A 144,179-nucleotide genomic window follows, 5' to 3' on the forward strand; every position below is an offset into this window, starting at 1 on the left:
CTGCATTATATTATTACTTTACTGAAGCTGTAATTTCAGTGAGAAGTACATTAAATAACCTCAAACAATATATTTCATTATGCTGAATTAGCTTCTTTTCTACCTATTTTGACTTTTTCAGCTTGACCTTAAACTACAGAGAGTAACTACAAATTTAAGAACATAAATAGAATACTACAATGATAACAATTATCAGGTCTATTAAGGAGAATTATAATAAACAACAAGCATATTTTGTGTTATTTATATGCGTCAATGAGTCAGATAAAATACCCTCAAAAAACCTGTCAGCTATTATTCTTATCAATTTATAGATCAGATGCCATAGTTGGATGACGGATAAGCGATCTGTTGACCTTCTCAGGGCTGGACAACGAGCTGGAAGTTGAATGCACTTCGGTCAAATTCCAGACCCAAGTTCTTTGCAGCATGCTGTTCTCTTAATAATGCAATCTTTTAGTTCTCAATCATTTGTTTCATGTTTCTGTATAAACAATGTATGATAAAATTAATCACTCTTTCGGAGAAATGAGGGCTGGTGGAGAATAAAACATTTAATACACCTTAGAACGAAAGTTCTTTATTCACGTCTTCTCTTCTTATCCTTCCTAAGAATTATAAATGTTGAAATGAATATTTATTAGTGTAAATTATTTGTGAGAATTTTTGAGAATGTGTTTTAAACTTGCTTTTTCGTCTAAAACCAAAGACAAAAATACATTGCTACCTTCTATAACCTGTCAGCAACTCGAAGTTTATTATCATTTATAACTGAGTATTTAATGTTACATGCATTGTAGAGCTTAGGTAGAAATCTATGTTTTAACACAAATTTGAAAATGTAACTCTAAAAGTCAAATCCTGGTTCAATTAAATAATTTAAAATATTAATTTGGGATATACTATATAGATCTGTGTTTTAGGTATAAATCAGGAGTAACAACAATGATTAAATATGAAAGCATACTAATTTCTGAAATTACGCATAGGCAATAAATAGTGCAATAAAATATTTAAATATCTAAAAATGAGAAAATTTAAGGTAGAATCCGTATCTCTAGAATCAGTATCTTGAACTCCCTAATCTCATCATATTTTGTTTCTCCACTGAGCAGCATGACCCTCATGGCCTGATTAGGGTTGCAGGCATTTACGTTTGATACACTAGAGGGCGGGGATTCTGTTTTGTTTATATTTCCTTGGGCATCACTCCAGCAGGAGTCTTGCTCAAAATTGCTACCAAGCAAGAATCTGACATGTGGAATATCAGTCTCATTCCAGCTTTGAGAGTGAACATTCAAGGAGGTTTCTTATACGCCTTTGTATTCGGTAGCCAACTGTTCTTGGGTTCTGGTGTGGAGTCAAATATTCTTAGATTCTAATGTTTAAATGATACCAAGAGTTTTCTTCTCAATCTGAGAAACCAAGAAACTGTGGCCTTCCAATGTCAAAGTGTTTTGCTGGGTCAAATACCTTAAAATCTGTACAAACCAGTTAATTGAGCACAGCTCAAGAATACTTATGATTTTCTATCTACAGAGGCATTGCTACTTTGATATATGTTCTCAAATAAAAATGCCTCATGTGGCAGCTCAGTGTGTTATTTTTATACTTGTGTTTCTAATGTTTTGAATTTTTTAAATGTCTCTATGTGTGGTGTCTAAAATAAAACTTTACTTGAATTGCTGTGTAAAAATCTAGATCGCACTTGTCAAAATGGTCAAGAAGTGTGTTCCTCGATTTAAAAAAAGCTTATACATTATATTTATTTTTCAAGAACATTTCAAATCTCCACTTGATCATGCCTTATATGGACTTATGTTTTCTCCTCACTATTTTTCTTAAATTTTTGTACATTTGATTTATGTGGTTTTAAGATAATTTACTTTGAATTTTAATTTTTACTCAAATTCTAGAATATGGGTACCATAGGATCTCATATTTGTAAATCCAAGCAAACACCATGTGTCAAGATATCCTAATTTGAACAGAACACTTTGTTTTTAATTGTACAAGTTGTTTTTCTTAAGTAATGAATAGAGAAAACTTGACGTGGCAGATGGTGGGTGGGTGGACCCCCTGTAGGCACAAACTATCCTGGAAAACTAGAAGCCCTGGAGAAGGATTCTGGATAAATTGGCAATTGAGAGGATGATCTGTCGACAAAGAGGTTGGTGTGAAATCAGGAATTTGAATCCAATCTTGATGGAACTCAAATACTGTTTCTTAGAATTGGGTTACTGTTTTAAGCATGATGATTGAACACTTACTTTGTTATATGCTGTGTTTTCATGATTAATAGCTTTGGAGATAGTTATCCATCATCCATACTTCTTGCATTCACTTGTTAACTAGAGAAGCTTTGCAAAAGACAGTGCTTGTAAATATATTTATTTGGTGTAAAGAAGTGTTTTCAGTGTTTTATATGTTTAAATATGTTAGGGAAATGGAGAGTTGCTAAAGTACATACAGACAGAAGAAATATGAATACATAGACACATACATATATATGTATATGCAAAAGTTTAAGGTAAAATAATCCAGATATGACAGTAAAATTTTGGTCTTAATAAGATTAATCAGGTGTCATATTTTTAATCTTGATACTTTCTCAGTATTTTACAATATAGGAAGAAACAGTGTTACCTATATCATATATGGCATGTATGTATATTAAATGAGACAATGTATGTAAAGGTCTTCAGTCAGTGGCTTTCATATTATACATACTCAGCAAGTGGTGCTCATCATTATTAATAAGAAGACTGAAAGGCTAAAATAAATGTTTTAATTAGTTTTATCTGGCTACACAGCTGAATATGAATTTAAAATATTTTAATGTTCACTCTGAACATTTATATTTATATTGTGTTACCATAACACAAAATAACTCAGCAAATTTTAAAATATTAAAACTTCTTCACCCTTACTAGGAACAAAAATGTCTGATGATTTAGACTATTGGCTCTGGAAACATGATCTTGGATCAGATTCCTGATTTGTCACCTAAGAAACTCATCATATTGAACATATTATTTAATCTTTTCAGGTCTCAGATTCTTCATCTGTAAAATTAAGATGACACCAGTGACTACATTATAGAGTTGTTATGAGGATTATACGTATAAATATACATAAACCATAGTCTGAAAAAGATTCATCATGCAATAAATGTTAGTTACAATTTTAATTAATGTTATGTTTTAACACTTTACTAAGAGATAAATGAAATTTTCTTAGTCATTTTCCGTATTATATAAGATGATCTGAATATTCAACATTTGGAGGGCATGTTTACACATGAATTCACTGAAAATTTGATTATTTGGCATTTAGAAAACTTGCCCTGAGAGATTTTGGACATCAATTTAACGAGAGTAATTAAAACCAACAGAAATAAGGGGCCAGTGCAGTGTCGTGCTGGTTGAGTTCACATGCTCCACTTCCGCAGCCTGGTGTTTGCAGGTTTGGATCCTGGGTGGGAACCTACGCACTGCTCCTCAAGCCATGCTGTGATGGCATCCCACATACAAAATAGAAGAAGATTGGCATAGACGTTAGCTCAGGACCAGGCTTTCTCACTAAAAAAAGAAAACCAAAATAACACCAACAGAAATAAAAAACTGAAATTCACCAAAAGTTCTTTTATAAGAGTGTTTGAGTAGAAGAAGTCCATAGTTGCTAAGTCATTTTGTAAAAAGAAAAGAATAAAGAAAACAATGATTTCAAATATGAGCTATAAAGCAAATGCCATAAAGTGTAAAGATATTCATTGAGAGTATGATCTAAGTGCTTCTAATATAGGAACACAAGAGACCGCATTCCTGGAAAAACCAGAAGAGATGCATTTATCGAAAAGTGTTTAATATTTCTTCAAGAGAATGCAAGGAAGCCAGTAATTCTAAGACAATAAAACAACCATGTGTAGTAATCTGTTGAATATCTATTAGTTATGTCCAATTTCTGTATCCTGATAATGTAGACATAATCTCAGCTGTGGTTTTTAAAAGTAAGATAGATCAAGTGGCATCATATATCAAGACTTCAAATGAGAAAAAAAAAATCACAAAGAATAGAATTACTGAGGGAGGGATGTAGCTAATTGAAGATGATTGCTTCAAAATGAAAAAGAAGTAAACAAACAAAATTAAACTACTTTATTTTTGGGAAATGGGCCCAATGCATTGCCTCTTTAAATTCTTACAGCAATTCTTAAGATAGGTAGTACAATTCTCATTCATGTGTGATAAGACTTGACATATAAAAAGTTCAAATAATTCATCAAAGGTCACACAAAAAATCACTGTCAAGACACAATTGCTACCAAACTCTGTGTGTTTGCTGTTACCCACATAAGCAGAAACTGCTACTACTAGGGGAAATATTTGGATATGATGGCACAGCCCAAGGAAAGACCCGATGAGTTCCCTTAGTATCTGTCAGTAATCCTCCACTAGTCACTGCAATAGTACATCTTAAAAGCCAACAGCATATTTATTCCTATTTTACATTAATTATTTTCTTCCTCACTACTAAAAGAACATATTTCCTTATTATTTGGAACATAACGGAAAAGAGTTTTTGATGTTTAAGTAAAAGTATTATTGGAGAAAGAAAATAAAAGATACATATCCAATGATTTACACCACTTATTGAATTCCTAGCATGTGTCTGGCAACTTAGATACATGAACCAGAAGCTACAACCACCTGATCAGACCAGTGTCTATTTTATAGACTAGTAAATGGAAGTTTAGTAAATCTAGATATTCCCTGAAAACATGCAAAATGAAGGAGGCAGATTTAAGTGTCAAACACAGATGTTTGATTTTATAGTCTGTGAACTTTTAAATGAATCTTACCCATGATAAATTTAGTTTCTCCAAAGTAGCACATTATAATAAAGTATTTCTCTCTGAAGAAGAATCATACCAGTACAATCCCTGTACTTTCAATCTCAAGTAGTGGTTAATGTGGTTAGAAGAAGAAATTACCATAGTACATGTCATTGTATCAAAAGTGGAAATAGTTCCATAGGATTAGTTTAGCATGAATAACCCAACAAAAATGATTGTGTGAGTGAGAGAGGAGGTAAGGAAAGAAGAATGACTATGAGGGTAATGAAAACAAATTTCATATATTCACTGCATTTGAATTAGAGAATCTGGGACATAGGAGAAGTCGAATATGAATTTGTAGTCAATGTAAAATTGCTACTTACCTGAAGCATGAAACTTCATCACCCTCATCTTAGCTCCTAGAAATCCAGAGTTATTAATGATTAGGAAATTATCTTTCCCTGAATTTCAGCCAAAACATTTAACTCAATAACCCACAACGTTGGTTAAGTGCCGTGTAAAGAAATGTTTCCCTTTACGGGAACCATCAAAGTGAAGGAATGGTCCTTTACTTTGCTTTATTGCCCACAGTGGTTGCCAATTAATTTTATTATAACACTCATAAGTTTTAGCGCTTTCCTATAAGATCCTCTTCAGATTTTACCCTCTTGGTTTTGCGCTTTTCACTGTACTTAAATTTAATTTCCCTATTTGTATGAATACTTCAATTTCCTCCCCCCTCCTTTTTTTTTTGAGGAAGACTGGCCCTGAGCTAACCTCTGTGTCCATCTTCCTCTACTTTATACGTGGGATGCCTGCTACAGCATGGCTTGATAAGCAGGGTGTAGGTCGACACCAGGGATCTGAACCAGTGAACCTGGGGCCGCCAAAGCAACGCACAGGAACTTAACCACTACACCAGTGGGCTGAGCCCTCAATTTTCTTTTAATAAAATATATACTTGGTTTTAAAACAACATTGTTGATTTATTTTTCCATCAACCAAAGTTAAAGATAGCATTTTGCATTTAAAATTTATTTTAATTTTGAATTCTTTTAAATATATAGTACAGTACGGAATTTGATAGAAATTAATATAACATGACCCAATGAACCCTAAGTTAAATTAAAAATATTGAAATATTATATATATTTTAGATATGAGGAAATTTACAGTTATATCTAAAGCCACATGAAATTTATTATTTTTCAAGTCCCAGATCCAAGATGATAAATGACAAGGCTAGATCATGTCAGACCTTGCAAACAGTTTAAAAAATACTTAGTTTTAAATGAAAATTTGATGCTAAATCATTAGACAGTTTTGTGCAGAGCAGTAGTATGACCTGACACATTTCAGTGGAACCAATCTACTATTATATTTAGAAAAGACAAAGGTGAGGAAGAAGATTGACCAAATAGGGGGCTATTGTAATTATTTTAGGGAGAAATAATGGGATTGAAACAGAATGGTAATTGTGGAAGTGAGTAATCAAAGTAATTGAGGAGTAATCAAACTGAATATGGAAATTGTCTTATTGATTTATCTGATTGATGGATTCTGTGACGTTGCAGTAAGAGGGTAAGGAGACAAGGCAAGCATAGTTCTGCTTTCCTGTTTTGTTTTGTTTTGTCTACTTTGGTCCTCTGAATCTGGAAGGGTGGTGTTAGGTGTTACCATGAACTGTGACAGGGAAAATTATGATTAGATCAGCTTATGAAGAAAGGCTTAAGAAAGCATTAAGGTGTTTTAGGATATTTTTCTTTGTCTTTTGGGGTCTTCAATTTACATAAAACATTTCTACGTAAGGATTTGTTCTTATTTCCTGTCCTAGTCTATGTGTTAAGCGAAATCTGTAGGGGAGGGCAAATGTGAAAATGCATCACAGATGTGAATGAAAATGAAGGGTATTGAACCCTGTAGCATTCATTGTTAGAATGCATATGTTACAAATATGCAAATCGTATATGTATTAAACTCTTTCTATTTTTCCTACTAGATTTCTTTAAGAAAGAATATCAAATTGGTGAGGTCCCTAAAGCATTTTTCAAACATGTCTTATATTCAGATTATTTTGTGATTATTTGGTTCCGAAGAACTAAAACTCATTCAGAAATAATGCCTCAAGAAGGAAAGTATAAGTGCTATTCCAAAAATGTGTCTGCAGAAAACTTTACCGCTAGATGAGTGCAGCTGATGTTTCCTCCATTTCTCTCCTCTGGGTCTTCCTACACACTGTTTTACTTACCACCCCAAGCAACTGAATTCCAGGCATCTTCCCCTATGTGGAAATACCTGTTATGACAGCCCAATATAGGATGTTAGGCTGTGAGTGTGCATCAACTTTTGAGCTTGGATCTTTGCAGACAAAATTCACATTTGGGAAGTGAAAGCTAATTAGTTCAGAGTGGCCGAGTTAGCACTCTACAGTGGTGAAGGCGATAGTGTGATGGAGTACTTCAGGAAGGCAGTGTTTTTGCTAAGAAGGAACTGTAAGTGAGGAGCAAGTTATTACTATCTCTAGTGTAAAATATAAGCAATATAACTTTACCATAAAAAATAAGCAGAAAAATAATGTATTGATTATCATAAAAATATCCTGTTTTTAATGCAACTTTCAGAGGTAGTATTGGTTATTAATTGTCATTGTTTACCCTTTTGCTTTATTTCTTAATAAATTCCCAGAGACGTAACTCAGGTTAGTTCTTAACAATGACGTAAAAAATACCGTTCTGGAGACATGAATATTAGAATTGGTGCCACAAAAAGGTTCATTTTTCAGTTTGCTGAGAAATGGGAGCTGAATTTCTTCAACTGTTTTTAAGTTACATCAACTGTGAAATAATTATGTTTCTCCAGCTCCTATAGGAGTTTTTGCTGTGCAATAATTTGAAGTGCAGAAGGTCTAAAATTGCAGATATCTCATGCACTTATTCCTCTCTAAGCTGCTGTGCAAATTTAGAGCAAAAAGCTATAGTGATGTTTTCAAACACTGATTTTCACACATATATTCATAACCAAATCCAGTCTATAAGCAGTACATGAGTACTCACAAAATGCTAACACGAAAATTTATGAGAATGGCTAACAATCTCCTTCCTATCTTAGTGTAACAAATATTCAATTAAAGTTATTATTCTTTAAATATTAATACTACAAAAATTATGATAAAATTTGAATATATAACAATATTAGCTTTCATTACTATTTCTTGGAATTCCATTAGGCAATTAATAGCAAATTGTTAATATATCATGCCTTTAATTTTCCCAGAATCATAAACTGAATTTTGCTTTGAAAAGGCACAATGTTGATATATAGCTTAGTATTTACGTTAATATCTTTCTTATCACAATTTTCCATTTATTTAAATTGTATTTGCATAAAATATATCACATTAATTAATGTGACCTTTATAATCATAGATATTACCCAGAGAACATTCCTTCTCACACTTACCCTCTTCTGGCATCTTCAGAGTCTCTTTCGTTATTGGATCTTTCTGCATTCCATTGTTTGCTGTTCTCAACTATAATACAACCAAGTAAAAATGTAAAATTATTTAATCTAGCTGACAATTCTATATCTCAAACATTCCTATTCTTTAGTTAACAAATCTCTTGAATCTGGTTTCCTTAACTTCTGATAATCTGAGTTCAGTACCCTTCTAGATACATATTACCTCATTCAGATTCAGGTTTAATTCCTGATTCAGCTTCAAGAAACATTTATTAAGCACTTACATTAAGCTTTAAAGTATATAATATTATCTTTAATTCTTATATGAGGGTTTATTATTCATGTACCTATTAAACAGGAGAGTAAGTATCTTCAGAAATTTGAAAGCATTTGGCCTAAGCAGAGCTATATATTTGATTTAGGTTTTGCTGTGTATTAGTCAGAGTCTAATCATGACAGAGAGTCACACAAAATTTGAGAAGGGAAAGTTTAATACAAAGAATGATTCTCCACAAGAACAGATTAAAGTGGTAGGGAATTGGCTGGTAAGATGTAAAGAGAACTGTAAAGTTACAGAAAGAGCAGGTATAAGAAGCAATCACTACACCTACAGCCAAGATCGAGCACCCAGGGAAGAGACGCCCTGGACTGAATCAGACCTCGTTGGAGAATTCTATTTTTCACACTGGCTACCACGCTTTCCTTACTTAGATATTTCCGATAAGATTTGTAGTTTTCTTTGTGGCCACCTTTTCTTCTCCATACTTATTGCCAAAACTTTTGTGTAGTTTTGATCATTTTAAAGCCCTACTATTTCTGCGGACTCCAAATAGTTATTTATTACCCACTGGATTCAATTGAAATTATTGTGTGTTTTTTGTAGTGGAAAGAATATGGACAACTAAAGATAAGGAGATCCCTTTTATGAGTCTTAGTACTGTCACTTGCATATCACGTTACTCTAAATAAATAATTTTCCCTTCCAGATTTTAGTTTCTTCCTCTCAAATTGAGTGAGGAAGATTCAGAATGTATGGCACTTCTAATTTCTACGTAGAAAGGTAAAGAATCAGTAGATAAAGATAAAGATATTGTTACTGCTCTTCAATATTTCTAATTCTCTTTCCCACCTGGGCACGTCAGAGGACTGAAGCTTCTAGTCACCTTGACGTGTGACATAGCCAGATGACTTCATTGACTAATGAACTGTGATCTGAAGTATGAATGCCATTTCTAGATGAAAGCAGTTAAGATATCTTGCCATGCCACTGTGATCTTATGAGTTCATTACATGGATTCATACAGTGGTGCCCCAGATCAAAGCAACCTAAAATAATATGCCCACATAGGGGATAGCATCTATGGCGGGTTGCCCTAACCACAGTGGACATTTTGTAAATGAGAAATGAGTGGATATTATGTATTTTAAGCAACTAGCTTGTTTGATATCACAGCATAACTTATAAAAGATTTTACAAAATCAATGTAGCTAGACAAGAACCCAGAAGGATAGTTATATAGGCAGATAGAACAATAGAAGGTAACACTTATTCAGCACATGATTATGCCTGGTACCACTCTAAGAGTTGTACCTAAATTGTCTATTTACCCCATCCATTTAAAAAGGTAAATTTATGATTCCTGTCTTATGCTGCTGATAACAAGAAGGTTTAAGTAATTTCCCCAAGTTCACAGATTACAAAATGAATTGACAGGACCCATATTCTGAAAACACAGTTCTTGCTCTTAGCCACTGATGAGTAGATAGCTAAATAGAACATTTCAAATAACATATTTGAGTGGTACCGAAAAGGAATTTCTGTTTAAGAGGAAAGTTTCTCACTTGTAACATGGCTTGGGTTTGGCCAAAAGTAAATCATCAATATATCGTATTTTTCAATTCCAAGTAACTCGTCTATTACATGTTAAAACCACTATGTGAGAAGATATAATAATTTCTTGAAAGTTAAGTAATAACTTAGTAAAATAAATACAAATTGAATAATGTTCTTGATTGATTGAATGATGTTTCAATCTGTCTTCCAACAATTGTCTCTTAACACTCATTAAAACACTTGCAGCTGACAAAGCCTTAGGGAATTTAGCCAAATCTACTAACCTGAAATAACAATCCAAGAACACTTCAAGTGAAAGTCAAATCTGGGTGAAAAATATGATATTTATTATTGACTACTTTGCAAATTAACAATTATTTTAAAATTAAAACAAAATTTGGTTTTGGCCTAGAAAATGTAAATCTTTTTAAGCATTTACAGTGAAGTACAATATACTGTCACCTTAACAGAAATTGTGCTACTTGAATTCAGTGGTAACATTATATCAGAACTCATAGTGGAATAATCTTCTACTAAAGTAAATAGAAAAACAAGAAACAATGCTTTCAGACAAGTTATCTTCTTATGTTTCAACATAAGGGGATAAGAAGCCCAATGAAAAGATTGAAAAAAGAAAAGAGAAGAGAAGAAAGATAACTTTGGTAAATTTCACTGCAGGTACTAAAGCTATTTTGAAATATTGTGCATAAGTCATGTAAAGGAAATTTGGCAATGTATCGATGTTTGTCATCTCCATGAAATCAAATGCAGAAATTAAAGTTTATTCTAGGGCATCAAAATGACGGCAATGACAGATGCAATAGAATGATAAAGATGTAACCAATAATTAATGAAGACACTGTTAACAGTGTAAAGAAGGCATATGATGACATAGTCTTTGTTGTAAGTTCTAACTTATAATCAGTTGTATTGTCTACAGGAATCACATACAAAGCTGGGAGTGCTCAGAAGTCCCAGTCTTTTGAAGAGTTGATAGCTTAGATAAGTTATACTCTGGATTAGATTTGGTCCGATGCAAAGGGATGTCTCATCACTGAATCCACTTCTGCAGCCTTTGCTTCCCTGATTAGCAGAACAGCTGTTTTCACGCGCACAGGCAGACACACACATGTACACACACACACACAAAGATAGGCTTCTGAAATGACTTGATAGAAAACCTAGAAATCTTTCAAATAATCTAAATATACACAAGTAGTCATCATGAGAAACACTTTATTGGCTTCTAAATTTACTTCCTTATATTAATGTGAAGCAGATTAGCGTAAGAATTTAATCAAGTGGAAATCTACCTCATAAAGCATAATCTGTAAACAGGAATATTGATTAAGAAAAGGTTATCTTATTTCTAGATAGAATCAAATTAAAAGTACAGAGGGACCAAAGTCAATTGAAAATTTTCATGTTTTCCAGTGGAATACCTTTGAATATTTGGGAATCGTGAAGATGTTTTTATCAGGGAAAATTACAAACATGAGTATTTGAGATTTCTCATCACCGTCTTATGTAAAAACTATGGAGCAAACATGAAGACAAAGTAGAACAGAAGATAAATGAAAATACAGACAGGCAAAGGGACTTCATGGGTAAATTCAATTATCTTTGTTAAAAATAGACTATTTAGCACGTATGTTTTCTTCCTCTTCTCAAAAAGGTACTTGGAAATAATTTTTAAAAAATTTGAGCATCCCTGGGACATAAGAGAGGTTGTCTCAATACAGCGGAATTTTGAGGAATTTCTGGGAGATATGAAGCAGATGGGAACAGAAGGAGGGCAAAGCTGATCAGTGCAGAATAGCCTTTGATTCAAAGCAGGCAAAAGGGGGAAACCTGGAGGAATAAGTGAGCAGATTTTCTAAACTGAGCCCTGAAAACAATCAAAGCTCAGAACAGAAGGGACTGGAAACAAGGCAAGCTGGGTAATAAGGTAGAAAGTGAAGGGATTCAGATTCTGAGCTAGTCATTCCCACACAAGTTGACTTGTACAATCCGAGTTGCCAGGGACTATTAAAAATGAACTGAGGGATATGGCACTGAAATCTGTCAATGTTGGCAACAGAGACAAAGAGAAGAAGGGATTTACCACAGCAAGCATTTGGGTGCCATTAATAAAACTTGGAAGACAAAAATGATTTAACATATTTGGAAAACATCCTGAATGATGTGGTATTTCCTTTCTTATTGAATCTCAAGAACTACGACTCTAAGTGGACTCAAACAACCCTAACACCTCAGAGTTTGGAAGATTGCGCTGCCTGGGGAATAGACGAGGAGATGAAGTACAGGACTTTTAAGGTTTCCTCCAGGGACCAACACACTGAATAGTTAACCACAGGCTATGCACTCAGGCTTCATTTGGTGTGAAAAGCAACTTAAAAGGGATCATGCCATTTAAGGGAATTCGTAGGCAATCTCCTGATTGAAGAAGTTTACCATCTATTGGAAGACTTCTAAACAGACCCAAACTCTCATGTCAAACACCTCACTCAACCAACACGCACATAAAACTTCCACTAGACAAAGCCCCTGACAATTCATTAATGTGGGATTGGATTACCAGGAGGGATGTGGAAGTGATCTTTGTCACAAATTTGTGCTTGGGTGGATGATGAAGTAGGAAGAACATCTATTTATTCATTTTAGTTTTTTGAAAAGTTAATGAGCTTTTAAAAAGGACATGTAAAAGCTTTACACATCGTATAACCCCAGTAATATTTATTAACTTCTTTTTCACTAAGTCATAGAAGGCAGCCTGATAATAATTTAGGCCTGCATAACTGAAAGACATAGCGTGGCTTAGTCATTCTAGATAGAATCAAATTAAAAGTACAGAGGGACCAAAGTCAATTGAAAATTTTCATGTTTTCCAGTGGAATACCTTTGAATATTTGGGAATCGTGAAGATGTTTTTATCAGGGAAAATTACAAACATGAGTATTTGAGATTTCTCATCACCGTCTTATGTAAAAACTATGGAGCAAACATGAAGACAAAGTAGAACAGAAGATAAATGAAAATACAGACAGGCAAAGGGACTTCATGGGTAAATTCAATTATCTTTGTTAAAAATAGACTATTTAGCACGTATGTTTTCTTCCTCTTCTCAAAAAGGTACTTGGAAATAATTTTTAAAAAATTTGAGCATCCCTGGGACATAAGAGAGGTTGTCTCAATACAGCGGAATTTTGAGGAATTTCTGGGAGATATGAAGCAGATGGGAACAGAAGGAGGGCAAAGCTGATCAGTGCAGAATAGCCTTTGATTCAAAGCAGGCACTAAGACGCTAAGGTTGATCAGTCATATGAGAAGAAAGCACTTGCTTTGGAAGATAAGTATTGGGACACAGACCAATAGGGGTGGGATTGCCTTATTGAACATTCTGTTCATTTTGATGATATCCTTTAGAATTAGTGTGCCATTTTTGTTCTCTTGGAGCAAACACATTTGACAGAAACACAAAATAATGTCAGAATGTATGGTCCAGGATGTGGAATTAACCTTCTAACTGATAACCTTCTAATTGATAGCTCCAATTGTCCCAGAGAAAAATGCCAAGAAAATGAGAGGATCCTGCCTTAGGGACAAGAGGGTGACATCAGCACACTAGATGTTTACTGCAACAGATTTGCTCACTTTGTCACCAGTAATTAATGGGTCTAGTAATAGTTATTCATTGCCTTATATTAAGCATGTTCTATTTATTTTCCTGTGAAAGGATTTAGGGAGATAGAAATAAGATTTCTTCTCGATTTTTTTTCAGCGTACACAGGGACCAACTGAAATAGAAAATGTATTCCTCAGAATACTGAGCAATGAGATGATTCATGAAGGATGCTGAACAATCCATCATTCTATGTCAATCTAGACATTCTTTTCCTAAAAATGACAGATTTGAAAAAATAATAATCAGACATACGAGGAGAAACAGAAAATTTTCAAAATAGATGTAAAATGAGTGGATTCATTAGGACAACCAGCTATTGATAAAAAAGCTGAATGCAGAAAACAGATAGGACTTTGCAATAAAAACAACTTTAAGCACTTTTTTCAGGAAGGAATCAATAAATAAGCTTGGCAAGAAAGAGTATTTTGGGAAACAAAAGGTATGGTGGTAAAAATAATGGGGAAAAAGTCAACAGAGAAACTGAGTGGATAATATGGAATACTGTCTGTGATTTGGAAGATAAATATTAGATATTCCACTGGAATGCAGAACAAACACACAAAGAAGAGATTAAAATACTGAGGGCTAAGACATGACACACGGGATCTAGAACATCCAAATCCGTAGAATAATACTTCCAGGAGCACAAAATTGGGTGGATAGGGAGGTATAAAAAAATCAAACTAATGGCGAAAACTGAAATAAAGAAATGGTTAATCGTTAATACCAAAAAGGCCACTGAATAATGGACAGTATTGAAAAGAAAACAAAACAAAATATTACTCAGTGAAAGTCACATATTCTAAGGATAAATAGGAAGCCTGTGAGTTACCTAATTCAGGGAGATGGTTACAGAGGAAAGAGAATCAGGTTAGTGTTAGAAAGCTCCTCCAGAACATTGAGCTCTAGAAGACCATGGGAAAAAAATCACAAGGTCTTTAATGGAAAAGTATTGTGACATTTAGATTCCACATTGGAGCAAATGGGGCAGAGTGTAGAAGAGATCTTTTCAGATAGGCAAAGATCAAAATATATATGATCTATAATTACAGTTTTGTCTTTGTTTTGCGTTGTAACTGTTATTCTGGTAGAACTTTGGAATGATGCTCAAATCCCATTTGGCTTTTGTTAGTAGGCCTCCTAAGCAGGGGATGACAAAGCTCTTTTCAAGCAACTTTGTGTATTTTTCTCCATCACCAGTGGCCTCACCTTCTGTGTGACCCTTCCTTTACAGTCTGATCCCTGCCCACTCTGGAATTTGGTATCCAGAACTACGCCCAGGGGCTGAGCAGCTTTCTCAGCCCGCTTTGTGCATGTTGATGTGTGCAGGCACTAGAGTCTTTTATTGTCATTTAGTACAGGCCAGTGATGCTTATGACAGTACAAACAACCTTAACTCAATTAGCTTCTTATCTGTTTGAATTCAGTGAACTCCATGTGCTACATAGCTGTGAGTATAAGACCGTAATACACAGTTCATTTCCTGCATAATGTCTCGTATCTGCTTTATTACTATTAATTATTATTATTATTATTTTGCTTTCTGACCCCAGACCCCGCCCCCTCTCTTTCTCCCTCTTCATCTCATGTGGTTAATGTGAGTTTATTAGGCTTTGGTAGGAGAGTTGTACCTTTGGCCTCTTTTCCATGAGCTATTTTTGTCTAATTGATGCGATTTAATATTACCACTTTAATTCGTTCATACAATTTAGTAAGGAATTCTTTGATTTGATCATTCACACAATTCTAAATTTTCATTGGCCTCTGTAGGTCTCCTTAGTTTGTTTTTGCTTCTTCGAGAGTTGAGAACAATTTGTGTTTTCCAACCCTGCAAGTCTCTGCATTTCTAGCCTCTCTCTGTTCTTTTTCCATTCTTCTTCAAATTTGCTATATATTTTATCTTGGTGGCATCGCTTTTTTTAAAATAGTACTTACTCTGTTGAAACCATTGGTCACTCATCTATCCATACTGAGAATATGTTTCCTAACATCTTCTATAAATAAAAGTTCAGTAGAACATTAGCACATTCCACCTGATCACAAGGACAGTTGTACCGACTGTTCTGTCGCTGTATAATGTTTATCATTCTCCTTCTAGACTTCAGTACTAATTTCATCCAACCCTTTAAATCAACGGACTCTTTAACCATTGCTGTGTTTCTGTGTTTTGCTTTTGTCACAGTAGCACCTACTTCAAGCATCATTTTTACAAATCAGTCTGCTGCAGTAACAAATAAACCTAAACCTTCATGACATCATATAGCCAATATTGTATTCTTAGTCATACTTCCTGTCATGCAGGCTCTGCTCATCTTAGATAACTAGGTAGCAGCAGAGTTTCCACTTTGACACATGCACCCGTATTCTCCAAGGAAGGAAAAGGGAATTTGGTGAGACATATGCTGGCCCTCAAAACTTCTGAGAGAGAAATATCGCTTATGCTCTCTTTTCATTGATCTGGTGAAGTCTCATGATCTGACCGACACTGTTGAAAGGTAATAGAGAAGTACGATTCTAGTACATGGTAGGCACTATGCTAGCATTTGGGTCTAAGGGAGCAAATCAAACAGAAAAAGTTCTTATTTTTTGCAGGGACAATCAATCTTCCTCATTGTTTTCCCTCCCCAAAGTCTCCCAGTTCATGGTGTACATCCTCGTTGTAAGTTCTTCTATTTCTTCAATGTGTGCTGCCACCACAGCATGACAACTGACAGGCGGGTGGTGTGGCTCCACGACCCAGAAATGAACCCGGGTGGCCAAAGTGCTGAGAGCGCCAAACTTTATCCATTAGGCCCTCAAGGCTGCCCCAGAAAAAATTCTTAACATATTTGAAATTTTATCTTTCCTTTAAATGAAGTAAATTGGGTTTGCTTTTGATTCTTAATGGGATAATTTTAGAAATTTTTAAGAAAATTTCTGCTTTGCTTCCTTTATTTAAAACTTTTATCTTTTAAAAAAATTTCTCCTAGGTTTAATATGTCATAGAGAATTCAGTTGCTCATTTGCCTAATTTTTAAAAGTGTATTATCTAACAAGTTATCACAATTTTAACAGCGAAAAACAGCAAACATTTATTATCTCACATTTATTAGCTCAAACTTTCTGGGGATCAGGAGTCTGGGGTCCTCAGTCAGAGTCTTAAAAGGCTGGAATCAGGTGCAGGTTGAGCTGTGGTATCATCAGAGGCTTGAAAGGGAAAAAAAATCTGCTTCCAAGCTCCCTCAAGCTGTCGGTGGAATTGATCTCCTTGCTACCATGGAACTGAGGGGTCTGTTTTTTGCTAGCTTTCACTGGCCGCTGCTGTCAGCTCCTAGAGGCCACCAGCAGTTCCACGTCTCATGGCCCTTTCTGCAGGCCCTCTCAGAACATGGTGGTGGAATTCTTTAGAGCCAACAAGGGAGACTCTCTTCTCAGAGGGTCCAGTTCCTCTTCTAACGTTTTTCGATTAAGTCAGACTCAACTAGAATATTTTGATTAACATAAAATCAATTCATTTGGGATCTTAATTACATCTTCTAAGCAATGTCATCTTTCCCATATTCTGTTGACCAGAAGAAAGTCACAGATCCTGTCCACTCTCAAGGGGAGGGGATTATTCAGATGGTGAATACCAGGAAGTGAGGGTCATGGGTAGTCAAGGTAGAGTGTGTTCACTACAGGAAGATTGCTGTTGTATTCCTCATGTCCAACTATATAATCTAATTTGGTCACATTCGTGAAATAATGTTATCTATCAAGTAGCCCTTATGTTTTCCGAATCATTTCTTATTGTCCTTTTTTAAACTGTTAAAAGTTTCCCAATAAATGTATCTTTTAATTTCTTCTATTATTTCTAAGCATTTATCTTTTATATACCACTTATTGTTTTGTGTAATAGAATTGCTTAATTTTATTATAATTCTCAATTAATGAGTTGTAATTTTGTATCAGGCGCTCTGTTAAGCACTTAAATATGTTATCTTATTAATTAATTATAATACATCCAATTTAGATATAACGGTAAACGTTTCCTACAGACACCTAGTGTGTAAGTGATAAATTACAGGGGCCAGTTTACGTCTATCTATTTAACAAGGCAATTCTTTCATGTGCTATATATTTGATCCCTTAAGTTAACAATAGCTTCAATGTCAATTAAAAGATATTTATAAAAAGTGACCTTCATTTAGTCACATAAACTAATGGTTTATTAGGATGGTTGTGTTTTGATACCTATCTTCTCTTTTGCATTCCCTATAGTAGCTTTATAAATTAATTTTCCTTTAAATTTTCTGTGCTATTTTGAAAAATTCCGTATAAATTTATTTTGTGACCTAACTCAATCTGAATGCCTTTTTATTTCTAAAAGCAAGGTTAGATTATTTAAATTATTATTACTTCTCTTTGGTATGGTTTATGTGCCGAAATAGTTTTTATTTGTTTCAACGCTACCACTCTGTTTCCTTGACATACTTAATTTTACTATGAGAATTGTGTTTTCCCTGTTTATTTTAACCTGGATTTGAAAATTTATGTAACATTTCCAGTATTGCTACTGGTTCTGCTTATGTCACATTTATTTGGGCATATGTTTTTTAATTATAGAAGACAAAAGTTAAAGTGCATTTTTCCATAATCTATTTTATATGAATTTTAAAATCTTATGCTCTCGTGTGATCCCCTCCTTTTGTGTGTTGGCTCAGTCTAATGATTTACTTCTAACAAGAAGAATAAGACAAAAAGTAACGGGATAAGGCTGGATTACAAAAGATTGTGATTTCCATCTTGATGATGCCATTTCTGGTTCCTACTTGTTCATTCTGATGAAGCCAGCAGCCATGTGGTGAGCTGCCCCATGGAGAGGCACAGGTGGCAGGTAAATGAAGGCAGCTTCAGGCCAACAGCCGTGAGGAACTGAGAGTCTCTGTTCCAGAGCTCCTCCAGCCGGCTGAGCGGCTATGGTGCTGCTCCACTTCAGAGGCCCAGGGTTCCGCTGGTTGGGATCCTGGGCCTGGACCTACTCACTGCTCATCAAGCCATGCTATGGCGACATCCCACATCGAAGAACTGGAAGAACTTACAGCTGTGATGTACAACTATGTACTGGGGCTTTGGGGAGAGAAAAAAAAGAGGATGATTGGCAATAGGTGATAGCTCAGGGCCAGTCTTCCTCACCAAAAAAAGCATCCTTAAAAAAAATAATAAACACAGCTCCTCAGTGCAAGAGCCCATGAAGAACTGAGTCCTTCCAACAACCACAGGAGTGAACTTGGAAGTGAATGGTCCCCAGGTGAAACCCAGCAGACACTGCAGCCTTGTGAGAGACCTTGAGATGAAGAAATCAGTTTAGTCATCCTGAAATTTCCGAGTCATAGAAACAGAATAAAATAAAGGTATGTTGTCCTAACCCGTTAAATTTGGGGAAAATTTGTTAAACAGTGATAGATAAGCAATACAATTTTTTACATGATTGTTTTCCTCCAAGTATGTCAAAAATATATTATCTTGTATTAGTTGTTTCCAACAGTACGTTTCTCTCAGTCTGTCTATGGAACAATCTTCAAACTGAGGTAGTTGAATAAAAAAACTAATACCGTAAACGCTTCATTGAACAAGCCTCATCTTTTTCCAAAGAAAAGGCATGTAAATAAATTCATTAAATTTAAATAATTATACATGGATTGGGGAATATTTTATTTTAATATTTTAATAAAAATTTTACATATATTCCACCTATGAAATACTTTCTAGTTTTGAGTTAAATGATAAATAAAATAACAAAAATTGATTCAGAAGCATGAAATGCTTAAAATACAAAAACAAAATTAATTTGAATTACATAATTAAATTTGATTTATTGCAAATATATGAAGAATATTTAAAAATAACACATTATTTTAGTAAGTCAAGTAGACACATATCTGCTTTGAGATCCAAGGAGTACTCAATAAATAATAACAAGGAAGTATTCTTTAATCTGATGTTATTAAGCCCAATGTTTTCTTATAGAATAGAAGTGTGCATTTAAATTTTACCCTGGATTCACTCATTGACACTGGATTACTATATCAAGAATTCCCTGAGCCCTGCTTAGGTTTATTTCATGCTATAAAACACTTGGGCTGATTTCGTTTGACATTTAATTCTGTGCAAGCTCTAACAGCTCAGTAACTCACATGAAAAGGGCAATTGCAAACATCCAGGGAGTGGAATTCGCTGCGATTCATACGAACAAATATTGTATGCCACTAACAATGTGGGAACATTGCCAAAACAATACAGCTGATGAATGCTTTTATTTTCTGTCTCCTATAAACTGCCTCCTAGAAGGATTACTGGCAACACTCACATTTTTACACTCTTGGTGCATATTGTTTTGTACCCTTCAAGAACTAGTAACAGCAGAGGAGTAAGAAAGATACAACTTGGCATGAATATTACAAAGCACTGCTTGTGAAATTTTAGCGAAGACTTTATACGTGATCAGATTCAGAAGTAAAAACGATGGGAAACTATTTTTTACTTAATATAAATCCATGTAGAAAATACTATTTGACACATTTATATAAATATTTCACATATTTATTTGTCAATACATGAAATAAATACTACGTATAATATGAACACATATTTATACTTTTTGAGGTTTTCTTAAACTTAGCAATATGTATGGAGAATGTTGAATAATATATTTATTTAACGTAATCATATTCAATTACTTGATATAGAAAATTTTGCATAAATGCATACATTATGCATGTATCCATGTGTTACTTTTTAAAATCATACAGTAATACTCATGAGTTCCTTCATTTTGAATATATTATTTTTGCTTCAGAGGAGGATTTTAGAACATAACATAGAAATAAATTCTACTATCCTTTCTTCCAAAATGTTCAATATAATTAAAGTTTTAAAAAACGTCTTTCTGACAAAATATGGCTTTGGTAAATCCCCATGAGAAAATATACAATGCTCCATTTTCATATTACACCATAGCAGTGTATTGTAAATATATCTAGATTAGCCATGAATATGGATCCTTTATTTTAAGATGATGCCGTATATATTATTACACAGGATGAGTTGCAGGATGATTGGAAATGAGGGCAAAAAGATATAATCACATAATGGTTAAAAACTGAAAATCTAATAGAGAAGCACGTCATGTTCATAAAATATAACATACATCAAATTTTATATTATAAATTGAAATATGTATATCATTACATTTCTTCTTTTTCTGTGATTTCTTCTCATGAGTTGAATGTTCAGAAAAACATTTTCACCTCAGAGTGCTCACAGTAATTTTTATTCTTCCCCCACACCTAATACATGGCTAAAATTAGACATTGAGCAGTTTTTGAGGGTCAATGTAGATCTGGGATTCTTTCTACAGAAGGAAAATATTGTTAAAATGGATCAAACTTACTGAACATTAAAATCATAGGATTTTTTTAAAGTTTCCTCAATAAATCTCAGCCCTCCAGAGCTTTCGTATTTAACCCTAATATCCTTTCAATCAAATTATCTATTAAGATAGTATCTTTTATAGTTAGATTTTATGCATTGTCTTAAATTAATTTGCGAATTCCAGACTACATTGTAGAGATGCCAGCCATTATTTTGGGGGAATGGCAAGGTATATATAATTCCCAATAGGTTTTAGCCCCCATAGTTTTGTCATTTTTTTAAGCACTTGCTCAGTTCTTGGGAATTGGCACAATTGTTGAAAGGAACAGGAAATAGCCAGGGTTTTGACTTTTACTACTACAATATAAAGTTGGGGGACTCCCCCACGAGGTAGTGGTAAAGTTCAGAGTGCTCTGATTTGGCTGCCCAGGTTCCCAGGTTCGATTCCTGCACATGGACACACACCACTCATCAGCAGTCATGCCGTGGCGGCGACCCACGTTCAAAACAGAGGACGATTGGCACAGATGTTAGGTCAGAATGAATCTTCCTCAACAACAACAAAAAAGGCGGCATTATCACTCTCTTCTTGAAAATCATGCCAGAGCAATGAGAGTGGGAAACATAAACACAGATCTGTTTTAGCAAAACTAAGACACTGAATTTTCAAACTTCAACCCCAAGTGAAAAGACTCTAGAGGTGTAGAGAGTGAGCCAGCCATAGTATACATAAAAAGGGGCAAAGAAAGCAGCACTGAGCAGCCAAGTAAAGGTCTGGAGGTCTGCATGGAGAAGAGTGTTGTTCCCGCAGCAAAAACATTAAGTGCAGCCTAAAGAGTCATTTTTCTTGTGTGGCTGGGCTAAAAGAAATTTGGAGCAATTACAGGTGGCCAAAAATTAATGTAAATTTGTAAAACAAACATTAGTGGTGATCCACACTAAGTGCTCAGTGAGGACTGAGCTCTCCTGGGAGCAGGTACAAATATCTGCACTGTGGTTAAAGGCTGGGCCTGGAGTCAGTCGCACAGGTGTGTGTAAGGTGTGTCTTCTAGCCCATAGAACAAAACTTTATTTATTTATTTTTTAATTTTAATTTTGAGGAAGATTAGCCCTGCGCTAACACCTGCCACAAATCCTTCTCTTTTCACAGAGGAGGACTGGCCCTGAACTAACATCCATGCCCATCTTCCTCTACTTCATGTGGGATGCCTGCAACAGCATGGCTCGACAAGCAGTATATAGGTCCACACCCAGGATTCAAACCAAGGAACCCCGGGCTGCTGAAGTGGAATGTGGGAACTTAACCACTGTGCCCCAGGACAAAACATGTTGATGGCACAACACAAGCATTCTGATATGGGTGGCTATATCAGCATCCCACAAAATAAATTCTAAGAAAAAAATAAAACTATCATTAAATGATACACTACATCATGAATATAATTGACTATAAATTACTATGTACCTAACATGTGAAGTAACTACAGAGTTGAAAAAACAAAAGAGTGGTTGACATTTACACACCGCAGATTGCAAATACCACCACAGTTTATTGATAGGTCAGTCAAGCCTGAATAAATACTTTACACATAAATAGAGATCATTTAAACAACAAATGGAACAAGCTTGAATATTTTAGACATGCATAAAATACTGAATGAAACAAATACAGTATAAGGAGTATTAATCCCAAAAAATGGAAAATTTTAAGCAAAGTTGGTCATACGTAGCTAGCAAAAAATTTCTCAAATGTTTCAAGAATCTATATGTTTACAAAGCAATTGAAAAGTAAATAACAGAGAGGCAAATAAAGAATTATCATCCATAAATTATAAGTAACTTCTGTAAACTAATAAAAACAAATCAGTCTGATAGGAAATGCATAGAAAATATTTTAAAATCTTGAAAATAACGTTTTATCAAAGATAAGCCTAAAAGATAATTCTTACCCACTGCTGGGGAGGTGGAATTTAACTTCAAGAAAATAGTCTGGCACTATTTTTTACAGCTAAACATTTGCCTATTCTTCAACACAATAATTCTGTGTTATGGAATTACTTAAGAGATCTTTTGTACATAGGTACCAAGAGACTTTTATAAGAATATTCATAACACCATTGTGAGGAATAGAGACAACACCACTGATTTCTATTAAAAAAAAGAATGGATATGAAAATCTTGGTTTATGCCTATATATATATATAATACTGAACAACTCTAGAAACAAAATTTTTACATGTGGCTATCCAGTTTTCCCAACTTCATTTATTGAAGAGACTGTCTTTGCCCCATCGTGTGTTCTTGGCACCCATGTCAAAGATTAGCTAACCTCATATCCATGGGTTTATTACTAGGCTCTCTATTCTGTTCATGAGTCTATAACGTCTGTCTTTATGCAAGTACCGTACGGTTTTAATTACTTAGTTTTGCAATATATTTTCAAATCAGGAATTGTGATGCCTCCAGCTTTGTTCTTTTTTCTCAAGATTGCTTTGACTGTTCTGGGTCTTTTGTAGGTCTGCCAAGATTTTAGAATTGCCTTTTCTATTTCTGTAAAGAATGCCACTGGGATTTTGATGGTGATAGCACTGAATGTGTAGATTGCTTTGGCTACTATAGACATTTTGACAATATTAAGTCTTTGAATTCATTAACATGAGATACCTTTCCATGTATTTGTGGCTTCTTAAATTTCTTTCATCATTAACTTATCATTTTCAGTGTACATATTTTTCACCCCCTTGGTTAAATTTATTCCTCAGTATTTTATTATTTTTGATGCTATTGTAAATTGGATTTTTAAAAGCATCTTTTTCAGATGGCTCATTGTTCGTGTATATAAAAGCAACTGGCGTTCGTATGTTGATTTTGTGCCCTGCAACTTTACTGAGCGCACTTATTCTAATAATGTTTTTGTATTAATTTTGTATAGTCCTCAGGGCTTTCTACATATAAGATCACGTCATCTTCAAACAAATAATTTTACTTCTTCCTTTCCAATTTGGATTCTCTTTATTTCTTTTTCTTGCCTACTTGCGCTGGCTAGGCCTTCCCTACTGTACGTCATACACAAACATCAACTCAACATGAATTAAAGCTTTAAACATAAACCATGAAACTGTTCAACTAGGAGAAGCAGGGTAAATCTTCTTGACATAAGTCTTGGCAAAGATTATTTGGATATAACACAAAAAGCCCAGAAAACAAAAGCAAAAATAGACAAATGGGACTATATCAAACTGAAAAGCTTCTTCAGGGCAAAGGAAACAATCAACAGAATGAAAGAGCAACCTACAAAACAGAAAAAAAAATTTGCAAATCATGTATTTTCCAAAATATACAAGGAAATCCTACAACTCAATAGCAAAAACAAAAAATGTTCAATTAAGAAATAGGCAAAAAACTTGAATAGATATTTCTGCAAAGAAGACAAATGAACAGGTATATGAAAAGATGCTTAATGTGACTCATTACCAGGAAAGGGCAAATCAGGACTAAAATGAGATATCACCTCACACCTGTTAGAATGTTTTCTATAAAAAAAAAAAACAAAGGATAATGGGTTGGCAAGGTTGTGGAGAAATTATAATCCCCATATACTGTTGGTATGAATGTAACATGGTGCAACTGCTATGGAAAGCAGCACCGAGATTACTCAGAAGATTCAAAATAGAATACCGTATGATCTATAAATCTCATCTCTGGTATATGTACCAGGGAAATGAAACTAGTATCTCGAAGAGATATCTGCATTCTCGTGTTCATTGCAGCGCTATACACAATAGCCAAGATATAAAAATAACTCATCATCCTATGAAGAGATAAAGAAAATGTTATGTATACGTACAACAGCATCTTATTCAGTCTTGAAAAAGAATAAAATCTTGAAATTTGTGACAATATGGATGACCCTGGAGCCAGTCAGAGAAGGACAGACATTACATGAATCTACTTAAGTGAAATGTCTAAAATACTTAAACTCATAGAAATAGAAAATACAATAGAGGTTGCCAGAGGCTTTGGGGGGAAACGGGGAGTTATTATTCAGTGAATACAAAGTTTCAGTTGTACTAGATGAATGGATTCTAGAGATATGCCCAACACAGGGTCTATAGTTAACAATATGGTATGGCAGCACAGAACACTGCAACATTTGTTAAGAGGGTAGATCTCATGGTAAGTGTTCTTACCACCAAGAAAATAAATGTCACACACGAAACAAAACAAAAAGCCCACAAAGGGACAGAGGGAAGCTCTGGAAGTTGTTGGATATGGCTATTACATTGATTGGGCTATTCTCATACATCTAAATTAAACAAATTGTACACATTAAATATGTGCCGTTCTTTCTATATCAGTTATACCTCAACAAAGCTGTTAAATCTAGAAACAATATTCAATGAAAACACAGATCAAAACAGAAAATGTACAGTTTTATACTTTTGATAATGTTCTAAAATAATATTAAAAATATAGTGTTAAGAAAATCTACCTGTGGGATTTTAGCAACAAAGAGGTATCAAAAAAAACCAAACAAAAAAACCCAGGGGAATCGGAATAGTGTTTCCCTCTAGAAGGCAGACAGCGGAATAGGATGGGCGTCTTTTGCATGGGTTCTTGGATGAACATTTCGTGCTGGATTCTGTATAATATATAGAACATAGCCCTAGTTCCAGAGGCTTCTGTAGATGCAAAGCACTTCCCAGCCACAGGGGCTGCCATTTACACAGTCTGCAGCCTGAGTGGGGGCCCCGTGGCTGAGCGGCGCGGCGGGCTGCCACTTTTACTTTACTCACTTGCGCCATCGGCCGCCCGAGTGGGGGCCCCCCCAGGGCTGAGCGGGGCGGCAGACTGCCACTTTGACCCACTCTGGTGGGCGGCCGCCTGAGTGGGCGTGGGTCCTCCAGGGCAGAGCAGCGCGGCGGGCTGCCAGTTTTTCCCACTCTGACCTTCGGCCGCCTGAGTGGGGGAGGGGCCCCCAGTGCTGAGCAGCGCGGCGGGCTGCCACTTTGACCCACTCTGGCGGTCGGCCACCTGAGTTGGCGGGGGCCACCAGGGGTGAGCAGCACGGTGGGCTGCCACTTTGACCCACTCTGGTGGTCGGCAGCCTGAGTGGGTGTGGGCGGGCCGCCAGGGCTGAGCAGCGAGGCGGGCTGCCACTTTGACCCACTCTGGCTGACGACCGCCTGAGTGGGAGTGCGGTCCCCAGGGCTGAGCAGCGCAGCGGGCTGCCACTTTGACCAACACTGGCGGTCGGCCGCCTGAGTGGGGAGACGGACCCCAGGGCTGAGCAGCGCAGCGGGCTGCCACTTTGACTAACTCTTGCGGTCGGCCTCCGGAGTCGGGGTGGGGCCGCCAGGGCTGAGAAGCTCGGCGGGCTTCCACTTTGACCAACTCTGGCGGTCGGCCGCCTGAGTGGGCGTGGGTCCCCCAGGGATGAGCAGCACGGCGGGCTGCCACTTTGACCCAGTCTGGCTGTCGGCCGCCTGAGTAGAGGGGGGCCCGCCCGGACTGAGCTGCGCGTCGAGCTGCCACTTTGACCCAGTCTGGCGGTCGGCCGCCTGAGTGTGGAGAGGTCCCCCAGGGCTGAGCAGCGCGGCAGGCTGCCACTTTGACCCACTCTGGCGGTCGGCCGCCTGAGTGGGTCAGGAGGGCAACAGGGCTGAGCAGCGCGGCGGGCTGCCACTTTGACCCACTCTGGCTGACGGCCGTCTGAGTGGGGAGAGGGACCCCAGGGCTGAGCAGCGCGGCGGGCTGCCACTATGACCCACTTTGGCGGTCGGCCGCCTGAGTGGAGGGGGAGGGCCGCCAGGGCTAAGCAGCGCGGTGGGCTGCCGCTTTGACCCACTCTGCTGGTTGGGCACCCGAGTGTGGGGGAGGGCCCCAGGGGCAGAGCAGCAATGCTTGCTGCCACTTTGACCCACTCTGGCGGTGGGCCTCCTGTGTGGGGTTGGGGACGCCAGGGCTGAGCAGCGCGGCGGGCTGTCACTTTGACCCACTCTGGCGGTCTGCAACCTGAGTCAGGTTGTGTCCCCCAGGGCTGAGCAGCGCAGCGGGCTGCCACTTTGACCCACTCTGGCTGTCGGCCGCCTGAGTGGGGTGAGGGACCCCAGGGCTGAGCAGCGCGGCGGGCTGCCACTTTGACCCACGCTGGCGGTCTGCCCCCTGAGTGGGTGGGGAGAGGCCCGAGGGCTGAGCAGCGCGGCAGGCTGCCACTTTGGTCCACTCTGGCCGTCCATCGCCTGAGTGGGTGTGGAGGCCCCCCAGGGCTGAGCAGCGCGGCGGGCTGCCACTTTGACACAGCCTGGTGATCGGCCGCCTTAGTGCGGTGCGGCGGCCAGGGCTGAGCAGCGCGACAGGCTGCCACTTTTTCCCACTCTATCGGTCGGCCGCCTGAGTGGGTTGGAAGGGCCCCCAGGGCTGAGCAGCACGGCAGGCTGCCAGTTTTTCACACTCTGACCGTCTGCCGCCTGATAGGGGTTGGGGCCCCCAGGGCTGAGCAGCGCGGCGGGCTGCCACTTTGACCAACACTGGCGGTCGGCCGCCTGAGTGGGGAGAGGGACCCCAGGGCTGAGCAACGCCGCGGGCTGTCACTTTGACCAACCCTGTCGGTCGTCCGCCTGAGTGGGGGAGGGGCCCCCAGGGCTGAGCAGCGCGGCGGGCTGTGGCTTTTTCCCACACTGGCGGTGGGCCGCCTGAATTGCGGTGGGGCCCCGAGGGCTGAGCAGCGGGCACGCTGCCACTTTGACCCAATCTGTCAGTAGGCCGCCTGAGTGGGTGATGAGGGCCCCAGGGCTGAGCAGCGCGGGGGGCAGCCACTTTGACCCACTATGGCGGTCGGCCGCCTGAGTGTGGAGAGGTCCCCCAGGGCTGAGCAGCGCGGCAGGCTGCCACTTTGACCCACTCTGGCGGTCGGCCGCCTGAGTGGGCGTGGGACCCCCAGGGCTGAGCAGCGCCGTGGGCTGCCACTTTGACCCACTCTGGCGGTCGGCCGCCTTAGTGGGGGGCGGGGACCCTAGGGCTGAGCAGCGCGGTGGGCTGCCACTATGAGCCACTGTGGCCATCGGCCGCCAGACTACGTGTGGCGCCCCCAGGGCTGAGCAGCGCTGCGGGCTGCGACTTTGACCCACTCGGGCGGTCGGCCGCCTGAGTGGGAGTGGGGCCCCCAGTGCTGAGCAGCGCGGCAGGCTGCCAGTTTGACCCACTCTGGTGGTCGGCCACCTGAGTTGGCGGTGGCCGCCAGGGGTGAGCAGCATGGCGGGCTGCCACTTTGACCCAGTCTGGCTGTCGGCCGCCTGAGTAGAGGGGGGCCCGCCCGGGCTGGGCAGAGCAGCGGGCTGCCACTTTCACCATTCTGGTGGTCTGCCGCCTGAGTCAGGGTTGGACCCCCAGGGCTGAGCTGCGCGGCGGGTTGCCACTTTGACCCACTCTGGCTGTCGTCTGCCTGAGTGGGGTGAGGGACCCCAGGGCTGAGCAGCGCGGCGGGCTGCCACTTTTTCCCACTCTGTCTATGGGCCGCTTGAGTGGGGGTCGGGCCCGCCAATGCTCAGCACCTCGGAGGGCTGCCACTTTGACCCACTCTGGCGGTTTGCCGCCTGAGTGGGCGTGGGGCCCCCAGGGCTGAGCAGCACGGCGGGCTGCCTTTTTGACCCACTGTGGTGGTCGGCCTCCTGAGTGGGTGGGGAGGGCCCCCAAGGCTGAGCAGCGCGACGGCGTCCCACTTTGACCCACTCTGGCCGTCGCCCGCCTGAGTGGTGGGGGGGCTGAGCAGCGCGGCGGGCTCCCACTTTGACCCTCTCTGCCGGTCGGCCGCCTGAGCAGGGGTGGGGCTGCCAGGGCTGAGTAGGTCGGCGGGCTGCCACTTTGACCCACTCTGGCGGTCAGACTCCTGAGTGGGGGTCCGGCCCGCAGGGCTGTGCAGCGCGGCGAGCTGCCACTTTCACCCACTCTGGCGGTCGGCCTCCTGTGTGGGGTTGGGGCCGCCAGGGCTGAGCAGCGTGGCGGGCTGCCACTTTGACCCACTCTGGCGCGCGGCCAACTGAGTGGGGTGAGGGACCCCAGGGATGAGCAGCCCAGCGGGCTGCCACTTTGACCCACTCTGGCGGTCGGTCGCCTGAGTGGGGGTCCGGCCCGCAGGGCTGTGCAGCGCGGCGAGCTGCCACTTTCACCCACTCTGGCGGTCGGCCTCCTGTGTGGGGTTGGGGCCGCCAGGGCTGAGCAGCGTGGCGGGCTGCCACTTTGACCCACACTGGCGGTCGTCTGGCTGAGTGGGGTGAGGGACCCCAGGGCTGAGCAGCGCGGCGGGCTGCCACTTTGACCCACACTGGCGGTCGGCCGTCTGAGTGGGGGGTGGCCGCCAGGGCTGAGCAGCGCGGCGGGCTGCCACTTTTTCCCACTCTAGCTATGGGCCGCTTGAGTGGGGGTCGGGCCCGCCAATGCTTGGAGGGCTGCCACTTTGACCCACTCTGGCGGTCGGCCGCATGGGTGGGGAAAGGTCCCCCAGGGATGAGCAGCGTGGCGGGCTGCCACTTTGACCCACTCTGCTGGTTGGGCACCTGAGTGTGGGGGAGGGCCCCAGGGGCTGAGCAGCAATGCGTGCTGACACTTTGACCCACTCTGGCGGTGGGCCGCCTGAGTGGGTTGAGGGATCCCAGGGCTGAGCAGCACGGTGGGCTGACACTTTGACCTACTCTGGCGGTCGCCCGCCTGAGTGGGGTGTGTCCACCAGGGCTGAGCAGCGCGGCGGGCTGCCACTTTGACCCACTCTGGCGGTCTGCAACCTGAGTCAGGTTGTGTCCCCCAGGGCTGAGCTGCGCGGCGGGTTGCCACTTTGACCCACTCTGGCTGTCGGCCGCCTGAGTGGGGTGAGGGACCCCAGGGCTGAGCAGCGCGGCGGGCTGCCACTTTGACCCACGCTGGCGGTCGGCCGCATGAGTGGGAGGAGGGCCCCCAGGGCTGTGCAGCGCTGCGGGCTGCCAATTTGGGCCACTCTGGCGGTCGGACACCAGAGTGTGTGGGGCGCCCCCAGGGCTGAGCAGCGCATCGGGCTGCCCCTTTGACCCACTATGGCGGTCTGCCGCCTGAGTCAAGGTGGGGCCCCCAGGGCTGAGCTGCGCGGCGGGTTGCCAAATTGACCCACTCTGGCGGTCGGCCGCCTGAGTGGGTGGCGGGGCCCCAGGGCTGAGCAGCGCGGCAGGCTACCACTTTGACCCAGTCTGGCGGTAGTCCGACTGAGTGGGTGGTGGCCGCCAGGGCTGAGCAGCGCGGCGGGCTGCCACTTTTTCCCACTCTAGCTATGGGCCGCTTGAGTGGGGGTCGGGCCCGCCAATGCTCAGCACCTCGGAGGGCTGCCACTTTGACCCACTCTGGCGGTCGGCCGCATGGGTGGGGAAAGGTCTCCCAGGGCCGAGCAGCGCGGCGGGCTGCCACTTTGACCCACTCTTTTGGTCGGCCGCCTGAGTGGCGTGAGGGACCCCAGGGCTGAGCAGCGCGGCGGGCTGCCACTTTTACCCAATTTTCAGATTTCAGCTAGTGTTCACATCGTGATTTCCTCTTCCACTAATACAGTTTATTTCAGTGAATTCACCTTAGTGAGTTGCTTCAATTCTCCAAGACTGATATATTTCAAAACCAGTATGCCTCATCCTAATGCATTACGTTCCCCCCAAATAAGAGATCCTACTCTTGATATTTTTTTTTGGTTTAATTTATGACAATCTTAAATAAATTCTAGTGAAGTAGCCGATATTATAGCCAAACCACTCTAATATCTTAAAACGGTATTTATGAAAATGCGCATTTTGTGGCATCAGTTTAAAGAGTGGAGATGGTGTGTGTGTGTATGTGTGTATATGTAAATTCATATATACTGTATGCATGCATATATGTATATATGTACGCACATTAAATACTATTTACTATTTTACAGTTTACACTGTTTAAATATATAGATGCACATATTGCCTCTATTGCTTTCTTCTTTCTACTATCTTCCAAAATCCAAACCCTTCTTTCTTCAGGGTTCAAGAAATCAAGACGTCGTTTAGAAAAAGAAAATAAGGCTGATTTTTATTGAACATATATGGTGTGCCAAGTTGATTAACCGTTGGTAAACATTAGGATCACTGGATCGATTTTAGCTTTTCAGTTTCTCTTTTGAACAACTCTGTTTTCAAGGGTCCATATTTCATGACTTTTATTCTTTGAGTCCTTCCAAAGAACAAAAATAGCCTTTACCTTTTTTCGTAGAATATAATTCATACTCCCTTGCGATTATCATTTTGGTCCATTGGATTCTGTAAAGAATCTAAAATGAATTATGAGATCATGATTTTATTTTCTCTGTATTTGAAACATTTTTCTAATTCATCATCTTAAGAATTCTTCCATCATTACTCATGATTACTCATCAGTTATCCCAACTAAGCTGAAAAAAGATAAGTAATAAGAAAACAAAAGAATGGTGAGATCACTTAGGAGGAGGACACAAGAGTGGAATAAATTGTTATTTTTCTGTGTTTTTATTGTGTTATCCAACTATTGCATCATCTTTTAAGAAAGTGTTAGAAAATACTAGGGGCAGCATCTCTGTAGTTTGCTTTCAGATCCACTCAATATGAGAATTAGAAGTTTTTATTTTCCAACCATGATGACAAAGAGAAGAAATTTCACATTCCATAGCCATAAGGTGAATACGATCAGAAGAATGAATGAATGTAAAGGAAAAGATTGCAGCACTTAGGCTCTAACTGTACGATGAAATTTTCATATTAATGAAATCAGACTATGTGTCTTCAGATGACGATATTTTAAATAAATTTTCTCAAACTTAAGAATTGATCCCTAAACAATGTATTTCCAAGAAAAAAAAAATGGAAATACAGTATTCTCCTCCAGTTAGTCCTTCAAAGGAAAGTACTTCACGCAACAGTTTGAAATAAAAATCTGGACAGTCCCACATTGTTAAAAGATGAAAGTATTCTTTCATCTCCAGTGATGTCTATGGACAAAAATTTACTGATTAAAATAGTTTTACTATATTTAAAATGTATTAATATTTAATAAAGTTGATTTCAGTAAGTCTTTATGATATTTGTAAATTCCTTGTAAAATGACATAAAATTATATGAAGTTAAAATGTGCCCAGAGGGTAAACAGCAATAACTATTTGCCCTGTAATCTGAGGGTTAGATATCCCATCTCAATTCATTTTCACAAAAATTCTCAAGGAATCATTATCCTTTCACCTCCACTTTGAGTTAACTCGTCTAAGACTACAGCATAAGACAACATTAAAGGCAAAATTTAAGCGCAAATTTCCTAATCTTGAATTACACATAGCTTCACTTATGCCGTGGTACCTCGCTTCAAAGGAGAAAAAACACTTACCTATGTCCTCTGATAACTCTGAGGACCTCTTTCGAAAGAAGTCGGACAGAGATGATATTTAATATTCAAAGGAATAATGGAAATTGAAATCTGCATTTCTTTATCACTTTCACATTGTGGATATTTATTTACTGAACAATTTCCATAACCTTGTGATAATGTGTAGTATTCAGACAAGTAAAAGGAGAAGCCCATGTTATGCTTGTCCTCAAAATAATCTTCTTAGTTAGGACACTATAGCTTAATTTCCCAGAAAAGTTATAAGACTTTGTAGGAGTTCCCAGGAATGGTCCAGATTGAACCCTGTAGAATGTTAGGCAACAAGTAGATTCAAGTGCCTTAAAAATCATCTAGTGAAGCATCCGAGAATGTAATTCCCCTTATGGAGGAAAAATATTACATGGTACGATTAGATTTTGATGAATAGAAGATAGAAGGTAACCAGCTGGTTTAAATTATGTTGTAAATCTAGTAAACTAAAGGAATAAATATATTAGTACATTGCTTTCATATTATAGGTTTTGTGCAGATGTTTGCTGAATAAACTAATCACTAATTTAGAAAGAGATCACTGCTCAGCAATGATGGTTAATTTTTTGTGACAACTCAACTGGACTAAGGGATGCCCAGGGAGCTGGTAAAACGTTATTTGTGGGTGTGTCTATGAAGGTGTCTCTGGAAGATATTAGCATTTGAATCAGTAGGCTGAGTGAAAAAGATCATCCTCACCAATGTGGGTAGGCATCATTGTATACCTTGGGGGCCTGAACAGAACAAAAAGGTAGCGGAGGGCAAATTTGTTCTCTGTTGAGGTGGGACATCTGTCTTCTCCTGCTCTTGAATTTCAGCACCCCTGGTTTTTGAGCCTTTGGACTAAGATTGGGACTTACATCATTGCCTCTCCAGTTCCTCAGCTCTTCAAATTTGGACTAGAACTACACCACCAGTTTTCCTGGGCTTCCCATTTGCAGGCTACAGATCATGGAACTTCTCAGCCTCCATAATCACATGAGCCAATCCCTCATAATAAATCTCTTTCTGTACACCTCTATCTCTGTCTCTGCCTCTGTCTCTATCTCTATATCCTGCTGGTTCTGTTTCCCTGGAGAACCCTGCCTAACACAGCCAGCATTCCCTTTTACTTATGGAAATCTCAGACAGGAGATTAGTCATTCAATATTAATATACATTGTGCACATTACATATACAACTATCTATCTAAATATCTATTTTCAAACAAATTTTATTTGTAATTCTAAAAAGAACAGACTTTATAAAATGCTTATTCCTATTTTTAAAATATTTGCCTGGAGGAAGATACTATTAGTATTTTCATTGGTACGTTATTGTTATTATTTTAGTGTTCTTGAGTTTATCTGAAATTACAAAAAAAAGGGAAAGGTGTTTAGGTAGTAGGTTGTCTGTGGTGGATTGATGAGTATGTTTAGAATACTTCTGAAAAATACAGATTGATAAAGCCCACACTGTATGACTCTTTCTTTCAGGACATGAAAAGGCTATGCAAATTTTTAAAGGCTGTAGTGCAGAATATTTGATTGTTTAAGAAAATATCTTGTAAAACTCTGTATTTACTTTTTAAAAAATATGTATTTTACAAATCACATATATGGATATATATCAGAGTTAGCACTATCCTGATTCTAACGTGGTATACCTAGATCTTACTGTTCAAAGTCAAATGGCTTGTATCCATCTCTAAACCCATTTCTAGGTATTCTGAGCATTAATAGCATATTAATAATTAGGTAAACATACCAATGTAGCTGCCATACTTTGTATCTGCCATTCTTTAAAGCTTTTCAAAATTTATTGATTTACCAAAGGAATATCTAGTTATAATGATGCTACTGATGATAATAGCTAGCATTTATTTTTTACAATATACTCAGCACTTTGTTATGTGCATAGTTTTCCAGTATAAGATTCACAGCATTACAGAAATGTTGATGAGGGTTTAGATTTCAGTATTAAATAGAGGGTCAGGGTAGGACCCAGTAATCCTAGTGAATTCTCGAGATAATATTCTAGGCGGAGAGAACAGGGTGGGAGCACCAGTCCTGAAGTAGATGTGTGCCTGGCTGCGTGGTGTGTTTGAGGAACAGAAAGGAAGTGCGAGTAATGAAAACAGAATCAACACAAAGAAGAGTGATGGCAGAAGAGATCAGATAGGCAATGGGGGCAAATCATCATGCACTTCAGTAGTAGGGCGAGGAAACATCCCACTTGTCCTGGCCAACTTATTTTTATGTCTACTCTTCTGTCATAATTGCTATAAGTCCTTCTTTCACTCTCTAATCTAGGTTGGATCATAAATTATGTGATCACTCTACTGATAAGCATTGCAGATATCTTGGCTTTTATGCTGAATACAGAGTAGCCATACAGAGTTTTAAGCAAAAGAGTGGTGTGATCTGATTTATGTTCTAAAAGATTCACTTTGGCAGCTGTGTTTCAGGGTCTAAGCTCTTGGGCATTAGGAAGAACTCGTAGAAGGCTCTTATGGAAATCCAGGCGAGAGGTGATGGTGGCTCAGGCTAGAGCGGGAGAAGTAGAAATGGGAAGAAGTGGTTGGAGTTCAATATATTTTAAGGTAGAGCTGGCATGATTTTATGATGGTTTAGACGTAATGTTTTAAAAATAAATAAAGGATTCTAGGGTAAAACAAAGATTTTTTTTGGCCAGAGAAACTAGAAGGAAGAATTTTCCATCAACTGAAATAGTTAAGGCTGCAGATAGATAAGATTTTTGTGAGATCATCCTGAGTTTATACTTGGACATATTAAATTTAAGATCTCTAAGAGACAACCAGGTGGTGATGAATATACGTTTTAAGTACGAGAACCTAAGTGTGGGAATTCACAAAAGAATTGTGGATTAGAGATACAAATTTGACAGCTGTGAGTACACAGGTAGTATTTAAGCCATGAGGATGAATGAGATCAGCAAGGACTAGGCTTAAGGCCTCTGCAAGTTTAAAAGCCCAAGAGAAGAGGATGCAGCCACAGAAACCGAGAAGCAACTCTAGCGATAGGGGAGAAAATCCCACAGAGTATTCAGTCCTGAAAGTCAAGTGAAAAAAGTAGAAGAAGGAGAAAGGAGTTGTGTCAGATGCTTCTAATAAATCAAATAAAACCAGGATGCAAATAGATCACTAAATTTAAGAAGCTGTATATCATGAGTGACATTGATGAAATCAGATTCGTTGGAGTGATGAGAGGTCAAGAGCCTGATTGGATGGAATTAAGAGAGAAGGAGGGGAGAGAAGTTGGAGACCTGGAGTCCATTACCAGAAAAATAGAGCAGACCAATTAAAGAAAGAAAATCTTAATAGTAATAGTAATGCAGGTCGCAGTGAGGACAGTTCCAACCATTTACTCAGTCCCTTGGTTCTTTTTTCATTTCCACCGTTTGTTAGGTGTTTAACATTAAGTAAGACAATAACTTCTCTAAACCTAAATTTACAGTAAAACGTATACACTATTATCACCCACCTCAGCATGTTGATAGGGTTGGTGGTGTTCAATAGAGTGGTGTTCAATAGAGTTTATTAGAGTGAGGTCGTCTATTGAAAACATCTAAAACATATAAATAATGAAAAGAAGTCATTGTTATTTCTGTTTTTCTTATCATTACTTATACTGCTACTACTGCCCCTGCTATTACTATTTTCTTCAATTACTGTTCAGTTTTTACTTAACAAGGAGTGGTAAGTAGTGCCCTGACCCTGCTTGCTCCTTACATTTTTGTACTTCTCTCATTCTTCCTCCTGTCACCACCCTGCCAACATCTCCTTCTCTGAGAACTATAACAAGCATACAAAGAAAACAAAATTTTCTTGCTTAATTTTAGGAAGGCACTAGGTGTTTTTATATTCTTCTTCAAAGTACATCCATATGGTAAAGAATTCTCTTTATTAATAATATTTCTCCTATTTTATATTACAAGTGCCTGCCAGGGTGAGGCTGAAGCAGAAAGACAGACATGAAGGAGGTGTATGTGTTAGCTATGTCTCTGACGTTCCACATTCCCTGACTCAAGATCTGTTCATAGGCCGCATGCTCTGCTGAAAATGTCCACCTCTTTCTTCTCTTCACTAATTATCACTTGCTTTACTCCAAGGTTCCACACTCAAATGCCTTCCAAACTAGAATTCAAATTGTCCCTAGCCCACATAAATATTTCAAGTGTACTGAACATCTAAACAATCTGTGTTTTTTAAAAAGGTGCTACAGTGAGTGTGGGAAAGAGAAACAGTCAAATCCTTTGTAGCCAATCTCCCTCCTCTCCTCTCCTCTTTTCCAGGCCCTTCACAAGGCATTCTGACATTCCTGTCATTGGAATGGGTGAGAATGCTTAGAAATATGGTTCATTTCCACAAATTACAAATCTTACTATTTCATCTCACTTACATAAATTTTAATCAGAATTGTATATACTTATCATCATCTTTGGTGCTTCTACTGGATGGAATTCCTAGACTGTAAGATATATTTTCTTTATGATGAGATTCCAAGTAATAACATTCTATTTGGAATATAGTTAATATTTACATTTTTAACTAAGTTGAACCAAATTCTGTTTCATCACAACTTTGATATAAATATTTCCTATATTTTGACATAATGACATAATTATTTATACATAGTTGTTATGCCTGTTACTGTGACTTCTATTCTTACTCTATGACAGCGTAAAATATTTCTCATCAATTGTTTTATCAATATGTAGGATGAGGAATTTGTCTTTAACTTATAGCCGTGAAAGAAGCCTCAGATTCTCTATATTAGTGAAACTTAATGAAGAAAGGATGATAATGTTGCTTAATTTTCACTATATACACTTCTTTGGTTACAAGTTCTGATAGTTGTTTCGATTGTTGCATATTGTTATGGAGCTACATGCAAATATGTATAAGAGAGTATTTTACATGGTAATGTGATGTTGAGTTCCAATATATGAAATATAAGATGTTTAAAAGTCTCAATGTACTAGAAGATTGCTAAAGGTGAGAGATGTAACTATTGTCATACAAACAAGAATAAAACCAAAGGGCCCACTCCATTGTAATTTAATTGGAGATTGTAAAAGTGGATTTCACTAGTATCTGTGTCTGTGGCTACTGTGAAGTGTTTACATTCCCCAAACAGTATAGAACACCAGCAGCAAATATAAGATGGCCATCTGGCCTAAATTGGAACAGGGATATTACTCTGCCATGTTCAATGGCAGTTTCCATGAGATGTTCATGTTTCCTCCCGCTCTTTACCTCCAGCACCAAAGGAGATTGACCTTAAGGAGGATGGGACTAAAAAGTGTCACAAAATCAGGTTTTGCCTTTTATCTCCCAAATCACTATCGCCATTAAACTAGAGGTATGTTTTAAGTCTGCATTTGAGACTGGGAAAGATATGAAATGTAAATTGAATTTGAGATCAAAGTCTTAAATCAGACTTGACTTTTCATAAACAAAAGTGACGAGAGTCTGGAACATCTTATAGTGCCAGAAAGTATGGAAGAACTCACAAAACAACAAAATGAAGGAATATGTCAAAGGGACACAGGAGCTAACTGAAATAACAAATTGGCAAAATTTGAACAACCACATAAATAATGCATTATTGGATTATAATCTAAAGTACAAAATAAATATCCATTGGTGCATAGTGATACAAATAAATGATTGAATAAATAAATTAGTGGGAGAGAATAGATAGATCCCCATTGGAGAGGGGATACTTCCTCCTCCAGGAAGGAGGGCATAACTCTCCGCTCCTTCAGTGTGGGCTGATTACAGTGACTTACTTCAAAGAGTACAGTACAGAAAAGGGGGAAAACAGTAACTTTACAGTATAGAAACCTAACCAACACTCTCTTAGTCAATTGTTCAAGGTTAAGATCAATAGTCGTAAGACATACTTTTGATATGATATGAAGAGAATGGCAATTTACCTCTGTGGTTGGCCTCCCCAAAACCCATTACCCTATTACCCTAGTCAAAAAATAAGTCAAAAAAAATAAGAATTATATCAGAAAAATTCTAGGAGATATTTTTCAAAATATCTGACCAGTATTACTCAAAACTCTCAAGGATATTCTGTAAACTGTCACAGTCTGCAACTAAATGTGATGTGACTACAGCGATATGACAACTAAATGGATGGAATCTTGTAACAGAAAAAGGACATTAGAGAAAAACTAAGGGAATATGAATAAAGTGTGGACTTTGGTTAATTATATACCACTATTGGTTTATTAATTGTGACATATATGCCATGCTAATGTAAGGTATAAATAATAGGAAAACTAGATGTGGGGTGTATGTGAGTTCTCTACACCATGTTGACAAATTTTCTGTAAACCTACATCTATCCTAAAATTTTAATAAGTTTATTAAAAAATTCAGAAGAATAGGGTACGTTAAAAGAACACATTAGCCAACCTGAAAGAGCACCCGGTAAACAAAGCTGGGTCAATTTGAGGAATGAATAAATAATGCAGTATTGGATTATAACCAAAAATAGAAAATACATATTCATGAGTCCATACTAACATAAATAAATGATTAAATAAATAAATACACGAGGAGAAGCAGCAAATCTTCCTGACAGAAGAACCACATTAATATATGGATACATCTCCTCTTTCAGGAGGTACAAGTTAATCACCTTCTAGGCCCTGCTTGAGGGAGGGCTACACGTAGTGACTTGCTTCCAAAGAATATACCATAGAAAGGTCGATTAGTAAGTTTTGTGTGGATGAATTTGGCAAACACTACCTTAACTAAGTGATGAAGGTTAAAATCCCCAATGAAATCTTGTTGATATCATGTAGCACCCAATATGATGTAATGAGAAGAGTACTGTGTGTTATTTTTTCCAAAAACCATATACTAGTCTAACCATAAAAAAAAAAAAAGAAAAAATCAGACAATCCCCAGTCGGGTACATTCTACATAATTGGTCAATGTTTCTAAACACTGTCAAAGTCACAGAAGATTAGGAAAGACTAAGAAACTTTCACAGACTGGGAAGATATTGAGAACTAACTATAATGTGGTACCCTACATTTGAATCTGGAACAAAAAGAGAAAATTAATGGGAAAACTAGTGACATCCAAATAAAGTCTAGAGTTAGTTAATACTAATGTAGCGATGCCAGTTTCTTTGTTTTTGCAATTGTTCCATTTCACTGTACGACGTTAACAGTGGAAGAAATTGAGTATGGAGTATTTGGGAACTCCCTGAACTATCTTGCAACTTTTCTGTAATTCTTGAAGTATTCCAAAATAAAAAAAGCTTATTTATAAGGAAAGATATGTGACATTATTTTATAAATAGTATACGTGGTGCTACTAGTATCACTAGTTCTTGAGATGGTCTTCTACTGGAACAAAAATCTAAAACTTGTGGAATTAGCTTTGAAATGGAGTGGTGGGGGAAGCTCCCAAGGACACTATTGGTGAAAGCTGGAAGGACAGTGATCTTGCTATTGAATATAAGAGGAAAGTGAAATAACATTTGCCAGTACTGTTGCTTGAGATGTTCTGGAAAATAGAAATGGTATCTAATTAACTCACAGATATGGCCTACAAGGTTTCCAGGAAGAATGCTGCAGCTACTAGCTGACTTCTCTGAGCTTCTTATGAAAAAGTACAAAGCTTTGAGAAGAGCCAAAATGAACTCTCAGTCTTCAGGTGGAATTTAAAGGAAAAATAAAAGAGCAGGACTGTGTTTGAAAATAAAACTTTCTCATTCCAAGTCTTTAAACAACAATAAGTTACCAAAGTAATAAAAGGCTTCAGGTAAAAGATTCAATTCAGTGGGACTTTAAATCCAGTAAAGTGGTCTCTGAGTCAAAAATGTCAATGGTGGATCTTGTAAGACCCTTTGCTAAGACCTCAGAAAGATTTATGGCCCTGTCTCACAGACCCGTGCAGCTAGATGAAGAGCTTCTGAGCAGCAGAAGAGTGTTGTCCAATGGCAGCCTAAAACATGATGTAGGGTAGAGAAGGGCCTTCCTTAGAAAGAAATCTGGGCTTGTCTCACACTTCGTCTCATTGAATTGAATATAAATTGCAGAAAAGAAACTCACAAATTTTCAAAAGATTAATCCACTTGAACTGAAAGGGACAGAGAGAGTTTAAAACAAAGAGTGGTCTCTACGCCCTTAACTTCCCAGAACCGTGACCCAGACTGAGAAAGCTATGCAGCTGCAACTTTGGAATATTTCTAATGGCAAAGGGCAGAGCCAAGAACTTAGAGAGGGAAACGAAGAGCCATAGAAAACCATTCCCAGAGTGCGGCACTGAGCGCTAATCAAGCAACTGGCAATACACACCCAGAGATTTCAGAATCGCTACGAACTAATGATTTCTCTCTGCCTCCCATTCTCCTCCTTTTTGAATAAAAGTGTCCATTACCTTTTTCCTATATCTGTCATTTTATTTGGGTATATGGAGGGCACAAAACTTTTCATGTTACTTCATGTTTTTTTAGACCAATAGAAACCACATCTAAAAACAACCCCCACATCTGCATCTCCTGAAACAAACGAAAATACTCCAGATTTGAGTATGATGACTAATGAGATAAATCTTTATGTCTTATAGGGTATTTTAAAGGTGAGTGTTATGTAAATAATTATGGGTAGAGGGTAGACTATTGCAGATTAAAGAGAACTATAAATTTTTTGTCACTCCCCTCAGAAACCTGTAGTCTGTTTCTCTACCCCCTTGAATCTGAACTGTGTAACCAGAACTGAGAGTGTTTCATAGAACATAGCAGAAGTGACTCTGTGCTGGTTTCAGCCCTAATTTCTTAGAAGACTGTCAAGTTCTGTGTCCTCTCTCTTGATATCTATCCTGCTATGAAGTGGAAAAAAGCCCAGATAACCATGTGGAAGAAAATTTAAGCCTTAGTTGATAGTCCCGGCTGAGTTTCCAGCCAACAATCAGCCACGATGAATTACTGGATATCTTCTAGCCCCAATTAAGTTGTTTCACATAGATTAGAGATATGCTGTTCTGGCTGAACACTGCTCAAATAAAAAAACTAAAAACTCAAGAGCAAAGAATTTGTTGTTTTAAAAAACTTCGCATTTAGGGTAGTTTGTATGCAGCAGTAATAATGAAAATACTAGGTCTCACGTCTTTCTCTTTCATGACAATGCCAGCAAACAATGTAGGTTAGAGTAAATTAGATTGAAAACATTATTTTTCTAGTAGCATTATTAAAATACATAACACGTGAATGACTGAAATAATTTCAGCATTCACTATATGTTGCACATAAATGTTTCCCCCTTTATTAAATTGAGGTTTTTTAAAACAAAATTATTTTCATTCATTTGATATTTATTTCAATGTAACAGTCTTCCAAGTTTACTCTACACTGGAATATAATGATTTTTGTATACTATATCCATATTGGTGCTTAAAAATGAAAATTTAGATTTACACATGATTATCATTAAATTATTGTGACAAAAATAACCTTGAGATAAAGCCTTACATAATGAATTTTAATTTTAAAGGGGTTATTGTTACTTGAACTAAACGGTATTCTCTGACAATTTACACAATTGTGTTTATTTGCCATTAATTTAATCTCATTACTGTCATAAGTTCTTTATTTTTACATATAGTATGCCATCTAGTGACAAAAAATTAAATATAGCAAACATACTCTTTTAAGTCATCTTGAAAAAAAAACTGTACACTATGCACTTGCTTCATCTGGTACAGAAAATAAATTATGTCTTTGCTTTTTCTTTTTAAAATTATTTTCCACTTTGGAAAACCATTTAAAATGTCATCACCTTTAAGATACTCCATGTCATATATATCCAATATACCCACGTCTGTTAAAATCCAATTCCACTGTAAGGAAAATAAAGTGATGTTAAATTTACTCTGTCAAATAATAATATTTTTGTATTCTAATCTGGATAAAAGTCTTGTCATTTATATTTACTATTCTGTTTCTTTTATAAAATAGAGCTCATTAGCTTGTTTATTTACCAATTAAAAATATCTAACACCTCTTCTCTCTATAGAAGTCTCTACAAACACTCACAAAACAGATTTTTTTCAGATGAGTATATCCTTAATGTTAATACATACAATGGGTATTTGTGTTCCAAAAATAAAACATTTTTTCCATCTGTCTCATATATTGTCCACCTGAGCCATTTCAGAGATACAGGTATTGAGACTTAGAAAGAGTAAGTGACTTGTCTCTAATAATAAGTGGTATAACTAGTACTTGAAAAGAAGCATTCTCATGCAAAAATCAAAATTAAAATTCTACTTGGCTAAGAAAATCTCAAATATAAAACATAGTATCATATTTGACAGAGATGGTGGCTAAGGTTTTCTTCCTTATAATTCTAAGTTCCTCCTTTATTTTTATAGGCAAATGCTTTACCATCTTTCAGATAAGGGGTACAAAATATGGATATTCCAATATGGATATCCCATAGCTATTTCCCCCAAATTACCCCTTGGCAAGAAGCTAGAAGATTAAGCAATTTAGAGCAGAATTTGTAAAACTGTTTTTTCAGTTACTTTAAGATTCTAACAAAATTTGTGGGAATTTTCTCCTAAAAAGAATCACTCTTGTAAAGCCCAGCAAAGTGATCATTAGGGATATTGCATGAGGGAGCCTTTCCCTTACCGATTGCCTCCGTTTATTTGCCACTAGCAAGCTTCTACAACATTTTTTCCCTTTTTTAACATTTTTGACAAGTTTTCTTTAAATGTGATCATGTTCCCCCCCAAAATGTGTAGCAGCTGAGAATTCTGCTCTCTCTACATATTAATGTACCAAAGGAAATATCTTGAAATACACATATATATGTATATAGGTATATACGTATATACAAATTAACATTGAACTCATCCTTTGTGTTCTTAAATATCTTAAAGAATTCATTAATTATATGCATGAATGGATTTTTTTGCAAGATAGTGAAGAATAGAAAATTACTTAGCTTTTGAATATAAAGCTTAGAAAAAAATTATTTCCTATATTCCTATTCTTTGCATTTATCGTATCAAGAGCTAAGCTTTGAGGACCTGATCATAGACAGAGTTTAGCATAAGGGAATTCCCAACCAGACAGTGAAAGAAAAGAAGGAAACACCACCTGTCCTGGTCCCAGGATTTTATGGAAGTAAGCCACATATATAAAAGCAAGAATCTAGGCAGATGTCTTAATCTGACTTGTGCAAATTTCAAACTTGTAATAAAAGTATTTTATATGTCTTTAGACACTGGATATCTGAGATTTATGAAGGAGATACTCCACACAATGCTCTTCTCCCACGTCGGTGGGTTCCAGTAAAGAAAAGAGAGAGGATCAGCTTTGTTATCTGGGAAGAGGGATTAGCTGACACTCTTGAATATCTTTCATCTCCTTTCAGCATAGTGAGACCCAGAAATCTCCACGTGCTTTTTAGAGTCAATAGACGTAACCATACTGAGAGCCAAGAAGACCTCAATAAATGTGCTAGGGCTCAAAAGGTAAAAGTCACTGTTGAAATGGAGGCCGAAGGCAACCCAGGCAAGAATCCAAATGCAGAACCTGGCAGACATTGAGAGATAAGGGCCAAGGGATGATGAGGCAGCAGCAAAGATTACTAATAAGGACTACCAGCCTAAATTAATGTAAAAAGAGATGAGATCCAACATAAGGAAGCCGTAAACATGAGACACATCTACCAGCTGCACACCCAGGGATGGGATTGAGCCAAACCCTCTTTGGAGTACACCAGCCCAGGAGAACCTAGAGGCCACCTTATGCATCTGAAGATTCTCTATTTTCTTCATTGCCACATTCTCTTTCTATCTTAACAGTCTGAAGATTCTCTGTTTTCTTCATTGCCACATTCTCTTTCTATCTTAACAGCCTTTTTCAACTCTTCCACTCCATGAACACAGGACCAGGTAAAGGGAACACATAGGAAAAACACCGAAATTTCCTTGCATTTTCCAAGCAGAGATTGTGTATAAAACATTAAAATAAATCCAGTGGATTCTGTTGACTCTTTCAAAGTCCCCCAAAACTCCCATCCTATGCCTGCTACAGAAAACTACTTACGGGTAGAGAATTCACAGCAAATAACAGATTAGTTAGAAAGAAATGAAGACACTAAACTTTTTCTTAATATCTGCTGTGGACTTTCTGTTTATGTTGCCCCAAAATTCATATGTTGAAACTTAATCCTCACTGTGAGGGTATTTGGAGGTGCCGGCTTTCAGAAGTAGTTAGCAATGCACTTAGTGCCCTCATCAAAGAGGCACCAGCGTGCTCCACCACGTGAGGTCACAGCAAGAAAACAGCCATCGAAGGAGCTGGGCCCTCACAAAACCCCGAATTGCCAACTCCTTCATCTTGGACTTCCTGGCACCCAGAACTGTGAGAAATAAATTTCTGTTGGTTATAAGCTGCTCAGTTTATGGCATTTTGTTATAGTGACCTGAATGGACTAAGACAATGTCAGAATGCCGAATAAATTTTCAGATTTCACTAGATACCTAATTACTATATTATGCGGTTCTTACAAGGAAAAGTGGAATAAGAATATGCATGGAACTCTCTTTCTCTGCTACCAATACATATGATAAGATGATAGAAATTGCATCAATATAAGGTTTGATTAGTATACTTCCATTTTGTTCGTTTGATAGTCTCTAATTTTCAACTGGACCTTAGTCTGTGAGAATATGCAAATATATGTGGCTACTGAACAATTATGGTAAGGAACTTGTGAAGATGAAGTTATGACATAAAGCTACGAATAATTTAGTCTTATTATTTACAGAAATTATGAAACAATGACTTTTTTTAATAGTCACATTTTTACAGGTGTCTGGTGATATTTCATTGTGGTTTTTTTTTTCAGGAAGATTAGCCCTGAGCTAACATCCACTGCCAACCCTCCTCTTTTTTGCTGAGGAAGACTGGCCCTGAGCTAACATCCGTGCCCATCTTCCCCTACTTTATATGTGGGACGCCTACACAGCATGGCTTTGCCAAGCAGTGCCATGTCCGCACCCGGGATCCGAGCCAGCGAACCCCAGGCCGCCGAAGTGGAATGTGTGCACTTAACTGCTGCACCACCGGGCCGGCCCCTCATTGTGGTTTTAATTTGCCTTTCTCTGATGCTTAGTGACATTGAGCACGTTTTCAGATACCTGTTGCCCATTTGTATGTCTTTTTTGGATAAATGTCTATTCAAGTCCTTTGCCCACTTTTAGTGAGAATATTGTTTTTATTATTATTGCTATTGAGTTATAGGAGCTCCTTATATATTTTGGATATTAATCCTTTATCAGATATATAGTTTGCAAATATTTTCTCACATTCTATAGCTTGCCTTTCATTTTGTTGGCTATTAACTTTGCTGTGCAGAAGCTTTTTAGTTTGATATAGCCCCACATCTGTTTTTGCTTTTTGATTTCATATCCAAAAAGTAATTGCTAAGCCAAATGTCAAGAAGCTTTCCCCCCGTGTTTTCTTCTAGTTTTACAGCTCCAAGATTTTTAAGTCTTCGATCCATTTTGAGTTGATTTTTGTGTATTGTGAAAGTTAAGGTTCCAATTTCGTTCTTTTTCATATAGATGTCCAGTGTTCCTGCCAGCATTTGTTGAAAAAACTATCCTTTCCCCATTGTGTATTCTTATTACCCATGTGGGCTCTCTTTTCTGTTCTATTGGTCTATATGTCTATCTTCATGCCAATACCATACTGTTTTAGTGTGTTGGCAAGGATGTGGAGAAATTGTAACCCTTGTACACTCTTGGTGAGAATAGAAATGGGACAGCCACCATGGAAACCAGTGTGGTGGGTCCTCAAAAGATTAAAAATAGAACTACCGTGTGATCCGGAAGTCCCATTTCTGGGTATATGTCCAAAAGAATTGAAATCAGGATCTCAGAGGGATACCTGGACATTTGTGTGATTGTGTGATTGCAGCATTATTCATAACACTCAAGATATGGAAGCAACATGAATGCCCATCAATGGATGAATGGATTAAGAAAACGTGGCATATACACACAATGGAATATTTTTCAGCCTTAAAAAAGAAGGAAATGCTGCCATATGGGACAAAAGGGATGATCCTGGAGGACATTATGCTAAGTGAAATAAACCAGCCACAGAAGAACAAGTAAGTACATTATTCCACTTACATGAGTTATCTAAAATAGTCAAACTCATAGAAGCAGAGAGAAGAATGGTAGTTGCCAGAGGTTGGGGGAGGGGGAAATCGGAGCTGTTATTCAATAGGTGTAAAGTTTTCGTTACGCAAGATGAAGACGTTCTAGAGATTTGCTCTACAACATGGCGATCATGGTTAACAATACTGTATTGTACACACGACAATTTATTAAGTAGATAGATCTCATATTAACTGTTGTTGCTACAATAAGAAAATTACACAATTGGGTACTAGCTAAACTTCAATAATTATCTAAATTGATGTCCACAGCTCCAATAAATTTTCTTCCAACAAAATGCTCAAGAAACATCAGTAAAAATAAGTTTTAAGGGTACTCTTCCACTCGGTCTAAATTAGGACATTCATGAATTAATGATAATTCATTTGTAGATTTTCCAAAATGTCATTTTGAGGTGTGTTTTCCTTATGCTGATTATAAGATAAAGATTTTCTATAGGCAAACTACTGTTTAAGTACTTTATATACATTAAATAAAAACTATCATGAAGTAGATACTATTATAATGCCAGTTTCAAAAGTGAAGTAACTGATGCACAGAGGGGTTAAGCAGCTTGCCCGAGGTTACGTTGCTAACACACAGAAGATCCACACAGTGTGGCTTCAAATTCTGTATTATTTAAAATTATGTTACATTGCCTCTGCCATTATATTTTGAAATATAACTCTTGCTGTCACTTCCTCAACATTTAGCTAGTATCCTACTCTTCATAACCACCCAAAATTTTAGGGTATTATGGTTATACTTCTCGGAAATGTAGTGCAACATGCAGCTCAGTCTAAACAAAACATTCAAAATCTCATCTCCTGAGAATGATTACTTATTCAGGTATGATGCATGACAAAATTGAGAAAATGAAACATGAGAAGATATTTTGAGAGAACTTCTGAAAAGAAGTTTCCTCAGTTTTTAAGAGTTTCCCAAAGCAAAGCTGTATTTCTTCCCTTAGTAAGATTGCCAGACTTAGCAAGTAAAATACAGGATGACCAGTTAAATTTGAATTTTAGATAAACAATGAATAATTTTTCATAAGACATACTTATACGAAAAAAAAATGCTGTTTATCAGAAATTCAAATTTAACTGGGTGCTCTGAATTTCATCTGGCAATCTTACTCTTTAGTTCATTACAAAATAATGAAGATCTGGGAACTCTTGGCAGACATCTTGTAATCATAACGGTAAGTCAGTCTTCAGACGAAATGTCAGCTAGTAAAAGAGAGAGATGGAAACAAACAAGATAACGATGGCATACTTTAACTGTTGAAACAAAACAAGCCCGAAGCCAGCCTTACTTCATATTTTTCACTAACATGGCCAATATATTCCATTAGTGTTTTAGCTAGGCTAACTTGAGCACTATGTTACTATAATAAAATATACCTACTGTGATACACACAAAAGAATTATCATGGATTGTGATTGATCTAATAAAGTTGTTCTGTTCTCCTGAACATGCTTCAGCTATTCAAAGTTTACACTCTCCACACATGCAAAGAGAAGTGACTTGGGATCTACAGACAGGTTACAACATATAATATAATTCCTTTGCTTTATTTGGCTCCTAAAACTTGAAAGTTCAAGACAGAAGGCCAAAGGGGTAATAAGAACTCTATTTTATATCATGCAGGGAACATCACGAATCAGTACCAAGGCCAGCAATATTCAAACATCATATCTTGATGTTAGAATAGTGTACAATTTGTTCCATCACTGCACATGACTGATGTTGTGTTTTGGTTGTTGTGAGTGCTCTTTCCCTCAAATCACCTCTTGGCTCTGTATCTCTATGTTGTGTTAGATCTATTATTCAACTGCTATCTTTATTATCAGCTCATTATCTCACTGATGGCGTGATGTTTCCCTGGTGACGCTGGAATGGGCCTGCATAAAGATGTTCACACACTTGGGTTTTGGTTAGAATTAGAAAAACTTGACACCAGTATCCCCCAGAAACAGTGATAACCACTCTTTTATACGTGTGAGATGTGTTTCAGTGGAGGAATGTTAGAGATAATAGAGATGAATACTTAGTAATAAGTAGCTTGAGTAAGGAAACTCGGGTGTATATTTATTTTATTCAAATAGTCAGCTTTGTCTTTATATATTTTCAAAGTAGACAGCATAAAAAAAGACTAGCAAAAAAGTGTAACCAATCACATATCTTTTCTTCAAATGCAATCCTATTTTTCTCTTGTATTTACTAATATATATATATATGTATATAGATATGTATATTGTCCCACTATCAGCCCATTTATTATCTTTCCCCTATAGGAATTCATATCTTATTGTCTTTCCCCTATAGGAATTCATATTAGTTGGCTGTTTTCAGGAACACTTCTCTAAAACTAGATTTAAACCCTGACAATCTCCTCTACTCTATATCGAAAAATGTTTTCTAGTTGCTCGCTTTTCTTGACCTAAAAATCAAATTTTATTTTGAACTTGTTATCACTCAATACTGACTTATTCCTAGGTCATTTTCGTAGTATTTGTATTTTCCTCTTCAGCTTCTCCTTTACGTTAGTGAACGTATATTCACCAAATGCTTATATATCTGGTTACTCTTTCAATTGTGAAAAATAACATATTGCCATGGACTTTCTTTACACAGAATCTGAAAAGAATTCTTGTACATTTGTGGTAGATTTTATTATTCCTTTTTTCCTCTCATAAGAGTATATGTCATCAGTATTAAGGTACATCAAATAATCCAAAACCTGAGATTAAATGGTTAGTAAATATACTTGAGCTAGACAAGCACAGAGCTATTGCCAACAAAAAGAACATAGTAAAATCCAATTCAGTTCTTAGAAGCAATACAAATGAGCATTTTACAAGGGTAAATAAATAATGAGATGTACCCATATATTCATTTTTTAAACTTTTCCTACAAAGGAAACTTACTAACATTAAATATGTACCCCAGAGTACTGTGTGCATATGTATGTAGGTATCCACATACACACTATGCACCACACACCTACACACACATATATATGCGTACATACACACTTTATATATATACCTAACAGACAAATATATATATGTACACATGAATGAAAATATATACATATAAATTTATTATTATTATTTTTGAGGCAGATGTGCTAACATCTGCTACTAATCCTCCTCTTTTTGCTGATGAAGACTGGCCCTGAGCTAACATCCATGCCCATCTTCTTCTACTTTATATGTGGGACGCCTACCACAGCGTGGCTTGCCAAGCAGTGCCACGTCCACACCCAGGATCCCAACCGGTGAACCCCGGGCTGCCAAAGCGGAACGTGTGAACTTCACCGCTGTGCCATCAGGTCTGTCCTATATATCTAAATTTGATGCATAGTATTATGTTGAAAATTATTAACCTAGCATCAATTTTATCATGAGAAAGGTGTTGAAAGCAACATTTTATTGGAAACTAGTTGAAAAATTATGAAAACTTCAGGAAGAATAGCCACTGCAATGATGAAAATGATGACCTTTAAGATTCATTTAAAAGAACAGCCTTAGTTTAGGCTTGTTTGAAAATATATATATATCTATATATCAGAAAGGGCATATTGTTTGGTGAGATATTCTTCAGTGATATCTGCTTTTTTTCAGAGGAAAAATGTTAAATAGACTCTAATTCATAAAGACAAAACTGTGTCATGGGAATTAGGAATATTTATCTTGCTGCTCCCCATATGAACTTTCTGAATATTCCAGGAAGACAGAAACTTTTAGAAAGAAGAATGACAACTAAAAATAAAACAAATTAATATATATATGTGTGTTAATATATATTATATATATATGTACATATAAAGTAGGTAAGAAAAGGATGAATAAACCATTAATATATGTCAAAGAGAGAACACTGTCTTAAAGATCTTGCCACAAAGGAAGTATGGCTGCATATTATTGTGAATTAAAAAAAAATAATAATGAAGCAATTATCTTTATAGAAGCGAATGAGTGGCTCACAGAAAAAATCTAGGAAAGGAATAACAAAATGAAATAGAATAATTCAAGAACAAATGTTGAAGAGTAAAATAAGGCCATCACAGAAAGGAAGGTCAAATCAGAAGTATGAGTAACAGAATAATCACTAATGAAAATAAGGCAAGTGCTTGAATAGTAGAGCCAAGGAAAGCAGACACAATTAAGGTGAAATGAACAAAATATTAACATGAGTAGAAAGAAAATGGTAAACTGGCAAAGGGATGTCAGCATGCACATTATTGGCACCTTTTAAGGAAAGAACTGTAATAATTAAACCAAAAATATAACCAGATATAAAAATCTAAGAAGCCTGAATTAAAAAGTTGAAAATGCACAATGTGTTCCAAGAAAAATAGAGGAGCAACTTCTGTGAAAATTAAATATTTATACATCTTTCATTCTGTCAATTCTTTTCTTAAGAACTGTCTGCTGGAAATAAAATGAATATAAAGATAAATTATAAGTATATTTTTGAAATATTGGAGTCAAAGTGACTAGAATCAAAGTGACTATTAATCAATAAGGAATAGCACAAATTTTTGTGTTTCAAATATTTGAAAATGATAAATTAGCTCTACACCAGATAACGTTTAGAGATCTTCACCAGATATTGCTGAAGGGGAAAAGCTTGATTTAAAATAGTTTGTAGTATCTTATTTTTATAGAAGTAGCAATAAACTAAGAAATGAACATGCTCTATATGTGTAGGATTTTTCCCCTTTACTCTTCCCTCTGTTTTGTATATTTTCTAGAATGAACCTCTACTTTTGATAAAGATAAAAAGTTATGTTTGAACATATAATAACTTTCAATTTTTGTGCATGCATACACATTTATAGAGAAATATACTAACCAATTTTCTTTGTATTATTAAATATACCTACTTTTAGCAAGAAATTCGAGTTCTTTTCTTAAAATTTCTCTTTAAAAAATAAAAATTCTAAGAAGTACTGCATTGAGGAAATATATTCTCTGAAGGCAGAGATCCAAATTTGGATAATCCCTCAGTGTATGATAGGGAACTTTTACTACTTATTCTCAACACTAAACAGTTTCTACTCATTAATAAAGTGAAATTGAAAGTTATTCCAGTACTTTGTGAAAGTACAAGTAATGTATAAGCAAAAGAGGAGAATAAAAATTTGGAAAAATCATTTAATATCAGTAATACCAGATTAATCTGGTTTTAATTTTTTAAAACCTTTCTGATGTTAAAAGACAGTTAAATAGAAGCTGCAAGCTTTTCAGAAAGATTCAGAGTTAATGGGATTCTGAAGTACACCTGTTGGGATGAACAAGGCTTTTTAGTGGAGGTGATATCCTAAAGTTGAAAGTCTGCATTTGACTTCAGTTCACCTTTCATTATTTTCTCCCTAGTTACTTTTTAACTAACCTAATGAAACAATCTATAAACAAGGAGCATTTATAAAGCATGGGTAATTAACATAGGTCATGGGTTAATAGCAAGAAATAGCCATCATTTAAATATTTACTTCTGTTGTAAAGGCAGGAAGATCAGGGAAATGAAAATCAAAACTACACTAAGATATCACCTTACACCTGTTAGAATATCCAAAACCAAGAGTGACAAATGTTGGAGAGGCTGTGGAGAAAAAGGAACCCTCATATACTTTTGGTGGGAATGCAAACTGGTGCAGCCACTATGGAAAACATTATGGAGATTTCTCAAAAAATTAAGAATAGAAATACCTTATGACCCAGCCATGCCACTACTGGGTATCTATCCAAAGAACTTGAAATCAGCAATTCCAAAAGTCCCATTCACCCCTATGTTCACCGCAGCATTATTCACAATAGCCAAGTCATGGAACCAACCTAAGAGCCAAGCAACTGATGGTTGGATAAAGAAGATATGATATATATATATATATATATATATATATATATATATATATATATATGTATATATATACAATGGAATACTACTCAGCCATAAAAAAGAACAAAGTCGTCCCATTCACAACAACATGGATAGACCTTGAGGGTATTATGTGGAGTGAAATAAGCCAGACAGAGAAGGACGAACTCTGTATGACTCCACTCATAGGTGGTAGTTAACATAAAGACAAAGAGAACTGATCGGTGGTTACCAGGGGAAAGTGGGGTGGGGGGAGGGCACTAAGGGTGAAGTGGTGTACCTACAACATGACTAACAATAATGCACAACTGAAATTTCACAAGGTTGTTAACTATCATAATCTTAATAAAAAAAGTTAGGAATCATTACTCTGGTCATTTTCCTCATTTTATAAATGACTCACAGGGGCCACACCCATGGCCGAGTGGTTGAAGTTCCACATGCTCTGCTTCAGCAGCCCAGGCTCAGGGGTTTGGATGCTGGGTGTAGACCCACACCACTCGTCAGCCATGCTGTGGTGGCGACCCACATACGAAATAGTGGAAGACTGGCACAGATGTTAGCTCAGGGCTAATCTTCCTCAAGCAAAAAGAGGAAGATTGGCAACAGATGTTAGATTAGGGTGAATCTTCCTTGGCAAAAAAGAAATTAAAAAAAAGACCCATTTATAGTGTATCTACAAGCACATATATGAGATGGATCCCTGTCCTCACCCTCACTAGAGTCCTTTGCAAGAAGCTGGCAAGAAACTTGGTTTCCTGCCAAATGTGCCGTGATTAGGATAAAAATAAAACACAGGAGACAGCAGAGCACAGGTAACTGGAAGGCTGACAGTTTTGTTTTCGTTTTTAGGCAAGAAAAACTATTTAAAGATGAAGAAATAGGGCAGAAAAAAATCCACTGACATGCTCCTATGAAGGAAACAGGATGACCTTCTAAAAGAAAACAATGTCTAGGTCAATGTTGCCTGACACCTAAGACCGTTTTCCCTTAAAAATAATCTTTGGGGTCCATTGCCAGTAACATGGGGGCCAAAATCACCTGCAGGTCCTCCCACAGGGCGACACACTTAGAAATAAGGATTAAAAAACAGCAGCCTGTTAAACATACAGCTGAGTTTGCAAGTAACTGAAGAAACTCCTAGGGGTCCACGCCCAGAGCATTTAGCGGACGTGGAGTTCAGCAGCTCTGAGGCTGGGCCACGGCAGCTTGGTCATCTCCCTAGTGAGGTGCTCAGGTTCTGGTGGCCACGTGGAGGCAGGAGACAGAGCCTTGGACCTCAGTACGGCCGGGGTTGGAATCGAGGCCCCTGTGGAAAGTCGGAGCCTTCACAGGCCCACAGCTTCAGTGAGGGCGAGCGAGACCAGAACCGGCTCAGGAGCGTGGAGACAGCCTGGGCCTGGGGAGTCGGAGGGAAAGGACCCCCATGAGGACGCGGAGCTCCAAGCCTGCTTGCACGCGGGCCTGGGCCTCAGGATGTGTCTCTCCTGCAAGGTCCAGTGATCCTCCAGGTCAAAGTCAGCATGAAGGACCCCTCGCTGTTGGTCTCCCTCGAATCCCGCCAGAAGCAACAAAGACGGCTCCAGAGAGACATCTTTCCCGCAGGATCCACACAGGAAGAGCCGCCCTGAGCACGATGCACAAGAAAAACTCACAGAGCACACGAGAGCACCACCACGAGCCCCTGTGAGAACCAGCAGCCGCATTCGACGCCAGCCCTTCAGACAGTGGAATCATCTGACCCACAGGCTAAAACGGCCGTGTTAAAACGATTAAAGGCGTGGTGAAAACAGGAGGAAAGAACAGACTTTTGTTTTTAAAAAGACCAAGTAGTTTTGAAAGAGAATTCCAGAAATAAAAAAGTTTCATATTAAAAACTCAATGGACAGGTTAAACCGCAGATTGAGCACAGCTAAGGAGAAAAGTGGTGAAATGGAATACGGACACAGAACACAGCACAGAGAGAGAAACAGAAACAGGAAAGAGAGGGAAAGAGACACAGAGAGCTAAGGGAAAAAAGTCACCTTCACAGAAGCAATGGGGAGAGTGTTCCCAGACAGATGGAGTGCGTTGCGAATGCTCAGCTCAGGAAGTGAGTCCTGAGCAGGAAGAACACAGCTGCCTTCACACCCAAGGCGCTTAGGTGAGTCACCAGAACACCAGCACAAGTGACCACAGCGAGAACACAGCGTCTCCTGTGTGCTCAACGCTTTACTCAAAGATCATCCTTTCAATATGTTGGCCTATTTCCTTCTAGTCTTTCATCTATGCATGTTTAGTACACATACAAAAATTTCAGGGGAAAATAAGATTGATACAGTACATATAATTTTGTATGTACTTTTTTTACTCAGCGTTTTCCCATGAGCATTTTCGCAGGTCATTACGCAGCAGCAGCGGAACTGCATCAATAAGAGCGAAGACTTGAGTTGTGGTTACGAACGTGGGATGTGAAGTCAAGTGTTCTGTGTCTGAGTCCCAGCTCACGACTCACCAGCTGTGTGACCTTGGGTAAGTTACTGGTCCTCTCTCTGCTCCCATTTTCTCATCTGTAAGTTAGTGTGAGTTGCTATTTACTAAGCTATCTGCCAGGCACTGTGCTAAAGACTTGAATAATCCCATTTGATTTTCACAAAACCCCTATGGATTACATGTGTTATTGGCCTTATTTTACAGACGAGAGAACTGGGCCTTAGAAAGAATGTGAAGTGATTCGCCCCAAATCACACGGCCGCTGATGGTGCTTCAACTCGAATTGAGATGTGTCTGCAAAACCTGCGCCCTTGATGCCACACTCTTCTTCCATACGTTTGAACAGGCTCAGAGTACGCACAGACCGTAAAGCTGACGATAAGAAGCCCCGAGTGCTGCACGTCTCCAATTATTTCCTATCGCACACAGGCCAGGAAGAACGTCTTTGCCCATCAAACTCTGTGTGCACCTCAGGTCGTGCCTGCAGGGTGGTTACTCTGAAGTGGACTCACTGAGTTGAAAGGTGTGAACATTTTAAGGCTCTTAATCCATGTTGGCAAACTGCTTTCCAGAAGCGACGAAACCGTTTACAAACCCAGTGGCAGTTTAGGAGCGTAAAACTGATTTATTCTGTTATTTACCTATTTAAATGCTTTGCCCAAGTTTCTTTAGATGTTCATTTGTCTAATTTGTATGTTGTATAGTTATATATTATGTTACGTTATACATTATGGTATATGTATTATATGTTATGTGTGCATGTATGCATATATGTTATATATAAGTTCTCTATTATGTTTTATATAGTTATATAGTATATGTATTAGCCAGTTTTATCAGGAATATGTTTAATAAACATTGATTTTAGAACAGCTCTGGAGTTGCAGGAAAGTTGGGAGATAGTAGAGAGAGCTGTCACATGCCCCACACCCAGTTTCCCCGCTGTGAACACCTTCCGTGGGATGGTACGTTTGCCGATATTAATGAACCAGTACTGACGCCCTATTCCGAGCTACAGTCCACACGTCACTCTATTTCCTTGTTCCCACCTATGGCCCTCACTGTCCCAGGGTCCCACCCTGGATGCCGCCGCATGGTTAGCCGCCAGGGCTCTCTGGGATCCTCTGGCTGAGGCGGGTTTTGCCTAGCATTCATTTTTGCAAATCTTTCTTCCAATTTATAATTTCCCTTTCTCATTTATGTGTGCTGTTTCCTGATGTATATGAAAAATAAACTCTATATTCAAATGGATCAGTCTTTTGTTCTGTGGTATCTTCTGCTGCATTTATTCTTAGAACGTTCTTCCCTACATCAGAATGGCAGAAATGTTTACCTATAGAGATTCTCACTGTTTCACGTTTTCACTTTTTATGTATATCTAATTGACCAAACCATATGGGATTTATTTTGGAATATGGTATGAGGGGGGTCTGATTTGCTCTTTTCCAAATAGTTACCATTCCTCTGAGCACCACCTCTTACAGAGTCCTTCCTTTGCCCCTTGATGTGTGACCCTCTGTTCCCTGTGAACGTTTGCTTCTGGGCTGCCCGCTCTTTCCCACGGCTACGCCGACCACTCACCCCAGTGTGCTCAGGACTGTGTCAGTTTTATCGCTGGCAGCCCCGGTCCTGGGCACTCTCAGTCCCGGGCAAACTGGGACAGTTGGTCACCCACCCACGACCCAGCCTTGCACCACTGCCATGCTGTCCTGCTTACTGTTGTACGCCTTTTGTGGTCCCCCAAAGTGGGCTGTTTCTCTTCCATGAAATACAGAATATTTCACCAAATTGCAACATAAGAATCCTACGGGAGCTGCAATCCAGGGAAAAATAATTTGAGAGCAGACAGTGTTGCAGTATCGAGTCTCCTCCTGGGAACACGCAATGCCTCTGTCCAGCCTTCTTTATGTTTCTCAGTAAGACGCAAAGTTCTCTATACACAGGCCTCTACATCCACCTCATTCCCGGGCAACCTAAAAGTTTACACTGCTATATTAAATGGCAACTTTTCCCCCATTACATTTGCTAAATAATTTTTAAAATATTCCATGTATATTCACACAGTTTTTCCTAGATGCACAAGTGTGAATATGCGCGTGCTTTATTGATCAACCACAGCCTTTTTTTCTTTTGCTTTTTCTGGGTTACCCTAAGTCTTCTCCACTTCTACCCCCTCCCCACATCTCAACAAGCTAGTGAGTATCTTTTTATTTTCCCCATACGTAGATACGCCTAGACAGACAGATGGATATATAGGTAGATACATAAAGTAGGTATGTTTTTTGGATCATTGACTGTTTGGAAAAATGAGATGATATTACATGCATCTTTCAAATCTTTAATGCATCTCGCCCGACTGCTTACCATGGCTGTAATGCTAAATATTTCTCCCATCAATGTGATGGTGCCTGTACGGGAAAAACACTCTTCCTCCCGGGTGCCTCCTGACTCTCACACCACTGCCACACAGCACTCCTGACACCAGATGTGAGGGTGCTCCACACACCAAGCCATCCTCCGACCCCAGCTGGGTGTCCCACAATTCAACTCTGTTCTAACGCTGACTACTCAGAGTGGGCACCACAGCTCACAAGTTAAGGGCTAAGTCCCACGAGACCATCCTCACTGCAGATGCTAGTTGAAAAGGCCCAGGTTGTCACCTGCACTTCTGACTGACCAGCTATCAACTGGGGTACCCATGACCCCCTCCCTGGGTGTGACAATTTGCTAGAATGGCTCACAGAACTCAGGGAACACTTACATTTACGGGTTTATTAAAGGACATTATAAAGGATGTGAATACAGAGCCAAATGAAGACATATATAGGGCGAGGTCAGGAAGGGCCTTGAGCATAGGAGCTTCTGTCCCTGTGGGTTTGGGATGTGCCACCCTCCTAGCATGTGAATGTGTTCACCAACTCAGAAGCTCTCCAAACCCTGTACTACTGGGATTTTTATGGAGGCTTCATCACATAGGCCTGATGGACACTAATTCCATTTCCTGCCCCTCTGCCCTTCCTGGAGGATGGGGTTGGACTGAAAGTGCCTAACTTCTAATCACCCCTTGGTCTTTCTGGTGATGAGCTCAGATCCTGAAGTTATTCAGGAGCCCACGAAGAGTCACCTCGTTAGAACAAATGATGCTGTTACCACCCAGGACATTACAAAGGATTCAGGATCTCCATGTCAGGAACCAGGCTCAAAGAACAAACACTAGAACAGACAATGCTACTGGTGCTTGTGTCATTTAGGAGAGCACAAGGGTTTGAGGAACTCTGTGCCAGGAACTGGGAGCAGAGGCCAAAATAGATATTTCCTATTATTTCAGAGTACTTTTTCCCCACACACCCAGCAGCAATAAATTTTGCCAGCATGAGTCCATCATAAAAGATTTCCTGGATAAAATATGGTGCATTGGAGCAATGGAACCCCATGCAGCTGTCAAGGGAAATGAGGAAGGTTTCCATGTATTGCTACAGACTGACCTCCAGGACATACCAGGATGGGAACGAGCAAGGTTCAGGACAGTGTTACAGGAGGTACTTTTCACGAAAGAAAAGGGGAAAATAAGACCAGATATAACTACTTGTTTATGTTTTCAAAATAAACAATGGCAGTAGGAACTAAGACCTAACAAAAATGGTTACCTCTAAGAAGAAGGAACAGGACATTGGGGGTCAGGAGGGGAAGGTAGACTTCTCCGAATGTGTTTCATCATTTTCACTTTGGAATTATGTAATTTTTTTCACAATTATAAAAATTACACCAAAAATTCCTAAGACATGAAAACAATAAAAACAACAAATGACTCCTAAACATACATCAGCTGTTGACAGGAGCAACACAGAGAATTATTCCATGTTTCTTTAAGGCACAGTAATTGCACAAAACTGGTAGGAGACACCCCAAAGACAAAAGGAATCCAAAAGAAATTGTAAATGACATTCAATAATCATATTTGTTAATACTGGAATTGTTATTTTTAAGCTGTAAGATATATATTATAGAATAAAGTAAAGAAATAATTCTATCAATGTTATTAGCAACTGAGATTTCAGCATAAAAGAAATATGAATATAAAATTAAGGAAGTTGAGGGGCCGGCTCCGTGGCCGAGTGGTTAAGTTCGCGCGCTCCTCCGCGGCGGCCCAGGGTTCGGATCCTGGGCACGGACATGGCACTGCTCATCAGGCCACATTGAGGCGGCGCCCCACGTCCCACAACTAGAAGGACCTGCAACTAAGATATACAACTATGTACAGGGGGAGTTTGGGGAGATAAAGCAGAAAAAAGAAAAAAAAAAAAGATTGGCAACAGTTGTTAGCCCTGGTGCCAATCCTTAAAAAAAAAAAAATTAAGGAAGTTGAGTACAAACCCTATAATCTTAATGTTGAACTGGAAATATCAGAATAAACTGATTTATATTTCTCTTTCTAAAAATACACTTTTAATGTTTATAGTTGAATAAGTCTCTCCTCTTTTCTGGAGCTTCTGGGTAGTCGGTCTTCCCTAGAAAGAGTTCCTCCAGCCCTGCGCTGTACCCACTCTACCAGACTTGCCATGTTGACCATTTCACTTTGATGTTCAGGTTAAGCAGGCTGAACTGAGTTTTCAAAATTGTGTGAGATAAGAATCCACTTTTCTTTTCTTCCAAATGGACAGTCCATTGTGCCAGTACCAACGATGACACATCTACGCTTTTCCTGCTGAACCGATCCATTGCCTTGCTCACATGCGAACTTTCACACATCCTAGGAACTCACTCTGGATGCCGTTCTGTTACACTGATCGAGTTGTCTAACCTTATATTCATATTCTGTCACCTTGATCACACTGGCTTCAGAGCATCCCCTGACACCCAGCGAGGCAAGGTATTCCTCAGAGTTCTTATTTTTCAGACTTTTCTTGACTACTCATTTGACCCAATTCCCACTCAAAAAATTTCACAAGGATTCTAACCAGAATTACATTACATTTATTTGTTAATTCTGGGAGAATTGGTATTTTTATGATATTAAGACTGCTCATTAAAGAACACTGCATGATCTTTTTCATGAGTTAACGAAGTTGTTTTCTATTTATAAAATTTTTATAATGATGGTTTATAGTTTTCTTCATATAGGTCCTGTGTCTTTCTGGTTAAATTTATTCAAAGTATTTTATGTTATTTTTACATTTTTTTTCCAGCTTTCCTAGGGTACACTTGACTAAACAAATTGTATATATATAAATATGGTGTAAGATGCAATGTTTGATATATGTATACTTTGTGAAATTATTACCACAATCAAGGTAATTAACACATCCACACCTCCCACAGTTATGATTTTTTTGTGCTGAGAACACTGAAGATTAACTCTCAGCAAATTTCAAGAACACAATTCAGTATCCTGAGCTGCAGTCACCATGCTGGGCATTAGATCACCAGCACGTGTTCATCCTACAGCCCTGGAACTTTGTACCCTTTGACCCATGTCTCCCCATTTCCCGCCAACCCCCCAGAGCCAGGGAACCACTACTCCACTCTGCTTCTATGAGTATGACTATTTTAGATTCCACACATAAGTGAAATCAGGCAGTAGATATATTTCTGTGTCTGGCTTGTGAGTTGTTTTTTCAGCTCTTGTAAATGTAATGATTGTCTCATTTCCCTTTCTAGGTGTATACAGCTATAACACAGATAATTAGTCGTTGTGTGTTTATCTTGGATCCAAATTTTCTCATTCATTAGAGATTTTTGTTACTAAAATCTCCTGGGTTGTTACGTATATAAACATATGTTAAGCAAAAGAGATGGATCATTTAATCTCATCTTTCATACTATATATACAGATATTCTTCTCTGACTTCATTCTCTAGAACAGCATGGCCCATGGAGTTTTCTCTGATGATGGAAACGTTCTATAGCTGTGCTAACACAGTAGCCACTAGGCACACGTAGCTGTAGAGCACTATCAATGTGCCTAGTGAGGGGCCGCCCGGTGGTGCAGCGGTTAAGTGGACACGTTTTGCTTCGGCGGCCCGGGGTTCGCCGGTTCACATTCCTGCTGTGGACGTGGCACCGCATGGCAAGCCATGCTGTGGTAGGCGTTCCACATAGAAAGTAGAGGAAGATGGGCACGGATGTTAGCTCAGGGCCAGTCTTCCTCAACAAGAAGAGGAGGATTGGCAGCAGGTGTTAGCTCAGGGCTGATCTTCCTCAAAAAAGAAACAGAAAAATTAAAAAAATAAATGTGCCTAGTGAGACTGAGAAACATTTTGAATTTTATTGAAGTTCAATTCCTTTACATGTAAACAGCCACATGTGACTAATAGCTACCCTAATGCACAGCACAGATCTAGAATATCTGAAACAATGTCAAATAATAATGAAATAGTAGGAACGTCTATATAGCCCCGGCTTTTAATCAAAATAGTTTGAGTCTTTTGCTACTTAGCGTGCTCTTTGCTGTCAGTTTTTGGTAAACAGACTATCATATGTAGGTATTTTTTTCTATTTCTGTGTTACTTAGACTTTCTATTAAAAATTCTGGCTGAAGTTTAGCAAATTACTTTTCACTATTTATTTATGTGATTGTGGGACTTTCTCCCTCATTTTGATGATATAATGGACTATGATGACAGATTTTCGAATATCTCACTAGCGCCAGTGCTGAAATAAGCCATATTTGGTCATAGTCTAACTTGTTTGTATGTGATTTGAAAGTAAAAATTAAAAGGTGACTTTTAACTGGAAATTATGTTCCAGCTTCTTCAGCAGCACCTGGCTCTTTCCGTTTCTTCCCCATCAGTGACAAGGGAGGACTCTGCCCTCCCTGTTGGGCAGAGACCACCCTCACTGCAGAGTCAAGAACATCACGATGCGGCCGCCTTCCCAGCATAACCAGTTCCTCATTCCGAAAGGAGGAAGGTATTTTCTCCCACTTAGTGGGATGTCTTTTCATTTTGTGCGTGGTTTCCTTTGCCTCGTGGAAGCTTTTTAGTCTAACGTAGTCCCATTTGTTTCTTCTTTCTTTTGTCTCCCTTCCCTGAGTAGACATGGGATTCAAAAAGATACTGTTAAGACTGACGTCAAAGAGTGTACTGCTTCTGTTTTCTTCTAACGTTTTTATGGCTTCATGCCTTACATTCAAGTCTTTAATCCATTTTGGGTTGAGTTTTGTGTTTGGTGTAAGATGATGGTCTACTTTCACTCTTTGGTACGTGGCTGTCCACTTTTCCCAACACCATTTTCAGAAGAGACTTTCCCTTCTCCACTGAATGTTCTCGGCTCCACTGTTGAACACTGTCTATCCAAAGATGTGTGGTTTTATTTCCAGGCTTTCAGTTCTGCTCCATTGGCCTGTGTGTCTGACACTGTACCACTGCCATGCTGTTTTGATTACTGTAGCTTTGTAGTATATTTCCAAGTCAGGGACCGTGATACCTCCAGCTTTGCTCTTTTACCTCAGGATTACTTTGATTATTTGGGGTCTTTTGTTGTTCCATATAAATTCTAGGATTCTTTGTTCTACATCTTGAAGAATGTCATCGGGATTCTGGTTGGGATTGCACTCAATGTGAAGATTGCTTTTAGGTCATATGGACATTTTAACTATCTTTAGTCTTCCAATTGAGGAGCATAGAACGTCTTTCTGTTTCTTTAAGTCTTCTTTGATTTCTTTTAATAATTCCTTACATTTTTCAGTGTATAGGTCTTTCACCTCCTTGGTTAAATTAATTCCTAGGTATGTTATTCCTTTGGTTGAGACTGTAAATGGGATTCTATTCTTCATTTCTCTTTCTGCTAGTTCATTACTAATGCACAGAAATGCAACTGATTTCTGTATCTTGCTTTTGTATTTTGACTGTGCAACTTTGCTGTACTTTTCGATTATTTCTAATAGTTTTTCTGGGATTCTTTAGGGTTTTCTATATATACAATTGTGTGAACAGACATTTGTTCAGAGAAGATATACAGGTGCCCGAGAGCCACATGAAAACATGTTCAACATCACTAATTATTAGGGAAGTGCAAATCAACGCTGCAATGAGATATCAATTCACACACATCAGAATGGCTATAATTAACAAGACAAGAAATAACACATCTTGTTATTTGTTGAGAGGATGTGGAGAAAAGAGAACCCTCATACACTGCTAGTGGGAATGCAAACTCATGAAGCTACTATGGAAAACAGGATGAAGATTTCTCAAAAGATTAGAAATAGAAATACCATATGATCCAGCTATCCTGCTACTGGGTAGCAATCCAAAGATCAAGAAACCAACAACGGAAAGAAATGTATGCACCCCTGTATTCATCGCAGCATTATTCCCAACAGCCAAGATATGGAAGTAACCCAAATACCCATCAGCGGAAGAATGAATAAAGAAGATGTTGTACGTATATACAATAGAACACTACCCTCCCATAAAAGTAGACAATTTGTGCCATTTATAACAGCACGGATGGACATTGAGGGTATTATGCTAAGCAAAATAAGCCAGACAGAGAGAGATGAACACCATATGATTCACTCATATGTGGAAGATAAACAGAACACATGGAGAAGGAGAAGAGATTAGTGGTTACCAGAGGGGAAGGGGGTGTGGGAAGGGCCAAAGAGATAAAGTGACACAAATGCACAGTGATGGATACAAACTAGACTATTGCTGGGGAACACGACTCAGTCTGTACAGAAGCTAATTCCTGATGATAAACACCTGAACTTTACACAATGTTATAAGCCAATATGACTCATTAAAATAAACTTTTTTTAAAAATTAAGAAGATTAATGGGTGGAACAAACAAAAGGTAAATAAACCAAGAGCCCCTTCTCTAGACTTAGGCCAGGCAGTTCTTGTAAAAATGCTTAGGAGGACCAAGTTAACTACAATTTCCATGTGCCACAAACACTTTTTTCTAGTGTTTCAATACAAATAAAAATGGCTAATTAGTTCAATTCTACCTGGTAACTCCTAGGAATAAAGTAAGGAGCAGCAAAGCGCATGTAGAACATGTAAATTAAAGTAAAGAAAAATGTATTTCCTCTTTATTGCACAGGTACCAATTTAAGCAATGTCAGATGGCAGGCATTATATATGGGCAAATATTCATTGAAATATATAGTATTTTCCAAACACTCTAAAAAGTAAAATATCTCCTAAATAAAGAAAGAGGTCAGGGAAATAAAAGATCACCCTCAGCAGAAGTAAAACACTATCACCTAGAACTAATTTGGGAGTATCCACATTAGAAACAGGAATGAGGAAGATAAAAGAAAACTTAGGACGATGCTAACAGGGGTCCCAGATAAAGCATCTTTGTGCTGCGTACCTGACTCCCACTCAGTCCACCCAGGGCTTGTGAGGACAAAGGCACAGGCTAAACAACCGGCAGCCTCTCCACTTCCTATGGCAAAGAAGACACGAAGTCCATGGATAAGTGAGGGAGGCGACTATAGACAAAACCTGGCGTGTCTGTAATATTCTTTACATTGACTACGCTTCTGACAGTTCAGTCCAACCCATGTGAAGAATCAGAGCTCTTAAATAGAAACACGTGCTGCATAAACCCTGAACTCTTACCAAACCCCAGTTTAGTGCTACCTGTTTTCCTGATGGAATAAATTCAACAGCAGCTATAAAACAAAGTTCTTATTGATGCCCTGGTGGTTTTTATCATCATTCCAGTGAGCCCAGAGTGAGGTTTTTTACAGATTGATAGTTTCTAATATGTTATGACCCACTAATAAAAGCAGAAAAGCCACAAGGTACAGACCATACGAAAAAGTTCATAAGGAAGCTCAAAGGCAAGAGAGGAGACAAAAAATAAGGACATTAGTGGAATCTCATGCCCTGTCATGTACAGTGGCTGCTACAGTAGAGATTAGACACAGCCAGAATGCTAGCCAGGTTAACATGATACCTCAAGCCAAAGACCTAGTTCCATCAGTTTCTATTATCTGATCCAGCCTGTCTACCTTTCAAACAAAAAACGAGACATGCTAAAGGCGAGAGAGATCACAGTCAGAAGAGACAGAGCAAGTATCAGAACCGTGCTCAGATATGGCAGAGATTTTGGAATTATCAGACTTAAACTGTAAAATTACTGTGATTAATATGCTAAGGATAATAATGGAAGCAATGGACAACATGAAACAACAGATGACTAATGCAAGAAGAGAGAGGAAGTGGTAAGAAAGAAGCGAAAGAAAATGCTGTACACCAGAAACACTGTGAGAGAATGAAGAATGCCTTTGATGGACAAGGCTGAGGAAAAAATCAGGGAATCTGAACATACACCAACAGAAACTTCCCAAACTGAAATCCAAAAAGAAAAAGAACGGGGGAGGGAGGAAACAGGATATTGAACATTTTTGAACAATTACAAAAGTGATACCTATCCACAATGGAAATAACAGGAGGAAAAGAAAGAGAGAGGACAAGACAAACATGTGAAGTATTAATAGCTGAGAACTTTCCCAAATGGATGACAGATGCCAAAACACAGATCCAGGAAGCTCAGAGATCACCACAAACAACCAATTCCAAAAAATATACATACAGACATATATTTAAACTGAACAAACACAAAGACAAAGAGAATCTTGAAAGAACCGAGAGGAACTAAAGCCTTACTTTAGTTCAAAAAGGGTAAGAATTACAGTGCCCTTCTCATTAGAAGACACGCAAGAGAAGAGGAGAATTCTACATCCAGTGAAGCCATCCTTCAAAAGGAAAAGAGGAAATGAAGAGTTTCTCAAACACAAACTGAGGGAATTGCTTGCCAGAAGACATGCCATATGCAAAATATTAAAAGAAGTGCTTCAGGAAGAAGGAAAATGATATAGGTCAGAAACTCGAATCTATATAAAGTAAAGAAGAGCATTGGCGAAGGAATCAATGAAGGTAAATAAATCTCTCCTTTTTCTTAATTGACCTAAGAGATAAAAGTTTGTTCAAATTAATAGTAATGATGTGCTTACAGCATAGGCACGAGTGAAATGAATGGCAACAATTCTATAAGGAATGTGGGAGAGGAATTGGGAATATCCTGTTACATGGGAATTGCACGACCCAAGAAGTAGTATTGTGTTATTTGAAAGTGGACCTAGATTACTTGTAAATGTATAGTGCAAACTCTAAGACAAACACTTAAAGGATTTTAGAAAGAACTATAATTGATATTCTAAGAAAGAAGACAAAATGAAATAAAATTAAGTGCTCAGTTTAAAGCAGAGAAGGAGAAAAGAAGAAGAAGAAAAGAAGGAAGTAGAAAGCCATTACAAACGTGACAGATATTAATTCAAATGCAGCAATAACCAGACTAAATGTGAATGGTCTGAGTACACCATTACAAGATGGAGACTGTCAGAGAACAGAAAAAAACACTATATGTTGTCTATGAGAAACCCACTTTAAATATAAACACAGATTAAAAGTAAAGGGATAGAGAAAGATATGTCCTGCTAACACAAATTACAATAAACCTGGAATAGCTATATTATTTCAGACAAACCAGACATTAGGACAAAAAAAGTGATCAGGGATAAGGAACTACGTAATAACAAAGGTGTCAATACTTCAACATGTAATAATCCTTACTATCTATGTACCTAACAACAGAGCATCCAAGTGTGTGAGACAAAAACTGATAGAACTGCAAGGGTAAATAGACAAATCCACCATCATATTTGGAGACTTCAGCATCAGCCTATTAGCAATGGACAGATCCGGCAGGCAGAAAATCAGCAACATAGTTGACCTCAATAGCACCATCAATCAACCAGATTGGAGTGATATCTATAGACTACTCTCATGGCACGTATTCTGTGTCAACTTGACGGGGGTAAGAGGATGAGCAGACAGCTGGTAAAAGATTATTTGTGGGTGTGTCTGTGACGGGGTTTCCAGTAGAGACCAGCACTTGATTGCTGAACTGAGTAAAGCCGATGACCTCCCCTACATGGGTGGGTACTGAAGGACTGAATAGAACAGAGTGCTGAAGGAGGGCACATGTGCTCTCCCTGTTTCAGCTGGGACCTCTGTCTTCTGCCCTGGGAAATCAATGCTCCTGGTCCTTTGGCCTTCAGATACAGACTAAAGCTTACACAATCGCCCCCACTCCCTGACCCTCATACCCTCTGCCAATTCTCAGGCCTTTGGACAGGGACCGAAGTACTCGACCAGCTTTCCGGGTTTTCCAGCTTGCAATGCATAAATTTGGGGGCCAATACCTATAATAGTGTCCTTTACATATGTATATGTGTACATCCGATTGGTTCTGTTTCTCTGAAGAACCTTGACTAACAACTGTTTCATCCAAGAACGGCAGAACACGTATTCTTCTCAAGCTCACGTGGAACATTCCCCAAGATAGACCACATTCAGAGACATAAAACATATCTTTACAAATTTAACAAAACAGCGACTATTCAACACATGTTCTCAATGCAATAGAATTAAACTAGAAATAAGTAACAGCAAGATAATTTAAAGTTCTCAAGTATTTGAAGACTAAACAAGACACATTCTAAATATCAAGTGAGAAAATGAGGAAGCCTCAAGAGGAATAAAAGTATATTTAAACTAAGAGGTAATGAAAAATACAACTCATCAAAATTTATGGGATGCAGGAAAACCAACATTCAGAGGGAAATTTATAGCATTGAATGCATATGTCAGGGAAGAAGAAATACCTAAAATTAAAAATCTAAGTTTTCATGTTAGGAAAGTAGAAAAAGAAGAGTGAGTATGTTGACGGTAAGCAGAAGAAAATAAAAAGTAAAAATTAGGGCAGAAACCAATGAAATTGAAAACAGGAAATGAAAAAAATCAACAAAGTCAAAGGGTTTTTTGTCTTTTGTTTTGGGAAAGATCAACAACACTGACTATCCTAGCCCAATTAAGTGAGAAATAAAAAAGGAGAAGACACAAAATACCAATATCATCTACAAAAGAGAGATATAACTACTAATCCTATGAACAGTAAAATGTTAATAAAGGGATAATATGAATGACTCTATTCCCACAAACTGGATAATGGGGGTAAAATGGACAAATTCATTAAAAGTCAAGTGTACTATGAAAGTTCACACAAGGAGAAACAGATAATCTGAATAGGCTTACATCTATTAAACAAATTGCATCAATAATTAATAACCTTCCAAAACAGAAAGTACCAGGCCTAGGGGTGTTTATCAGTGAATTCTACCAAAACTTTAAGGAAGAAAGTATACCTATTCTCTACAATCTCTTCTACAAGGTCGATGCCGGGGAATATCTCCTAATTCATTCGATGAGGGCAGCCAGACATAATACCAAAGCCAGACAGGGTACAAGAAAGGAAAACTAAAAACAAATATCTCTCATGAAGACAGATGCAAAAATCCTTAAGAAGCATTAGCAAATTGAATCCAACAATGTAAAAAAGGAGTTATATACCATGACGTAGTGGGCTTATTCCAGGAACGCAGGGCTGGTTCAGCGGTCCAAAATCAATTCATGTAATCCATCAATCAACACACTAAAGAAGAAAAATCACATGATCATATCGATAGATACAGAAAACATATTTGACAAAATCCAACACCCATTCATGATAAAAACTTTCAAACACTAAGAATAAAGGGTAACATTCTCAAGGTGATAAAGAGCATCTATTGCAAAAACCTACAGCTCACATCATACTTAAAGGGGAGAAACTCACAGCTTTCCCCCTGAGATCAGGGAGCAGGCAAGGATGCCCCTCTCACCGCTCATACTCAACACAGTACTGGAAGTCCTTGTTGATGCAATAAGACAAAAAAAGGAAAAAAAACATATAAGATGGGGACAGAAAAAACAAAACCGTCTTTATTTGCAGATGACATGACTTTCTATACAGAAAATCCCAGAGAATCCACAAGAAAAGGAATGAAATTAATTAGCATTTACAACAAAATTGCAGGATACAAGGTTAACCTATAAAAATCTATTGTTTTCCTATATACCAGCAATAAACAATTGGAATTTGACATTAAAAACACAGTAACATTCATACTTGCACCTAAAAAAGGGAAATATTTAAGTATAAGTCTAACAAAATATGTGTAAGATTTAGATGATGAAAACTATGAAACTGATAAAAGAAATAAAAGGTCTAAATAAATGGATGGACACGTCCCATGTTCATGGGTTGGAAGACTTCACATTGTTAAGATGTCAGTTCTTTCCAACTTGATCCATAGGTTCAACGCAATCCCAACCAAAATCACAGTAAGCCATTTCGTGGATATCCACAAACTGATTCTAAAGTTTGTGTGGAGAGAAAAAGACCCAGAACAGCCAACACAATATTGATGGAACAGAATAAAGTTGGAGAACTCGCAGTACCCTAGTTCAAGACTTACTAGAAAGCTATAATAATCAATACAGCATGGTACTGACAGAAGAGTAAATACATAGAGGAATGGAAAACAACAGAGAGTCCAGAAATAGACCCACACAAATACAGGCAACTGATTTTTGACAAAGGAGCAAAGGCAATACAGTAGGGAAAGAACAGCCTTTTCAACAAATGGTGCTGGAACAACTGGATGACCGTACCAAAAAAAAGGAAAAGAAAGAAAAAGGAATCTTGACACAGACCTTACAGCTTTCACAAAAATTGACTCAAAATGGGTCATAGACCTAATGAGAAATGCAAAAGTACAAACACCTTGTAAAAACACAGGAAAAACATCTATATGACCTTGGATTTGGCAGTGAGATTTTAGGTATAACACCAAAGGATAATCTGTGTAAGAAAAAATTGGTAAATTGGACTTCATTAAAATTTAAAATTTCTGTTCTGCTAAAGACACTCTTAAGAGAATAAAATAAAAAGAGAAGAAAAAGACAAGCCAGAGAGAAAGACTGGCAGAAAATATTTGCAAAAAAAAAGGAAAAATGCCATAGCTGTCACCCTCCCCATCACCTCCTTGGGCTTGCAGGCAAAACATCTTCCTTTGGCCCCTAGTTTTGGAAAAACTCATGTTCTTGACCCAGGTTTAGTTTTTTCCTGCCATTTCTATTCCATACATTATCATACATTTAACTTGTAAAATAGACTGTGATATTATGTAGTGAATTAACGCAAAAAAGGACTTGTATCCAAAAAACATAAAGAACTCATGACACTCAAGAAGAAAATCAACACCCAATTAAAAGATAGGCCAGGGGTCAGCCAGGTGCTGTAGTGGATAAGTTTGCATGCTCTGCTTTGGCAGCCCAGGGTTCCTGGGTTCAGATCCCAAGCAGGGACCTAGGAGCGCGCAACAAGCCAGGCTGTGGCAGCATTCCACACAAAATAGGGAAAGATTGGCACAGCTATTAGCTCAGGCCCAATCTTCCTCGCACAGAATAAATAAATGAATAAATAAATAAGTGGGCCAAATATCTGGATACAGCCACACCCTACTCTCCACCTTCATCCCCTCTGATCCCACACACGCCAGCCCGGCCACACCATCGGCTGGGATCATTATCAGTCCTGGTTAACTCCATTCTGTGTCGACTGGCGCTGTGGCAGGCAGAATGGTTCCCATGCCCTCATCCTCAGAACCTGTGAATATATTATGTCAGAAAAGTGATTTTGCAGGTGAAATTCTGGTACATATGCTAAGCAAAATAGGTCAGATGGGGAAAGACAAATACTGTATGATTTCACTCATATGCGGAGGATAAAAAAGCCATAACAAACACATGGATATAGAGAATGCATCGGTGGTTACCAGAGGGCAAAGGGGTGGGGAGGGCAAAAGGGGTGAAGGGGGACATTTGTACAGTGACATTTGTAAGGTGACATTTGTGCGGAAAATAGACTTTTGGTGGTGAACATGATGTAGTCAATACAGAAGTTAAAATATGGTGATGTACACATGGTATTCATATAATGCTATAAACTAATGTCATCTCAATTTAAAAAGTTTAAAACATTTTCAAAAAAGAAATGCAGGTTAAAGCTTTTAAAATGGGGAGATTATCCTCGATTGTCTCTGTGACGCAATCTAATCACATAAACCCTTAAAAGTCGAGAACTTTCTCCAGCTGGAGCAGAGAGATGCTGCCGAAGGGAAAGTCAGAGAGACACGAAGCGTGAGAAGCACTCGAGGCTTCTGCTGGTTAGAAGATGGGGGAGCCAGGCCACGAGGAAGCCAGGTGGCCAGGTGCTGAGAGCCTCGCGGCCGTCAGCCAGCGAGGAATGGGGACCTCAGCTCCACAACTGCAAGGAACCGCACTCTGCCGTGCCTCAGAGTGAGTTTGGAAAAGGATTCTCCCCCGAACCTCTAAATAGGATCGCAGCTGGCTCACTCCTGACTCTGGCCCTCTGAGCCGTGGGGCAGAGGAGGCAGCCAAGCCCGCCTGGGCCCGTGATCCCCAGAACTGTGAGGCAGTGAATGTGTGTTGTTTGAAGCCTCCAGGTCCGTGATAATCTCTTACAGCAGCAACAGGAAGCTGTTACAAGCACCCACCGTTTCTGACCCATCATGTTCTTCCCAATATGGTGGGCACCTGAAATGAGTTGACAACCATGACTCCATTTTGTACCCTGGACTCCATCTTGCTAAAAATAGGAAACTGTGCTGACATTGCTGACTTACCAAAAGGTAGTTATTTGCTGAGAGACGACTGTCTGAAGAACTGTGCCAAAATATACTCTTTCTGGTCACAAGCAGATGCCCTTGAGCAAGCCCATGAGCTATGACATGAATGGACCCTCCCTGACAAACAGTGAGGTGGCTGCTCTGGGCTCTCCTTTGTGATGATAAAAACTCCTGACTTTTATGACTTGGGGGACCCTTTTCTGGCTGCTGCCAGAACCTGTGTTCCCCAAACTTCAATTCGAAGACCCCAAATAAAGCCTCTCTTTTTCTTTTAGGTGCCTCTTTTTCTAAGCACCGTCATCCCCGTCATTCAGGTGAGGAACCTGAGACTGTCGCACAGCAGGTGTCCAGGCCAAAGTTTCACAGGCGGAGCTCAAGACATCACAGGCTCTGTTCCCCAGCACCCCAATAAAGCCACTGTCGCAATAAAGCGAGTCACACGAATCTTTTGGTTTTCAGTGCATATAAAAGTTACGTTTACACTACACTGTTGTCCATTAAGTTTACAGTAGCACTATATTTTTGAAACATGCACATACCTTGATAAAAAAATAACTTATTGCTAAAAACACTAACCCTCGTCTGAGCCTTCAGTGAGTTGTAATCTTTTTGCTGGTGGAGGGCGTTGCCTCAGCATTGATGGCTGCTCACTGATCAGGGTGGTGGTTGCTGAAGGTTGGGGTGGCTGTGACAATTTCTTAGAATAAGACAACAATGAAGCTTAGCACATTGATCGACTCTTCCTCTCATGAATGTTTTCTCCGTAGCATGTGACGCTGTTTGATAGCGTTCTACCCACAGAATTTCTTTCAAAATTGGATCAATTCTCTCAAACCCTGCCTCTGCTTTATCAACCAAGTTTATGTAACATTCTAAATCCTTTGTTGTCATCTCAACAGTCCTCATGCATTTTCACCAGGAGTAGTTTCTCTCTCAAGAAACCACTTTCTTTGCTCGTCCATAAGAAGCAACTGCGCATCCGTGAACATTTTATCAGGAGATTGCTGCACTTTAGTCCCATCTTCAGGGTCCACTTCTAGTTTAGCTCTTCTCCTGTTTCCACCGCATCTGCACTTACTTCCTCCACTGGATTCTGGAACCCCTCGAAGTCATCCATGAGGGTTGGAGTCAACTTCTTCCAAACTCCTGTTAATGTCGATATTTTGACCTCTTCCCATGAATCACGAATGTTCTTAATGGCATGGAGAATGGTGAATCCTCTCCAGAAAGTGTTCAATGCCCTTTGCCCAGATCCATCAGAGGAGTCACTATGCATGACAGCTATAGCCTTACAAAATGCAGTTCTTACACAATAAGACTTGGAAGCCAAAATTACTCCTTGATCCCTGGGCTACAGAATGGATGTCATGTTAGTGGGCATGAAAACAACATTAATCTCATTGTGCCTTTCCATCCGAGCTCGATTGACCTTCTGCATTGTCAATGAGCAGTAATATTTTGAAAGGACTCTTTTTTTCTGAGAAGTTGATCTCAACAGCGGGCTTAAAATATTCATTAAACCATGTTGTAAACAGATGTGCTGCCATCCAGGCTTTGTTGCGCCATTTATAGAGCACAGGTAGAGCAAACATAGCATAATTTTTAAGGGTCCTGGATTTTCAGAATGGTCAATGAGCATCGGCTCCAACTTAAAGTCACCAGCTGCATTAACTCTCTAACAAGAGAGTCGGTCTGTCCTTTGAAGCTTTGAAGCCAGGCACTGACTTCTCTCTGGCTGTGAAAGTCCCAGATGGCGTCCTCTTCCAGTAGAAGGCTGTTTCGTCTATGTTGAAAGTCCGTCGTTGAGTGTAGCTGCCTTCACTGATGATCGAGCCACATCTTCTGGATGACGTGCTGCCCCTTCTAGTAGAAGCAGCGCTTGCTGCTTCCCCCGCCCTTCCAGGTTATGGCAAGGGCTTCTGTCCTTAAACCTCATGAGCCCACCTCTGCTGGATCACACTTTCTCGGGCAGCTTCCTCCCCTCTCTCGGCCTTCCCAGAACTGAAGAGAGTGAGGGCCTGGCTCTGGATCCGCTTCAGCCTGGTGGAGTGTTGTGGCTGGTTTGCTCTTCTGTCCAGGCCACTGAAACTTCCTCCATATCAGCAACGAGGCTGCTCTGCTTTCTTATCATTCGTGTGTTCACTGGAGCAGCACTTTTAATTTTCGTTAAAGGAAAAGGAAAAGAAGTTTTCCTTTGCACTCACAACTTGGCTAATAGTTTGGTGCAAGAGGCCTGGTTTTGGGCCTGTCTTGGCTTTCAAAACACCTTCCGTACTGAGCTTGAGCATTTCTAGCTTTTGATTTGAAGTGAGAGATGTATGACTCTTCCTTTCACTGGAACCCTTAGCGGCCACTGTAGGGTTACTAATGGGCCTAATTTCAACATTGGTGTGTCTCCGGGAATAGGGAGGCCTGAGGAGAGGGAGAGACGGGGGAACAGCCGGTCGGTGGAGCAGTGGGGACACACACAACATTTATTAATTGTTTGCTGTCTTATATGGACGCAGTTCGTGGAGCCCCAGAACAATTACAATAGTAACATCAGCGATCACTGAGCACAGGTCACCACAACAAACAGAATAGTAACGAAAAAGTTTGAAATACTGTGAGAGTTACCAAGATGTGACCCAGAGACCCAAAGTGAACACACGCTGTGGTAGAAACGGCACCAGTAGACTTGTTCAACGCAAGGTTGCCACAAACCTTCAACTTGTAAAAGACGCAACATCTGGGAAGCACAATCAAATGAAATAGGCCTGTATCACCCTTTAAACCGTGGGGGCGTGTCAGTTACTCAGTTGAAACCCATAGGAGGAAAAATTAGGGTTTCCTGGCGAAGAAGAAATTATGCCTCAGGTCGCAGCTTAAAATCTTGCTGAGTTTCTAGTCTGCTGACCTTCCGGTCGCTTCAAACTTGCCAGCTCCCACAATCACAAGAGTAACTCCGTGAGATAAACCTCTCGCTGTGTGTCCGTGTACACGTATGCATACACATGCATGTACAGTCATGCGCTGCATATGACCGTTTGGTCAGTGACGGGCTGCAAATACGATGGTGGTCCCATAAGACTAGTACCACAGAGCCTCGGGGGGCGGTAGGCCACACCGTCTAGGGTTGTGTAAGTGCACTCTGTGCTGTTTGCACAAGGACGAAATTGCCTAACGATGCATTTCTCAGAACATGTCCCCGTCGTTAAGGGAGGCATGGCTGTATGTTCATACATGTGTATGTTCATGTTATACATATATATGTTCCTGTTCTCTGGAGAGCTCTAATACAGATTGTGGTGCCAAGGATGGTTCTAGAGGAATAGAATATTAAAGATGTGTTTCTAAAATGGTTCTGTTTCTGTAATTGGCTCTCTAATTTGATTAAATTTAAACGTTCTAGCAGCCCTACTTCCAGTGTTCAGAGGAAACTAACGGTCCATGGCAATTTCTGGCAATAGGGATATACAAAATATCACCATTGTGTAATCCTAATCAAATATTTATAAAAGGCAAGGTTCTGGGTGGCCGTGAATTTGATACTTTAGATCATTCTGGACTAACTAATGTAATGAAATTAACGAACTGCTCCTAACTGCACTGATTATGTGAGGAAAGAAAGAGATGAGCCCAGGTGTCCAATTCGCAGCTCCAGCACCATGTAATGGACCTGAAGCATCTCCTTCTTCCCTGAAATAAACACTTATTTCCTGTAGCTTCAGAGCTGAGATTTCGGAAAACCTAACCCAGAGTCTCTGCCTGCAAGTGGCTGAATCACAGCCCAAATGGAATTCCCGTCCGCACAGCAGTGAAAGTGATGGCGTCGATTTAGAAGGAGTGGGGTCTTGAGGGTGGAACGGGGACAACAGGCCATTCCTGGGTGAGCTGGGCTTCAGGCTCCACAGATGTGCAGCGTCTCTTTGTCCATAGAAGCAGCGCCCTCCTCCTCCTGTCTGAGGAGATCACTCTGCTCCTCCTGAGGGTCCCTGAGGGCACTGCCTGGCAAGACACCGCTCCTCCTCAGGACTACGCCCAGCAGCCTCCTTGGCTTGCAGACCAAGACTCCATCCAGGTGAACCTGACTCCCAGCTGGTCCCAAAGGGTGAGGCGCAGACTGGGCCCCGAGGAACTGCGCTGCACTCCAGAAGAACTGGTCCAATTCCTGGGCCACAGACGGGAACCTGGCAACACTGTGAAGAACCGGAATAGGCAGGGTTGGGAGAAGGCTGGAAGGAACGTACAGTAGGTTTAAGTGGAACGCAGTGGTAGGGCCCCACTCGGCAGAGGTTCTCTGTTCAGTGTGTGTCTCACGGGGGGACAGAGAGCTTAACAGTCTGCTCAGTTGACCGGCTCCAAAGTGGACCCATGTGGAGGGCACACAATGAAAAGCAGCGTCCTGGGAATACTGTAGAAGAAGGGATCAAAAGAATCATTCTGAAGCAGCACAGAGAGCTACAAGAGCACACAGCCAACTGCTTAGTGAAATGAGGAAAGCAAGAGCAGGACAAAATGAAAAGCTCAGAAACAAGAAACACAAAAAAACACAAAAAAGAACCAAACAGATATTTTGAAGCTGAGAATGAAAAAAAACAACAGCATGTTAGGGGTCCCTCACTGCAAACATGGGTCTCTCCGGGGGACTGTCAGCACTTCTGGCCAATGGATGCCCAAGGATGCAATGCGCTGTCCCCCGCTGCCACACGATGGGCATGGAACATGTTAAAGGTCGCTCCATGCAGGCTGGCCTCGCAGGAGCCCCACAGTCCTGCAGGAGAAACCCATCGGACACCCGTGCCTTCATCCCGGCCCTGGCCCAGCCCTGGCACCTGGCACTTCTGCTTCCCTTTGGAGCGGAAGGACAGCCATTCCTCCATTGGCAACTCTCTTTCCTGGATGGCTGTGCTGTGTCAGGAAGGGCCTGGGCTACTGGGAAGCAGTGTTTATCCTCAGCGGTTGGCTGTCCTGAGAAGGTGCCCTGGCAGAGTCCAGCCTGCAGGGAGCTGGGTGACACTTGCGGCCATCAGGCAGTGCCAAGCTCTTCCTCTGGCCCTTGTCTTACAAGATTTTTCAGGGCTAACGTTCAAAGCATCAGGTGGTAACCCTTTAGCTCCTGGTCAGCGGATGGGTTCTTGGGCTGAACTCAGGGCGCTGTCTGTTTATGCCCACATGGGAAGCATTTCAGTATTTTAACTGGTAAGGCATTTTCACATGTGCACGCATGTCCAGAGGTCATCACTTTGGGGGCATCCCCGCTGCACCCCCACCCACGCTCCTCTCATGTCTCAGCTTTCAATGCTCCCAACAGGAAAGGCTCACACCCCCGGGACACAGTCACAGCTCAACTGTGGAAAAGAGCACAGCCGTCCAGGGGCTGCACGCCATAGAGGCTGGGCCAGCTGCCCCTTAGGTTGAGCTGGCAACAACACAGCTGAGTGTGTTAACGGGCACTTGTGTGAGACCATGGACCTCAGAACCATGTGGCCCAGAAGTCACTCTGGACAGCAAGGGAGAGTGTAAGTGCACTCGCTAGCCAGGATTATGGCCTGTTAGCCTGCAAATCACAGCTCACCAGGATCCATCGGGCCCAGCCAGGGAGGAGTGGCCTTGAGGCACCTGAGGGAGGGTGGGGCCTTGAGGGGACTTCTGACTTGACAAGAGTGAAGAAGGAAGCGCAGGGGCTGGGGCCCTGGGTCACAGGGAGCAGGAGAGTGTCAGGAACGGGGCCCAGCTGGAGCCTGGCAGGCTGCACCACAAATCTTCCCCTGGAGAGGAGGCAAGCAGGGAGACGACTTCGGAGCCAGGGACATGGTCCCAGCAGTAGTCCTGTCCAGGGAAAGGGTGAGCACGGGCCCCAGGGGACACTGAGGAGGGGAAGTCCTGCCTGCCCAAAGTCCCTGCACAAATGACCTTCCCCTGGCCTTGTCCTCTCCACACGCACGGTTTGATCGCTACATGTTTTCCCCACTTAGAGCTGATGCGTTTCCAGAGGCTGAACTAGAAACTACAAGTTCCAAACATGGGGTCCAGACAGACCTCCACAAGAGACGCAGGAAATGTTCCCTCTCCCTCCAGAGTGTGGATGGGCAGCCCCACTCCTGGGGCACAGAGTGGGCCTGGCAAGTGGTGGCTTTAGGGCCCCCCACATTTCCGTGGTGGATGCTCGGCCTGAGAAAACACCTCGACCTCCCATCTCAGGGGTCTGAGGGGCTGTCTCTGCTCCTGGCCCAGCTTCATGATGCTGACACGGACCTGTCCTCTGAGGAGGGGCACTTGGGGGTCTCCTTCAGCAGCCAGGGAGGGGCTGCACCTTCCCCCCTCTCCCACACACAATAATCGGATGACTGCAAAATGTCTTAATCCAGTGAGGGATCTGAGAGTCTGGACAGCGTTTAAATTAGCACAGAATGTGAAAGAACCACCACTCCCAGGCTCTAAGAGAAACAGGACTTTAATACAACAGTTTGCAAATCTGGCATGAACTATTTACAAGCAGTGATTCTCACCCCTACAGAGATGGAAATTGGCCTCAGGAAGGGATGGCAGGCGGTGGGGCCCTTGCACCCTGAGTGCCCCAGCTGGGCCCCTGCTGCTAAGGAAGAGGTCATACGACAACGGGACGCTCACTCTCTCCTCAGCTTCATGATGGCCATGCTCTCTGGGCCTGGAGAGATTTGCTGGCCAACTAGCACCGGGGCTCCAGCTGGCAGGACAGGCTGTAGCTACAGGATAGAGTGGCACTTGTGAGCCTCCCACAATCCACAGCCCTGGTGTCCTTCCCGGCATCTGCCCAGCAGCTGGAGCCCAGCTTCCCCAGCCATCACCATGCGACAGGTCAGGGCTGACAAGGGAGTCATGGACTCAGGCTCTCCGGACTGGCCAGCAGGGAGAGTGCACCTGTTCCTCCCCATGTCCTGTCCAGCCTCACCTCTGGTCCTCACTGAGCTGCTCCATGTCCCAGAACCAGGCCCTGAATCGCTCCTGGGGCTCTAGGTTGTAATTCTCTGCAGCCTCCTGGAGCTGCACGATCTCCATCATCACTTTGTGCTCCTGGCACCAGAGGGAGGAGAAGATGCAGACAGAGCCTGCTGGGGATGCTGCAGGGTCTTCAGGGGGTGAGGAGTGGGGCAAGGGGCTGGTCCTGGGTCCTTGCTCACATGGGACCCTCCTTCCCTCCAATTCCACGCAGGACCTACCTGTTCTCAGAGATGGGTAGAAGCCCCTCCCGCAGGAAGTTTTGCTTGATGCCCACCACTGCCCCCACCCCCCCGCCACTGGATGGGTCTCCTGATTCTCTGTCATCCAACACTCTCAGTAAATGTAAGATGCAGCGGGCGGTGCCCAGGAGAGTTCCGCCCAGGGGCGGCTCTGGTTTCCACGCCCCTCTCCTCCCTGACATGGAAGGCCACAGCTGCTCACCTTTTTCTTTTTCTCGTGGTTGATCTCATTGCCCTGGAAGGCAGACAGCAAAAGTCCATCAGAACGAGCCCCCTAGCTATGACCAGCCCCCGTGCACACCCCTTCTCATGGTGCCCAGCTCCAGGTCCAGGAGGGGGCTGGGCCTGACAGAAAACAGGACTTGGACCCAGGCCAGGCTCTGGGCTCCAGAGAAGGGAGGACATGGGGGCCGACACTCAAAGACCCTGTAGCCCAAGGCCCTCTGATGACGGACAGGGAAGCTGAGTCCTCAGGCAGGAAGGGACAGCTCCAGCAGTGTGCTGCCTGACTTGGAGGCTGACTTCTCTCTCGCCTCCAACAAAGCCCATGCAGCTCTGCAGGCGGGCAGCTCTGCTGCTTCGCCAGCCTGGGGACCCGGGACGGGCTCCACGTGGAGCCTTCGTTCCCTCATCCCTAAGAGGGGCACACTGTCCCAGCCCACAGGGGAGCCTGGGAGGCTGTCACGACAGGAAGTTACCACATTCTGACCACTCAGGTCTTGGTACTGGGACTGTGTCTTCCCAAGTCCCAACCTGGTCATCCCCTTCTGGCCCCCGGCCTCACTCACATTTACGTAATCCTCCATGGCAGTGTCCAGCATGATCAGGTCAGTTAGCATGGTGCCCAGGAAGGGGACGATGCCCTGTGCCATTGGGATTAGATGGGATGAGGCCCTGGTCTCAGGTGTCCCCATGACCCTCCCCTGAAAACTCCTCATGCTCAGCCTCCTGGCCCAGCCCGGGGTCCCCACATGGAGCAGCCTCAAATCCTTTATAGCCGGCCCTCAATCCCCACCCCTCACCCTCCAAGAACACCAGACTCCTCCTGGTCACCTCCCAGGGCCTGCTTTTGGCTGGTCACAGGGCCTTTAATCCTTGGCCCCTCCACTCTCCCGACCCATCCTGCTGCAGCTCCCCAAGCCCTCCTCCTGGTCACTTCTAAGGGCGGGTGTCAGGCTCTGCGGCAACAGGAGGAGGGCTGCAGGAGGAAGGCCCCCTCTCTGGATTGGAGCCCCCAGCTGGGAGGGCAGAGTCATCTCCTCTGACCTTGGAGCCCCTCCCCACAGGCGCACTCACCTTCTGCTGCTGCCTCTTCCGGCCTCTCTGCAGGGTCCTCAGCAGGGTGGCAAACTTGGAGGGCTGCTTCTGCCAGGATTGAGGACAGGGTCAAGGAGGCCATCCTCCCCTCACCCCACTTCTCCTCAGCCCCTCTGACCTCAGCCCTGGACGTCTGAACCAAGTCAGCTGGTACCCATGCTACTCCATCCTCCAGCACACTCTGATTCTAGAACAATCCTAGCTCCAACACTCTCGCTGTGTGACCTTGGGCCGAACGCCTGTCCTCCTTGAGTCAGCCTCCTCATCTGGAAAGTGTGACAACTCCCCCTACCTCGCAGGGTCTCCTGAGGACTCAGCATCAGTGACGGTCTACATGGTTCTGGCTCTCACCCCACCCAGCGTGAAAGGGTGGGGCGGGGCTGAGAGGACACTTCGGTTTCTCTTTCATGTGAAGCCTATGAGGTCCACTCAGGAAAGATCCACCGAGCACCACCAGTTTCCTGGACACTTCCCATAAGCCACCTGGGCACCAGTTACTGCTGACTAGGACCCAGGTGAGTGTTCCTGACAGGGACAGACTAGCAGGGACCGTGGTAGGGCCAGTGGGGAGTCACACATGTACAAACATCTGTCAGGCTCCAGCCATTCAGACTCAAGGCTGGGCAGCCCATTTGTCCACCTGGCCTGGGGGAATGCCTGGCAGTGCCCATCCCGAGGGCAGGCAGGGTGCCCTCCTCGTGGAGAAGTGGTGAAGACAGAAGGAGCAGTGGGGGCCTGGCTTCCTAAAGACACACTGAGCTGGTTCAGGGAAGTAACATACGCCCGTCCACCCCATGCACGCAACAGCCTGGAAGAATCTAAGTGCTGACAGCGTGGACCAAAATGGAAGGCAGCCCCTGCTCCACCGGCCAGCTCAGCATCCCCTCCGGGATCAGCCCAGACACCCCCACTTCCTGCCATGACCGGGGCTTCCCACCCCACAAACACCTCCCCCACCTGCCCATGGAACAAACATACCCCATCTTCCTGTTCATCCAGGGAAGACTGGAATTGTACACAGAAACTTCAAGTGAGAAATGACCATCCACATCCTGCCCCGTCCCCCTTCCACACACCCCGCCTCTCCCTCCACATGCCAGCCTCCACTCTACCTTGATGAGCAGCTCCCAGCTAAGGGAGTTGTCCTCATCACAGAGCTTTTTAAATTTTCGGTAGCTCTTCCTGAGGGGGGAAAGGAGGAAGGAGAAACTCAGGAACAATGGGGCAGGGGGCATAAGTGCAAGTCCCTTCTCGATGAGAATCTGGAAAATCCAAACTGCCTGAATGAGGATTTTCGTGGGGGTCCTCTGAGCACTGACGTCACCATGGGACTGCAGAGGGGGCTCTCATGTTGGTCACCTGGGGCTGCCACTCCCTTTTCTATGCAGCAGCTGTATTTTGACCAGTTTGGTTTCCCACTGGGCACAGAGTTCTGTTGCTGTATGGCAAACACTTGAAAATCTCCACTTTGGTTCAACCTACTATGTGACATCCAGGGAACCTGATTCCTGAAGCAGAACTGGGGGCCTAAGTTGCCAGTGAGGATCAGGGACACTGCACACCCACCCAGGCCCTGTGCCCAGGGCTTACTGCCACCCAGGAAGCTCCAGCCGACGAGAGGGCAATGGCAGACACGTGGGAGCTCCCTCCTCCCCCTGGTCCTCCTGCGGAGAGGCCTCCCCACCTGGACACTTTCCCCCAGGTCTTCTTCAGTCTGTGTATGGGCACGCTCTGCAGAGCCGAGAGGACTGCGTGCAGGGAGGAGATGTTCCTCAAGGCTCGGCACTCCTGAGGAGGGAGAGGAGGAGCTGGGAGGGGGAGCAGGAGCCCTGTCTGCTCTGGCTTCAGTCCCCCTCCCTTCCACTCTCCCCTCCTGAGTGGGACAGAGGGCCAGGGCGCCAGGGTGGCCACAGGTGGACCAAAGAGTAACACTTCCAGGAGGAGGAATTTCGCTCAAAGTAGGAAGGAGCCAGGGAGGAAGTGGGCATCCCACCACTGGGACATGCGAGTCAAGGTCAGTGTGCCCTTGACAGGAAGGACCTAGCGACTGTGCAGGGGCTTAGAGTGCAGCCTTCAGTCCTGAGAGCTGATCAAGGAGAAGGGGCAGTTCCACGGCTCTGGAGAGGGTCTGCCCCCGCCTACCCTGGCCACCTCGATCCACCGCTCCAGAACCTTGGCCCTGCCCCGGGCCGTCACGTTTGGGTCCCCAAGGCAGGACGTCATGACACACTTTACTACTCTGTTGAACTGCACCACTGTGGCCCAGACGGTGGGTGCCACGTTCTCATGTCCGGGCCGGTTTCTTTTGCCCCAGGTGGAACCCAGACACTCAGAGGGCTCGACGTTCTTGAACACTTCCTGGGGAGGAGGGGGAGTGTCACTCAGCCCTGCCACGGCCCAGCTTAGTGTCCAAGCAGGAGTCACCGGTCTAAGGAGGGGCTCAGGAAGCTGAGGATGTGTTCTCAGCGTGGTGGGAGCCCCTCGCTTTCATTGTTCTTCCACTGAGAGCACCCAGCACAGGAGGACCCGGGACTCCAGACTGGTGGGGAAAGGACAGGAGCATTTACACACAGCCCACCCCCACAAACTGCAAGCTCCAGAGGGCTGCTCCGCTTGGCTCCTCCCAAGGGGGCATCTCCCTGCATCCTGAGCATCCTTGGTCCCAGGCCCCATTCCGCTGCACATTCCCCTGTGCCAGCTACACCCACGGGCTTTGTCAGGTTGTCTCCCTTTTAGTGAAGTACACGTCTGGTGCCTCACAAATGCTGAGGCTGCTGAGCATCCCGAGCAGATGGCTGGGCCGCCTGAGTTCCTGGCTGCACACAGTGAGTTCTCCTCCCCGACCTCTCGGGCCAGGCCCCACCAGGCTTCCTCTGTGTTCTACTTCACTCCATGTGCTCAGCCCCTCTGTCCAGCAGGTCCTCTTGGTCCCCATCTCTACAGTGTGAGGGTGGAACACGAAGGCTGGGGAGTTGCCCAGATCCCATGGTTGGGAAGTGGTGGAGCTGGGATTGGGACCCAGGTCACAGGAGCCGCCACAGGGAAAAGCAGGTCTGGGCCAGCTGATGGCATAGGGGTGGCCTGCCCCACCCCGCCCTGAGAGCCCGGGTGCTCACCGCGTCAATGGCCGTCAGCTGTTCTGCCACATCCCTTGGGGAGAAGGCCATGAGGCTAGGCTTCCCATCGGGCTGCTTCTTCCCGGTCACTCGACAGGGGTGGGAAGCCTCTGGAACCGGAGCTGAGTCTGCGGCTGTTACTGGAGCCTGAGGTGGAAATCCCAGCAGGCCCCTTGGTCCCGTTGAGTCCAGTTCAGGACCTGGCACTTGGGCTGGGGCTGCTGATGGCACTCGCTCGGGGTCTGGAGCAGCTGAGGGCGCTGCTGGCGGCTCCAGCGCTAGAAGTGATGGCAGAAATAGAACTGGAGTTCCGTCCAGCTCCAGATGTGACCCCTTTTCTGCCTCTGCACCTGGCAGAAGTGCTAGAGCTGGGGCAGGAGCTGGAGAAAGAGAAAGGGTCAGCTACATAAGTTGCTTTCCATGTGCCTTTCCCCAAACAGGAAAGATCCCACTGTCTTTAAATGAATCCCCAGTCGTGACCCACCCACTGGGGTAGTCTTCCAAGCCTACGGTCTCCCTTACCCTCTGTCTCCAACTCAGTGGCCTGGAAAAGGTCCACCTGGATGAGAAGAGGGGTGGCCTGGTGCTTGAGGACTGAGCCAGCCAAGAGGTCCTGGAGATACGCCAACGTCAGATTGATCCTGGAGTGGCGCAGCATCTGCCACATATCCTGGGAGTTCTCCTGAGGCCGGGGGCCCCAGATGGGAGAGAGGGCACTGGGGAGAGGCATGTGTGAAGAGAGTCACAGGCCTGGCCTGCTGTTCCACACTGTGTTCCCACAGCACCTTCTCTGTGCCTGAGCCCCAGAGGGTGGACCAGCCACTCCAATCCCTGGGTGGCTGTCCTTGCACTGGAAGGCCTGGTCATCAGCCAATCTAACAGAGAGCCTGTGTGAGTCTGGTCTTCCACCTGACACTCTTTTCCCAAAGGGCCTGGACATAGCCTGCCCCATCCTCCACGCTCGAGCATCAGGACTGAGGTTGGAGGCAGATTTGTGACCAGGCTGCTCACCACCTACTGTTCTGGGCCCCAGTGGCGGTGCTTAGGAGAGGTGCATGTGCAGAGGGCAGGGAGAGGGAGAGGGAAGTGTGGAAGCGAGGAGTCTCTCAGTGGCCGACTCAGCCCAGCCTCTCCTCTGCTTCCCATGGCGGGACTGGGACCCTGTGAACAGGTCTCTTTGATTCATTTCCTCCTGTAGGGAAGACCGCAGACCTCAGGCCTCCCACAGAAACCCCAAGAGGTGTGAGATCCAGGGTCTGCCAGTCCATCCATAGCCACAGTCCCCATGGTCTCCTAGCCCCTTCTGTGGACACAGGAGGCCCTCCCGCTGGACCCAACACCACTCATGGTCTTAGTTGGTCCTTGAAGTCTGTCATCGTGGTCTGACTATGAGAGGATGCGTCCATATCTAGAGGAGGCCAAGAGGGTGTGACATCTAACGTCCTCTGGGCATCAATACTCACGATGCCCAGAAGTGAGCTTCTAGCTCTCAGGCTAGAATTGAGCCCCAGGGATAGTGTCTGCTTCCTTCATTGGACATCCTTAGTGTGTAGGAAAGGGAATGAATGTAGTAGGAGCTTAACATATAGTATTGAATGAATGAACCCCATCCAGAGCCTTCCCAGAATTCTGAGTGGGCCTGCACCTCCTCTGCTGCCCACAGAGACCACTGCTCTGGCCGCACCGAAGTCAAGGACCAGGATCAGCTAGATGGACTCGCTAAATTGTCTTGCCAATAGGAAAACAGTTTGCTTTCATGTACTTTTCCACACTCAGGAAGGCCACAGGCCAGCGAGGGGAGAGGCAGGGAGTCTCCTCACTGGGGACGGAAGCTGTAAGCGTGAGGACACGCAGCATGAGCAGCAGCCCCTTCTGTGGAGTCCGGCACCAGGCAAGCGTCTGCCGTGCTTTCTCCCGTGATTTCCTTCAGTGACCCTGTGAGGTTTACCCTCTTACCACCCCACTATTCGGATGAGCAAGGTGACGCTCAGAGAGGTGTGGGGACGTTCCCAAGGCACACGTTTATTAGGTAGGAGACTCCCTGCTGTGCTGTGGAGGGGTGGGCACTCACCTCTGGAGCAGCTGGTCCAGGACCTGTGGGGTCGGGTAGAAGGCCTGGTACACACACGGGAAGGTGGTGACGGAGATGGATCTGCCGTGGAAAGATGGTTGCAGGCAGCCTACCACCTTCTGCACTGCGCCTGCCTTGAGGGTCAGCATCGTGCGGGCCTCAGCCACGGACAGGGTGGGTTCCTTGGCATACCACGTGGACAAGGAGGGACACAGAGTCAGTGGAGTCACCATGAACCACCAGGGGCATCAGGGTCTGGAGCTCAGACCAGAACCTCCCAGCACCTCAGGAAGTTGTGCAAGAGGGACGAGAGCCCGCCTTGAAAATGGTTTTGGACTTAAAAGTACAATTTGATTTTTAGGGGAATGACAAACACTCAGTACCTTCAAGGCATTCTGTGACCTGAGGAACAATCGCACCGCTGTGCATTAAGAGCCTGAGGTAAGAGCATTATCCCAGGGAGTCATCAATGAACATCCCCACCACAGACAGGAGCAAACAGATGATTAGTGACCTTCCGCCAATCTGCGGTTCTATGTCATGGCAGACCTGGAAAACTTAGAGTCTGTTCGGACACGCTTAAAATGTGCCCTGCAGTGTTGGCTCAAATGGCAACAGAATTGGGTCATGTCAAGGTCCAACAGCATCGAGAGGCTGAATCACTGTGCAAAATGTCCACCTCTGTGGAATATGATGAAGTCACTTAAGGCCTCAGCTCCTGACCTGAGCGGCCTACAATGAGTTGCCGTGTTCTGTGCAATGACAAGTAGCAGAGAAATGTATAGGATCCTGTAATCCCACCGCCATCCTCTTTATGTGTAAATCAGCCTGGCAAGTGTGATGATTCCTGAGGCTTGGAGCAGGTCTGCAAGGACAGTGGCCTGAGTGCTACAGCTTCCCAGCCGGGAAGTTACAGCAATCAAAACAGGAGCAAAATGCTAAGGTCCTCATGGCCTCGTGAAAAGTGATAACAACATTAAACATTTCCTCTATGATTCCAAGAAACGTGAAGAGTGTCTTTCCACCCTACCCCACAGCTGGCTCGGGAGGAGAGGAGGCCCAGACTCCTTCAGGAGCAAGGCCGTAGGACACTCCGTTGGGAAAGCCCTGTGAGGGCCCCAGGGGTGTGCTCAGATTCAGACCTGGGTTCCAGGCCCACGCTGAACATCTTGGGGGGGTGGGGGTAAAGACCTTCTGCTCCTGCTCTCACCTCAGACCGGCACAGGATGCTGCTGGTGGCCTGCTGCTCCTGCCCCTTGACTAGGGAGGGAGAGAAGTCGAACCCAACACATAACTCTTCAAACATCTCCTGAGTGGAGTTCTGGAAAGACAATGCCCGGCAGACGGGCCAGGAGGCATCAGGAGCCTGCTGGACATCGCCATAGGGGGACACCCCCATGAGGATTTCTGCTCCCTAGTTCAGGCACACAGGGACATCTGCACAGACATCTGACCAGGGAGGGAACTAGATGAAACTTCTAAGGCTCGGGATTAACACAAGGGCAGAGGAGCTTGATCCCCAGCACCCACCTGCTCAGCTTGCCAGCCTGGGGTATGAATATCACAGACTCACTAGTTTTACAGCACGTAACAAACTGCTCTGATTCGAAGTGTTTTGTGAGATGACAAGGTGCAGAGAAATGTATAGAATCCTGTAATCCACACCCATGCTCTTTGTGTGTAATCAGCCTAGCAAGTGTGATGATTTGTGAGGCTTGGAGCAGGTCTGCAAGGACAGTGGCGCTGAGTGCTACAGCTTCCCAGCCGGGAAGTTACATCAATCAAAACAGGAGCAAAATGCTAAGGTCCTCATGGCCTCGTGAGAAGTGACAACAACAGTAAACCTTTCCTCTACGATTCCAAGAAACATGTGGAGAGTGTCTTTCCACCCGAGCCCTCAGCTGGCTGGGGAGGAGAGGAGGCCCAGACTCCTTTGGGAGTAAGGCCGTAGGACACTCAGTGGGAAAGCCCTGTGAGGGCACCAGGGGTGTGCTCAGATTCGGACCTGGGTTCCAGGCCCAACCTGAACATCTTGGGGTGGTGGGCGGGGAGACCCTCTGCTCCTGCTCTCACCTCAGACCGGCACAGGATGCTGCTGGCGGCCTGCTGCTCCTGCCCCTTGACTAGGGAGGGAGAGAAGTCGAACCCATCATGTAGCTCTTCAAAGATCTCCTGCGTGGAGTTCTGGAAAGACAGTGCCCGGCAGATGGGCCAGGAGGCATCAGGGGCCTGCCTGCACATCGCCACAGGGGGACACCCCCATGAGGAATTCTGTTCCCTAATTCAGGCACAGAGGGACGTCTGCACAGACATCTGACCAGGGAGGGAACTAGATGAAACTTCTACGCCTCAGGATTAACACAAGGGCAGAGCAGCTTGATCCCAGCACCCAGCTGCTCAGGCTGCCAGCCAAGCCCCGGGGTATCAATATGACAGACTCACCTGGCTGACAGCACATAACCCTCTCCTCCTGCCCAGGAGGGACCCACTCCTCACCTGCTGCCTTCCCGCACAGCGCCCACGCGTACACACACACACCGACACTCACACACAAACCCTCACACAAGGTGCAAGGGCTATGGGGCTGCTCAGGTGGGATCCGAGTTGTGTCCTGCCCTACAGTGGGCTGCCCTGGGCTGCCCCACATTACCTTTGGGTACCTCCTGCCAAATTGGCCATGAGGCTTGATCCGATGTCCACAACAACACAACAATCTCACACTCTGGGTTTTCCTGAGCCTAGAGCCTCTGAAAACTGGTACACAACAAGTAAACATGTTTTACTCCGAAGTGTCTCCAGTCAGATGAACTGGCTAGGGGTCTGTCTCTAGAATTAACTGCCTGGTTACCAGAGTTCTAAATCTGTTGGGGTCTATCGCCAAGGAAGTGAGGTCACTTTTTCAAGATTCCATTACCTGGGCTGCTTCCTGTAATCGGACCTACCCAAACCACCCCCATGTCTTCTTCTTAACTCTACATGAGGAGCTTCCACAGCCCCAGCCACAGCTCCCTGGGAATGTGATGAGGGTCCCAGCTTTGAGGAGGCAGAGCAGAATTCAGACCTCCTTTATCTTACCAGTTCTCTGTCCTGGAAAACTCATTGTGCCTCTCAGGGCCTCCCCAGTCTCCAAACCTGCCCAAGGGGAATCCGCCTAGAATCTACTTACTAGGGACATCATCAGGTGTATATGAAATAATATCCATACCACCTGTGAGGTGGTGTCAAGTGCAAGGAATGCACAAACAAAGAGATGGAAGAATTACGAGAAGGGATGTAGCATGAACACCACTCAAACCAGGCCTGGGTTCAGCAATGCGCTATTGCAACAGGCACTTCCTCTCTTGGCCTCATTTCAATGTCAGCACAAGGAGAGGGTTGATGAATGAAATCCAGACACTGTCATCCTCTGGATTCAAACCTCTCCATTGTTTCCTCTTCTGTTTAGAAAGAGACCCAAGAGCCTCATCTTGATCTGTGAGGTGGGCAGCCTTCACCGTGGCTCCCAGAGATCCCCACCCGTGGTACACACATCCCTCACAGATTCCTGTGTGACCGCTGAGTGCTTAGTGACTGGCTCTCGCCAATAGAACACAGCCAATGTGGACGAGTGTCATGTCTAAATTTTAAACACAGAAAGTCTCTCACTTCTTTCTTATTCCCTCTCTTAAGTTCCGTCTCTCTCTCTTTCCCGTGTCTCTCTCGCTCTCCTGTCCCTGAGCTGTGGAATCAAGCACACACGTTTTGAGCTGCCATACACAGAGGCCCACATGGGAGAGAACCGAGGCAGCACCCAGGCCAACAGACAGAAAGGAACCCATGCTCTGAGTCCAAAGTGCACCTCGACTCCTTTGAGTGAACCTGAGAGGAAATTCTCTGCCAGTCGAGCATCACTTGAGGCCGCTGCCGCGGCCTTGAGGCATCTTGAGCAGAAGAACCAAGCTAATCTATGTCTGATTCCTCAACCACAAAAATTGTGAGATATGAGGCATTTGCCGTTTACAGATGCAAGGCACTGGAACCGTGATTTCAGGCCCCAGGATCTGGCCCTGCCCTCCGCCGCCTCCTCTCTCCCCCCAGGCTCCCTCCAGCCACACTGGCCATCTTTCTCACATCCTCTGGCCAAACCCCCTTCTGCCCATGAGCGTCTACAGCAGGGGTGCCTTCTCCCTGACACGCCGCTCCCAGACTTGTGCAGGGCTGGCTCCCTCTTGTCATTCTGGTCCCAGGAAATGTCACCCCAGTGAGGCCTTTCAGACCCCTACCCGGTGACCCCCAGCCCTCCCACACAGGCCCCTGAATGTCCCCTCAGCGCTGGCTCTTTCCCCTCTCATGTCTTTGCTTTCATGCTTTTGTCCTTGTCCCCTCCAGAGTGTGAGCTCCTGACCGGCAGGGACCACTCAGTCACTGTCAGCCCTGCACTTACACCCACCTGAGCACCTGGCACAGGGTGAGTGCTCGGTGCACAGTCGCTGAGTGAAGAATTGTGAAACCCGTGTCCCCTCCTCCTGCTCTTCACCAAGTCAGACTGTGGAGAGGAGCGCTAGTACCAGGAGGAGTGAGTTCTCTCTGAGGCGGGGCACAGCCGGAAAGGCCTCTGCACAGCTATTCGCTGCTCCAGCAGCTGAGGCAGGCTGAGTGGGCGCCGTGTAAGTTTAAGAAGTCAGCACAGGGACTGGATGCACACAGCCTGCGCAATGACACCACCAGTTCACTTAACATCCGTCACCGAAAACAGAAAAGTAAGTGTTTGCTTGTGATGAGAAGTTTAGCTTCTTGGTTCTTAGCAATTTTGAAATGTACCACACAGCAGTGTTAACTTAGGCAGTGCTGTGTGGCAATTACATCCCAATAGAAGTGACAACAGTGAAAACCCAACCTCATTGGGCACCACTGACGCTGGAGGCTGCCTGCCCCCTGGTGGCCAGCACCAGCACTGCAGCCCTGGCAGAAGCCACCACACAGGAAGTCTCTTTGGGTGTCCTCAAGGCAGAGGCTCCCCACTGTCCCAGGGGTAAAGGAGCAGGACCTGCAGGCTTCCAGGCCGTGGGAGGAACCTCAGGAGCCTCCCTCTCCCTCATCTTTCTGTCCCTCCACTTGGGTGTCCTTTTTTCTCAGGAGGCATCCTGACCTCAACCAAGGCAATGATTCTCCTCTCCAGCCAATTGAGGACCTCGGGGGTCCAACAAGGACTGGTCTTGTCCCTGGACTCTGGCCTTAGTTCACAGTGCTCTGGCATGTTCTTCCTTATCCCAAGTTCTCATCCACCCGAACCCCCAAACCTCTCTCAGTTCTAAAGGATCTCCTGCAGGTGGGAAAGCATTTTCTCAGGTGCTCAGAGCACAGGGCGTCATCGATGGAGAACCAAGGGCCATAGACCCTTCGTGAGCATCATACGGAACCCAGGGAGTCACCCGCTGGACGCACTCCACTTTACACAGGAGGACACCAAGGTCTTCTCTCCTCTACCCAATGTCTACACAAGAGGAGAACGGCTCCTCAGAGTAGCAGGTGCCCACAGAAGTGGACTCCAGCTCCCCAGTCCTGTGCCCTCCAGGCTGGGTCAGGGATGCCCTTGGAACAGGTACACACCTAGAAACCTCAGGGATTCTTCGGTCCGTCTCGGGCCTTCTGGTCATGTAGCCAGGAGGAGGGATGCTACTGTTCATGGCAGAGCTGCCTCCAACTGCCTTCTCCTCGGCCTCTTGTCACTTCCCTGGTGTCTGCTCTTTCCTGGGGTCCCTGCATGGTCCACACAGGAGAAATCGGTGTGAGTGTGCCTGTGCATGATTGGATGCCAACAGGAAGATGGCCCCCCCATGGACGGGGTGGGCAGGGCTCCCCTAGGACCATGAGGTCCCTGTTTCCAAAGAAAACCCGAAGGGAAGGGGTTGAGCCTTGGCCGAGGAAGCCAGAGCCCTGCCGGATTCTCTGGATTCTGACCCCCTCCTGAGGTCTGGGTCAGTCCCTCCAACTTTCTGGGCCTCAGATTCCCAAATGGACAAAGAACACGTTTTGTAAGAGCAAAGTCAAAATGGACCCTCTGCAAATGAAACAAGTTCCATGCTTTGACCTCCCCCCACTGTTTATCCTCCAAGGAGACTTCGAACCTACACGGTGTCTATTACTGGGTAAAATCACCCTCAGCACACAAAACTGATAATGGTTAAAATGGCACACGGTGAACTTTATCAGTGACTAAATATCGATGGAAGAAGAAATACATCCGAATATATTTTGATATGACTGATAAGATTCAGGAAAGTTTACTTGCTAGAAAGAATAACACCTAAACAAAACTTAAAATGTCAGAACCTGTAGTCAGTACATTATGATGTAGATTAAAAGAAATTCAGTCATTTGCATAACAATTAATTGATTCTGAGAAAAAATAGATTCAGTGAATTAATAACAAAATGGATACACTGGAATTGTTTTATGGTGCTTATTTTATAGCAGTCAAGGAATTAATACTACTATATTGCATTTTGAAAGTCACTAATAGCGTAAATCTTAGAAGTTCTCATCACAAGAAACACATTTGTAACTCTTGATGATAGACGTCAACCAGACTTCTTATAGTGATCATTTCACAATATACACACATATTGAATCATTCTGATGTAGACCTGAAACTGATATAAAACAAACTTAAATTTAATATTAAAAATGTCTTACTATGTTTTCTCTGAAAAATACATGGTCACAAAAATTTTGCAGAGTTCTGTATAATTCTGATTTCAAGGTTCTCTTAGGCCCAGAATGAAAACATTTGTCTGATCAAAGTTGCCTCAGGTACAAGGGCTGAGACAAACACCAGGGTCAGAATGGAAGGGCACGAATGGAAACACTAAATCATCCTCTGCTCATTTCTTTGTATTTGCACTTTTAACAGAAAATCTATTTTTATTGGCTTAAAACGCACATAATGTGAAACTTACCGTCTGGCCCATTTTTCTGTGTGCACGCCATCAAGCACATTGACTTCCTTACGCGCATCCTCAGTGTGTTGGCCACAGTCGTACGGTGGTGCAGCCATCACCACAGTCCATCTTCAGAACTCTTGTCACCCCACAGAACTGAAGCTCTGTCCCCACTCATCGGTCACTCCCCTTCCCCTGCTCCCACCCCTGGCCAACAGCATCCGCTGTCCGTCTCTCTGAATCTGACCATTTCAGGAATGCCATATAAGTGGAGTCACACAAGGCCAGTATTTTTGGGACTGGTTGATTTCATTTAGCATAATTTCCTAAAGGTTCATCCATGTTGTCTCATATCTCAGAATATCCTTAGTTTTTAAGGATGAATAACATGCAATTGTATATATATACATGCCCATGTTGCTTCTCCATTCATCCCTGGATGGATCCTTGGGGTGTTCCACGTTTCAGCGATCATGAACAATGATGCCGTGAATATGGGTGTTCAAATATGTCTTTGAGACCAACTTTTCAGCTCTGAGGTGTATATATCCTGTAGTAGAATTGTTGGGTCATTTAGTGATTCTATTTTTAATTGTTTTAATGAAATGCCATGCTGATTTCCACAGCAGCTATACCATTTTACATTCCAGCCACAGTGTACGTGGGTCCAATAACTCCACATCTTTGCCAGCATGCCTTTCTTCACTGTCTGATTTTTGGGGGTGCCGTCACATGGATGTGAGGTGATGTCTCATTGAGATTTTGACTTACATTTCCCCAGTGATTAGTCACATTAAGCATCTTTTTAGATCCTTGTTGACCATTTGCGTATCTTCTTGGAGGAAAAGTCTATTCAAGTACTTTGCTCATTTTTGATTTGGGTTGTTTGTTTTTTTGTTGTTGAGTTGAGAAGTTCTATGTCTATTCTGGATATTCAGCCCTTGTCAGATAGATCATTTGCAAATATGGGCTCCCATGCTGCATGGGTTGTGTTTTTACTCTGTTGAGGTTGTCTTCAGAGGCAGAAAAGGTTTTAATATTCACGAATTTTGGCGTCTGTACTCTGTTTTTTATTGCCCATGCCTTGAGTGTCATATCCATGAAATCATCGCCAAGTCCTATTGTGAAACGTTTTGTCCCATGTTTTCCTCAAAGTGTTTCAGTTCTTACATTTGGGTCTTGATCCATTGAGAATTAAGTTTTATATCTGGTGTGAGGTCAGAATCCAAGTTTAGATTTTGCATGAAAATATCCACTTTTTCAGGAACCACTGGTTGAAAAGACTGTCTTTTCCACGTTGAACAACCTTGGCCACCTTATTTCTGGGCTCTCTATTCTGTTCCGATGCTCTATGTGTCTGTTTTATGCCGTTACAATGCTGTTTTGATACTGTAGGTTTGCAGCAAGTTTTACATCAGTAAAAAGAGAGTCCTCCAACTTAGTACTTCCTTTCAAGACTATTTTAGACATCTGGGCATACTTGAGATTCCATATGAATTTTAGGATGGGTGTCTTTCAGCACAAAATGTCCTTGGGATTTTGATAAGGACTGCATTTAATTGGTTCATCTCTTTGGAGGAAGCTGACATCTTAACAACAAGGAGGCTTCCAATCCACGATCACAGGACGCCTCTCATTTCTGGTAGTGCCGGGTGGTTGTTCAGGTGGAGGGGACAGCACTCTTCCAAGTAGTCACGCAGGGTCCCAGAATTCCTCCACACTGTGCCTTCAGCATTTCCTCAGAACTCATCGACATCTGCATCCAGTCAAGGGAGAGAAAAATGCGTGTCAAATGCATGTGGGAAGTTTTCAAGGACTGGGTGTGGATGTAGCACACGTCTGTGCCACCCTCTCCCCTGGCCAGAACTACGCACGGAACCAGCAGACCCTAACAGTCGGCACTGCAGGCAGAACCAGCGGACCCCACCAAATTTGGGACTGTGGACTAACCAAGGGCTAGAGACTCAGTGTCTCAGGGAACCATATGCCAGCTCCAGCTGCCTGCTACCACTTTGACTGGCACTGTGGACGAACCCAGGGCTGAGACAGATGCTCTGCTAGAGCATCCTGTCAGACTACACTGGCCCGTTAACCTGCGCCTGGAAAGTCACTTAGCCCAGGAGCTCAATGCAGGGAGAGTGGAGCTGAGATGCACGAGACACTTACCCACAGCCCTCAGAGACAGCAAAAAAGACGGAGAATCCAAAGGCTTCATGGGTACCAATGCTTGTGGTTTCTCATCCCCGAAGCCATGAGAAGTCTCCTTCGAATCCCGCTGCTGCCACCAAGCTGTTAAGAAAGAAAATACAACTGCGTAAGTCTAAAGAACTTCATTGCTTTATTCACCAATTCCTGCATCCGGAGGCATCCAATCTAGCAGATAGAAAGCAGCTCCAAGGAGCTGTACAGAATGAAAGACTTTGAAAGGCAAAAGGGAGAAGAAAAAGAAGTCACAGCAGGCGGGAAGATCGCTCGGTTATTGCAAGGTTACTTTCCTCAGGGGACAGCAGCAGTCTCTGATGTGGGATACCTACCTAGTGCTGATTGGGGGATTCCTAATCCACTGGTTTAAGATTCTGTTTCCGGGAGAGTCGAAAATCTAATGAAGTCAAGACTCAGTTTGGTGAGGTGGGTAAGAGGCTCCTCTTGGGGCCCGCCGTCTGGTTTTGACACATGACTCTGCTGGCCCCCTGCTGGCCCCAGGTACACCCGGGTTTCCCTTCCTGACCATTGTTGGTCACACATCCATTGCCCCTGCCTCCAGTTCTCCCCCTTCCACACCGCAATCCCCGCCATGACTCCCTCTGACACTGTCACGACTTCTCCCACCACACTGCCCTGCTTTCCACAAGGCCAGCAAGAGGCTTCGTAAGCACCACTTCATCAGTCCAGTGGGCTGAGCGGGCTGCCCAGCATCGGGACTCAGAAACTGGTGGGCCTGTCACATGGCCTCCAATCACCGGTACCCCAGCTGAAGTGCCTGCCCTGATGAGAAACTCAATTTTAGCCAGCTCCATCGAACAGCATCTTTGCCCCAAGCTTCCCTTCAAAATACTCCACACATTTTCTGCCCCAGCTGTTTTTTGAGGAGTCATTTTGGGGGAGCCTTTGAGGCCACCTTGGTGATTCTGTGCCCGGGCACAAGCAGCTCTTGGCCCACACACGCTTTGATTGTATCACCTGGAATCGTAGAGCACAGGGAGCCACTGGATGGGCACCAATCACTGGTTTGACCACCAAGAGCCCTGTGAATATTTTAAAGTGGGAACGTCCACTTTCGGGTCTTCCTGTGGGCGCACGTCACAAGGCGCTCCCTGGTACCCCGCTCTCCCCCACATCCTCTGACCAGCTTTCCCCAGGCGATGTTCTGCAGTACATCATTGTCTCCACCGACCTGCCCCTAGAGGTGCACCCCACAGGCCACAAGTCCCTGAGTTTCCTGCCCTGACAGGCTACCACCGACCCAAAGAGATATGTCTGTTCTACTAGGATGACTGGACTGACATAGAGGAGTGGCCCTAGCCACAGAAAAGCAGGTAATTGAGGCCACCCAGAAGTGTGGACAAACAACCCAACACGGACAGCAGCTCCATGAGACTCTATTCTACTCCTTGTAGGACAGTCGTCTAAGTCTCTGCCAAATGGTTTTAGGAAACCACCTGGCCTCAGACTATCTCTACTGGCCAAGGAAGGAGGGGTCGGGGCCCTCCCATGGTCTACCACCTGCATGTACATCAACAACTGACAAGTTCAAACCTACCTACACCAGAGGGTCCAAGAGGTGAGAATATTGTCGAGTATAACCGAGATCTCTGAACAGATTCCCAGGGCCCCCAAGACCACTGAGCTATTTTCTCGGCTGGTCTTTTCAAGGTGGAGACCATGACTATGGACTGGATCTCAGACTGTTGCTTGTGTGATTTTCATACTTGCCTCTAGACCCTAATCAGATGTTTACTCTCAGGGCTACACCGTGCCTTACCCCTAATAGCTGCATGAATTACCCTAATTTCAAATTTTCACTGAAGAAAATCTGCTCAGCATAAAATACACCATTTTCAGTATTTAAAAGTACACAAGTCAGTGAGGTTTAGGACAATGAGAATGTTGTGTGGCTATCACTACTATCTAATTCCAGAACATTTTTAATACCTTGAAAAGAAACCACACTCACTCCCTCTGTGCTTTGCCCTAACCCAAGGCCATGGAAGCACCTCATCTGTTTTCTCTCCCTGCGGATTTGGTATTCTGGACATTTCATTCAAATGGAATCAAAGAACCTGTGGCTTTGTGTACCACTGCAATTAGACACTTTTTTTAAGGATCATCCAGGGCCGAGCACGTCGCAGTGCTTTCCTCCTTTTTAGGGCTGTGTTATATCCCATAGTATCAATATGCCACATTTGCTTTATGTGTTCATAATTTGGTAGAAAGTTGGGTTTCTTTCACTTTTGGACTACTGCGAATACTGCTGCTTCGAATGTCCATGGACAGGTTTTCCTGTGAGTGACCATATGTTTTCCATGTTCTTTTGGAGCTGCCTCACAACGGACTATCCAGCTCAATGGTACTGATTGCTCGAAGATCTTAAGAAATGCAAGGCTATTCTCTACAGTGGCTGCATCATTTTACATTCTCACCAGTGATGTATGAGGGCTCCCCTTGCTCCTCATCTTTACCAACACTTGTGATTTTCCTTTATGTTGAATACAGCCTACATACTGAGTTCGAAACAGTAGCACATTGTGGTTTGAATTTCCGTTTCCCTAATCATGAATGACATCGAGCATCTCTCTTGTGCTTATGGGCCATCTGGATATCTTCTGGAGAAATGTCTATTCCAACCGTTTGCCTATTTTAATTGTTTTATTTCTCTTTTATTACTGACTTCTAAGAGATATTTATGTATTCTGAAGACTACATTATACAAGTTGAAAGTCGGAGAATTCAAGACCCCACTTTCAACAATGGATAGAACATCCAGACAGAAACTAAGGAAACGGCAGAAATAAATGACATTAAATACTAAGAACATTGTATTGAAGAGCAGCAGAATACACATTCTTCTCAAGAGCACACAGAATATTTTCCAGAAGAGATCATGTTTGAGGTCACAAAACAAATCTTAACAAAATTAAGACGACTGAAATTATACCAAGTATCTGTCCTGAACACAATGGCATGAAACTAGAAATCAACATCGCAAGGAAACCTGCATCATTCCTGAGAGACGGAAATTAAACAGCAGCCTCTTACACAGACATTAGGTCAAGGAGGAAATCAAGAGGGAAATTTAAATATAGCTCAAGACAAACAAAAAGAATTAAAAACACAACAAAACTACGGGATGCAGCAAAAATAATACTAAGAGGGAAGTTTACAGTGATTAACTTGTAACATCTTAAAGAATGATCTCAAATTAACAACCTAACTGACAACACACAGCACTAGAAAAAGGGAAAACTGAACCCAAAGTTAGCAGAGAGATGGATGTCACAAAGGTGAGAACAGAAAAAAGGAAATAGAGGAGGAAGGCAAAAGATTAAAAGGATGAGCTAATGTTTTGAAAAAAGAAAATGGACCAATGCTTAGAAGATAGAATGCCTCAGTAAAGACAGAAGAAGCAAGTAAAGTAAATGAGAATTGAAAGAGCAGGTCTTACAACTGATGCATCAGAAATAAAAAGATCATAGAGATGCTTCTGAGCTCTGGCTCACTAACACAATGGGTGACCCAGCAGACTGAGTAAGTTCCTAGAAGCAACCTACCCAGTCTCACCCATGAGGAAACAGACAACTGAAGAGACCAGTGACAGAGAAGGAGGCTGAGTCAGTGATCACAAATCTCCCACAAGGAGGAGAGGGAGTGAGGGCCCGACTTCATCGCAGACGCAGAGCCGGCCTGCCCAGCAGCAGGCTGACTCCTATGCACCTGCTGGCGCCCTGCATGCTCCTGCAGACGCAGGCCCCTGGCTCACCCTGGCTCACGCCAGCTCTAGTGGCCTCAAGCAGAGTCCTTGGCACCAGGGACTCAGCAGGCTCCAGAAACCCAGGCCCCCATCTCAGCCTAGTGCCTGCCATCTTCAGCAGCCCGAGGTGGCTCCCGTGACCCCAAGTTTTGTCCCTGGGACCAGGCTCCTGGTGGGTAGTGGAGGATCCACACTGTGGCTGACGCAGTGCCTGCTTTCTCCCGTGGCCTCAGGCAGCTTCCATGGCAGGGCTCCCAGTGGGTTCTGACAAACCAGCACCCCAGCTCACTTCAGCATTTACTGACTCCAGCGACCCCAGGCAGATCCCAGGGCACCAGGCTCCTGATGCGCTCCTGGGAACTCAGGCCCATGTCTCACCAGGGCACCTTACAGGTCCAGCAGCCCCAGGCAGCTCCCAGGGAAACAGGCTCCTGGCAGGCCCCTCCAAAACCAGGTCCCCAACTAACACATGTGCTTGCTGACTCAGGTGGCCCCCGACAGCTCCCACGGCACCAGGCACCAACAGCTTCCCAGGAACCCAGGCTTCCACCTTAAAACAGCACCTGCTGGCTCCTGCGACCCCTGGCTCATCCCATAGCTCCTGGCTCCCAGCTGGCTCCCAGGATCCCAGACTTCTGACCCACTCCAGCACATGCTGTCTCTCATGACACCTGGCTCTGCCAGACTCCCGTGAACAAAGACTCCCAGCTCACCTCAGCACCAACCAACGCCCATGGCCCCGGATGACTCCTGCCGCCCCCGGTTCTCAATCACCACGTGCAAACCCATGCTCCAGGGCTGGTACTCACCAACTCAGGTCCCAGCTGTGCCCAGGACCAGACTGGATGACATGCACCAAGCTTTCCACTCACCCCAGCACCGGGCTGCCCAAGGACTCCAGCAGCAAGCCTGCCCCGGGACCCCACCAGATGGCCCACATGGAACCCCGAGATGGGCTCACTGTGCCCAAGCCCGTCAGTAAAGCCTGGGAGAGGTGCCCACTTCCTCAAATTTTCTGACCTCACAGCAACGCCACAAAGATCGTGAATAATCAAAGACCCATAACACCACCAAAGAGAATTATAAAACTCCAATGTCTGAAGAAGAAATGGGGATATAAGAACTATCTGACCAACGCTTCAGAACACTGCTCTTGCAAAATTCAGTCAGCTATTGAATTCAGATCCCTACTAACGGAAGTTAGGAAAATCGTGCAAGAACAAATGAGATGATCAACACAGAAATATAAATCATTAAGGCAAAACAAACAGCAATACTAGAGTTAAAGACACAAAGACTGCACTGAAAAATTCCATAAAGAGCTTCAAAATCAGATTCAACAAGGTAGAAGCAATAAGTAGTGAAGAAGAAAACATGACGTTTGAAATCATCCAGTCAAAGGAGCAAGAAGAAAAAGCATGAATAGGGGTGAGGAAAGCCGATGTAAATTATGGGATCCCATAACCAAAACAGCTGTGCATTATTGGATCACCAGAGGAAAAGAGAGGGAGAACGGAAAACAAAGTTGATTAACAAAAATAATCGCTGACAAGTTCCCAAATCTGGAGAGAGATTTAGACATTCACGTTCAGGAAGCTAATACGTCACCCCAACATTTCAGACTCAAATCATCTTCTCCAAGGCAGATTATAATAAAACTATCAGAACTCAAAAAAGGATCATACAACATGATCAAGTCCAACATTTGCAAATCAATAAATGTGACATGCCACACTAATCGAATGAAGGCGAAAATCAGAAAATTAACTCAGCAGATGTAGAAAAAGCATTTGACAAGATCCAGCACCCCTTCAAGATAAAAACTATCAATACATTGATTATTGGAGGAACATACACAAACTTAATAGAAGGTGTACACGACAAACACACACGTAAGAGCATACTGAACGGTGAAAGGCTGAAAGCTTTCTTGCAAAAGATCGAGAGCAAGCCAAGGGTGCCCACTCTCAACAAGACTTAGGAAGGCTTAATCAGAGAAATTTGGCAAGAGAAAGGAATAAAACGCATCCGAACCTCAAAGAAAGAAATATAAGTACCTCTGTTTGCAGACGGTATGATCTTATTTAGAGAAAGTCCTAAAGACTTTCCCCTAAACTGTTAGAACTAATAAATGAATTTAGTGAAGCTTCAGGATACAAATACACAAATCAGTGGCGTTTCTGCACGCTAGCAATGAGCCATCTAAAAAAGATATGAATGAAACAATCCTGTCTACAAAAGCATCACAAACAATGAAATGCTTAAGAATAAATTTAACCAAGAAGGTGAACCATCTATACACTGCCAGCTATAAGACAGTGATGAAACAAATTGAAGAAGACACAAAGAAATGGACAGACATCCTACGTTCACGGATCAGAAGGAATTAATGGTGTTAAAACTACCACCCAATGCTATCCAATGCCATCTCAAGATTCAACGCAATTCCCATTAAAATTCCCAGGGTATTTTTAACAGAAACAGGAAAAACAATCCTAACATTCTTATGGACCCACAAAAGACCTCAAATAACCAAAGCAATGCCAAGAAAGAAAATCAAAGCTGGAGACATCACAATTCCTGATTTCAAACTTTATTACAAGGATATGGTAATAAAAATGGTAAGGTACAGGTTTAAAAATAAACACATAGACCCACACAACAGAATCAGGAGCCCAGAAGTAAAACCACACACATACACTCAGCAAACAGTTCACATCTGAGGTAAGAAGATTCAAGGCAGAAAGGAAAGTCTCCACAATAATTGGTGTAGGGAAAACTGGGTAAGCACATGCAGAATGAAATTGGACCCCAATTTCACACCACTCTAAAAAATTATCTCTAAAGGAATTAAAGACCTAAATGTAAAACCCATAACGGTACCACTACTACAAGAAAACATAGGGGAAAAGCCCCTTGAAATTGGTCTTGGCCATGATTATTTGGATGGAACACCGAAAGTTCAAGCAACAAAAGCAGAACTTAGCAAGTGCGATTACATCAATCCATAAAGTTTCCTCACAGCAAAAGAAACAATCAGCCAAAAAAAGGGGGTTAATATCCACAATACATACGGAATTCTTACACGTCAAGAGCAAAGAAACCAAAAGTATGATTTACAAATGGTCAAAGGACTTGAATACTTTTCCAAAGAAGACATAAAAATGGCCAACAGGTACATGAAAAGATGCTCATAATCACTAACCATTGGGGAAATGCAATCAAAACTGTAATGAGCTATCACCTCACACCTACCAAATTGGTTATCCAGAAGACGACAGACAGAAAGCACTGGTGACGCTGCATAGAAAAAGGAACCCTGTGCACTGATGGCATGAAGGTAAATGGCTATAGCCACAGTGGAAAGTAGTGGGGAATCTTCTCAAAGAAATAAAAACAGAACTACTCTAGGATCAAACAGTTCCATTCATGGGTGTATATCCAAAGGAACTGAAATCAATAAGTTGAGGAAATGTCTGCATCCCCATCTTCATTTCAGCATTATTCACAGAGCCAGGACATGGAAATGATCCAAGTGCACACCAATCGATAAATATGTAAAGAAAATGTGATATATAGATATGTAACTACAAATATAATATAGAATGCAATATTATTCAGCCATAGAAAACAATGAAATCTGGCCTTTTGCAACAACATGAATGGACCTTGAGGGCATTATGCTAAGTGAAATAAGTCAGACAGACAAAGAAAAATACTACATGTTCTCACTTACATGGAATCTAAAAAAACTGAACTCAGTGAAATAGACAGGAGAATAGTGTTTGCTAGGGTCTGCAGGGTGGGGGAAATGGGGACATGTGGGTCAAAGTGTACAAACCTCCGGCTATAAAATGAGTAAGCTCTGGGGATCTAATGTACAGCATGGTGACCATAATTAACAATACTGTATTACATAATTGGAAGATTATAAGACAGTAAATCTTAAAAGTTATCACTAGAAAAAAAAAAGCTAATTATGTGATGGAATAGAGGTGCTAACTCACCTTATTGGGGCAATCATTTCTCAACACATACCTGTATCAAATCATCGTCTTTCACACCTTAAACTGACATATGTTTTACGTCACTAACATCTGAATAAATCTGAAAAAATTCTCCGAACAAATGAAAACTTAGGAGTAGATAACGTACTGGTGAATTCCACCAAACTTATAAGGAAATATTAACAACAAACCTCCTTACACTCGTCAAAGAAGTGAAAGAAAGAGAATAGTTCCACACTCATTTTCTGAGGCCAGCATTACCCTGATAGCAACACCAGACAGGGACAACTAAAGAAAATAAATTTGCAGACCATTACCTCTGACGACTAGAGTTGCAAAATCCTCCACAAACTATTTCCAAACAAAATTCACCAGCACATTAAGAGTATACGATGTGACCAAGAGAGATTTGTTCCTGGAATGCAAGGATGGTTCAACATACAAAAGTCCATCAATGCAACAGGCCAATCACAAAAAGGAAGGGAAGAAAAAACATTATCATCTCCATCGATGCAGAAAAGCACTAGACAAAATACAACACCCTTTCATGATAACACCATTCTACACATAGAAATAGAAGAAAATGACCTCCACATATTAAAAGCCATATAGGAAAAAGCCGCAGTGAACAAAATACTCAATGCTGAAAGACTGAAAGCTTTTCCTGTCAGATCAGGAATAAGGCAAAGATGTGTGATCTCATCACTTTCATTCAACATAGTACTGGAAGTGCTGACCAGAGCATTTAGGCAAGAAAAAGAAATAAAAGCCATCCAAATTGGAAAGGAAGAAGTAAGACTATCACTGTTTGCAGATGATATACTCTTATACAGAGAAAATTCTATAGAGACCACTGAAAATCTACTCAACCTAATAAATGAATTCAGCAAACTAGCAGGATACAAAGATGGCACACAAAACTCAATGGCATTTCTACACATAAATCATGAAAACTCTCAAAAAGGAAGTTATCAAAAAGACAGTCCCTCAGGCCCCCGCCCATGAATCCATGAGAGAACACGAGGGATGAGAGACACAAGGCAATCAAGCAAGATCTTCATATTTATTGATGGTAAAAAACAGATCTCTATAAGGAGCTTGAATTAAAAAACATAACAAGGCCATGAACCCCATGTAAAATAGCCTTTCACGTGGAAAGCAGTTGATGCTCCTTATTTCTTTAAGCCCATTTTCCCTCATGTCAATACCTTCATGAAAAATCTTGGCCTAGGGAGATGTTATTCCAAAGACCACCCAAATACTGCTTTCCTTAAGACTCTTCATACTCTCCTCAAGCCTCATTTCTATGGGCATCTTCCAGACTCAAAAAAGGTGATGGAGAAAAACCTGCCAACCTTCCTTTTCATTCCATGCAGGAGGAAGAGAATTCTTTAGATGTACTGATCTCAAGTCAAAGGGCAACAGGTATGGACTACAAGGGGCATCTCAAAAGGTACGGAGAAAAAACATCCAAGATGACGGAAAGGAAACCACAGGTGGTACCACTAAAGTTGTGGAGGGCCATAAGCTGCCATTCCTTGAAAACAACGGCAGAGCAGGTCATGACAGCAGTAGGGAGAAGGAAAGATGACATGGGAATGACTGCAGAGGGACAGATAACACCCAAGGCCTTGCTCAGACTGTGCATTTGAATCAAGCTCACACAAGTCACAGGCAAACCCAGGGTTCCAGCCCAGGGCTGCGTTCATGATTGGCTTCCCTAAAAAAGCTGCTTCAAGTCAACGCCCAAACTGGATGCCGGACACAGAAGGTGAGCAACAGAGGAGTGGGTGTGGACAGACACCGGGAGGTCACTGTGGCATCTCCAGGTCCCACGATGAACACAAGCGACTGGGACTGATCACTACACACGGGGCCAGAAAGATGAACCCTGCGATAAAAGCATGGAATTACTATTGTTAGTACTTTTACAAAAAATGCTAAAGCAATGAGACCATTAAATCTTTACAATCTGTAACAGCTGAACGAGCGAGCAGCACCTGAGCCGTTCATCATTTAATGTACGAACAAGTAAAATTCGTGTTGTGTATCTAAAGCTCCATTTTGCAAAAATCACTCAGAACAGCAAAGCCTACACAATATAATTATGGTACTTTCTGCTACACAGGAATGCATACAAGGGACAATTAGCATACAGCAAACCGGGATTCCGATGTACTGATCGGGAACTCTAGATGAAGAAAAGGGCCAACAGAATTTGGAGATGAGTCTGCAATATAGTGATGATAAGAGCTGTGCTTATTGAGGGGATGTATGTTATCTGCCACACCTTGTTCTATGTGTTTCCAAGGGATCACCTTTCTAAAAACTACAATTCTATGCAGGAGGAACTATTGCTACCACACTGTTTCACAGCTGGAGGAGCTGAGGCTCAGAGAAATTCACTTCTTCTAGGTTACGCACCTATTAGGTGTCAGGGACAGGATTGGAACCCAGGCAGGTTGACTCCAGAGCTCATGGTCTGAACTCCCATGGTAAACTGCCTCCATTCGGGAGAGCGCGAAGAGCAGAAGTCTTAGAGTTAGGCCGAACTGGGTTCACATCCAGACTCTGCCAACACCTGTGTGACCACAGAGACGTCACTTCACCTCTGTGATCCTCAGTTTCTTTATCTGAAAACTGAGATGGTCACGCCTACCTTACAGGGTTGAAAAATGAGATCCCACGGAAGGCACTGGGCTCACTGGTGAGGCCTCATGGTAGCTGCTATTTGTTGTTAACCGGAACAGAGCATCTCTGAGAACCCTGGCAGAGTCTCTGTCTTGGAGAACAAGAGAAAACCAAGAAGGCACTTCAGGAAGCTGACAGACTGAGGAAGTGGCAGAGCTAACGGAGCATATAACACTGAGAATTTAGTTTCCTCCTGCAATCAATGGAAAGCTATTGGATGATTTAAATAATAGGGTAATATAGTAATATTTGTACTTTTTAATGATAAAAGTGCTACATGCCTGTTTTGAAACTTGCAAACAAGATAGAGCTGCTTAGAAGGAAGAGCTCCCCTGACCCTCCCATGAGCACTTAGAAATGTCACTGCAGCAGCCACATGGGAGTTGGACTGAGGCAGAGGACAGTGGTTAGGGTACTTCTCCAGTCCAGGCAGGAGACCGAGGACGACTGAACTCAGAGGGTGGCAGTGGGGCCGGGCAGGAGGGGACAGAGGAGCTCGTGGGGGAGCTGTCAGAAAGAAGTCTGCAGTCAAGTGGAGAGGGAATCAATGCGATGCTAGGAAAGGAGGTCAGATGGAGAGTCACGTGCCAATGAGAGGAAGCCTTGGGCTTCAAAGGGCGCACAAGTGACCAGGAAGAGAGGAAGATGACAGACCTGCTGGTGTTGAACGGGCTGCGGAGTGGAAGCGATGCAAATGGGTATCCCAGGTCCAGAGCTCCAGTGTCTGGGGGACCCCGGGAATGGTTTATTGCCACCTGCTGATTCAAGGACCATAAGCACACACCTACAGTCAGAAACACTTAAAAGATTACTCACAAACGCAATGTTCTATGAGTTTTAACAGAAAAATTGAGAAACAAGCCATGAGAAACAAGGCTAAGATATCATTTGGCTTTGAACACTGGACTTTGATGAAGAAAGGAGGAAGGAGTAGAAAGACAAAAAGGAACGAGAAGGACAGAGTGGGGTCAGGGACTCAGCAGCACTTGTTAACTGGGCTTCAGACCTTTAGTCAACTGCTTCAGACTCAGGCCATCTGCTTCCTAACGTGACTGACCTGTGTCCTCAAGCAGTGTCATCCAAATTAGAAGTACCATGTGGTCAAGCTATTGTAGAGGCGTCTTCTCACTACACAGGGACCTTATCAGCACTGCCTGGCGCTGGTTCTGAGCAGCTGTCCTGCATCATCGCTGTGTGGCAGGATGTCCCACCAGGTGGAAAGTGCCCATCCCCATTTCTCTAGCACTTTCTTCCTTGTCCTTCCCTCAGGCAGGTCCAGGATGCTCTCTTTTCTGAAAACTGCTCCCACGCTGGGATTCTTCGTCCCATCAGAATGAGTCTTGTTCCCCCTGTGCTCCATTCTCCTGTTCAAGACAAGCACAAGGCCTCTCTGCACGGTGAGGGTTTTGCTTTGACTCACTCTGGGGAGACAGACAGAAGACAACACAAAGAATAAATCTGGGGAATTGTGAAGGTCATGGAGCTGTATAAATTCCTAAGAGGCACCTCTGATTCACATTACCATCCTCAGTGATATGGCGATTACTACGATCCCCCTGGGCCTTATTCCCGAGTGGGGTCTCATCCAGCTTCCCCACTTCACACAAAGCTCCAAAGCCATAAAATAAAAGCATATTCATTCTGTCTACATAAAAAATCTCAAACAGCAAACACTTCCATGAGCAAGGTTTAAAAGAAAGACAACACTTGGGGAACAAGTAACTGAAACTTCCCTACAAAGGACCAATTTCCTTAGTATATAAAGGGCTCCTGCAAAGCAATAACAAAAGACCACTCATTCAGTAGACAAACGGGCAACGGATATAACGAGGCAGTGCAGAGAAATGGGAATATGGATGGCTCTCGAACATGTGAGGTGTTCCTACTGAAGAGAAATTTAAAACCCTACCACGAGATGTCCCTCACCCCTTAGACTGGCAAAGCAGGAGTCCGGCCACATTCTGTGTGTGTGCGTGTGAGGAAACACGTGCTCTCTTACACTCCTGCTGGTGTGTAGACTGGCATCACCTCCACGGACAGCTGTCCAGCAATATCCACCACACTACAGATGCACCAACCTTCCATTCCTGAAATCTGACTTCCAGGAATTCACCCTCCAGATATCCTCACGTGTGCAAAATGACATAGAAACAAGGTGACTGACAGCATTGCTTCTCACACAAAGGGACTGGAAACAACCCACGTGTCTCTCAATAAGACAGTGCTTAAATACTGTTTCTGCGCGATAATGTTCCTACCAGCTATAAGAAAGACCGTGGGGTCAGCCCAGTGGCGCAGTGGTTACGTTCGTGGGCTCCTCTTTGGCAGCCCAGGGTTCGTAGGTTCGGATCCCTGCTCTGGACCTGCTCACTGCTCATCTGGCCACGCTGTGGCACTGTCCCACAGACAAAATAGAGGAAGACTGGCACAGGTGTTAGCTCAGCGACAACCTTCCTCAAGCAAAAAGAGGAAGATTGACAACAGATGTTAGCTCGGGGCCAATCTTCTCAGTAAAAACAATAAACAAAACAGAACAAAGAACAGAAGCTGGGGCCGCGCCGATGCTGTAGTGCTTAAGTTCATGTGTTTGCTTTGGCGGCCTGGGATTTGCAGGTTCGGATCCCAGGCGTGGACCTCCACACCAGTCATCACAGCATCCCACATCAAAATAGAAGAACATTGGCACAGACGTCAGCTCAGGGACAATCTTCTTAAAGATAAAGAGGAAGATTGGCAAGAGATGTTAGCTCAGGGCCAATCTTCCTCATCAAAACAAAAAACAACAAACCAGAAGCTTATCCTAAGAAAGTGTAGACTTTGGCGGAAGTCCTAGGAATCTGGTGCAACTTCAATGCAAGGCAGACGTTGGAGAATCTCTGGAGATGAGAATCGCAAGCTAGACACGGGCTATTCAGTGACGCTGTGCTAAGGAGTTTGGATGTGGTTCTGAAGGCCATGGGGAAGCTCTAGGGAATCATAAGGAGGGGCTTTAGAAAGATGCGACCACACCAGTGTCCAGGACGGAAAGGACAAGACGCAAGGACAAGATCGATGTTCACTGCACAACGTCATTCCGAGGGAGACAGGCTACCTGTGGACGACTAAAGCAGAGAAGCAAGAGGAAAACACGGGGATGATCAACCACTTACAACCTGCTCTGTGTCCGCATCACAGTACACGATTGTTTCTGAAAGGCATGAAAGGAAATTAATTACACTCTCCTTTCTAAGAAGCATGCCAAACAGCTTTTACGTTTGTAGCAGGGCTCATCAAAAAAGTTTGGAATCATTACTCTGGTCATTTTCCTCATTTTATAAACGACTCACAGGGCCTGACCCGTGGCCGAGTGGCTCAAGTTCCACGTGCTCTGCTTCAGCAGCCCAGGCTCAGGGGTTTGGATCCTGGGTGGAGACGCACACCACTCGTCAGCCATGCTGTGGGGGTGACCCACACACGAAATAGAGGAAGACTGGCACAGAAGTTAGCTCAGGGCTAACATTCCTCAAGCAAAAAGAGGAAGATTGGCAACAGATGTTGGATTAGGGTGACTCTTCCTTGGCAAAAAAGAAAGAAAAAAAGACCCATTCATAGTGTATCTATAAGCACAGATGTGAGATGCATCCCTGTCCTCACCCTCACTAGAGTCCTTTGCAAGAAGCTGGCAAGAAACCTGGCTTCTTGCCAAATGTGCCGGGATTAGGATGAAAAAACGAAACAGGACACAGCAGAGCACAGGTAACCGGAAGGCTGACAGTTTTGTTTTCGTTTTTAGGCAAGCAAAACTATTTAAAGATGAAGAAATAGAGCAGAAAAAAATCCACTGACATTCTCCTATGAAAGAAACAGGATGGCCTTCTAAAAGAAAACAATTTCTAGGCCAATGTTGCCTGACACCCTAAGACTATTTTCCCTTAAAAATAATCTTTGGGGTCCATTTCCAGTAACATGGGGGCCAAAATCACCTGAAACTCCTCCCACAGAGTGACACACTTAGAAATAAGGACTAAAAAACGTCAGCCTCTTTAAGTAAAGCTGAGTTTGCAGGTAATTGAAGAAACTCCTAGGGGTCCACGCCCAGAGCATTTAGCGGACGTGAGTTCAGCAGCTCTGAGGCTGGGCCACGGCAGCTTGGTCATCTCCCTAGTGAGGTGCTCAGGTTCTGGTGGCCATGTGGAGGCAGGAGACAGAGCCTTGGACCTCAGTACGGCCGGGGTTGGAATCGAGACCCCTGTGGAAAGTTGGAGCCTTCACAGGCCCACAGCTTCAGTGAGGGCGAGCTAGACAAGAACGAGCTCAGGAGCGTGGAGACAGCCTGGGCCTGGTGAGGTGGAGGGAAAGGTCCCCCATGAGGACGCGGAGCTCCAAGCCTGCTTGCACGCGGGCCTGGGCCTCAGGATGTGTCTCTCCTGCAAGGTCCAGTGATCCTCCAGGTCAAAGTCAGCATGAAGGACCCCTCGCTGTTGGTCTCCCTCGAATCCAGGCAGAAACAACAAACACGGCTCTAGAGGGTCATCTTTCCCACAGGATCCACACAGGCAAAGCCGCCCTGAGCACGATGCACAACAAAAACTCACAGAGCACACGAGAGCACCACCACGAGCCCCTGTGAGAACCAGGAGCTGCATTCGACACCAGCCCTTCAGACAGTGGAATCATCTGACCCACAGGCTAAAACGGCCGTGTTAACACGATTAAAGGTCTAAGTGAAAACAGGGAGTAAGAACAGACTTTTGTTTTTAGAAAAAGACCAAGTGGTTGTGAAAGAGAATTCCAGAAATTAAAAAGAAAAACGTTTTCAAGTTAAAAACTCAATGGAGAGGTTAAACCACAGATTGAGCACAGCTAAGGAGAAAAGTGGTGAAATGGAATACGGACACAGAACACAGCACAGAGAGAGAAACAGAAATAGGAAAGAGAGGGAAAGAGACACAGAGAGCTAAGGGAAAAAAGTCACCTTCACAGAAGCAATGGGGAGACTGTTCCCAGACAGATGGAGTGGGATGTGAATGCTCAGCTCAGGAAGTGAGTCCTGAGCAGGAAGAACACAGCTGCCTTCACACCCAAGGCACTTAGGTGAGTCACCAGAACACCAGCACAAGTGATCACAGAGAGAACACAGCATCTCCTATGTGCTCAACGCTTTACTCAAAGATCATCCTTTTAATATGTTGGCCTATTTCCTTCCAGTCTTTCATCTATGCATGTTTAGTACACATACAAAAATTTCAGGGGAAAATAAGATTGATACAATACATATAATTTTGTATGTACTTTTTTTACTCAGCGTTTTCCCATGAGCATTTTCCCAGGTCATTATGCAGCAGCAGCGGAACTGCATCAATAAGAGCGAAGAAGACTTGAGTTGTGGTTACGAACGTGGGATGTGAAGTCAAGCGTTCTGTGTCTGAGTCCCAGCTCACGACTCACCAGCTGTGTGACCTTGGGTAAGTTACTGGTCCTCTCTCTGCTCCCATTTTCTCATCTGTAAATTAGTGTGAGTTGCTATTTACTAAGCTATCTGCCAGGCACTGTGCTAAAGACTTGAATAATCCCATTTGATTTTCACAAAACCCCTATGGATTACATGTGTTATTGGCATTATTTTACAGACGAGAGACTGGGCCTTAGAAAGAATGTGAAGTGATTTGCCCCAAATCACACGGCTGCTGATGGTGCTTCGACTTGAATTGAGATGTGTCTGCAAAACCTGCGCCCTTGATGCCACACTCTTCTTCCATACGTTTGAACAGCCTCAGAGTACGCACAGACCGTGAAGCTGACCACGAGAGGCCCCGAGTGCTGCTCATCTCCACTTATTTCCTTATTTATGTGCTTTGTCCATGTTTCTTTAGACATGTTCATTTTTCTAATTTCTATGTTGTATAGTTATATATTACATTATGTCATACATTACAGTATATGTTATGTGTGTATATATGCATATATGTTACATATATTGTCTATTAGGTTTTATATAGTTATATAGTATAGATATTAGCCAGTTTTATCAGGAATATGTTTAATAAACTTTGATTTTAGAACAGCTCTGGAGTTGCAGAAAAGTTGGGAGATAGTAGAGCGCGCTGTCACATGCCCCACACCCAGTTTCCCCGCTGTGAACACCTTCCGTGGGATGGTACGTTTGCCGGTAGTAGTGAACCAGTACTGACGCGCTATTGCGAGCTACAGTCCACACGTCACTCTGTTTCCTTGTTCCCACCTAAGTCCCTCGTCCCAGGGTCCCACCCAGGATGCACCCCACGGTTAGCCGCCAGGGCTCCCTGGGCTCCTCTGGCTGAGGTGGGTTTTGCCTAGCATTCATTTTTGCAAATCCTCCTTCCAATTTATAATCTCCCTTTCTCATTTGTGTGTGCTGTTTCCTGATGTATATCAAAAATAAACTCTATATTCGAATGGATCAGTCTTTTGTTCTGTGGTATCTTCTGCTGGATTTATTCTTAGAACGTTCTTCCCTACATCAGAATGGCAGAAATGTTTACCTATAGAAATTCTCACTGTTTCACATTTTCACTTTTTATGTATATCTAATTCACCAAACCATACGGGATTTCTTTTGGAATATGGTATGAGGGGGGTCTGATTTGCTCTTTTCCAAATAGTTACCATTCCTCTGAGCACCACCTCTTACAGAGTCCTTCCTTGGCCCCTTGATGTGTGATCCTCTGTTCCCTGTGAACGTTTGCTCTTCTGAGCTGCCCGCTCTTTCCCACGGCTATGCCGACCACTCACCCCAGTGTGCTCAGGACTGTATCAGTTTTAGCGCTGGCAGCCCCGGTCCTGGGCACTCTCAGTCCCGGGCAAACTGGGACAGTTGGTCACCCACCCACCACCCAGCCTTGCACCACTGCCATGCTGTACTGCTTACTGTTGTGCGCCTGTTGTGCTCCCCCAAAATGGGCTGTTTCTCTTTCATGAAATACAGAATATTTCACCAAATTGCAGCATAAGAATCCTACGGGAGCTGCAATCCAGGGAAAAATAATTTGAGAGCAGACAGTGTTGCAGTATCGAGTGTCCTCCTGGGAACACGCAATGCCTCTGTCCAGCCTTCTTTATGTTTCTCAGTAAGACGCAAAGTTCTCTACACACAGGCCTCTACATCCACCTCATTCCCGGGCAACCTAAAAGTTCACACTGCTATATTAAATGGCAACTTTTCCCCCATTATATTTGCTAAATAATTTTTAAAATATTCCATGTATATTCACACAGTTTTTCCTAGATGCACCAGTGTGAATATGCGGGTGCTTTATTGATCAACCACAGCCTTTCTTTCTTTTGCTTTTTCTGGGTTACCCTAAGTCTTCTCCACTTCTACCCCCGCCCCACATCTCAACAACCTAATACGTATCTTTTTATTTTCCCCATACAGAGATACACCTAGACAGACAGATGGATAGATAGATAGACACATAAAGTAGTTACGTTTTTTTGATCATTGACTGTTTGGAAAGATGAGACGTTATTATATACATCTTTAAAATCTTCAATACCTCTCACCAGATTGCTTACCATGGCTGTAATACTAAATATTTCTCCCATCAATGTGTGAGAGTGCCTGCACAGAAAAAACACTCTTCCTCCCGGGTGCCTCCTGACTCTCACTCCACTGCCACACAGCACTCCTGACGCCAGATGTGTGGGTGCTCTGCTGGGAGCCGTGGCTACATCATTTGATCGGCTGTTTGACAGGGTCCAGCCGATTAACGCCGAGGGGTGCAGGGTCGCCCCTTGGTGAAGAATAACTGGCCAGCCCCTCACATAGTTCTGAAACCTGTGCTGCTTCTAATTGCCCTTCATTCCTTTTCCTTTCTTAACCTCCAGTTTTCACTCCTTTGGGTGGCTGCTTGGGAGGCACTACCTCCTAGGAAAATTAGATATAGTAAGAGAATGTGACCACCTGCAGGTAACTTTCAAGATATTTTTCAGTTAATTATTGGAGGAGCACACAGTCCCATCTGAGACAATCAGAAAGGAATCCTGCCCAGATAAGATGTCGAGTTAGGTTTATGGCCCCTGTCTGCTTAATGTTTCCTTCTCCCTCCAGTTCTTTGTCTAAATATATATATGCATCGTCCTTCTAAGTTGGTTGATTGGATGATCAAGAAGTATCTACATATTATTCTGGACCTTCTGCTTTCTGTTAAAATGTTATAGAGGTTTTCTCCTAAAAGCAATAAATAATAAATGATTGATGAGTAGAATGGCCGAGGGGTGCAAGAATGCCCCTCGGTGAAGAATGGCCGGCTGACACCCCTGATATTTTCTGAATTATATGCACGCTTTCTAGTAAGGTTATGTTTATACTTATTTCTGTTTTTTATTCCTGAAGATATATAGTTTAGCTTAGCTTTTCAGCCCTTTACTTTACTAACAAAATGATACTTTCTCTGGCAGTGTGCTTAAGGGACTGTTAGCTCTACAATCTAAAAGACAAAGGAATGCTTCCACCCCCTAAAGGGCACGAAAAAGTAAAGATGTTTAACTGCCCGCTGAGAATGCAGATAGCCCTGGGGATAAGACACCCTGGAGTCGCCTTTTGTTCCCATTAACCATCTACACTAATGGCGTAAATGATTGAGGGAGGCAGGGATGGCTCCACCAGGATGCAACCAGACGGACTGCTGTCCTGTCCGGAGGCCTGGACCTTCTCTCTTTGATTTAACTTTGCCATGAATTACAACAGGTGTCTAGGTACCTATCTCCTTTAGCTTAGAGACAACAAACACTAGTTAATTGCGGAGAAGACTACCATTAACCTTATGCTCTATAGAATAGAATGCTAATAAATATTCTTGTGCTCGTTTTTTACTTCCTTATCTCTCTGAGAATATTTGTAGAACCATTTCTGTACTAATCCTGAAAAATATATAAACGACACTTGTGCACAGTAAAGGCGGACTTGCTAACACCAACCCAAGTCTCACGTCCTCTTTATTTCCCCCTCCCTCAGGTTTTTGCCGGCGCCATCTCTCCCGTGGGAACCTGGACTCTGCCAAGGCTGAACCCCGGCAGTGCTCCACACACCAAGCCATCCTCCAACCCCAGCTGGGCTTCCCCAATTCAACTCTGTTCTAACGCTGACTACTTAGAGTGGGCACCACAGCTCACAAGTTAAGGGCTCAGTCCCACGAGACTGGCCCCACTGCAGAGGCTAGTTGAAAAGGGCCAGGTTGTCACCTGCACTTCGGACTGACCAGCTATCAACTGGGGCACACATGACCCCCTCCCTGGGTGTGACAATTTGCTAGAATGGCTCACAGAACTCAGGGAACACTTACATTTACGGGTTTATTAAAGGGCATAATAAAGGATGTGGATAAAGAGCCAGATGAAGACATTTATAGGGCGAGGTCAGGAAGAGCCCTGAGCATAGGAGCTTCTGTCCCCGTGGGTTTGGGATGTGCCACCCTCCTGGTGTGTAAACGTGTTCACCAACTCAGAAGCTCTCCAAACCCTGTACTACTGGGATTTTTATGGAGGCGTCATCACATAGGTCTGATGGACACTAATTCCATTTCCTGACCCTCTGCCCTTCCTGGAGGATCGGGTAGGACTGAAAGTGCCAAACTTCTAATCACCCTTGGCCTTTCTGGTGATGAGCTCAGATCCTGAAGTTATTCAGGAACCCATGAAGAGTCACCTCGTTAGAACAAGGGATGCTCTTATCACCCAGGAAATTACAAAGGATTCGGGAGCTCTGTGTCAGGACCCAGGCTCAAAGAACAAATGCTAGAACAGAAGATGCTACTGGTGCTTCCATCATTTAGGAGAGCACAAGGTTTCAGGAGCTCTGTGCCAGGAACTGGGAGCAGAGGCCAAAATAGATATTTCCTATTATTTCGGAGTACTTTTTTCCCACACACCCAGCAGCAATAACTTTTGCCAGCAAGAGTCACATCATAAAAGATTTCCTGGATAAAATATGGTGCATCGGAGCAATGGAACCCCATGCAGCTGTCAAAGGAAATGAGGAAGGTTTCCATATACTGCTACGGACTGATCTCCAGGACACACCAGGACGGGAACGAGCAAGGTTCAGGACAGTGTTACAGGAGGTACTTTTCACGAAACAAAGGGGCAATATAAGACCAGATATGACTACTTGTTTATGTTTTCAAAATAAACAATGGAAGTAGAAACTAAGAACTAATAAAAATGGTTACCTCTAAGAAGAAGGACTAGGTGGTTGGGGGTCAGGAGGGGAAGCTAGACTTCTCCGAATGTGTTTCATCATTTTCACTTTGGAATTATTTTCATAACTATAAAAATTACACCAAAAAATTCCTAAAACATGAAAAAAAATACAACAAATGACTCAAATATAAATCAGCTGTTGGCAGGAGCAACAGAGAGAATTATTCCAGGTTTCTTAAGGCACAGGAATTGCACAAAACTGGTAGGAGATACCCCAAAGACAAAAGGAATCCAAAAGAAATTGTAAATGACATTCAATAATCATATTTGTTAGTAATAATACTGGAATTGTTATTTTTAAACTGTAAGATATATATCGTAGAAGAAAGTAAAGAAATAATTATGTTAATGTAATTAGCATCTGAGATTTCAGCATAAAAGAGAGATGAATATAAAATTAAGGAAGTTGAGAACAAACTCTTTAGTCTTAATGTTGAAGTGGAAATATCAGAATAAATTGATTTATATTTCTCTTTCTAAAATTACACTTTTAATGTTTATAGTGGAATAAGTCTCTCCTCTTTTCTGGAGCTTCTGGGTACGTGGTCTTCACTAGAAAGACTACAAGGCGATGTTTTGATATATGTATACTTTGCGAAATTATTACCAGAATCAAGCTCATTAACATATCCACACCTCACACAGTTATGATTTTTTTGTGCTGAGAACACTGAAGATTAACTCTCAGCAAATTTCAAGGACACGATTCAGGATTGTGAGCTGCAGTCACCATGCTGGGCATTAGATCACCAGCACGTGTTCATCCTACAGCCCTGGAACTTTGTACCCTTTGACCCACGTCTCCCCATTTCCCGCCAACCCCCCTAGACCCAGCCACCACTCTACTCTGCTTTTATGAGTATGACTACTTTAGATTCCACACATAAGTGAAATCAGGCAGTAGATCTATTTCTGTGTCTGGCTTGTGAGTTGTTTTTTCAGCTCTTGTAAATGTAATGTTTGTCTCATTTCCCTTTCTAGGTGTATACAGCTATAACACAGAAAATTATTCATTGTGTGTTTCTGTTGGATCTAAATTGGCTCGTTCATTATACATTTTGGTTACTAAAATCTCCTGGGTTGTCTACGTATATAAACATATGTTAACCAAAAGAGATGGATCATTTAATCTCATCTTTCATACTATACATACAGATATTCTTCTCTGACTTCATTCTCTAGAACAGCATGGCCCATGGAGTTTTCTGATGATGCAAATGTTCTACAGCTGTGCTAACACAGTAGCCACTAGGCACACGTAGCTGTAGGGCACTTTCAGTGTGCCTAGTGAGACTGAGAAACCTTTAAATTTTATTGAAGTTTAACTACTTTAGATGTAAATAGCGACATGTGACTAATAGCTACCCTATTGAACAGATCAGATCTAGAATATCTGAAACAATGTCAAATAATAATGAAATCGTAGGAAAGTCTGTATAGTCCCGGCTTTACTCAAAATAGTTTCAGTCTTTTGCTACTTAGCGTACCCTTTGCTGACAGTTTTTTGGAAACCGAGTATTACATTGAGGTATTTTTTTTTTCTATTTCTATTTTACTTAGACTTTCTATTAGAAATTCTGGCTAAAGTTTACCAAATTACTTTTCTCTATTTATTTATGTAATCGTGGGACTTTCTCCTTCATTTTGGAGACACAATGGATTACGATGATAGATTTTCTAATATCTGACTAGCCTCATTGCTGAAATAAGCCATATTTGGTCATAGTCTAACTTGATTCATGTGATTTTAAAATACAAATTAAAAAGCGACGTTTAACTGGAAATTACGTTCCGGCTTCTTCAGCAGCACCTGGCTCTTTCCGTTTCTTCCCCATGGGTGACAAGGGAGGACTCTGCTCTCCCTGTTGGGCAGAGACCAGCCTCACTGCAGAGCCCGGACTTAGGCTAGGCAGTTCTTATAAAAATGCTTAGGAGGACCAAGTTAACTACAAATTCCATGTGCCACAAACACTTTTTTCTAGTGTTTCAATAGAAATAAAAATTGCTAATTAGTTCAATTCTACTGGGTAACTCCTAGGAATAAAGTAAGGAGCAGCAAAGCGCATGTAGAACATACAAATTAAAGAAAAATTTATTTTCTCTTTATTGCAGAGGTACCAATTTAAGCAATGTTAGATGGCAGGCTTTATATATGGGGAAATATTCATTGAAATATACAGTATTTTCCAAATACTCTAAAAAGTAAAATATCTCCTAAATAAAGAAAGAGGTCAGGGAAATAAAAGATCATTCTCAGCAGAAGTAAAACATTATCACCTAGAACTAATTTGGGAGTATCCACATTAGAAACAGGAATGAGAAAGATAAAGGAGCACTTATGACAATACTAAGAGGAGTCCCAGATAAAGCATCTTCAACCTGTGTACCTGACTCCCACTCAGTCCACCCAGGGCTTGTGAGGACAAAGGCACAGGCTTAAAAACCGGCAGCCTCTCCACTTCCTATGGCAAAGAAGACATGAAGTCCACGGTTAAGTGAGGGAGGCGACTATAGACAAAACTTGGCGTGTCTGTAATATTCTTTACATAGACTACACTTCCGAAAGTTCAGTCCAGCCCACGTAAAGCATCAGAGCTCTTAAACAGAAATACGTGCTGTATACACCCTGAACCCTTACCGAACTCCACTTTAGCGCTACCTGTTTTCCTGATGCAATAAATCCCACGGCAGCTATAAAACAAAGAAGTTCTTACTGATGCCCTGGTGGTTTCTATCATCATTCCAGTGAGCCAAGAGCGAGGTTTTTTTTTTTTTTAGATTGATAGTTTCTAATATGTTATGACCCACTAATGAAAGCAGAAAAGCCACAAGGTACAGACCATATGAAAAAGTTCATAAAGAAGCTCAGGGCAAGAGAGGAGACAAAAAATAAGGACATTAGAGGAATCTGATGCCCTGTCATGTACAGTGGCCACTACAGTAGAGACTAGACACACAGCCAGAACGCTAGCCAGGTTAACATGACACCTCAAGCTAAAGGCCTATTTACCTCAGTTTCTATTATCTGGTACATCATGTCCACCTTTCAAAAAAAACAAGACATGCTAGAGACAAGAGAGAATACAGTCAGAAGAGACAGAGCAAGCATCAGAACCGTGCTCAGATATGGCAGAGATTTTGGAATTATCAGACTTAGAATTTAAAATTACTGTGATTAATATGCTAAGGACACTAATGGAAGAAACGGACAACATGCAACAACAGATGAGGAATGTAAGAAGAGAGAGGAAGTGGTAAGAAAGAAACACAAGAAAATGCTGTAAACCAGAAACACTGTAAGAGAGTGAAGAATGCCTTTGATGGACAAGGCTGAGGAAAGGATCTTGGAATCTGCACATACACCAATAGAAACTTTCCTAACTGAAATGCAAAAAGAGAGAATGGGAGTGTGTGGGGGGAAACAGGATATGGAAAATTTTGGACAATTACAAAAGTAATACCTATCCACAATGGAAATAACAGAAGGAAAAGAAAAAGAGAGAGGAGAAGAAAAATATGTGAAGTAACAATAGCTGAGAACTTTCCCAAAGGGATGACCGATTCCAAAACACAGATCCAGGGAGCTCAGAGATCACCACAAATAACCAATACCAAAACATCTACATCTAGGCATATACTCAAACTGCAGAAACCCAAAGACAGAGAGACTCTTGAAAGAGCCAAGAGGAGCTAAAGCCTTTAGTGCAAAAAGGGTAAGAAGTACAGTGCCCTTCTCATTAGAAGACATGCAGGAGAAGAGGAGAATTCTACATCCAGTGAAGCCATCCTTCAAAAGGAAAGAGGAACTGAAGAGTTTCTCAAATAAACTGAGGGATCTGCTTGCCAGCAGACATGCCATACACAAAATATTAAAAGAAGTGCTTCAGCAGGAAGAAATAGAGAATCGGAATAAACCAATCACAAGCAAAGAAATCAAAACAGCAATCCAAAATCTCCCCAAAAATGAAAGCCCAGGACCAGACTGCTTCTCTGGAGAATTCTACCAAACATTCAAAGAAGATTTAATACCTATCTTTCTCAAACTATGCCAGAAAATTGAGGAAGGTGGAGCATTCCCTAACACATTCTATGAAGCCAACATCACCCTGATCCCAAAACCTAACAAGGACAACACAAAGAAGGAAAACTACATGCCAATATCACTGGTGAACATAGATGCAAGAATCCTCGACAAAAGTTTGGCAAACCAAATACAGCAATACATTAAAAAGATTATAAACCATCATCAAGTGGGATTTATACCAGGGACACAGGGATGGTTCAACATCCGCAAGTCAATCAACGTGGTACACTACATTAACAAAATGAGAAACAAAAACCACATGATCATCTCAAGAGATGCAGAGAAAGCATTCGACAAGATCCTACATCCATTTATGACAAAAACTCTCAATAAAATGGGTATAGAAGGAAAGTACCTCAACATAATAAAGGCCATATATGACAAACCCACAGCTAACATCATACTCAATGGGCAAAAACCGAAAGCCATCCCTCTGAGAACGGGAACAAGACAAGGGTGCCCACTCTCACCACTCTTATTCAACATAGTACTGGAGGTTTTGGCCAGAGCAATTCAGCAGGAAAAAGAAATAAAAGGAATCCAAATAGGCAATGAAGAAGTGAAACTCTCACTGTTTGCAGACGACATGATCTTATATATAGAAAACCCCAAAGAATCCATGGGAAAACTATTAGAAGTAATCAACAGCTACAGCAAGTTGCAGGATACAAAATCAACATTCATAAATCAGTAGCATTTCTATACTCCAACAACGAAATAACAGAAAAGGAACGCAAGAACTCAATCCCATTCACAATAGCAACAAAAAGAATAAAATACTTTGGCGTAAATGTAACCAAGGAAATGAAAGACCTATACAACGAAAACTACAAGGCTTCCCTGAAAGAAATGAATGACGACATAAAGAAATGGAAAGACATTCCATGCGCATGGATTGGAAGAATAAACATAATTAAAATGTCCATACTACCTAAAGCAATCTACAGATTCAATGCTATCCCAATCAGAATCCCAATGACATTCTTTACAGAAATTGAACAAAGAATCCTAAAATTCATATGGGGCAACAAAAGACCCTGAATTGCTAAAGCAATCCTGAGAAAGAAGAACAAAGCTGGAGGCATCACAATCCCTGACTTCAAAGCATACTACAAAGCTACAGTAGTCAAAACAGCATGGTACTGGTGCAAAAAACAGGTGCACAGATCAATGGAGTAGAATTGAAAGCCCAGAAATAGAACCACACATCTATGGACGACTAACCTTTGACACAGGAACTGAGGGCCTACAAGGGAGAAAGAAAGTCTCTTCAACAAACGGTGCTGGGAAAACTGGACAGCCACATGTGAAAGAAGGAAAATTGGCCATTCTTCTTCACCGTTCCCAAAAATAAACTCAAAATGGATCAAAGACCTAAAGATTACACCTGAAACACTAAGTCTTCTAGAAGAGAATATAGGCAGTACACTCTTTGACATCAGTATCAAAAGGATCTTTTCAGACACCATAACTCCTCAGACGAGGGAAACAATAGAAAGAATAAACAAATGGGACTTCATCAGACTAAAGAGCTTCTTCAAGGCAAGGGAAACCTGGATTGAAAAAAACAAACAGCCCACGAGTTGGGAAAAAATATTTACAAGTTATTTATCTGACAAAGGGTTAATCTCCATAATATATAAAGAACTCAAACAGCTCAACAACAAAAAATCAAACAACCCAATCAAAACATGGGCAGGGGACATGAACAGACATTTCTCCAAAGAAGATATATGGATGGCCAATAGACACATGAAAAGATGCTCACCATCACTAGTCATCAGGGAAATGCAAATCAAAACTACACTAAGATATCATCTTACACCTGTTAGAATGGCAAAAATAACCAACACAAAAAGTGATGAATGCTGGAGAGGTTGCGGAGAAAAGGGAACTCTCATACACTGCGGGTGGGAATGCAAACTAGTGCAGCCACTATGGAAAACAGTATGGAGATTTCTCAAAAAATTAAAAATATAAATACCTTACGACCCAGACATCCCACTACTGGGTATCTATCCAAAGAACTTGAAATCAGCAATTCCAAAAGCACCATGCACCCCTATGTTCATCGCAGCATTATTTACAATAGGCAAGATGTGGAAGCAACCTAAACATCCATCAACCTCGTAGATGATTGCATAAAGAAGATTATGGTATACATACACAATGGAATACTACTCAGCGATAAAAAAGATAAAATCGTCTCGTTCACAACAACATGGATGGACCTTGAAGGTATTATGTTAAGTGAAATAAGCCAGATAGAGAAAGTCAAACTCTGTATGACTCCACTCATACGTGGAAGTGAACATAGAGACAAAGAGAACTGATTGGTGATTACCAAGGGAAGGGGGGTGGGGAGAGGGCGCAAAGGGTGAAGCGGAGCACCTACAAAATGACTAACAATAATGCACAACTGAAATTTCACAAGGTTGTAAACTATCATCATCTTAATAAAAAGTAAAAAAAAAAAAAGAAAAAAAAGAAGTGCTTCAGGGAGAAGGAAAATGATATAGGTCAGAAACTCGACTCTATATAAAGTAAAGAAGAGCATTGGTGAAGGAATCAATGAAGGTAGATAAATCTTTTCTTTTTCTTATTCTTAATTGACCTAATAGGTAAAAGTTTGTTCAAATTAATAGTAATGATGTGATTACAGCATAGGCATGAGTGAAATGAACGACAACAATTTTATAAGGAATGCAGGAGCGGAATTGCGAATATCCTGTTACATGGGACTTGCACGACCCATGGAGTAGTATAGCGTTATTTCAAAGTGGACCTAGGTTAGTTGTAAACATATAGTGCAAAGTCTAAGACGAACACTAAAAACGTTTTAGAAAGAACTATAATTGATACTCTAAGAAAGGAGACAAAATGAAATAAAATTAAATGTTCAGTTTAAAGCAGAGAAAGAGAAAAGAGGGAAGTAGAAAGCCATTACAAACGTGACAGATATTAATTCAAATGCAGCAATAACCAGACTAAATGTGAATGGTCTGAGTACACCATTATGAGATGGAGACTGTCAGAGAACACAAAATAAACTATATGTTCCCTATAAGAAACCCACTTTAAGGATATACACAAATTACAAGTAAAGGGATAGACAAAGATATATCCTGCTAACACAAATTAAAAGAAACCTCGAATACCTATATTATTTCAGACAAAGCAGACATTAGGACAAGAAAAATGATCAGGGATAAGGTATTCCATAATAACAAAGGTGTCAATACTCCAACACGTAATAATCCTTACTATCTACGTACCTAACAACAGAGCATCAAAGCGTGTGAGACAAAAACTGATAGAACTGCAAGGAGAAATAGACAAATCCGCCATCATAGATGGAGACTTCAGCATCACTCTGTTAGCAATGAACAGATCCAGCAGGCAGAAAATCAGTAACAACACAGTTGACCTCAACAGCACCATCAATCAACCAGATTTCAGTGATATCTATAGAGTCACAAAGACCCCAAATAACAGCTAAGGCAATCCTGAGAAAGAAGAACAAATCTGGAGGCATCACGCTTCCTTATTTGAAACTATACCACAAAGCTATGGTAATCAAAACAGTATAATACCCGCATTAAAACACACCCAGAAACCAACAGAACAGAATCAAGAGCCCTCAGCGAAACCCATGCATATATGGTAAACTAATCCTTCACAAGGAAACCAAGAATACTCTATGGGGAAAGAATAATTTCTTCTGTCAGTGGTGTTGTGAAAACTGGCTAACCGCAGACAAAAGAAGGAAATTGGACCCCCAACTAGACCACTCCCAAAAATTAACTCCAAATGGATGAAAGACTTAAATGTAGGACTTGAAACCATAAAGTTCCTAAAAGAAAACATAAGAGAAAAGCTCCTTCACATCGGTCACGGCAATGACGTTTTGGATATGACCCCAAAAGGAAAGACAAGAAAAGCAAAAATAAACAAATGAGACTACAACTATCTAAAAACTTACACACAGCAAAATAATCAACAAAATGAAAAGGCAGCTTGTAAAATGGGAGAAAATATTAGCAAGTCATCTTCTGAGTTTATAAATAACTCATACTACTCAATAACAAGAAAACAAAAACAAAACAGTCTGAGTAAGAAATGGATAGAAGGGCTTAACAGATGTTTTTCCAAAGAAGACGTACAAACGTCCAACAGGTACATGAAAAGATGCTCAACATCATTACTCGTTAGGGCAATGTGAATCAAAACCACAATGAAATAATACCTCACACCTGTTAGAATGGCTATAGTTGAAAACTGGTGTGGACAAGGATGTGGAGAAAAGGAGATCCTTTTGCACTGCTGCTAGGAATATATATTAGTACAGCCATGATGGAAAACAGTTTAGAAGTTCCTCAAAACATTAGAAGGAGTTACCCAGTTTCCCAGTACCATTTGTTGATGAGAATATGCTTTCCCCCATTATGTGTTCTTGGCTCCATTATCAAAAATTACATGACCTCACATGCAGAGGTTTATTTCTAGGCTACCTATTCTGCTCCCTTGTTCTCTAGGCCCATTTTGTGCCACTATCCCATTGGCATAATTTACTATAGCTTTGTAATGTAGTTTGAAGTCAGCAAGTGTGATGCCTCCAGATTTATTCCTTCTCAAAATTGCTTTGGCTGTTTGGGGTCTTTTGTGGTCCCATCCAATTTTAGAATTGTTTTTTCTGTATCTATCTATGAAAAGTGCCACTGAAATTTTGATAGGGATTGCACTGAATCTGGAGATGGCTTTGGGATTGTGGACATTTTAATAGTATTCATTCTTCCAGTCCATGAACACAGGATATCTCCCCACGTGTTTCTATCTTTTTCAATTTCTTTCACCAAAGTCTGGTAGTTTTCATTGTACAGTTCTTTCACTTCCTTGCTTAAATGTATTCCTAAAAATTTTATTGTTTTTGATGCTATTGTGAATGGGAAAAGGATAGTCTTTTCAATGAATAGTGGTGGAAACGTTGCATACTCATAGGCAGAAAAATGAAATTGGACCCCTAAATTGCACCACTCACAATATTACCTCAAAGTGGATTAGAGACTTAACCCTAAGTCCTGAGATCCTAAAACTCCTGGGAGAATACATGAAGAAGCTCCTGACTCAGGTCTTGGCAATTGCGTTTTGGATATGACATCGATAGCACAAGCTACAAAAGCAAAATCAACAATTGGAACTATAAAGCTATATAGCTGTAAACTATAACTATAAAGCTTCTTCACAGCATAATCACAATCAAGAAAATGTAAAAACAACGTATGGAATGGAGAAACAATTCACAGACTGTAGAGTGGAGAAGGGGTTAGTACCCGAAATATAAAAGGAACTCATACATCTCAACAGCAAAAAACCCAAAATAATCCGATTTAAATATGGGCAGAGGATCTGAATAGATATTTTTCCAAAGAAGAAATCCTAATGGCCAACAGGTACATTAAAAAAATACTCAACATCGCTAATCATTAGGGAAATGCAAATCAAAACAACGTTGAGCTATCACCTCACACCTGTTCAAATAGTTGTCATCAAGAAGACAAGTGGTAAGTGTTGGCCACATTGTGGAGAATAAAGAAGCTTTGTGCACTGTTGGTGAGGATGTTGATTGGTTCAAATACTATAGAAAATAATACGGAGAATCCTCAAAAACTAAAAGTTGAACTACCGTATGCTCCAGTAATCCCACTTCCTGTTATACATCCAAAGGAAGCGAAAACAGGATATGGAAAAGATATCTGCACTCACATGTTTATTACAGCGAGTAATATAGCCAAGCTATGGAAACAACCCAAGTGTCCATCAATGGATGAATGGATAAAGCAATGAGGTGTATGCACACACAAGGGAATATTATTCAGCCACGAGAAAGAAGGCTATCCTGCTAATTGCAACAACATGGGTGGACTTTGAGGGCATTCTACTTAGTGAGATAAGCCAGATAGAGAAAGACAAATATCGTATGACATCATCATATATGGAATCTCACATGTTGAATTCATAGAAACAGAGAGTAGAATGGTGGTTACCAGGGGCAGAGGGGTGGGGGAATTGGGGAGATGTTGTTAAAGGGTAAAAATGTGCAACTAGAAAAGGAATAAGTTCTCAAGATCCAGTGCATAGCACAGTGATTACAGGCAAAAACACTAGATTATATACTTCAAAATTCTTAAGAGATCTGTTCTTAAATGTTCTCACCACAAAAGAAGTTATAATCATGTGATGTGATAGAAGTGTTATCTACAGCTATGATGGTAATCATATGAAATATATAAAAGGATCAATCAACACACTGTACACCTTTAAGAAATTACAAGCAGAACTACCATGTAATCCAGCAAACCCATTCTGGGTATATATCCGAAGGAAACGAAATCAGAATCTTGAAGAGATTTCTGCACTCGCATGTTCACTGCAGCATTCTTCCCAATAGCCAAGACCTGGAAACATACGAAGTGTCCAGCAACAGATGAATGAGAAAGACCATGAGGTATATACAGAAAAGGAAATATTATACAGCCATAAAAAAAGAAGGAAATCCTACCATTTGTGACAAGGAAGGATCTGGAGGGCATTATGCTGGGTGAAATAAGTCAGACAGAGAAAGACCAATACTGTAAAATCTCATTTATATGTGTAATCTAAAAGAGCCAAACTCGGAGAAACAGAACAGAATGGTTTTTGCCAGGGGCTGGTGGTGGGAGTCTAACAGCTAGATCTGAAGTTAGCATGAGGGAAGCCAGCTTAGGAAAGGAAGCAATTCTGTAACCAGGACCCTGACTCACTAGTCTCTGGGAATACCTTCTCGCCTGCACGCAGCCTACGTGATTAAGCACCTCTCCCTGGTGCAAAATACATCACCTGCTCATTCTGAGACTCTTGCTTATGTACATCCTCCAGCTGTGACAAGACAACTTTGTTCTCTGAGTTCCCCAGGAACATGACAACCTCCAGAAAGAAAAATCCTGCACTGCTACCCATCATGAATGACAGACCAAAGAGATAAATCGGCGCCTTGCAGTTTGTCACACCAGATGGTTGACATCCCTAAACCCTCTCTTTCCCTGCCCATCTCCCCTCCATAAACTGCCTCAAGGTTCTGTAGGATTGGAAGGTGGTTCTTTCGGACACTAGTCCGCCATCTTCCGATTATGCTAGCTAACTGCATAAATTTTCCTTTCTCAGCCACAGGCCTGTGTGCAATTGACTGGCATGAGATTGTGGTGAGCAGAAGGCGCCCCTTTTGCTTAGTTACAGAGGAAATGAGGAGATGTTGGTCAAAGGCTACAAATTTCCAGTTACATGATGAGTAAGCTCTAGTGAATCTAATGGACAGGATGGTGACTATAGTTAACACACTATATTGTATACTTGAAAGTTGCTAAGGGAGTAGCTCTGAAATGTTCTCCCCACAAATAAATGGTAATTATGGGAGGTGATGGAGGTGTTAACTAACCTTATCATTTCACAGTGGTAATCATTTCACAATATACATGTGTATCAAATCATTGCATTGTACACCTTAAACTCAAACAATGTTATATTACATCAACTATATGTCAATAAAACTGTGAAGTAAAAAGAATTTCAAGATGACAACAATGGAGCAGGAAATCAAGGAAGGGCTTTTCTGCACGAAGGACCTTGTGTGACAGCACAGGTGTCACACCTGTGAATCTGGCAAAAACGCATCTAAAATCTGAGCACTTGTCGCCATCTCCACTGCTGACCACCTGGCCTGTGCTCCCACCAGGGTTACTACTGGTGCCCCAATGGTCATCAAGATCAAATGCAACCAGCCACCGTCCCACAACTAACGACATTTAGCAAATGCTGAAATACGTGTACACATATGTATAAAACATGTTAGTTTATAATACATACCTGAAAATCACATATTATCTTATTAGAATTAGATGTAATGTAAAATGAAATTGGGAAATACCCCAGGCTGAAAGCAGAAGTGTCCTGGTGCAAAGAGACCACAGATCTGTACGCAGTTCCCATGACGGGATGACTGTGTGCAGCAAGTGGAAACTGTCCAGGGAGCTCTCAGCGAAAACTCCTGATCCAGATGAAGACGCGCCGAGTACAAGGCCGCACCCCTTGCCCACAGCCGCCGTGAGAAAGGAACTGAAATCTGCGAGAGAGACGCAGAAACATACTTTCTGATTTACACAATAAACAACAAGAAAATAAAGGAGTGAGCAAGGAAGAAGCTACAGATAAAAATATCAATTCTGCTGGGAAAGACGTTTATAATAAAACTAAGGTATAGATATCTTACTTTTACCTTTTGAATGGACATATACAAACTTAAGATGTTTTCAGATTTTACATTTTTAAAGGAGAAAATCTGTTTGCAATGAATGTATCTAATTTACAAAACTGTCATTGTCTTAGGTCTTTAATATGATGAAGCTTTAAGTTGAGTATATTTCATGTTAAATGCTTTAAGCAGCATGCAATGCTGTTATTTTAAAAATCACCATTGTGCTTGGATTGTCTAAAACTGATTCATGATATATTCATATCAGATTCTTACCAATAATTTGGTTGGGGCCTGGATTCATTATTGATGTTTAACAATACTGGCCACATTGGAATCCTGCAAAAATGTTTCAACGAGCTCATATTTAAAAATATTTAAGATTGTAGCTCTGTTATGAGAAAATGCCAATCATGGTAATATTCTCATTTGAAAGCAAGATAAGCAAAGAAGTGTATTTTAAATATATTATAGATAATTTGTCTTCCTTTAAAGCCAGGAAAGTAAAACTGTAATAACTCCTCACTCTGATATACTTAAAATATTGAAACAATGTGTATTAATACGTCATCTTTACCTTTGCAATATTTTTTCAGCTACTTTCTCGTTACAGGAAAAATTACCCATCAACAATTCATGTAGTGCGTGTCTATCTGTACACTTTTTCCCTTTCGCCCAGCAATTCTGTAGTCTCCAGACGTGTCCTGTGTTCCCAGCTCCTTCCCCGGGAAGGCCCGACATCTCGCACATCCTTTCACGAGGGCACCTGTGTGTCTGAATCTGTGCACAATTCCTCCCACAAACCCCGCGAGCCTGTGACACAGCACAGCGGGCTGTGATCGCCCCATGAGCCCCGTAAAGGACGATCCTGTGCACAATAGGCCTCAGGAACACACGCCCTGAGGGAGTAGAGAACAAGCCCCAGGAAAAGTCCAGACCATGCAGCTCTGTGCGCACGACCAAAGGAGAAGGTCAGAGGAGGCACCCAGGCCACTGCTGGGCCGGCAGCGGGCAGGGAGCATCCTCCTCCCCAGGGAGCGGCACATCGATCCTGGGGACAGGAAGCTCTTGTCTCACTGCGGCCAGGAACCAGCATCCATGGGCAGCACACCCAGCGCCACACCCTGGTCTCTGGGGCCCTGGTGAGAACAAGGCGGTGGTGTGAGCCCTGTGCCCCCGGCCGGGGAGCAAGCTGGCTACCGCTAAGCAGGGACTCCTAAGCCGAGGCACAGCAGCTCAGTGGTCACACTGTTCAGTCCCTTAATTTCTGAAGTTCAAACGGAAATGGGCACAGTATCCCAGGCCTTGAGGAGAGTGGATTATGATAACAAGAAGTACAGGTCAAAATGCAACACGCGGTGCGTATTCTCTGTGCTGCCAATGAATGAGGGGAACTTAAAAGAAAAGAAAATACCCTTCACAAAAGGGTACAAAAGGAAAATAAATAAAATCCTTGTGTAAAAATATAAACAAGTAAAGACAAATCTGTATCAGAAAACTACCAAATGCTGTGGAAAGCTGGCAAAGAAAACCTACCTAATAGGAGACGTATTTCACTTCCATGATCAGTAGACTCAGTATAATGAAGATGTCAGCTCTTCCCGACTGGACCTATAGAGTCAACACAACCCCAGTCAATGTCCCAGTCAGACACTTTGTAGATATCTACAAACCGTTTCTGCACCTGGAATATCCTGCACAACACTGAAGAGCAAAGTTGAGTAAGCCGCACTTCCCCGTTCCAGGATTTAAAAAGGTACAGCGAGCATGATGCTGGGGTAAGAATGTGCCAGGAGATAAATGGAAAAGAACACAGAGTCCATAGATAGACTCACAAACATGGTCAACTGATCTTTGTCCAAAGACCAAAGGCAATTTGACGGAGAAAAGTTAGTCTTTTAAACAAATGGTGATGCCACAATCGGGTGACCTTATGGAAAACAATTAACAAAGACACAAACTTTCCACATGACACAAATATTCACCAAAATTGTTCATGGATGTAAATGTAAACTAAAAAGCTATTAAAATTCTAGAAATAGCAAAGGAGAAGATATGACCTCGGTTTTCATGAGGACCTTTTATCCTCAACATTGAAAGAATGAGTCTTCAAAGAAAAATCAAGTTAAGGTGGACTTTGTTAGAATTAAAATTTTCTACTCTGTGACAATACTGTTAAGAGAAGAAAAAGACCAACTCTAGACTGTGAGAAATCTTTGCAAGAAGCATATCTAAGAAAAGGCTGTATTAAAAGGTACAAAGCATCATAAATTCAACAATAAGAAAACAAACATTCCAATTAAAAATGGGTAAAGATCTGAACAAACACCTCACTAACGAAGATATAAGCATAAATTAAGCATGCAAGAACACGCTCAAAATCACTTATCATTAGAGAGAAGAAAACTGAAACAAAGTGAGACAACCTTTACACACAAATAGACGATATCAATTCATGGCTGGGGGGCAGGACAGCACAGACTCTCTGTCATCGCTGCTGCCCATGCCGAGTGGTGCAGCCACTGTGGAAGACACTTGGGTACTTTGTTACAAAGCTAAACATCATCTTAACTCGTGATCCCTCAACCATCTTCCTAGGTATTTACACACTGTTTTCAAATAGAACGTCAACAAAAAAGCCAGCACACATATATAGACTGCACCTCATTTATAGGGGCAGGGAACTTGAATGAACAAAGATAACCTTCAATAAATGAAAGCACACCCAAATGAGGTACATCCATGCAATGTAATGCGATCAAGTGCCAACACTGAAAGAACTATCAAGATGAACAGACATGGAGGAATCTCAAACTCATCTTTATAACTGAAAGAAGCATCTATGAAGGCTGGGTAGAGTATGATCTCATTGATATGGCATTCTGCGAACACAAAGCAATCAATTTGATACACAGATCAGCTTCCCAGTGCTGTGCAGGGATGGTGTGGGCGGAGAGGTCAGGAAATCTGTGTGATGCTTTAATGGCGGATACTTGCCTCTCTGCCTTTGACAAAATCCCCAGATTTTTACAGTAGAAAGAGCAAATCTTGACTTACACAAATTAGTAAAATGATTTAGGTGGGTGGATCCTTGGATGGAATGCAAATGAGACTAAAGAGTGTAACTATATTGCGAATGGAAAAAACACACAGCAAGTGGTGGGGGAAGTGGTGTTGATCTAAGGACCTTTGGAAATGACTGGAATCTGTACAACGACAGGAAAAGAAACCGACCAAGCAAAGAACCCTACTTGATAAAGTTCTTTCTCAACAGTTACTGGTTAATAACTGTGAGGCCCCTATGCATCTAGACTGGGATTGGAGAAATGACTGAGTGGTCGCCAGACAGCAGGAGACAGGGTTCCACTACTGGAGGGGCAGGTTTCGGGGAGGGCAGGGCGCGGGCTGGAGGGCTCCATGTGGCCATGCATTCGAGTGGGAAGCCGTGCTCTGAACTGATGCTGACCTTAATCTAAACATGGCCGTTTCCATATAGACACATTTATAGCAGACAGTGTACACACGGTAAGGTCAGCACACCAGCCTAACTTAAGCATCCTGCCACCGAGAGAGCCAAGAAGCAAGGACACCCAGGAGCAACCAGCACACTGAGCTCACAGATCCATGTTTTTAATGCCATTGTCTCATACAAGGAGCCAGCGTTCCTTGAGGAAAAGGCTGATTCCAGGCTGAGGCTGAGAATGCACAAGACAATGCTGCAGAGTCCTGCAGAGCTGGAAAGTAAGGCGGTGTTAAACCACCAACCACACACGGCATTTTTCGATCACTTTCACATCCTAAGACACATTAAGCATTAAAAATAAAGAAGACACCTATACGATTGCAACCATTTCCCCTTTCACCCCAGGCTGCCATCTGCCAGTCCCCATCACTCATGATTGAAAAGTTCCAATATCTGGCATATTCACTTCACAGTCATGTAGGTTTCCCTTCTCCTTTAATTTGTATCAGAATTTCTCCCCAGAAACAATCCTGAATATGCAACAAATACCCAGCATGCTGTGATTCTGAGCCTTCCAACACCTCAATGAAGAGATACTTTTGTAAAGTAAGTCTTCTTAAAACATGACTGAGAAAGTAGAGAATAAACCACGAGGGAACAGCCCAGAAAATAAAGCTTCTGTGCTGACCGTTTAAGAAAAACGTCGCGGGGCCCCGAACGCAGCCCCCTCGTCAGCCATGAGGGCCAGACAGGAGGTGTGTTCTTTCTGTGCAGGAGACCCCAACATGACCGCAGCTGTGTCTCCTCCATCCTCCTGACAAGCGAAGCACCTTCCCCGCTGAGGATGCAGCTCCTGCGGCCTCTGGCAGAACCCGCAGGCACCCCACGCTGCTCACAAATGGAGGTCCATGCGCCCCCTGCCGGACACCGGGGGCAGAGCAGGAGGCTCAGAACTCACAGCTGGAGGTGGATGGGCGCCCCTTCCGGAAATGGTGCTAAATTCCTCAAACCCGAGTGCCCTAGTCTCTTTGCTGATGGTCCCGAGGACGCTCTGTTGCAGCCAGCGCTGCTCTCTTGCCCAGGACATGCCCCACCCCTTGGAGCCATGGCCTGGAGAACAAGGGAGTCACCAGGCTTTGGAGTCCTTGAACAAGACCGCCTCGATGCCACGGCACAATGAAAGCACCCATTTCAAGTCCCTAGAATACAGCCACCCATTTTCATCATCAGAGTCTCCACAGGATGTTAGGTGTTAGACTCAAAGGACTGCAGCTCTGCTTGTGATCAGACCCTCTTTGATAAACTGCCCTACAGACTTGATCACAGTCACAGAGAACTGAAGCCAAAGATGAGAGCTGAAAATCTGTTGGCTCGTCCTCATTTGTGGTCCTGAATTGTGGTCCAGAGGTGCTTCCGAGGAATCCGCAGCTCTCTGAAGCCCTGGAGGACAGCTGGTCTGCCTGAGAGCTTGTCGGGGAGGGAATCCAGCTGTGTAGCAAGTGCATCCAAAACTGATGAAGTGAGGAAGAATATTCGGGTCCTGACTGTCTCTGTTCGATTGTATTTTTAGGCACAAGAAAGTAATCTGCACTCCTACCAGCTACAAACTATCTGAAAACAAAAGAATGGTAATATATTTAAAATGTGATACATCTTTAATATCAAAAAATTGTTGGGAGAGAATGTGATTTTTGCTTTTTAAATAAACTTATGCACAGGTGGCAAATTATCATGCTCTACACCTGAAACTTATACAATAAGAAAAAATAAATAAATAAACTTAAGAATTACATGTTTAATTTACCCTTTCAGCTCTTCAAGGGCTATTTACTGTTTCCAGATTTGGAAACATATTTTTTCATGGAAAACTTGCTTCAGAACAATTTTTGTTACAGACTTCTTTAAAGTCAAGTCAAGTCATCTGCTGGCCCAAAGATACATGAAAATATCAGTTATTGGAACATTATATAGATTTGTTTCCTGCATATAGCATCTCAACACAAGCTTTCAAATAGCAAGTGACTCTGCCTATTGATTTTCCTCCAGTCAGAGGGTCAGGACCCAGCTACCTTCAATTTGGGGATTTGCCCTCTTCGACATGTGGATTCGGCTCTGGGCGTGTCCTTAGGTTCCTTCCAGAACGTTGCAAAGGGGAAATGTATGGCACATCCTGAGGCACGTTTTCATGGACTGAGCCTATACATGCAAACAGCCCTTCCAGCCCATTTCTTTGCTGAACACTACTTCACATGGGCACAGAGTGAAGAGAGCAAAGAGGCTGGAAAGGAAATATTATTGTGGTACTAGTGGAAAAAGAGAGAATTTGGTCTAGAAGCCTCTTTTGGGGTTGTTTTATTTGTTTTGTTTTTTGATGAGGAAGATTGTCCCAGAGCTAACATCTGTGGCAAGCTTCCTCTGTTTTGCATGCAAGTCACCGCCACAGCCTGGCTGATGAGAAATGGGTCGGTCCGCACCCAGATCTGAGCCCAAGAACCCCCCCGCCCGGCCTCTGAAGTGCAGCACATGAACGTTATTAACCACTATGCCACCGGGCTGGCTATTGCTTTTTCAATATGTTCACAAATGCTACTTTTAGAACAAACAACCAATTTTCTTGCTTGCACACATTTTATTCAGTAAAAAGTGTGACTCAGTGTCTGATTACCCAAACTAATCACAGGGAACAAACTGATGGAACAGGACAAGGATGTCACTCATTAAAGTTCATGGCATCACTGGCTCTTTGAAAGGGTGACTCCCATTGATTATCAAAGGGCCATTGTTTTCTAAAATGTCAGAAAGATACGATAATAGCTGTAGTAGCAGGTGTGGGTTGATGTGAGTGCCATCACTCAGTCGCGACGAGACGTCTTATGCATCCAGGATGGTCTGTGTTGCTGTCACTCAGTGTGTGGAGAGGTGGGCAGGGGACTCACTCCCTGTGCTTGGAGCACTTCGCGCTGCCCTGCAGTCTACATGTCCTCAGTGCATGGACACACAGGTTACATTCTCTACCGTCACAGAAATTAATCCTGACAAAATGTACAAGAGGCTGATAGATATTCCTGAGAAGAAACACTTAATCGGCTTACTTCCAGATGTACAACCACGAGGTGAGTGAGAAAGTGGCCAAAGTGGTCCTTTGACTGTGAGGAGGAATTCTCCTTCCAGTCTCCCAGTGCCTGGGGAGCAGCATGCCCCTAATCAGAGCCCCTGAGAAGTCAGCCAAAGTCCCGTTACGGAGAGGACTTGAAACGTGAGTATGTGGATTTTTCTTACCTTACATTTTCTTTAAGTGTGGACTCTAAAAAAGCCAAGCTCATGGAAACAGAACAGCATGGCGTCTGCCGGGGGCTGGGAGGTGGGGGCAGTGGGGGGATGTAGGACACAGGGTACACACTTTCCTTTAGAAGATGAATAAATTGTGGGATCGACTCGACAGAATGATCACTGCAGTTATCAATACTCTATGATACACTAGAATGTTGATAAGACAGCGGATCTGAAATGTTCCCACCACACACGCACACAAAGGTAAATATGGGAGGGGAGGGAGGTGTTCACAATGCTTACTGTCCAATTCATTTCACAAAATGCGCGTGTGTCAAAATATGGCCTCGCAGTCCTTAACCTCACCCAATGTTACACGTCAATCATAACACGATAGAGCTGGGGGACGGCACCTCAGGATGGCAGCAGGAGAGCATGAGAGCAAGCACGGGGCTCTCCTGAGCGAGGGGCCTCGTATGACAGCACAGTCACATGCCTGCGGAGCCAGCCCTGGTTCTCCCTGCAAATGCACATCTCAGCCCTGAGCACGTGTCGCCTTCTGCACCGCTCACACCCCGGCCTGAGCTCCCCACGTCACTCCTGTGGCCTCCTGGCTGGCCCTGCTTCTGACTTGGCCCCTGCTCCTGCCTCACAGCACCAGGGCCACAGTAAGTGGGATGGCGCCCCTCCTTGCTCCAGCCCTCCCCTGGCTCTTCATCTCGCCCAGAGTCAAACCAGGCTGCACAATGGCTGACAAGTGTTCTCGTCCCCCAGGAGTCTCTCCCTTGCTCACTTGGCTTCAGTGACACGGAATTCCCAGCAGTCCTCAGACAAGCCAGGCCTGTTCTTGTGGCGTTTGACCTTGCTCTGTGTCTGCCTGGAACCTCCTGGGCATTGGGGGCCCGTGTGTGTGCTCCCCCCACACTTTTAGGTCCCATTCATTCACACGTCTTTATCAGGCCCCAGACTCTATTCTAGGCACAGATGGCTGGACCCAGCCTCTCTCTGATCAATATGAGGTGGAACATCATTGCATAAGCGTATTGACTATTCTATAGAGATTTTGCGGGAAAAACAAATGAACAAACAGAAAAATAATAGGAAGAGAAGTAGTCTCTCCTAGTCCCAAATAATTGACAGAGTGAGATATCTAAAACATGCAGCACAATGCACCATCCTTAATTAGGGGTTGGGGTCAGGGCTAGGGACAGGCTTAGCCATCCTGCAGAGGAACCCTGAGCGAGCAGACACGGGTAGGTGGCCGGTCCCTGGGGGCCAGGCCTCGGGGAGGGCGGGTCTGGCACTTGTGTGGGGGACGCCTGGCAGTCAGGTCTCAGAGGTGCGGGGCTGCGCCCTGAGCCTTGGCTCAGGGCGGACCTCTCCTCATGGTGGTGATGCTGAGAAGGAAGAACGCAGTCAGCCTCCTGGTCCGGAGGGAAGTCAAGGCACGAACCGCCCGCCCACTTGTCCGACCCACGAGGGACGCTGGAGGCAGAAAGAGTCAGCGTAGCTCCGTCAGTAGAAGGAGCGGTCTCATTCCCGCCAGTGTGGCTCTGAGAGTTTGAGAAAGAAGCCCCCTCAGAATCAGTGGGGGTGTCAGCTGGAAGCTTGTTTAGTTAACAACATAGTCTGTTCAGGTAGGATTTGAGCAAAATGGCGGGGTGAGCTGACCCGGGACTCTCTCCCCTCCAAAGTACAAAAAAGGACTGAAAAAAACCCCTGAATTTCAGCTAATGAACCTAATGCCACGACTCAGAGACCTACAGTATCAAAAGACACAGGACAGAGCCCCTGCTGCCCACCTCGGAGGAGCTGGAATGGGGTAGGAGAGAACTTTGCTCCCTACCCTAGAAACCGGGATCGCTGCGCGGGTCCGGGAAGGAGCGGGGGAGGGGACGCATGACGGGGGATCATCTAGGACTCCCGTCCACCAGTACAGTGGAAACCCGCTGAGGGGGGAAAGCTTCCGTGTGCGGGGACCCCATAAACCCAGGGCCCCGGGAGACCAGGGAACAAAACTGATCGAATCCAGATGGGTGCGCAAGAGAAACCGCCCCCACCCCCCCCACCCCCGCACCAGCAAACCGCACTGGGTGCCGCCATCTTGCCCGAAGGCGGAGAGCTCAGAACGCGCGGCACTAGACCCCCATCTAGTGGCGACAGGCTGTAACTGCAACCGAATTCTACCAACATGCGAAAAAAACCACTCCTCTACCACCCAGCAATGTATAAAAGCCCCAGACCAGAAGGAAAACAATAAAAACACAGAATTAGGTCCTGAGGACTTGGAAATAGGTAAACTAAGTGATAATGTTCTTCTGCAGTGAGGAACATATGTAGGCATTTCTATTGGGTGTTTATCTAAGAGAGGAATTTTGGGGACCTAGAGTATGTGAAGGCCCATCTTCAGGAGATCTTAAAAGAGCTTTTGAAAGTGGCTGACACCCTCAGCAGTCTGTGAGGGCCCAGTTACTCTCCATCCTCACCGACTCTTCATATTTTAAGTGGTTTTGTTTTAGTCATTGTGCATTAGTATCACATCTTGGTTTTAATTTACATTTTCCCCACCAGTAACAATGTTATGCACCTTTTCAAATACTTGTTGGGCATTTAATTTTCTTCTTTGTGAAACGCCTAATTGAATCTTTTGCCCATTTTTTCTGGCAGATTGTCTGTTTTCTTAACAATTTATGGGAGTTAGTTACATATCTTATATGAGGCTTTTCCAGATAAAATATGGCAAGTGTTTATTCCCATTCTGTTCTTGCCTTCTTACTCTCTCGAAGATATCATTTGACGAGGAGATGGTCTTAATAATAAAGTCCAATTTATACATTTTTGTGTTTATGTTTAGTGTACCCTCTGACCTGCCTAAGAAATCTTTGCTTGCCCCAAAGTCATGAAAATATTCCCCTGTATTATCTACCACAAATGTCATTGTTTTAAACATCCACATTTGGATGTAAAATCATCTGGAATTGACCTTTGTTTATGGTGTGAGGCAGGAGTCAAGGTGAATTCTTTCCCGTCTGGATAGCCAGTGCCCCTGGACCACTGACTGAGAAGACTGTCTTCTCCCCAGTGCTCGGCCTGACTCTTCTGTCACATACAAATGTTCACGTCTGTGGGTCTCAGGGGGACTCTCTCTTCTTCTTACTTCTCCTTGTGGCTGTCCTTGCAGTAGGACGGCACGCTGCCCTGATGCCTGTAGCTTTATACTAAGGCTTCATATCTGGTAGTGGAAGCTCTCTGGGGTTGTTCTTCTTCTAGATTGTCTTGACTATATGTGGCCACTTGTATTTCCTGCGCCAGGTGACGCAGAGGGTCAAATTTGAGTGCTGAAAATGGCCAAGTGGTCTCCGTCCTCCAGGAGCTTTCAGTCTGGCTTAGAAATGGAGAGCCACGCCAATCTTCTCTGGATTCCAGCTGGAGCATCTAGAGCCCATTGAGGCAGAGCGAGAAGGTGAGGGCACTGCAGTCTGGAAAGACTCTGCTTGGGTTCGTGGGCTGGAGGTCCCTTAAAGGCACTGGAGTCCTTCCGGTCTGGTGGGTTCTGGGGGCATCTTGGTGAGAGGAGGGACCTCTCCAGAGACTGAGACATTGGTGGGGGCCATTGTTCTGAACTGGTCCAGGCATGCTGACACAGACCCCGGTGGGTGCTAAAGTTGATGATTTCTATTCCTTTCTAAGGTGTTCCCACACCATCAATAAACTGTTTTCTGTTCTGTCGTGAAACCTACTTGATGCCTCTCTTCTTGACTGGGTACAAACCAGGAAGGTCTGGGGTGCAGATCTCAAATATATGAATCATTTTTTCTGCCCCCAGGCAGCTGAAATTGTTCACTTATATTTCCTCACTCTTTGATACTCACTAAATACTACAGATAATCTTATTTCACATGACGCTTTGGGGAGGGAAGCTACAGATTGAACTTTTTTTCAAGCGAGTCTAGGACACGTTCTTTTGTACTTACATTTGGAAACTGAGGCATGTCTAACGTCCTATAATCCATACACCCCTAATCAAATAACTGAACCACCTTTTCAAGGGCAGACTGAGTTCAACCTAAGAATGTTGCCTAGCTTCCTCTGAAAAGCTAGCCTCAATTCTCAAAATTCCTGCCCTACAACCAGAAATCGAGTTACCTGTCAAACTGACAAAAACCACTTGCGTAGGCTAACCTTCAGAAACCTATATACGTAATCTGCACTTTCCTTGGCCATTATTTAAAGGGCTTCTGAATGGACTATACATTGCACAAACCGTGAGAGTCAATGAGAAAAAGAGAGTAAATACGAGTGAATGGTGTAAATGAATTGCTTTATCTCCTCAACTTAATTCCATTCCCATGTACTTGAAACATTTACTACAGATAATCTGAAGTGTTAGAAACGGAGTGTTAACAGTACCTCAGAATAACCCCCATATGAAGGCCTCGCCAACCAGGCCTGCAAAGACTATGGTACAGGGAAGAGCAAGGTTTGGGAGTCAGACAGACAGGGGAAATATTTTAATCCCAGCTCGGCCACTAAGCAGTTGCGTAGCCCTGGGCATACACGGGTGTAAGCTTCACTTTCACCAACTGTAAAATGGGGATAAAAACAGCTGCCTCAAAAGACCACTAGGATTCAGCATGAGGGAATCCGTGAGAGCACTGGCACATGGCAGGCACTCAACAGTCAGAATGAGTGGAATCTTTTGGTTTCCACCAGATATCAGTGGTAGCAAATGCAGTCATACAACCCGGTGTTTCCTCTTCCTTTGTCAGGCATCATTATTTCTAGAATTATTGTAAGGCATCATTATGATTAGAACTCAAGCATCTGGAAGAGTGCACGCACACCACAGGGACTTAGAGACTTCGAACTCAGGGAAATTGAATTCTGGTTAGAGAAGAAAAGTTCCTGAAAAATGAACAATAACACAAAAGGTTCAACTGCCTGTCACAGACCATAAATTCAAAGGAGAGAATGATTACTTAAAGATGACATGACCAAGCAAGACTTCAGGGAAGAACTGGAAACAGGAAAACCTTGAAATAAGGCCAAGACATAGCTATGGGGAGGAGGAATGAGAAATCTCTCAGAGAATGGAACAGATTTCACAGAGTAGCAGCAGTGGGCATGTGTATCCGTCAGGTAGTCAGGGAATAATAAAGAGACCAATTCTGTTGTAGCGCAGAGTTTTGTGTAGGTGAGTGACAGAAGATAAGACCGTAAAGTAGTCAGGGATGACATTAGGAGAACCCAAAAAACAACTTTCAGAGAAATAAATCACCTTTGGCAAAAATCATAGACTTTTTCAAAACAAACCACGTACAACCCACTGAGCTGACAAGACCGATCGATCAGAGACGTCAGTGAGCAGACTGCAGAGGAGAGGGACAGAGACGAAGTGACCAGTTAGGAAGCCACTGTCACAATCCTAGCAGAAAGTGATGAAAACCAGAATTGGCACGATGGTGGCATGACGGTAAAGATGGAGACAGAGATGAGAGGTATAATACAAAGTCTCACAGACTTGAACGCAGAGGGAAGAAGCATGGATGACAGGGTAGACTCAAGGGTGGGAGCCTGAGAGAATGGCAGCACCATGAGAGGAAGAGGCAAGTCTGGAGTCATCTAGGGACACAGGAGGCAAATGTGGTTTCAGATGGGTTGTTACCAAGGTGATACCCAGAAAAAAAATACTAAAAGTCAGCACACAAAGATGTGGGTTCTAGATGGGAAGGGGAGCCCTCTGCTCACCAAGCGTGGCTGAATCCACGCAAGCTGCAAACATTCCAGTGCAAAGAAACAAAATGGGACCAGCACACTGAGTATGGCCCTCCCTGAAACCCAGGTTCAGGAAACAAGTGAAATCCTCAAAGAAATCAGAGAAGCAGCAAAAAAAAAAAAAAAAACAAATTTAGTGGTGTCACTAAGGCCAAGAAGATGAGTCTCAAGAAGAGAGAGGAGGTCAAGAAAGCCGCATCCCACAGAAAAATCTAAGATGAGAGCTTGAACACAAGTCATCACACATGACAATTATGAGGCCCCTGCAGACGTTCAAAAAACCAGGTTCAAAGAAGTCTCAGACGGCAGGAAGAAATAAGAAAGTAGGAAGAAAGCAGGAGCAGTGTCTATACTCTATGCTTTCAAAGGCACTTTCCTAGTAGAAGTCTCATTCAGATTTGTAATCTGGAATAAAGAACATGTGGTTTTAAGAAAATGAGAGGCCGGCCCAGTGACACAGTGGTTATTTAGTGGCCCAGGGTTTGCAGGTTCAGATCCAGGGCAAGGACCTACACACCACTCATCAAGCCATGCTGTGGCAGTGTCCCACATATAAAATGGAAGCGGACGGGCACAGATGTTGACTCAGGGTGAATCTTCCTCACTGCCCCCCAAAAATAGAAAAAAAAAAGAAAATGAGAGAATCTGATACTACAAACTTCCTTTAGTGGTCACAGGCCCCAATCTTTCCCTTCCACTCTCCTTGTTTCATCTGATTTCCTTACCTTGTGTAGCCTCTCGACAACCCTATTTCTAGGCTGTACTTCTGAATCTCCTTTCAGTAAGAGAGGGCCAGGTCTAGTCACGCCTGCCCTTCTCACCTCTCTCTTTTTTTCACTCACATCATATAGGCAAGGACAAATGTCAGATTTTACAAGAAAACCAAGATTTGATCAACATTCCTCTTTCATGTTTTCAAAAGGAGGCCATTTTCCAAAAAGTACATAGACAGATACTCAACATTATTAGTTATTAGGAAAATGCAAATTAAAACCACATTGAGAAACCACTTCACAACTACTAGAATGGCTAAAATTAAAAAGACTGGCCAGGATGTGGAGCAATTAGAGCTCTCAAACACTGCTGATGGAAATGTAAAATAATACAACCACTTTGGAAAACAGCTGAGCAGTTTTTTTAAAAGTTAACATACACCTACCCTACGATCCAGTCACTCTAGTCCTAGGTATTTACCAAGAGAAGTGGAAGCATATGTCCATACAAAGACTTGTACGGCCAAACACTGGAAGCAACTCAAATGTCCAATAACAAGTCAATGGATAACCCAGTTTTGGCATATCCATACATTAGACTACTAAGCAATAAAAACGAGTGAACTATTCATAGGTCCAACAACATAGATGAATTTCAAAATGAGTATGCTGAGTTGGAAAAAAATGCAGGAAAAAGGGCATACATACTGCATATTTCCATTTATATAAAGTTTTACAAAATGTGAACTAAATCTACAGTGACAGAAAGCAGATTCACGGTTGCCTGGGGATGGAGGGAGGGACTGGAGAAGGACATAAGAGAGGTATCACAAAGGGCCATGATGGGCGCTGTTCCCGTGGCACAGCAGTTAAGTGCGCACGTTCCACTTCGGTGGCCCAGGGTTTACCAGTTCGGATCCCGGGTGCGGACATGGCACGGCTTGGCAAGCCATGCTGTGGTAGGCGTCCCACATATAAAGCAGAGGAAGATGGGCATGATGTTAGCTCAGGGCCAGTCTTCTTCAGCAAAAAGAGGAGGATTGGCAGCAAAAAACAAAAAACAAAGGGGCATGAAGAAATTTTTGAGGGTGACGGATATGTTATCTTGATGGTGATGGTTATACAGGTATATACAAAACTGATCAAACTGCACATACTAAACATGTACAGTTTATTTTATGCCAATCATACCTCAGTACAGCTGTTTTTAAAATATAAAAGTTGAGAAAATTGGCGAAATGTGTATCGTATTATAAAGCAAAGTTAAATTTCTCTTTTTGAGGAAGATTAGCCCTGAGCTAACATCTGCCGCCAATCCTCCTCTTTTTGCTGAGGAAGCCTGGCCCTGAGCTAACATCTGTGCCCATCTTCTATTTTATATGTGGGACGCCTACCACAGCATGGCTTGCCAGGTGGTGCCATGTCCACACCCGGGATCCGAACCAGCGAACCCTGGGCTGCCGAAGCGGAATGTGCGCACTTAACCGCTGCGCCACTGGGCCGGCCCCAAAGTTAAATTTTTAAAAAAGAAGAAGGTGGATGTCCTAAATCCCCATAATATAAAGTCACCATGAAGGCTGGGGACAAGGACTTCTCTCTGGTAAAGTGGGAACATCAGTTGGGCACTCCCACTGCTATCCTATTTTTGAGAGAAAAACAACCAGCTGTGCCCTTCATCAAAGAATGCCCTCTTAAGCAATCTTTCCAAAGTACATGCCTGCCTGTACTCTTTCATGTCTAAAACTGTTTGCACTACATCATCCTCCGAGGACAAACAAGTTCCATCTCCCTGTGGCTCCGCAGACCAGAGCAGGGCCCGTGGCCCTAAAAGGAAGGTGTAGAGAGCTTCTCTGGCCAATGTCAGGATCCCAGTTCTTTACCTGCGTGATTTCTTCATCAGCAGCCGCGTGGATCCCCCAGACATTACAAAGACGAACTTCCTCTCCGAGAAGTCCTTGCTGCTCAAAGAGTCTCACTCTTAGACAAACCAGAACCAGACATTTACCAAACAGTGTAGGCCTGAAGGTCCCATTTTGGATGCTCAGGAGGGGTGCCAGGCAAGCAGGAAAGGTCAGAATCCCCAGTTAGTCTCTCTTTGGAAATGACTGGAGGATAAAATCCCCCAGGTCTCAAGCCACACGCAAGAAAAAAACAGCAAGTGTGAACTTTTCCTACGTATTTAAGAGAATAAATTACCAGGCTGAATGCCCATCTCTACATTCCCATCCAGTGTCAAAGATATGGTTAGCACGTAGATTAAAAATAAAGCATCCAGGGGCCAGCCTCGGCCGAGGGGTTAAGTTCACACGCTCTGCTTCAGCAGCCCAGGGTTTGGCCGGTTTGGATCCTGGGTGTGGACATGGTACCACTCAGGCCATGCTGAGGTGGCGTCCCATACAGCACAACCAGAAGGACCTGGACAACTAGAATATACAATTATGTACTGGGGGGCTTTGGGGAGAAGAAATAAAAAAAAAAAGATTGGCAATAAATGTTAGCTCAGGTGCCAATCTTTAAAAATAAATAAATAAATAAATAAATAAAGCATTCAATATGGCATTATAATTATCGTTCTAAAACTGACTTTAAAAATAATCAGGATAAATAAATGTTAACTCCAAAAAAGCCACATGTTTATTCTGCTTTCTATCTTTAAAACTTTAAGAAACTAAATTTTCTCAAAGTAATCACACACAGAAATATATAATATGCTCTACTTAAAATATAAAAGAGTTCCTGTCGCCACGTGAAAATTTCAAAATATTCTTCAATTTCTTATTCTAGTATCTTACAGAAGGTACAGTGAAATGATACCATTCACAAGTTTACACAAACTCAAGATACTTTCTTATATCAGTTAAAACACTATAAAACTGTATTTTACATGCACATACTTTATTCTGTACTATACCTTAGTTCAGATACCACACATCTATAACTACATATTGCTCTACAGAATAAGAGGCACAAAATCCCATACGTGATTCTTTATGGGTGATTTGGGGGGTCTTTCAAGGGAAATTGTGGCCATATGTGATTCTGCCTTTATACACCAACCTAGGACCCGACCCCACAGTATGAGACTCTCCTGGAAGCAGCTGCAGTTTCCTTACAGGACAGGTAGTTGAAATTAGGGCAAGGATTTTATGCACAGGAAATCCACAAGGACAACCTTCACCAAAACCGGCAGAAGAGCCCAGCAAGAAGGCTCCACACCTCCCACTGCTCTGGAGCCAGAGGGACAGATTCCTGTGTGTGTCTCACTAGCGCCT

General features: G+C 42.5%; 2 protein-coding genes across 14 annotated transcripts in view; both read right to left on the minus strand.

Annotated features, from left to right (window-relative positions):
• Positions 1 to 3,172: 3,172 nt before the first annotated feature.
• On the minus strand, positions 3,173 to 91,164 carry LOC138919090 (ral guanine nucleotide dissociation stimulator-like). 5 transcript variants are annotated; one of them, XM_070243128.1, is made up of 16 exons: positions 87,588 to 87,900; positions 86,725 to 86,835; positions 85,515 to 85,696; positions 83,966 to 84,159; positions 83,444 to 83,823; positions 82,470 to 82,685; positions 82,012 to 82,115; positions 81,440 to 81,509; positions 81,306 to 81,332; positions 80,307 to 80,375; positions 79,799 to 79,873; positions 79,213 to 79,245; positions 36,108 to 36,191; positions 8,297 to 8,366; positions 5,221 to 5,256; positions 3,173 to 3,581 (listed from the first exon to the last, which is right to left on the minus strand). In XM_070243128.1, the coding sequence occupies exons 1-16, from the start codon at positions 87,753 to 87,755 to the stop codon at positions 3,487 to 3,489; spliced, it is 1,914 nt and encodes a 637-aa protein (XP_070099229.1). In that variant the 5' UTR covers positions 87,756 to 87,900; the 3' UTR covers positions 3,173 to 3,486. The 5 variants fall into 5 exon arrangements, with proteins under 5 accessions (XP_070099229.1, XP_070099233.1, XP_070099232.1 ...); XM_070243132.1 differs by lacking the exons at positions 3,173 to 3,581; positions 5,221 to 5,256; positions 8,297 to 8,366; positions 36,108 to 36,191 and adding exons at positions 78,227 to 78,515; positions 78,722 to 78,843; positions 91,104 to 91,164 and having other exon boundaries at positions 87,588 to 87,698; XM_070243131.1 differs by lacking the exons at positions 3,173 to 3,581; positions 5,221 to 5,256; positions 8,297 to 8,366; positions 36,108 to 36,191 and adding exons at positions 78,227 to 78,515; positions 78,722 to 78,843 and having other exon boundaries at positions 83,444 to 83,721; positions 87,588 to 87,898.
• A 1,943-nt stretch (positions 91,165 to 93,107) lies between these two features.
• LOC138919092 (protein phosphatase 1L-like) overlaps positions 93,108 to 144,179 on the minus strand; it is a 63,939-nt gene continuing 12,867 nt past the window's right edge. The window contains exons 2-7 of one of the 9 annotated variants that reach the window (XR_011428993.1): positions 106,158 to 106,521; positions 105,755 to 105,855; positions 105,069 to 105,191; positions 104,834 to 104,990; positions 94,601 to 94,723; positions 93,256 to 94,190 (exon numbers count right to left, since the gene is read on the minus strand). Coding sequence is in view for 1 of the 9 variants with exons in the window: in XM_070243134.1 (XP_070099235.1) it covers positions 94,646 to 94,723 (78 nt within the window). In the remaining 8 variants the exon portion in view is untranslated. Of the gene's footprint in view, positions 94,191 to 94,600; positions 94,724 to 103,458; positions 104,301 to 104,833; positions 104,991 to 105,068; positions 105,192 to 105,754; positions 105,856 to 106,157; positions 106,522 to 129,222; positions 129,298 to 144,179 lie in introns of those variants that run through there. The other 8 variants (XR_011428996.1, XR_011428995.1, XR_011428997.1 and 5 more) reach the window with 8 other exon arrangements.

The sequence above is a fragment of the Equus caballus genome, chromosome 19 (genome assembly GCF_041296265.1).
Source record: "Equus caballus isolate H_3958 breed thoroughbred chromosome 19, TB-T2T, whole genome shotgun sequence".
NCBI lineage: Eukaryota > Metazoa > Chordata > Mammalia > Perissodactyla > Equidae > Equus > Equus caballus.

What these genes read in the sequence shown, in the direction of transcription:
- LOC138919090 (XM_070243128.1), bottom strand. Translation starts at nt 87,755, where the DNA reads ATGTGCAGGCAGGCCCCTGATGCCTCCTGGCCCATCTGCCGGGCACTG. An exon ending in GCATCCTGTGCCGGTCTGAG is followed by an intron (nt 86,836 to 87,587) that starts GTGAGAGCAGGA and finishes TTGTCTTTCCAG; the next exon opens with AACTCCACTCAGGAGATGTT. An exon ending in GCTGGGAGCTGCTCATCAAG is followed by an intron (nt 81,333 to 81,439) that starts GTAGAGTGGAGG and finishes GTACAATTCCAG; the next exon opens with TCTTCCCTGGATGAACAGGA.